This window comes from Schistocerca gregaria, chromosome 3 (assembly GCF_023897955.1).
Source record: "Schistocerca gregaria isolate iqSchGreg1 chromosome 3, iqSchGreg1.2, whole genome shotgun sequence".
NCBI lineage: Eukaryota > Metazoa > Arthropoda > Insecta > Orthoptera > Acrididae > Schistocerca > Schistocerca gregaria.
In genome coordinates this window covers 576617045-576761223 of record NC_064922.1, presented here as the reverse complement: position 1 = coordinate 576761223, position 144179 = coordinate 576617045, and positions in this window count along the sequence as shown.

The following is a 144179-nucleotide window of genomic DNA, read 5'->3' as shown; positions in this document are numbered from 1 at the left end:
GTATCAGGGTTACAAAACAAACCAAATACTACAAATCGGTCATACAAAATCAATCTATACATTAAATCTGATGGGAGATACAACCTCTTCTACATGTGATAAGCATTTCATGTAATATTTCATTAAATATATTATGGAACTGGGCTCCATGTGCAAGTGGACCCCTCATATAACCCTCCAGCAGGGTTGTTTAATTTGCCATATGGGTTGGATGTGCAATAGACACCAAATGGAGAGCAAATTTTTTGTACATTACAATTTACAATATGAATAGCAGGTTTTACGTAATCATTACAATATAATCCTAAAGACAGTCGAAATCATTAAGCTCTTCAATACACTGATTCTCTGGTGAATAAGCAGTGAATGTAAAGTCTGGTCATATCATGCACAAAATGTTCTGACATCGTGTTGCTAGAAGATGTGTAACATTAGTGAAACTAAGAGTAAAGCATACCCCTAGTCATAAAGAAAATAATGGGAAAATGGTTAAAGAAATGTGGTTGCACGGCTGAAGCTTATAACCATGTATACATTGCTGCAGGTTAAAGTCTAATTCTTTGCAATCTCACATGTCAGCATCAGCTGTAGTAGGTTGCTCCAGCATTTCATTCCAGTACAAAGGTACAGTTAATACCTGGGACCATATTTACCAACACCCAAAGTTGGTTGTTCTCAGTACATCCAGCATTTTGATGATTATCATCATCACTACTTTTGTAATTGAAGATTCTTCATCATTGGTATTGTGCATAATCACACGGAAATATGAAAGCTGTTATCCAATAGCTCCAATGCCATGAGTAGAGAGATGAAATTGGTTGATGGAAGGTGGGAAGCAGTAAGACAGGGAAGGTAGTGGAACCTATCCTAATAAATGTAGGAACATGTCTATGGAAATTCTAAATAAGCATAACTGAGTGTTGGAAGATGACAACTTCTAATAAATGTGGGAACAATGTACAGTAAAGATACAATATCCTAATAAAATCATGAACAGGAGTAAGCCATAGTGCTGTATATTATGATACATCTATTCTAAGCAATATAATGTGGAGTGTGACAGCTGTCTGACTGTAAGTAAAATAATTCTCAAGAAATGTGGCATCATCTGAGTATATCAATACTAGCATACATGCTAAGTAAACAAGACATAAAGAATTAAGCAAAGAAGGTAAGACAGTATTATTGGTAATATGTAATCCTTCGTAATGACCTATCTACCATAATGCATAAAGCAGTGGTTAGACATATTACAGAAATAGTGAGACAGCTACAATCTCATTTTACATAATAAACAACATGAAAATATATTTAAGAAGGTAATAAAAATACTTATGGTAATGCTGAATGTGACCATTAAACAATGCATACAAATTAATAGAAGGTTATAGATTGGTTAAATGTGGACATCATAGCTATAATTGTAGTGTAAATTTAAAGTTCCTGCCCCTTAATGGCCCTTTGACATAAATGCTTATACAAAATCCTCATACAATGTCATTAAAATTAGAATTCTGGCTCTCAGTGGCCTTATTTATGCAATACTGTGACATAATTACTTGAGAAAACCTAACAGTAAAATCAAGAGTTGACTGGCTCCAAGTTGCCTTCTGCTTGTAATACATGCACTTCTTAATAATTGAAACAACTGTAGAGATTAAAAGTCACCTTCTTCCACACATAACTACAGGTCTTAAATAACTGTAAAATAAATGGGGCTCCAAGTGTCCTAGTACATGAAATACAAGCTAATCTTAATATCTAAAACAGTTAAATAGAAAATGTCACTGAGAGGCACCAAGTTGCTTTCTTACTTACACAAATGCTGATTTTAGTAGCTATGAAATGTTACAGACATCATATTTGTGGCTCAAAGTGGCCAAGTTTTACAAAGAAATAATTGCTGACCTTAATAACCAAAAAGACACAAAAATATTCCTTGACGCTGATCTGGTTTTACATGAAATAAATGATGATATTAATTGCTAATGTGACAGAAATCATCTTTCTGGCTCAAGGTGGGCCATTTTTACATAGCATAATCATCAAAACTAACTTGGCATGGCTTTCTACAGGAAAATTTGTTAATACATAGCAATATTATTTAAAACCAGGGCTTTGTATGGCCTGTATGAGTACATATTACAGAAATATAATCATAAAGACTCCACAGTCACAGGTTGTCTATCACCCTTAGAGCTTCATGAAACAATCTATTAAATGACCTACATCTCTGACAATACACATATCTACAGGGAAGGATTTGGGATTGATTGATAAGGACAGTGCACTTTACCTGTACATAAAATGATTAACACTCAATCGTCATTCGTCTTGAGTCAAGAACTGCTATGTCCAAAGGAAAGAAAAAATGTGATTATAGTATATGCAAGCATAGAGATAGAAGTAAGAAAACCAATAAACCTTAGTGACTAGATAAATGTAACATGTTACAAGAAATCAAGAGATAAAAAATGCAAATATTAGGGTGAACTGCAAAAACGGTGGAACCTGTAAATGTGATTATTAACCTGGAGACAAAATAAAGGCAGTCATCCATGCTAACATAAGAAGGCAGTATCATAACCTTTCTCATAAGGAATGGTGGCATGAGCCCTTACTGAACATCAGCATTCCATCATTATTCCAAAAAAAAATGGTGCAGCTCAGTGAATAAACACTCATTAAATATTCTAATAACACTCTTATGTCCAAAACAAAATGCAAAAAAATATACTTTATCCTAAAGTTTAATAGGCAATCTGCCTACCTCACATAGTACACTAAGAGGAAAATGTTTATAAAAGGGTTGCCAGGAAACTGTGTGAGAAGTGTCAATGGTGTTTATTTTGAGGTAAGCTGATTATGTCATGCTTTGTATGTACTGCATTTCCTGCACTTTTATGTGCTTGTCTTGATGTCTCGTTTGAATACAATGGGACTTCGGTACATTGGTTGTGCATAATATACAAAATGGATGAGTATATGTTATGGGCATGTGTTACAGGATACATTGAGTTCTTAAATCTACATAGGTTGAAAGCTATGAAAGTAGTGACCTTATCAAGTACAAGAGATATAGCAAAAAAGAGCATAAGACTGGGCATAAATGAAACATGGCAACATTATAAAGTACAAAAGGTGACTAACCTAATAAAAAAATGCAATGATAATTCATCAGACAATAGCACACGTTTCAGCGTAGTGTCATAGAAATAGTAATAGTTTCCAGCGGTCAGATTTCCCAAGCGATGTGATCCACTTGACACATGTCAAAATATATGCTGTCTATTTCAGTTGATGTTTTCATGTAAATGCAAATGAAAGCAGAAAAATGTGCAAGGTCTTAGTTTATGGTAAGAGAATCAACCTGCAATATTCTCCCTACTGGGCACATAGCCACCTGATGAAAGCTGAATAAGCAAGCACATGTGAAAAGAAGGTACCAATAGAATTTGTCTAAGGATGGGATATCAATCAGGCGAAAATATCTGTGTTGCGTCATATTATTATGTACATTCATATGTAAATCAGAAAAAAGACTTATAGAAAGTGAAAAGGCGATAAATATATTAATAGCAGTAATGTAATATCTTCCGAATACAAGATTGGTGCGTATTTGTAGCGTAAATAATGTAGTTGGTTGCATAGAAATTTTGTAGAATAAATCCCATATAATTTTCTTCTGATTTTCTTGCTATTGAAATAACCATGCGTATCATTTCCTTCATTATCGCAGCCGTATTCCTGGCGCTAAAACATACCTTGTTCTTACTTCCGTAATTTATCATTATTGCTATACGATGGAAATCTGAATTCAGTACATTTCAGGTATTGCATAGCTGCAAAAGAATTTTAAAGAAAGACAAAATTAGTGTATCAGTGTCAAAATCGTGTGTAACGTCGCAGTTCGGGAAAGAAAATCATATAAAAGTTATTTATGTGATGGCACAACCTGCTATGCTATACTTATATAGCGCAGTATATGTGATCCAGCTCTGTGTTTGGCTTCGTGTAATATTTTTGAGATGAATGTAGATGTGCTTAGTTCTGGAAATCGATGTTTTCAAATAAATGTGCTTGATAGTTTGGCACTGGTGATATTCAGCTGTGGTTATTTTATTCTGGACTGATTGGTTGCTGATGATTTGGCGATTAATTTCATAGTATCTGTGCGCTGCTCTTATATCAGATTGGCTTCGCGATTACAACGAAGTAGCTTTCACGTGAGTGGGCCTGAAACGTGGAGCAGAGTTTTGTTTTGGTCGGAGTAGCGCTACATCGCTCTGTAGTAAGATGTGACGTACCGCTGTGAGAACCTAGGGTATTATAAAACCGCGCGGATGTTGGTTTCAAGGACGGCATGGCACTTAGCTGCTGCAGCTATCATATTTTGTTTGCTCGTGACCTCTATGGTTTCAGTACGCTGCCCTTGACCTTGCCTAGTGTTATTAGAGCTGTTTCCAGTTTGTGTAGAATAACTGTGTGGAGGTCGGTATATCGGAATCTGTGTGTTTGCTTGTATTAAATGGTTCAAATGGCTCTGAGCACTATGCGACTTAACTTCTGAGTTCATCAGTAGCCTAGAACTTAGAACTAATTAAACCTAACTAACCTAAGGACATCACACACACCCATGCCCGAGGCAGGATTCGAACCTGCGACCGTAGCGGTTGCTCGGCTCCAGACTGAAGCGCCTAGAACCGCACGGCCACTCCGGCCGGCTTACATGTATTAAATAAACCGTGAAGTGAATATAAAAAGTTCTCTTACCCTTGCGTAGACTGTTGCGAAAATAATTAGGAACTGTTTTTGGCATTGTCCTGACAGGCTGTCTCGTTAGATAGAACTGACTCATCGTAGATAATAAAATCCTGTTCACACTAAATGACATATGCATATGTACCGCTCATCTGAATATGCTTCCTACGACGTTGTTTTCGTGGTTTAGGCTATTCTGTACTGGTGCTGAAAGTATTACACAGAGCGGTTTCACAAATTTTATGTCAAACATTAGAAATTTACTTAACAGTGTAAGGTCAACTGTAACAGAAGACAATTTTTTTTATGAAAGCTGCTGTCAGTTGTAGTTCTCTAACGCAGCCAGAGTGAATATGCTGTTCGTTACAATTAAAAGCGGGCTGTTAAAATAAATTCGAGCCGAGAGGACGCGCAGCAGACCAGCAGCAGCACTTGTGTGATAAACTGCAAATTAATTTAGTCTTTGTTTTTGTTCACGTGCTTCGTCATAGAAGAGAACTGTATATGTGTATTTTACCGTGTAGACTAGTGGTTATAAAATTAATCGTAGTTTCTGGTTTTGCGTAAGTCTTGTGAGTATCCTTATGTAGGGCCGTTTCGTAGTGTAAATTTTCCATGCAGGGAAATGTATTTCTGTTTAGTAGTTTGCCGCCTCAGAGTTCAGTGAGAAACCTGCACACCAACATTTCGTGTTACTTTATTCTCTTTTAGTATAATTTCAAACTCAGTAGCGCCCTTTGAGAACTGATATCTATTTTATACACAGTATGATATGGCTAGTGACTGTGCTTGTTGTGAGAGTTGGCTGTTGTCCGTAAACAGCTGGAAGCTGCGTTGGCTTCCGTCGACAAGCTTCCAGCTAATGCTGGGAGTTGCGGTGACGTCGGGGCGCCAGTGACGAGACCTGCGGCACCTTTAGTGTCACTGTGGCTTCTCATACGGAACATCTGATCGGTCCATCCTCACTCCAGAGTGGGTGGCAGACAGTGGTGGGTTCGCATGTCAGTGGGAGGAAGGCGAAAGAGGGAGCAGGCCATGCGGCAGGCTGCTTACGTCTTAACAACAGGTATGAGGCGCTTACCAGTGTTGACGATAACTCTGAGCCATCACGGCATGCCTCTTCTGTTGGGCCAGCGGTTAATTTCCTGCCCAGTCCAGACAAGCACAGAGGGTGGGTATGCTAGTCATTGGGAGCTCCAATGTTAGCGGTTGAAGGAGCCCCTCAGGAAGATAGCAGGCAAGGCGAAAAAGAATTCCAGTGTGTACTGAGTATGTCTGCCGGAAGGTCTCATCCGTAATGCGGAGGAGGACATGCCGGCGGCTATCGAACGCACTGGGAGCAACCGGCTGCATGTAGTGGTACATGTCGGCACGAAGGACGCTTGCCGCTGGGGTTCTGGGGCTCGGCTCCTTTCGGCGGCTGGCTGATTTGGTGAAGACAACTAGCAATGCACGCGGGGGTTCATGCTAAGCTGTCTATTTGTAGCATCGTACGCAAGGTTGATGGTGGAGGCCCAGACGGCTCTGCGACGGTGTCGGATGCGAATTTCTCGACCTCCGCTTTCAGACGCAGAATTGCCGGGTTCCCCAGGAAGCGGCTTCTAGGGTAGCGGGATACGTGTGGCGTGCACATTGGGCTTTTTTAGGTTAGAGGACCCCTCCCTTCGGAGCAAATACGATTTGCCTGTTAAATCAGCCAGAGCGATCTCACAGAGTCTTGGTCTTCGCAGATCAGAGACAGAAAAGATTAATATGAGTTTATTAGACTGAAGGAGTATCCAAGGAAAGGTACCACAATTACTATTGCATATTGAAGGTTATAATGCACAGATAGTATTCAGAACAGAAAGCTGGTTGAAACCAGACGTCAATGACAATGAAATTCTATGTTCAAACTAGAATGTTTATCGTAGGTTAACCGTCAATGGTGGTAGCTAGTTTATTGCAGTAGAAAATTTGAGAAAATCTAGCGAGTGTAGCATATCAAGCACTATATCGCGTGTGAGATAAACGGGCGAGCGAGTGTGCCGGGACTTACCCCACTTCACTGTTAGTAGCGCCACGTCACCTTCGCGTGTCTACGCGTAGCGCACAAGTATTGCACCACAATGAAGTATAAAATTTAAGTCAAAACTTAGGTTTAAAACTTCGTTAAAATATATTTTATTATAATAAGGTTCCAAATATCAAATCATTATGTACCTAGACTTGATAGTTTCCGCAAAATTTTCATTTTAAGAGAAATAAGTGGCGCTAAGTAATAAAGCTAAAAAGCTAGAATTTGCTCAGAATATGCCTATTGAGCTCATAAATGAATGGTGAAAGTTTCAAAGCTCAAGAAGGAAAATTATACCGGGCTCCACGTTTTTAACAAAAATTGAAGTGCTAAAAACTGGACTTACAAACGTAAAAATTGGTCTTATGCTTCTGTTCACCCTAAAAATAATAAATGAGACCCACGTTAAGCTACCTCTTATAGTTTCTGAGTAATTAAGTGAAAACGAAATTTCTATCTAAAATATACCCAACTGTAGTAGATTAAGTACCAGTAATTTTAATGATAGAAAATTTTGGGTTAAAGCAGATGATAAAACCTATTAAATAATAGAGCTATATCAAATTATTGAGTTGTAGTGTTAATAATAGCCAATACATGTTCTAGTAAAGTTATGGTTCAGATATAACGATCTCCCGTAACTTCCAATAAGATCCACGTCTGTTAAATGTGGCATCGCGCTCTGCCTCGAATGACGTCAAAGACGAACTGTAGTAAATCTCGTATATGCGGTAAAAACTGATAGTGGACTCGCAAGGACTGTACATCGTCCTGGATCGCCTAGATTTCGCTAAAGTAACGGTTAGTGTGCCGTCCATGATAATTACAAATCTTAATGGCAAGTTGTGACTACTATTTCCACTTTTGTTGCGAGCCTTTAGTTTGATCATTTATTTAAGTATAAGTAGTCAAGGCGAAAGACAAATTTATACCTCCATTTATAATCACAGCACTGAAAGCGCTAAGCAGAACGGCAATGAAAGCAGTTCTTTCAGTGGGGAGGATCAGAATGTGACCGTGCAGACTGGAAACTAAGGTCAGTATGTTCTCCACTGCTTTCTCACTGACCACAAAAATAGCTGCCAGGCTCGCATGAGAAAGACAGCGTACTATACAACGATCATGATAAATAATTTTACCCGCCGCTCCACACGACGTTATCACGGATTCTGAATGTGAATTAATCTGGGTGAAATTGAGTATCAAAGAACGGTCAAAAATGGTGATCGGATGCTTATCCAAACCACCTGGGTCAGGATCAGTAGTTGTACAGCGCTTTAAACAGTGCTTGCAGAATATTATTAGTAATTTTCCTGATCATGCCGTTGTACTAGGGGATGACTTCAGCTTGCCAGGTATAGACTGGGAGTGTTATGCCATAAAAACTGGTGCCAGAGCCAGGGAATCATGGTACTGTTCTGGATGTTGTAATATTAATGGGTTTCGGATGCTCTGTATATAAAATATTAGTCATAAAAGAGGAGGACAACCATCGAACCGTAGTTGGTAAAATGTTTGGCATCACAGGAAGTATTAGGAAAAGAAATATTTTTGTATTGTGCGTCTACACAAAGACGCGTGTCTACCATTAACTGCTTCAAAGAAACACTATGACCCGCCAACCGCAGATGTACAAATAATTGCAGCAGCGTTCGATCCTAATAAGATACGAAACATATGAATCATAAAAATATTGTATTTTGTTATGAATAGCTCTAGAGACTTGGTTACCTTTTACTGTTTCCATACTGACGTGTAAAGAAGTGCCGTGTAGCATCGCTGCAAGTTTTATATAGTGTTTGTGCCCCAGTAATGTAAATTTTCGAACGAACGCTTCGATAAACAGTGCGACGCTATGAAATATTCACGCGCACGCAAGGAGAATTAATTTTGAGAAAATGTTGGAAATGCAAGGAAGGACATTGTTGTAGCACGGAGTGTGCGTAAGAAGTGCAAAATTTAAGTTCTATATTCCATGGGTATTTTGTTCATGCTTAGTGGTGTGGATTATTTCAGAATATATTGATGTGTTATAATGAAATCCCCTTTTTTATACTTTCCTTTGAGTAACCTCAGTGTTTTTCCGTTGTATGTAAACTATGTTTATAACGGTATCTTGGTTGTTTTAGGGAAGCTACTAATATAATTAATAACAGATTTGTTAAGCATTACCATAAACCACTTTTCTTCCTCCATTTTCCTTTCAATATTCAGTTAGGTCCCTTATGCATTTGTTTTGAAAAATCAGATTGCGTGAAGGCAATACGGGTTAGATCTCAGATTCAAACCACCTTCGCGTAATCAAACATTAATCCATCTGGACACAATCGAGAACCGACGCAGTGCAGTTTACAAAATCTGCTCTCTCTCTCTCTCTCCAACCTGCATCAAAATCGGTAAAGAAATTATCGTGAGTGAAAGACTGGTATAATTGCTATCGTCATACCACATTAAACACCACTTATAAAAATATATTCATTAAAAAATAAATATATAAAGATACAGGTACCTATATTTTTATATTACACTACATGAGCCCGAATAGGGACCTGAATGAAAATTAATATGCTTTCCTTTTCTGTTTCATGCAACCATCTGGTGGAGATTTGGTAGCACATCACAAAAAAAAAAAACAACAAAAGAAGACGTATATATGGAAAACGCAGTTTAAATCCACGTCTGAAGGCAATAGCAGAGCGGAAGACAGCGGATGTGAGTACGACTTCCAAATAAGTGTGAAGTCTTGCATACCGAGTATTGACTCGGCAACCGGGAGTTCGCTCTCTACCCTTCAGTTCTACTCCTATCGCAATCCTATTCCAAAAAAACTCGCTTAGAAAAGCATTTCTATAATTATTTCGCTTCAATGTTTAGAAATTGTACTGTTGAGTTTGTCATTGTTGTTATCTTTAGGAAGGCAAAATGGATGCTATCCGTGTCAATTTCACCGCTGTTTAAGTAATCTTCATTTATTTTATTCATTCGGTTTCCATACTGGCTTTTTTGCCTGTCAGTATTTCCACTGTTAAATACGTGAGGTCAAACATCTGAAATCAGGAAGCGAAAGCACTGGTGCCCCTAATAAGTGACTATCGTAATTCTAAAATATCTTCTTTGGTCTGTATCGTTGTAATTCCGCTGAACCTAAGATGGCTGATGAAAATCAGAGGCAGCTTCGTTCGCGAACGGGTGTTAATAGACCCGAATCCCGAGCTGAAGGATTACCTGATGACGAAATGATGCGCGATGTACCAGCGTAACAGTCCGCGTAACAGTCGCGAGAATACACGGTATCCGATGTAATGCAAATGTTCGCAAATATGTAAACTACTCTCGAAACAAAAATTGATACCATGTCTTGTGATTTCGGAACTGAAATAGGTAATCTGTCAAGCAATAGTGACAATCTAGAAACTCACATTGGTAAACTAGCAAGTAAAAGTGACAATCATGAAACGAAAATCGGTACCTTAAAACATACCCTCGGAAGCGAGATAAATAATTTTACCACGAACATGACAAATCTTGAAACTGGTGTGATAGAACAAAGATTAGACTCTCACATATATCGTAAATACAATGACTGTCACTGAGTGATTTGCAAACCCAGGGAGCTGATGTGGATGCCACGTTACAAGAACAAAATAATATAATTGGCAGTAAATTGAACAGTCTTGAATCACGAGTAGAGGATACTCAAGTGCATATGGGTAATATACTCTGTTATCTGTGATATACAAAAGTAAATGACAAATGCAAATGACAGAAAATGGAAGAGAAAATTAAAGCTATTGCCACTGAGTATGCGAACGAACTTTGCGCAAATATCTGATACCCACGTTAGTGAGAAGTTTTCAGACTTCGCGAGCACAGGTTGAAGTATGTAAATCTACGGCGGAAGATTGCTTGAAACATTGAAGTGAAGTGTCAAGGAAAGTAAACCAAGTGACAGAAGGCGTAAATAATGTAGGGGAACGAGTTGAAAATATTGCCCAAAGTTTGTCAGATGTCCTTACTAGCAAAATGATAAATGAAGTCACAGCAGGTATACGCTCCACAATCAATAGAGAATTTGAGGAATGGATCGACTTAAAAGAACACTACATAGAGAACAAAGTACAATATGAACTTAAAGACGAAGCTAAACATGCCACGACGAAGATTTTAACCGCTCCTGGATCATCCGGTGACACTCTGTCTAGTGAACTTCGAGAAATTAGGAGAGCCTTTAGTCATGATCTTCCTGAGTGGATGCAACAATTAACTAACGATATTGATCAGTGAAAGGGACAAGAAAAACAATTGCACACCGATAATCAAAGTGACTATCCGCTTTCCTTACAACCTGTACCAGATTATCGGTATTATCCAGAGTATCAGATCCAACAATCGCGATCAGCAAATAGTACATGTGACAAAATTGCAATATCACGTGGTCACAATTATCAGTTGTTGTTAGTCGAACTATTGAGGGATGAAAGTGTTTTAAAACATCGAGTTTTCCAGCAGTTAATACCGGAAAAACGGAACATTCACCCCATGGTTTTTCTGAGGTCGTTCTCGGGTGCTTTTCCTGAGATTTGGAATGAGAAACAAACGATTCAGTTCACGTTAGAATATGTCCAAGGAGAAGGGTCAATCTGGGGTACAGACATCATAGATAAATGCCACACATATGCCGATTTCGCGAGACACTTTCTGAATAAATTTTCGATCTCTGGTATCCAGCAGAGACTCAGAAAGGAGGTGTATAATTCCGAACCCTTTAACACCAAAGGAGGAGGTCTTAGACGTTACTTTGAAAAGTATTTACGCAAAATTCAGTATTGGGATACGCCCATCTTCACGAAAGATGTCATTTCGGTGCTACCATTTTTCTTAATCTGAAGAGAGTTAACACCATCTTGTTTATTCTCGGATGTGCAGAGAATATTATTCCCATCTATTTCAGAATCACTGTAGTGGTCTGAATCTGATACATGATCTTCCTCAGGAACATATGAACCGTCTGAATGATAACCATCATCGCTCTTTTCTAACTGCTTTAAAGGCATCCGCACCATTATTTTGCTTCTTTGTGCCACACAAGGCATCCCTCCACTATTTGACATCTACAAGTAAAAGGTACTTGAAAATTAAGGAGTATGACACGAAAAAAACTATTTACTTAGAGTAAGACAGAGTAAAAATCTTACCTCTACAGTAACCTCCTCCATTGAGACGATGTCACATGTTTGTGCAACAGTAAAACAGTACTATCGTGGAAATGAAACAATGACGTCCACACAGTATCAAGTTCCACTCACGAATGAAGCATAGCTCAAATATGAGATCCAAGTAACAATGCACAGCTGTCAACAATACAATGAGACCTTTTATATCCGTCTAAGAGACAGATGTTACCAACTAAGGGTTAATAAAGGTAGGAAGATATATTTGCTGAGCAAGGGTGACAGGATACTAATTTCAGAATATCTCAGCAGTCAGCATAAGACATTAGCACACAGTATTTGCTTATCATGACTTGTAGTGTCCAAGATCCCATAATCTCAAAGAAATGGAACTTAAATCTAACAATATCTCATTCTGCTCATAAGCTTCAAATATCTTCTTAAAAATTCGTCTGAACACTCCGTTTCTTGAGATATCTTAAAAACATGAAAATGATTACTCTCATCTTCTTGTATTCATTGTCAATACTCATATTACATCCTTTATCACGAAAACCCTAAGTAAACTTCAGGAAAATTGGTACCACTAGTTTAACATCAACACACAAAGTGGCCTTCATTATAACAAAATCTTATAACAGTTAATGTCACTATGTAGTATACATATAGTTCAATGTAGTCATTGCAAACTAACAGAGGTGATCATCCAATAAATAATACATGCTGGCCGTAGTGGCTGTGCGGTTCTAGGAGCTGCAGTCTGGAACCGAGCGACCGCTATGGTCACAGATTCGAATCCTGCCTCGGGCATGGATGTATGTCATGTCCTTAGGTTTAATTAGTTCTAAGTTCTAGGCGACTGATGACCTCAGAAGTTAAGTCGCATAGTGTTGAGAGCCATTTTTGAAATAATAGGAGCCAAGATATCATGTAGGTTGTATCAACATCAATTTGAAGCCCGAAATTCCTAACTGTAATGTCAACTTCAAGCGCCAGTATGAAAAGATTTTCACCGAAAACAGTAATGTAATTAATCAGCAATATACTGAAATAATCCCAGGTTATTACAGTAAGTAAGAAGCCTATAGCACTCCGGAAAGAAAGCAGGTAACCCTACTAAGCTGTCTCCAGAGAAAGGTGTCTCCGAACTCGTGTCTTTATCATAATACCCGAGCAGAACACAGTGGTGTTATTTGGAGATTTTACACGGGGGAAATATTCTGAATGTTTGCACGCTGGAAAAACGTGCGACACAGGCCTAAGGACGTGAAAAAGAATTCTGTCTCCCTGATACTGCTTGTTGAGGCTATGAGTGGAAATATACCTGGATGGTCGACTGCCTGCTGTGAGCGCAGTTCGTATGGCACAGGCCTAACGACGTGAAAAAGTTCTGCGCCGCCAGTGGTGCATTTTGCACCCACTGTGGCCTACAGCCAGCTGTGACAGGAATTTGTGTGACACACGCCCTAATGAGGGTTCCAGGCTACCGCCGCAGAGGCTCCACACGTCCGCAAACAATGCTCGGGACAGGGAGAAATAGCATAAATAAATTAGCATGACATACGTAGCTGGGATTTACTGTAATAAACCGAAGTAGTGAAATCGAAACTGTTCCCAAAGAAAACAATACTGTCTATTCAATAAAATGTTTGTAGTTTGTGATATGATGTACACCACGTGATTTTTTTGTACATAAGGTTTGGTTTTCAAGTGCATTAGGATGTGCTATATGGACTACTCGATATGGACCTTTATATAACAGAAATAATTTTTGACATAGATTGTGGACTTTATGGGATAGCCTGTGGGAGCAGACCAGAAATTTGTCTCCTATTTTAAAAGAAATATTCCTCTTGGTGACTTCAATTGGCGCAGCCGTTGGTCAGCAGTTCGCTTAACATTTTGTACTGCAATTTCAATAATCTCGTGATGCCTTAGGCAGCGACACTGCGGGAAGTGTATGATTTTTTAAATCTTGTCAGGCGGGTGTTGATTCTTCAAACAAGATGTGGAGACAACTGTGTGGAAGTATTTGGTAATGAATTTAATACATCCTGAAACATGTGTAGGTATGTGTCCCAATCATTGTGTTTTGCATGACAAAAGATCTTAAATAATTTCACCAATTCCTTCATTAACCCTCTTGCACGATTCGATGAAGCAAGGTATCTGGAGATATAAATGGGGGAAATTTTGTCAGTCTGAAGAGTACATCGCCAAGTGCGCAAACGGAACTGCACCCCATTGTCAGAGATTACTGATGTTACATGACCCACTTCTTTCAGAAAATGTTCACTAAATGCACGTGAAACAGTGCAGGTGGTTTTTACGTAATGGGGTGAAATTGACGAATTTTGAAGTTAATTCCACACAGGCAAAAGCATAGGCATAACCTCTATTTGTCGTGGGAATTGCGCCAAATAAATCTGCCGCCGCTAGCTGACGAAGACGTAAACAGATGATGGGGAATGTTTGAGCAGCAAAGGATACAGTGGGTGGTTTTACTTTTTGACAACGTCTGCATTTTTAGAGGACCTGGCGAATACGTTTTTCCATGTTGAAAAAGTAAGATGTTTATTCGAGCAACTGAAAACATTTGCGCGGTCTATAATGGGCGTAGCTAAGGTGAACGTACCAAATGAATTTGTTAATTAGGTGGGATACAAACAAGCCAAATTGTCTGTCACGTTTGATACGAAAGAACACAATATCGTCATGTATTAAGTAATACTGCCGCAGAGTGGTGTTATTAACACTGCGCCATTGTCGTTTTACGTCTTTCCAGATGGAATCCTTGTCCTGTCCTTATGCAATGTTGTGCAAGGCATCAGAAACAAAGTTTTCAAATGCTGCATGGCGCATGTATAGCAAACTGAAATTGTTATGGCAAAAGGTGTTGGCTGGATCGCTATTGTCGGTGTCTAAAGTGCGTGACAAAGCGTCAGCAACGACATTTTGAATTCCTGGCACATACACTATGGAAAAAGAGAATTATTTTAACTAGAGAGCCCATCTCGCGAGCCCAACCTGCGAAAAAAGTCTTCATTCCTATAAAACTGCCAAGTTGCTTTTTTGTGCGAGGAACCTAGATGTCATGGATTGCCTGTAGCTTTTCAGGGTCCAGTTCCGTTACGGATAATGAAATAAGATGGCCTAAAAATTTGATTTGAGCTTGTGCAAATTGAGATTTTTATAAATTTACTGCAACCCCGAAACTAGAGAACCAGTGAAGAAGTTGAGACAATATTTTATTGCCAGGAAAAAACGGCAATGAGAATATCGTCCCCGTTAGTGGTAATCCTGTCTTTCAGATGAGGTGGCAACACAGTATTTAGTCCACGGATATAGTCGGCGGATGCGATTGTTAACCAAAAGGGGAGTCTGCAAAATTGGCAGCACTTACTAAAACAGAGAAAACTGTGTATTTGCGGCAGTTGGTGTGTAATTCTACTTGGTAAAGACTGGACCGAAGATCTAAGGAGGAAAATAGAGATACGCCGTGAAATTGTTGTAAGATTTCATCCGAAGTTAGTGGCCTATCCGTCACTGGTATGATGATCATTTTGATCCGTCTTCAGTCCAAAACAAGACGAATTGAACCATCTCGTATTGACTGGTAGAAGGCTCAATAATATTGTGAGCTAACATAGATTGGATTTCCTGTTTGACTTTGTCACAGTGAATTAACGGTATCGGATAAGGTAGAACAGCAGAAAGGGTATGGGGTTTTACTTGAAATTCATATAAAAAAACCTTTGATTGTGCCTGGAGCTGTCTCAAAAACATGGAAAAACTCAGTTCAAATGGCATGTAAATCTTCCTTTTCTTCAACTGAAGCTGAATCAACTACCTTGATTATATTCTGAATAATGTTACTAATGTCTGGTGTCTAACAGTCATTGCCAATATTTGGGGAAGGAACAAAACATGATGTCAGAGTCACGTCCGATGGGAGCTGAGCCTGAATAAATTTAATTTTGTTAGGGTCTTTTTCTGCTTGCAACAAATGCATGTGAAAGTCCAAAAAGAAGCAAACTGTATCACAGAGAGACGAATCCAATGATCATCAAAATCGAAATTGCTTTACATCTGATTAAAATTCAATCCCAAGAATGACGTCTGTAGTCATTCATATAAAAAAAAATGGGTATCGATTTGAAATTTTAGATAACATTGCTGTTTAATATCTATACTTTTGCCAGGAACAGCACCACGGGCCTTAGTAAGCGAAAGCGGAAGTGTTGCAATGGTAGAAAGCGGCTTCACTAATAACATGAATGGGGGAACCTGAGAATTTGTGTGTGCCTATCGAAATCGTAATGACGGGATGACGAACAATTGGTTGTAGTTCGATTTTTTCAAGGAGACGGTCCTCTCGTATATCGTCACAACGGATAACATGTGGTGTAAAATTTTCAGAAGAATCATGGTACCGTTCGCGCTGCAGCGAGCATGCGCTAGGCAGAACAATTAGTTGCTATTGTTGGTGTTCTGTCTCACACTGATGATCTCCATTGTTTCGTGGATTTGGTGGACGAACTACTACTAACTGAACTGTTATACCTGATGAATTATTGAAATCATGTCTGGGGTTGAAACGGGAATCATGTTGATGAAATGGTACTCGTCTGTCATTGCCGTAATTCTGTTGGCTGTCATTGGTTTGTCTCTGGTTATGACTTGGAAAATTATAGTTACGATTTGAAAAATTCTGTTGACTGTACTAATGAGTGGGTGGTCGATCACAGATTTGTCGCCGTTGGTAGTAATCATTGGTTCAGTGTGGTTGATGGCGGTTCTGGTGCCACATTTGGTTTCTTTGTACAAAAGAAGTGTTGGAATTATTCCGCTGATTCCCCCAGTTTCTCTAGTTGTTACTGTACCGTCTATTATTTCCTGGGGTATTGCCATATTGACCATTTCGGAGCGACATTAATGGAAGAGAATGATAATTTTGATTCTTGGATGTGCAGGCATTCACAATATTCCGCTGATACTGGAGTGTTGAAGAAAGCTTCTTGCATTTCCATATTGAGTTCTGTAAATCGGAAACTGCCTGCAGTTATTAAGGAAACGGTTGTCTCTATTCTTCTGTGTTTCTGGGAAAGAGTGTTGACTAGATCGTGTATTGTGTGTTTCATCAGTTGAAGAAGCTGTGAAGCGTCACGAAGAGTGTTCAAATTTTCTGTGCAATTCCCTGTCAGCAACTGAACTCTCAATGAACTAGGTAATTTTGAAATACAAAGCTGAAAGGGACCGGAAGGGCTGTAAGGTTCAGTTAAATTTTAAATCTGTTGAATCATGTGTTCAAAATATTGTGCCAAAGTGCCCAATTGTGAGTTACAGGAGGTGGCATATTTAGCAACTGATCTTTCACAGCACGCTGTCAAGTAGGATTCCAATAAGCGTCGAGAATTTGTTGCTGGAATGACTGGAAAGACAAACATTGTCCTCCAAGAAACTGCAGACAAGTTCTAATTGATGTGCCACTGGCCAATTTGGAGGAAAAGCGAGTGTAAATTGCTGAATCCAATGAAGAGGATGTAAATCATTCGGATTATTCTGGAACGTTTCAAATTTCTTGATTGAGAGGATGTGTTTGTAATCTACATTGTCTTGGTGTGGAAAACAAGGAAAATCATGGGGCAAAGAAAAATTGCCTGGGAAGGTACTGCTTTGTACAGGGTAATCTTGTGCAAAAGGAGCCTGTGAAGATAAGGATGGGGGCTGTTGTTGCTGACACGCAAACGGATTTTCCTGATGGTCTGGGACGAAATTACGAAGCGAACTTGTCGTACTGTAAATGTTGCTGAATATCGGAAAGTTTACTATGAACTGAGTTGAATTCTCGTTTATGTTGTTCATTAATAGTGATTTGTTTACTCTTAAATTTAGCCAGAGCTTGGTATTCAGTTGTCTCTGAAAAGGGAACTGGGGATACTGATCTAGCTCATTTTTTGCATGAGTTTCCAAAGCGGCTACTCTTTCCATTATTATTTCTAATTGTGAGTGGAATTTCTCACCCTTTTCACTGACCTTTGTTTTAAGTTGAGTGACGCCAGATGTCAGGGATTCAGTACATTCAGTACATGATTCTAACGCCTGTATGTGAACAGAATGAGGAACGGAAGATTGTTGCAACTTTTCAATAGACTCAGGTGGAAGTATTGCATTGATTCTGTCCCTAAGGTCAGTAATGTCGCGCTTATGCATTTCAACGATATCCCGTAATTTATTGTCAGTTACTTCTTTAAATGTGTCAATAGTCTGGGTTAATTTCTGAATGTTACCGGTAAAGTGTTCATCACGTTTAGCATTCTCTGCACAAAATTGAGCAAATTGTTTATCACATTTAGCATTGTCTGCACAGTATTGAGCAAATTATTCATCATGGTTTGTGTCACGTTCACTCAGTAGTCGGAGAATACAATCTAATTTATCTTCAACTAGAGCTGTGGAGGTCACCTCGGGATTTGAATGTTGCAACTCATATTGCTGGGGAGAATCGCTAAAAACTGTTTGAAAATTCTCAGATGAAACAATTTCTCTGTCAGTGGAAGAATATTGCAAGAGTAATTGGTTCGCGGAATAACCCACATGGCTTTGTGAAGGTTGAGTTAACATGAACGAGTCATGGGAAACTATTTCTAATAGGCTTACTGCGTTCTGAGAATCCGAGGGCAGAAGAGGATCCGAATCGGAATTTTATGACTCTGTGGCGTCATTACATGCTGCAGCATTGTCGTCAAATTCCTGGTCACTTTGTGAAGTAGGAGGGTTAGATGACAGATCTAGCTCATTGTCCGGTTGTTGTTGCTGACGCGATTTTGAGGAACTACGTAATTGTAATTTATCACCCTGTCAACATGTTTTACTCATCTTGAGGGAGACAATATGGTGGACAAAAAATTCAAAACATTCGTAATTCACAAGAAGATATTTTGTACACAAAAAGGAAATGTTTAGAATAGACACATAATATCAGTATAAGCAGAAGCAGAACTGAAATAAATGTTCACAAGCGTAGCAGCAAATTCAATATGACAAAACTAGCAATGCAGTACACAGCTGAAACAGTGGTGGCAAAAGGAATCCTCGAAAACAAAGTCCACAGTTGCGGAAAACATATCCAAGATTGTCACCACAGGGGATCTCGCCAAGTGAAAGTATCAAAGATAAAATTATTTTTAAAAGTGAAAGTGTGTAACCAAAATTTATTTCCTGTCTAATCTGTGAAAGTATCAAAGAGAAAATCGTTCCAAATCAATTATTCAACAAACCTGCATCTGACTGCGTTTGCGAAATCGTTTCGTGCACTCCTCCATTTTTCCAGTAATGAAACATGTATTTAACTCAGCAATCAAGTTTATGATAATAATACCATTTGTGCAATGGCGTTAAGATCGTACTGAAAAATTTACTTTTGGCCCTGATGTTTACTTACATCTTGACTTGAATAATGCCAGTTGTGCAGTGGCATAAAATTATTTATTTGAAATAACTTTACTCTGATATCTTTAGTTATACAAATATCGATTTCACACCATGAACTGCACATATATATTGTATATATTGTATAGAGGCCTTATTTTCTTTGCGTTCTTTCATTGGTAGGTAACTTCACTTTACTACTCATTTTCATATTCAATACAAGCAAAAGATGTGGCTTGGATTTAAACACAATGTTGATCTTAATATATATATATATATATATATATATATATATATATATAAGCCACATCTTTTGCTTGTATTGAATATGAAAATGAGTAATATATATATATATATATATATATATATATATATATATATATATATATATATATAAGCCACATCTTTTGCTTGTATTGAATATGAAAATGAGTAGTAAAGTACCTACCAATGAAAGAACGCAAAGAAAATTAGGCCTCTATACAATATATATGTGCAGTTCATGGTGTGAAATCGATATTTGTATAACTAAAGATATCAGAGTAAAGTTTTATATATATATATATATATATATATATATATATATATATATATATATATATATATATATATATATATATATTGTTGTTGTGGTCTTCAGTCCTGAGACTGGTTTGATGCAGCTGTCCATGCTACTCTATCTTGTGCAAGCTGCTTCATCTCCCAGTACCTACTGCCACGTACATCCTTCTGAATCTGCTTAGTGTAGTCATCTCTTGGTCTTCCTCTACGATTTTTACCCCCCACGCTGCCCTCTAATACTAAATTGGTGATCAGTTGATGCCTCAGAACATGACCTACCAACCGATACCTTCTTCTGGTCAAGTTGTGCCACAGACTTCTCTTCTCTCCAATCCTATTCAATACTTCCTCATTAGTTATGTGATCTACCCATCTAATCTTCAGCATTCTTCTGTAGCACCACATTTCGAAAGCTTCTATTCTCTTCTTGTCCAAACTAGTTATTGTCCATGTTTCACTTCCATACATGGCTACACTCAATACAAATACTTTCAGAAATGACTTCCTGACACTTAAGTCTATACTCGATGTTAACAAATTTATCTTCTTCAGAAACGCTTTCCTTGCCATTGTCAGTCTACATTTTATATCCTCTCTACTTCGACCATCGTTCAGTTATTTTGCTCCATAAATAGCAAAACTCCTTTACTACTTTAATTGTCTCATTTCCTAATCTAATTCCCTCAGCATCACCTGACTTTATTCGACTACATTCCATTATTCTCGTTTTGCTCTTGTTGATGTTCATCTTATATCCTCCTTTCAAGACACGATCCATTCCGTTCAACTGCTCTTCCTAGTCCTTTGCTATCTCTGACAGAATTACGATGTCATCGACGAACCCCAACATTTTCATTTCTTCTCCAAGGATTTTAATACCTACTCCGAATTTTTCTTTTGTTTCCTTCACTGCTTGCTCAATATACAGATTGAATAACATCGGGGAGAGACTGGAACACTGTCTCACTCCATTCTCAACCACTGCTTCCCTTTCATGTCCCTCGACTCTTATAACTGCCATCTGGTTTCTGTACAAATTGTAAATAGCCTCTCGCTCCCTGTATTTTACCCCTGCTACCTTTAGAATTTGAAAGAGAATATTCCAATCAACATTGTCAAAAGCTTTCTCCAAGTCTACAAATGATAGAAACGTAGGTTTGCCCTTCCTTAATCTAGCTTCTAAGATAAGTCGTATGAACAGTATTGCCTCAAGTGTTCCAACATTTCTGTGGAATCCAAACTGATCTTCCCCGAGGTCGGCTTCTACTAGTTTTTCCATTCGTCTGTAAAGAATTCGCGTTAGTATTTTGCAGCTGTGACTTATTAAACTGATAGTTCGGTAATTTTCACATCTGTCAAAACCTGCTTTCTTTGGGATTGGAATTATTATATTCTTCTTGAAGTCTGAGCGTATTTCGCCTGTCTCATACATCCTGCTCACCAGATGGTAGAGTTTTGTCAGGACTGGCTCTCCCAAGGCCGTCAGTAGTTCCAATTGAATGTTGTCTACTCCAGGGGCCTTGTTTCGACTCAGGTCCTTCAGTGCTCTGGCAACTCTTCACGCAGTATCGTATCTCCCATTTCATCTTCATCTACATCCTCTTCCATTTTCATAATATTGTTCTCAAGTACATCGACCTGGTATAGACCCTCTATATAATCCTTCCACCTTTCTGCTTTCCCTTCTTTGCTTTGAACTGGGTTTCCATCTGAGCTCTTGATGTTCATACAAGTGGTTCTCTTATCTCCAAAGGTCTCTTTAATTTTCCTGTAGGCAGTATCTATCTTACCCCTAGTGAGATAAGCTTCTACATCCTTACATTTGTCCTCTAGCCATCCCTGCTTAGCCGTTTTGCACTTCCTGTCGATCTCATTTTTGAGACGTCCGTATTCCTTTTTGCCTACTTCATTTACTGCATTTTTATGTTTTCTACGTTCATCTATTAAATTCAATATTTCTTCTGTTACCCAAGGATTTCTACTAGCCTTCATCTTTTTACCTACTTGATCCTCTGATGCTTTCACTACTTCATCCCTCAAAGCTACCCATTCTTCTTCTACCGTATTTCATTCCCCCATTCCTTTCAATTGCTCCCTTATGCTCTCCCTGAAACTCTGTACAACCTCTGGTTCTTTTAGTTTATCCAGGTCCCATCTACTTAAATTCCCACCTTTTTGCAGTTTTTTTAGTTTTAATCTACAGGTCATAACCAATAGATTGTGGTCAGAGTCCGCATCTGCCACTGGAAATGTCTTACAATTTAAAACCTGGTTCCTAAATCTCTGTCTTACCATTATATAATTTATCTGAAACCTGTCAGTATCTCCAGGCTTCTTCCATGTATACAGCCTTCTTTTATGGTTCTTGAACCAAGTGTTAGCTATGATTAAGTTGTGCTCTGTGCAAAATTCTACCAGGCGGCTTCCTCTTTCATTTTTTTGCCCCAGTCCATATTCAACTACTACGTATCCTTCTCTCCCTTTTCCTACTACCGAATTCCAGTAACCCATGACTATTAAACTTTCGTCACCCTGCATTATCTGAATAATTTCTTTTATTTGATCATACATTTCTTCACTTTCTTCGTCATCTGCAGAGCTAGTTGGCATATAAACTTGTACTACTGTAATAGGTGTGGGCTTTGTATCTATCTTGGCCACAATAATGCGTTCACTATGCTGTTTGTAGTAGCTTACCCGCATTCTTATTTTCCTAATCATTATTAAACCTACTCCTCCATTACCCCTATTTGTTTTTCTGTTTATAACTCTGTAGTCACCAGACCAGAAGTCTTGTTCCTCCTGCCACAGAAATTAACTAATGCCCACTATATCTAACTTTAACCTATCCATTTTCCATTTTAAATTTTCTAACCTACCTGCCCGATTAAGGGATCTGACATTCCACGATCCTCTTGAGTAATCCCCGCCCGGAGATCCGAATTGGGGACTATTTTACCTCCGGAATATTTTACCAAAGAGGACGCCATCATCATTTAATCATACAGTAAAGCTGCATGCCCTCCGGAAAGATTACGGCCGTAGTTACCCCTTGCTTTCAGCCATTTGCAGTACCAGCACATCCAGACTGTTGTCCCTGCAACTACTGAAAAAGCTGCTGCCCCTCTTCAGGAACCACACGTTTGTCTGGCTTCTCAACAGATACCCCTCTGTTCTGGTTGCACATACGGTACGGCTATCTGTATCGCTGAGGCACGAAAGCCTCCCCACCAACCTCAAGGTCCATGGTTCATGGGGGGAATTGTTAAAATTTTAAGTTATGCACAAAAACTACCATTTCCTACTTTTTTGTAAGTCGAATCAATCTTGCAAAAAGTTTTCCAAATACACTTACTGTGTTAAACCTTGGACATACAAATCCTAACTCTGAACATTATCTAACAAAAACCACTTTGAAATCATTATACAGCTTCTTCCATTAACGTGCTAAGGTTTGCTCAGTGTAGATAAACTGCGTTGTGCGAATCCTTCCTTAAAGCTGTCATCACACGTCTGCTTCCTCCGGGCACATAGCTGCGACTCCCTAGTTTTTTACTGCGCACGCCCGTCTCTCTCAACCATCAAAAATCCCCCTACCCAAAGAAACTATACTCAGTCCACTTTGCGGTTTATTTTCTGGATCGACCAAGATCAGACCTTAATTCCACATCGGTTCCTCTTCTGCCTTGGGATTCTCAGAACGTACTAAGCCAATTGGAAACAGTTACCAAGACTTGTTCATGTTAATTCAACCTTCACAACTCCATGTGGGTGATTCCGACAGCCAATTTCTCTTGCAATACTCTTCCACAAGCAGCGAAATTGTTTCATCTGAGAATTCTCAAATAGTTTTTAGCGATTCTCCCCAGCAATAAGAGTTGCAACACGCAAATCCCGAGTTGACATCCCCAGCTCAAGTTGAATATAAATTAGATTGTTTTCATCGACTACTGAGCGACCGTGAGTCAAAGCGGAACTTGCTGTGTTTTATTTTCTGTAGTAATGGACATCGTCTTGTTATATCTGTTAATTTTGTGTTCTGACTGTGTGTGGTCGCGATTGTACGTGTCTGGTTTGAAAGAGATAAATGTAATGGATATATTGCGTGGTTTCAGCGGAATCCGTATCAGAAACAGAACTGTTGTTAGAAAAATGTTACTTCCCAGAATGTGCTACTAAGTATGTCAGTAGGCTGTGAGCGGTATACTAGTTTGTGTTTGCGCAGATAAGTTGCACAATTCAAAGATTCATTGTAAGGGTACTACACAAAGCCTGCACTGGAAGGGGTGGAAAGCTCATTCTAGAATATGTATAAAAAGACCTTGCGAGTGACCACGAACGAGTATACTTCGTTTACAATGAAGAGCGATCTAATTGTTTTGTATATACCAGGCATCCGTTAAACTCTTACAACTGATGCAAACAACCAGGCACTAGTTAGTATAGAGCTACCTAAACTAGTAGATGAGGTGTACGCGGACGTGGTCTGCCCTACACCAGGAACGGCAAAGTAGTGGGTTTTGACCACAAGAAAACCATCGTAACAGGCACATCCAATGCGAAGGCTGCGATCGTTGTCACAAATCGAAACTTTACACTTACACAGATAACTCATCAATGTACTGAGCACCTCGCAACGGTGGATACAGTGCACGAGGGAAAGAAGTGGATTATTGCGCCGTTACACGTTCAGTACTCACACGACATTGAACCATATCGCAGTTAAATCAGAGACGCTGTCGAATATGCCAACAATAGAAACTTACTAATAGCTGCATACATAAATGCTAGGTCGACTATATAGCACTCTGAAACAAACGACAACCAAGCGCACCATGTCCATGAAGTGCTAACTGAACACAACCCGTAAATTGTTAACAGTCCAAGTCACCCACCTATATAGCGCCATCTGGAGCCAGCGGCAGGACTGACATAACAATTGCAAATGCAAATGCTCCTCCACTTATAACGGGGACGGAGGTGATGGAGGCGCTACTCACAGCGACCACGACCAGCATCGACTCAAAGGAAGGCCTCGGCGCTTGTTGGTGACGTCACGTCAGCTAGGCACGGCGAACGCCAGGTCTAGCAGGCAGTAACGCCTGGGCGTGCTTAGCACTATAAATCTCTTATTTTTTGACAAAATGTTTCGTATTGTTTTGGATTCTGCAGTTTTATTTAGATGAAACATTTTCTTACTATCGTAAAGCTACAAATGAAGATCATAGTTTTGTATTACTGAATCCTGTCGAAACAAACGTAGATCAATATGAGAAGACGCTTTGCCCCATTGCAAGCTTCGGAAATTTTACATTCACGTAACTATGTTTACTTGATCCATTTTGCCATCGAAACTTACTGCAATGCCCTTACGATGATCTCGTTTCTTTTATTTATTTATTTACTTATTTTCGTTTGACATCGTAGCTGGAAATGTCAACTAATGAACAGGTGTAAATGCCCAACTGTTGCCAGTTACATTACAGTCGTTTTCAACGAAAGGAATTCTAAACAGGGAAAAAAATAGCTTCATACATCGAAAATACTGCTGAGCTTAAACTTTTTAAACATGCACATTAGAAAAGATAAATATTCCCGTCTTGCAACTGAAAGGAGAAACTTTATAAGATAAAAAAAATTTATTTGATAAAACAAGTATATCTCTTTTCACTCTTCTTCTGCCCCCACCCCATCCTCCAACGTGTACAATCACAAGATATTTCAGTAACAATCAGTGCTCCTCATCTCATAGTCAACCAAAATACCTAAAGAAGAGCACCAATATGTTCACAATTTCTTGTAAAAGCATACCAGTACAAACGAAACTTCCTCAGATTTACAAATAAGGTAAAGAAGCACGAATTCTGTTGCTGCTGGACCATGAAATTGTTTTTGTATGTCAATCCCTAAAACAGGTGGAAATTTAAGTTCAGGAGTCCACTATTTGTTAAGAAGTGTAATGCATTGCACATTTCATTGATTGCAGAAGTCTCTCAGAACAATGTGTGTTGGTCAGCTACCGCCAATAGTTTCACATATTCCTGTGTCAGGGACGGAGATACCACCATTATGAGTATGCCTGCAGCAGACCTGGTTTTCGCCGTGCCTAGCTGACGTGACGTCACGAACAAGCGTCGAGGCCTTCCTTTCAGTCGGTTTTGCCACGACGCTATCATCATGAGCACAGAGACACAAATATACACGCCTACACAGGACAGAAATCAGCGATTGTTATTTCATAAAGCGGAGAGATGATGGAGGCCTTCCCCCTACATGCAGTTGAGGGGTCAGTGGATTCTAAAGCACATATTTTGACTGACTTACTACAAAAAGCACAAAGTGCAGCAACTCCGACCGCTGACACAGGGCGAAAGCTAGACATACCATGGACTGGAAGACTAACAAGGTTGCGCAAAGAAGCAAGAAATAAGCGAAAATTGTACAAAGAACGACAAGAGCAACGGACAGAGATGTCACACTCATACAGTTCAGGGAAGGAAAACAAAACTACAAACAACAGTTACAAAAACCACGAGAAGAACGTTGGAACACACTCATGAAGAAATAGTTACAAATCAGCATTTAGGGGCAACGCTTGAAAATACATACGGAGCGTCTGAAGACACCTCTAGCCTTAGCAACGCTGAGACAGATGATGGTACCGTGACCAAGGGTGGAGAAGTTCTATAGAATTCCTGCTAAACAAGTCCTGCCCGATGACGAGCAACAGTCGGATGAACAGATTCATACCATACAACGAACCGTAATGAACTCTTGCTATGAAAATGGTACCTTCATTGTTTCCATTGCATATGAGGAGGCTGCAGTTGCGATTGCCAAACTAAAGAACAAAAAAGCCCCTGGTACGTGTAGGTCTATTCGCTTACATAACACCTTGGCCAAAGAGCAGGAACGACTTCTGTGCGATCACTTGCAAACGCACAGGGAGTTCGTTGGCCCTGGTCAGTACCAGTTCGGTTTCATGGCGGAAAAATCTATAGATAATGTACTAAACAAGGTACTAACCACTGTTAATAACAGAAAGCAAATACGCAATTCCTATGGTTGTAGACATTTCGGGCGCCTTTGATAATCTCTGATGTTCCACGATGTATGCAACACTCAGAGAGATGCAGGTACCTAGGGCCCTCTACGATAGCTCTTGGACTACTGTAGAAAGGGTATGACTGTGTCTTGCAGGATGTTATTTACGTAGGTCACACTGGTTACAGAGCCCTGGACACGCACCAGCTGTCATTTGTGGTTGTACACAATAGTACCCCACACCATAAAGCCTCGAGTTTGCATTGCGTGTCTTGTACGGATCCAGTCACTGTGATACCGCTCCCACTGTCTGTGATGAAACAAAATAAGGCCATTATATTCAGACAAACAGAACTGAATTCGTCCGAAAACACCAATACCATTCCTCTCCCCAGTAATGTCGTTCCATACACCATTGCTACCTACAATGTTTCTGCACATTCGTCAAAAGCTGGCGGAGATGTGAACGACATGAACGTAACCCATGCCGAAGTAAACGGTAGTGGCTGTCACCCCTGACAGTGCACGATGTGTTACACTGTTCCACTGTTGCGCCAGAGCCGAGGGGGATGGAGAGCTCTCTTGCAATGGAATTCGTGTTAGGTATCGATCTTCTCGAGGGATTGTCTGGGTGGTGCCACCTGACCCATCTTATCATGGGAAGGCTTTCCGTGAACCATTCTGCGCACACTGGTTGCACTGCGGGAACACATCGTCCCACACGAGTAGCAATTCCGCAGACAGATGCATCACATTCTCTCACGCCAATTATGCGCCCTCATTCTAACTCGCTGATTTCACGTTACCGGTCGCGCATACATCTGTGAGGCAGCCTGCTCCTCTGCTCAAGTCACTTCTGATCCATTACCTTCGGTAACGAGAGCCGCAGGCGTATGTTACCGATAGGTGGGGTCCGCCCCAAAAGCTAAATGGTCAGCGTGACAGACTGCCGTCCTAAGGGGCTCGGGCTCGATTCCCGGCTGGGTCGGGGATTTTCTCCGATCAGGGACTGGGTGTTGTGTTCTTTTGATCATCATTTCATCCCCATCCGGCTCGCAGGTCGCCCAATGTGGCGTCGAATGTAATAAGACCTGCATCAAGGCGGCCGGACCTGCGCCGTAAGCGGCCTCCCGGCCAATGACGCCAAATGGTAATCTCCATTACCGGTAGGTGATGTTGCGCAGCGATGTCGGTGTTGACCCTGTACCCACTTGACGACATGATTTAAATGCTAAACATTTCTGCAGAATATACTAATGTAAATGTCCTGTTAAAATGAACAGCCTATCTCTAGTCGTTCAAGGTGCGCTGTTTTTTTTTTTTTTTTTTCAGAATGAGAGTGTAAAATTTGATACGATGTGTAGTATTGTTTCTGAAGAATACCGAAAAATGTTTTCGGCGGTAGAACTGTCTTCTGTAGGACCTCGTAGTAGCTTCAAGCGAAAAACTTATTGAGAAGATTATTTAATTAATTGTGATAACATTTACGATGTCACTGTTTTATCATGTGGCCCAAGAACGCAATTTAATACCAGCAGAACGTGATGTCTTGCATAGTGTCACAAGGTTCAGTGTTGTGACGGTTCACTTTAATAGGACCATAAATCACAAAAAAAATTATATTTCGGTATTAGAGACAGATGACTCAGAACTCCAAAATACACTGTAGAAAAGTGTAGAGGCAATAGCTCTGCCTTAGGAGCGCAGAAGGATAAAAGTGAAGAACAAACGTAATTATATGGATCATGTATGAAAACAGGCAATTCATGGAATGCTTAACAAATGCAGTTTAATCCTTGAGTTTCAGACATCAGACACAATGTAGCACGTGGATAGAGTGTACAATTCTTACTAGAAAGAACAGGAAATGCTGGTAGCGACATTATTATTAACCTGGCTAATTAACCGAAGATAAATGCTGAATGTAGTTTAAGATTTTATACTTACGTAAATTCTTCCTCCTCAGAAATGATTCAAGGTCAGAGTGTTTACGTATTTGTATTACATTTCGTACTATTGCAGGATCGTTAACGTCCTGATTGGCGTAGCGTTTCTTCACTTCTCCTCCTTATGTTATTAGCATTTAGTCAGATATTTTTGCACAACGCAATCGAGAATTAGCCATTGTACAGCGGTAAGCTTGAAAGACGTCTTCCTTTTCGCTAGTTGCCGTTTGAGATAATATGAACTGGAAAGGCTATATTGTGGGAAATTGCGCAGATTTCTGCCCCTATTAATTCACAATGTACCTCAGTTTTTCTCCGTACATCTCTTTCTTGGATAAATTTCGTTCTTAAACAGGGAAAAAGTTAACACCCTTTGACTGAAGGCAGTCCACGACGTTAAAAAATGTGAAAAACTCATATGGAATGGTAGCTGTCATTAGACACATACAAGTGCAGTTTTCCTCCAATGAGGGCAATAGATTAATAACCTAATTCATTAAAACAGCAAAGTTTAGTCCCAAATGGTAACAAGGTTCTCCAGAAATCCCAGAGCTGTGAAATATAAGTTCATCTCTGGGTACATTAACAGTAACTGGGATTTCTGTAGGAGTTACAATGAGCCGATCACTTTGATCTTATAGATGCTTTCAGGCCTTTGTTTCCCTTGGAGTCGTACCAAATATGTATGTTGCTATAGTTTTACGAGGCTCAAACACTATCCACGTAAATCAAACGACTCTTATCTTCCGCATGCAAACAGCACCAGTGAAAATGACAAAAAAAGTATTTCTCGAGAAGGCAATACTCTTCCGTTCAATAAGAAATTTTGCGTCTCTCGTGGCATTTTTTGCTCTTAAAACTAATGTCTTGTTTGAAGGAGAAGAATGGAAATTTCTGAGTCTTCATAGTCAAATTTGTGTTGCAATTGGGAACTGAATTTACTGCCATTATCATTCTATCCTTTATTGTAACACACACACATAGTGCTGCGTGTGACTTTTATCGCCCATTTGAGGAAATCTGCTTACTCGTTTACGTCCCTTTCACAGCAAATAGAAGACTTAAATCCTCTGAAGAAGATGTTGCCGCTAACAAGTTGTTTGGTTACTTCTGGGATTCCTCAACCCACTCTTGGTTATTTTGCTCGAGCAAAGTTAAGATTCCATATAGCACGTTCAAGACACCCGACATTACACATATAATTTGTTTTCTAATGTCCATTCAGTCCGAGCATACACCAAGAAGAAATGAGATAACAACTGTGCCATGCACAGAACGTTACTCTACGATATTAGTAATATCAGTAACACTGTAAGAATTCACGTTGCGAAACGTAACACACGGAAGTACGGAACTGACATGCTGGCCAACCATGACTCTGTACACAACACGTCATGGACAGGGGCGATGACAGGGGAGACGTGATGTGTTGTGTGCGCCCTTGAGCACCTGGGTTTCCTGATTACGACTACAGTGCAAGAGAAAATTTCTGAATGCCATTACTGCTACTTATAAGGACATAATGAAAGTATTATGACTTCCGAAGGTCATTTTACAAGTGTGTGAAGTTGTCTAGTTTTTTTACTTCGGTGAGAGTAATATGCTTTTAACAATAAAACTGATTTAGTAATCTTATGACGCCCTTAGAGCACCCATAACTCAATCGTGGCTATGTAGCTGAAGTTGATTAAGAGCTGTCAGGTCGGTTCTGTACATGCAGTGAAGAGTAAGCAGTATAGCACAGTTTCTTTAATTACATAGTTCACTCTTTTGATGGTTATACCTAATCCAAGATGTAGTAAAAAGGTTTTTTCAAAATATTACATTCGATTTTTAGCCAAAAAGAAATATAAATGACCTAGACATCGAGCGAAATATTATGATATTCCTCGACTTGGGTAACTTTGTCTCTTATGTAACGCAATGAATGTGCATTTCACAAGATAATATGCTAAAATGATTCTATGAAGTGATTATAATTTTCACTGTGTTTATGATAATATAAACTGTTACGCCTTTATCAATGTGTAGCCCAAGACAAAAATTAACACTAGGCATCGAGGAAGACAATGAAGTACAGAAATTAATGATAATTATGTAGCAAAATACGATACAAGTATATAATGCCATCATGAATGGAGTCTGAGTAGTTAACAGAGTTATCTCTGAATGTTCAGTTGCAGTTGTAAATATGTATGTTACACAGTATGAAATAAATTAGCTTAACGTCTTATTATATTGCATCACAGAGTGGTCGGATGTTCCATTTATGTAAGACTTTTTTAAGAATTCCCTTTAATACAAGAATAATTCTATAATATTTTCTGATCAATACCACCGAAGTCCCTCATTGGATTTGGCATCAAACATAAATGACGACTATGTGAAAGACCTTTCATTATTATTTTAACCAATTATTGCTGTTATACGGCTTTCTTGATGAATAAGCAACCAGATCTTAATATTGTAGAATTGTGCTTTGCCTTGCGTAAAAGTAAATAGTAAATTGCATTACTGCACTGCCATCTGGTGAATCAGCTGTGGTATGGGCAAGGTGCACATCATTTGTCTTATGTTTTGTGTATACAGTTATTATATTATGTTAAGGCATACCGACATCCAGTGTATTCCATGATCTTTATACATTATCTGTGATATGACACGTTACAAAGAGCAGATGGCGAAGATAGAACTAATAGTAAAGTTGAAGGCATGTAACTTTCCTAAATGCATGGACACGTTTTGTACAGATATTCACCTGTCAATCTGTTTCTGTTATTGTAGAACCGGAGACGGTAACAGCTTTAGCGAAAGAGATCATCTAAATAAATAATTTCCTTCAGATCTTGGCTGTTTGGAATTTCTCCCGGAGTTCCTTATAGTACAGATCGCCCCCATTCCGGCAGTGTCAGACATGTATATATACTGTGTTCTCAGCTGTTTCATGTATATTGGGGGATCACTTCCGTATTCTATTAATTAACTTCGTTAAGTCTCTCAATTGCTTCCGTTACTATTTCCTCGTAATTACGCCACGTCGGGTCTGCTTAGTTGGTTTGGAAGGAGTGGAAACTATTTTATAAGACTGCGTCAACCAATTTTTAACTACTTTTTTTAAACAGATACAATTTTCTTTTATATTGGTAGATTGGGCGTTACGGTATTCAGTGTCACTATAACGACCTACTGGTCATTAATTCATGTACCCGTCATAATGCTCCTTAGTTATTCAGGATTGTTTGTTACCAAGACATGAAGTACGTTTTCACAACCATATAAATTCGTACACTAACTGCTCAAAATAATGTTCGTAGAAATCAGACGATCTCGGGTTACGCTTCATGCCCAATGCCGACTTTAAACATAAATTTTTGCCAACAAACCGAGGGAAGATTGACGTCAAAAGAAACTATAAAAATTTCATGAATGAGGTATCTATTTGAAATGAGACTGTAAATTTTTTTGAACCATTCGGGAACTAAAAATCTGAGATGTGACTGTAGGTAAAAGGAATCAGTTATTAATTTATTCCTGTTGTAAACTATAAGTTCTTGACATGTATTACGATGTACAGTATTATTTATTGCAAAACGACCATAATGGTATTTTAATATATAACATTATATTCGATACGGCTGATGATGATTTAAACTGCAATGTTATGATAATGTATCAATGCTTAAACTTATATGTTAATCACAGGTCCACTTGCAAAGTCTATAAAGCGGGAACAGCCATAGTGAGACCAGAAGGAAATGAATTGACAGTGAAATGATTTATGAATTTACACAATGTGGCAGATGTTTGCGACTCTCCTTGTTTCAAGCCATGGTTTACAAACGAAATTTGAAGATTATTATCCTATGGCGGCCTTATTAAAGGATCTATTGGCAGGGTTTAATGGGTGCCTGGCTAAAAGCTAGCTGCAAACAACAAACCAGGCGTTAGAAAACATGTCATTTAACAGAAGGGAATAATGATAAGTAAAAAAATATATATATATGCAGCTGATTTCTGGTGGATAAGTGAACCAGAAAAAGAATTAAAAAATAGGTTTATTTTAATACTATGACCGATTCGACGTATAATGCCCAACCTGAGATGACTACCTTCACCAATCATATTGTTTTCATCCTCAGAGTCTCGTCCTCCTGTGCACTACACGAGAATATTTGAGTACTTTGGATGAACTTATAAGTTGCCTGAATAGCAAAAATCTGCTAGTGTAACTCATTTGGTTATAAAGGGTGAAGCGAAATTCGTGCACTCCGGCTTCACTGTGCGACTCCTCACTTGCCAAGGATAAAAAAATGTCTCTCACAAACTTTCCTCTGGGCGAGTAAATCCGGAAGAAAAAATAGTGTTAAAAAGTGGCAACCTGCAACGCTGCAACCACATGTATGGTAACAACCTCTGCCAGCACATACTAGTCGTGCAGTACAGGGTGTGCTGTAGATAGAGTTTTCGGTTAGCATTCAGGAGATGGATTGTTTTATCCTGACTTGAGGCAGTCCAGGTTGTAGGGCATCTAGCATCTTAATCAAAAAAAGAAAAATGTGGGTGAAATCTTATGCGACTTAACTAGGGTCATAAGTCCCTAAGCTTACACACTACTTAACCTAAATTATCTTAAGGACAAACACACACACCCACGCCCGAGGGAGGACTCGAATGTCCGCCGGGACCAGCCGGCGTCTTAATAGTCAACAGTGATTGCAGCGGGTGCTCTAGAAAACATTTATAATAACATACTACAATCATAGAGATGGAAGGTTGGTCATCTTTGAAAGAAGCCATTTCCACGTCGTGGGCGTGATTTTATTCGCACCACTTCATCTACTAGATGCAAAACCTGTTTTCTTTGAACCCTCCTCTAATGGCCCATAGATTAGTCCCTCGTTCGTTAAGGCCTTACTTTACCAATAGGACTAGAAACGTTCTTTGCGAATAAATCCCAAACTCGGTTACTATTTGTATGTGTTGTCACCATGGTCCCACTAATTATGCCATTCAAAATTGACTATGGTAATCGCATGCAGTTTAGTACGTATCTCAATCCGTTATTATTATTATTATTATTATTACTTCAAGGAGTTGTGGAAACATCACGTTTATTACCATAACGGAAACAGTGTAATTCGTAACCGAACATTTCACAATTAGCGTTGTCGGTGTGAATCAAACATAACAGTATCTGTCAGAGGGGCAATGCGCGTTAGGTGGAACAGCGCAATAGACTGACGGCGTGTTTTTACTATATGCGCTGTCCACCAGACAGGGACTAGTTCTGAGAGGAGTAACGCGCCCCTGACAGACTGCAATGTACAGTCTTTGACAATAAAACTGACCGCCGGCCGGCAGCCACAAAGACTAAGTCCGAGTCATTCGCTTAAGGTGGCCAATAAAACTGACCGCCCCTGACAATTCTTAAGTCCGGCCATATGCACAATCTGGCAACACTGTAAGATGCGGAAGTGCTGGAGGAAGTGTTCTCTACTTCCGAGACGTTGTTAAACTATTTGAGCCCGTGGTCTAGTAGCAAACGTCGTGCGTTCTAAACTTACAGTCTCCTGTTCGCGTTTTGACACAGTCCGTCTAAAGTTATGAGTCTGACTGAACATAGAAGATAATAGGCTTAACATTCTACCCATCAGAAATAACAAGTATTCCAGAAACAACTCCGCAGGACATCTCGTAGCTGCGTCGCGACCATAACAGCTAACGATCGAGCGTTTCCTCGCGCTGCAGCGGCTACCGGCCACCGGCCAGACGCCACCCGCCGCCTGAAATTCGGCGCCGCCCATGTGAACGCGGCGCCACGCTGTCAGTGTGTGTATCAAATGTCATTTTCGAATTTGAAGTTCTAGTTATCATCTTGCAGTTAAGCATTGGATTTTGCATAGTTCAAAATCATGAACTACAGTTAAGCATTGTAAAATTGAGTCGCAAGTGGAAATAGGTGTAACATCTGCAACACAACGTTTACTTTTGTATAACACAGAAGTGAATGGAGAGGAAGCAGCTAGAAAGATTTGAATTGTGTGTGGAGCGAGCGCTTTTCGGAAAAATACGCCAGAAAGGGATATTCTTGTTTCAACAAAAATCGTTAAGGCATGAGAGACTTTCCACATTAAGGAAGTCTCGACTACTGATACATGTGGTAAATTACCACTTTACCATCATGCGACATTCGCAGGCAAAGTTCAGAAGTCTGGTGTAGGAGTACTGCATGCTCTAATTCGAAACAACAAAAATCAACGGAGTGAGAATTATTGAACGTCATCAGGTCGCTCGCAGTACTGTTACTGGTGACGTGTTATGATGCCTTTATCGTTAACTTCTTAAGAAGAAATGAAAGGCTGAGCCACTCCAAAAATACATAAACTCGAGCAAAGAGTAGTGTGAACATAGCGTTTTACATCTGATAACTCCAAAAGTGTGTTTTGGGCTACGAATTCTGCCCCAAGGGCTGTGTGCAACACAGCTGGAATTTGTTGCTAACAAATAAGACACCTTTCGAACTCAGCGTAAGAAAATCGAGCAACACAACTACATCACATGTGCTACTAAATGATAACGCACTTCTTGATTTAAGAAACAAAAATATCCAGGAGATTGAAATTAAAGTCGTCTCTCAGACACTTGTATTGATAGAGAATTCCTCTCTCAAGCACTTGTCTCTCTTGTAGTATATTCGTAAAGTTTTAACTTTCCCGCTCTTGATCGATCAACCGTCAACGCAATTCATTTCTAGAAGAAAATACGGATAAAACTCTTCTGGTATAATGATATTGTTGGAACCAGTAGGTTTCTACTGGCGTAGAATTTGTAAACAACTTTAGCATTGTTAGATCGTTTTAGATACCGTGAAAGAAAATTCTTTTGCTGATTAATTTCTCTTTGATGATTACTGTTGCGTTTAGTAAACTAATGAAATTCAAATTCAAATATTAACTGTACTAATACAAATTGAATTCAGATTACTACAGAAACATCACGACGACAGACGATCTTAATAAAGCACTAAGTATCTGTAAGACGATTGAGCCTATTTTAACACGAATTAGTAGGACATTACCGACTTTTGACTTCGAAAAGATCTGAATTTACTTCATTTGTTGTATCATTCGCAATAATTATGAGAATGTGGCATTTCATAGATATACACTCGTGGAAATGGAAAAAAGAACACATTGACACCGGTGTGTCAGACCCACCATACTTGCTCTGGACACTGCGAGAGGGCTGTACAAGCAATGATCACACGCACGGCACAGCGGACACACCAGGAACCGCGGTGTTGGCCGTCGAATGGCGCTAGCTGCGCAGCACTTGTGCACCGCCGCCGTCAGTGTCAGCCAGTTTGCCGTGGCATACGGAGCTCCATCGCAGTCTTTAACATTGGTATCATGCCGTGACAGCGTGGACGTGAACCGTATGTGCAGTTGACGGACTTTGAACGAGGGCATATAGTGGGCATGCGGGAGGCCGGGTGGACGTACCGCCGAATTGCTCAACACGTGGGGCGTGAGGTCTCCACAGTACATCGATGTTGTCGCCAGTGGTCGGCGGAAGGTGCACGTGCCTGTCGACCTGGGACTGGACCGCAGCGACGCACGGATGCTCGCCAAGACCTTAGGATCCTACGCAGTGCCGTAGGGGACCGCACCACCACTTCCCAGCAAATTAGGGACACTGTTGCTCCTGGGGTATCGGCGAGGACCATTCGCAACCGTCTCCATGAAGCTGGGTTACGGTCCCGCACACCGTTAGGCCGTCTTCCGCTCACGCCCCAACATCGTGCAGCCCGCCTCCAGTGGTGTCGCGACAGGCGTGAATGGAGGGACGAATGGAGACATGTCGTCTTCAGCGATAAGAGTCACTTCTGCCTTGGTGCCAATGATGGTCGTATGCATGTTTGGCGCCATGCAGGTGAGCGCCACAATCAGGACTGCATACGACCGAGGCACACAGGGCCAACACCCGGCATCATGGTGTGGGGAGTGATCTCCTACACTGGCCGTACATCTCTGGTGATCGTCGAGGGGACACTGAATAGTGCACGGTACATTAAAACCGTCATCGAACCCATCGTTCTACCATTTCTAGACCGGCAAGGGAACTTGCTGTTCCAACAGGACAATGCACGTCCGCATGTATCCCGTGCCACCCAATGTGCTCTAGAAGGTGTAAGTCAACTACCCTGGCCAGCAAGATCTCCGGATCTGTCCCGCATTGAACATGTTTGGGACTGGATGAAGCGTCGTCTCATGTGGTCTGCATGTCCAGCACGAACGCTGGTCCAACTGAGGCACCAGATGGAAATGGCATGGCAAGCCGTTCCACAGGACTACATCCAGCATCTCTACGATCGTCTCCATGGGAGAATAGCAGCCTGCATTGCTGCGAAAGGTGGATATACACTGTACTAGTGCCGACACTGTGCATGCTCTGTTGCCTGTGTCTATGTGCCTGTGGTTCTGTCAGTGTGATCATGTGATGTATCTGACCCCAGGAATGTTTCAATAAAGTCTCCCCTTCCTGGGACAATGAATTCACGGTGTTCTTATTTCAATTTCCAGGAGTGTAGTTATGTATTCCCAACAACAAAAAATATGTCGTCATTATGAATTTGGCAGTACCGTAAGGTTTTTGCTCTGACACGAAGGGTTTCTGAAAGTAGCAAAGCGCATTTTGCCCGAGCGTTGTCTTACGATTTCCTTATTGCGTTTGTATCTGACTGCTTGTAGCTGTGCCACAAAAGAATTAAAATTTTGGCTTTCAGCAAGTCTCGAAAGGCGAACGAAAGTAACTTGCACCTGGTACCCAAACATGTTTCTTGGGACCAGGCTACTTCCTAAAGTGGGAAGACATTCTTTTGTGGTTGAATGGTTGGCATATGTCAGTCAGACGTCTGCCATTGGTCTAAGCATTTCAGTGTGTTGAATTTCTACCAATGATTTTTCTACAGGTTTTTTCTGTCCCAAATAGAGAGTTGAAGCTTCCCATTAGTATTTTCACGACATCTTGGTGAATTTTGCTCATACTATTTTCGAGTGTGTATCTTTCATAAGTCGATTGGTGATGGATGCGATTTCTTTGATAGAGTAGATGATGGATCTGTGTTCGAGAAATGCAGTGCCGAAGATTGATTAGCAGTTCGCTACCTTTTGTTGTTATTTGCTCTTGAAGATGCCATGTTTTCCGTAATGCAAGTTTTAATTGTCAATTAATCGTGGTTCTTGAAGAGCAAGCATGAGAATTTTTTGGCGGTCCTTTTCTTTTGTGAGATTAATGAGGTTTCTTGTTTGGATCAATGTATCGATTTTTAGTTTTTAAATGAATGTTTTCGGCTTGTAGGGAAATTTACCAGAGATCTTCGATATTCTCTGCCTTGCTAACCTGGACATCCCGGAGTGCGAAAATCCAACTGCCGCCTATCGTTTGCCAGGTTGTGTGCCACCTGGAGTAAAGTTACCTTTGCTTGCTTAGTTCATGTTTTCTTGTGTTTCATTGGTTTGGCCTGGGTGATACAAGGACGGGATTTTTATTATTATTATTATTATCGTGGTCATTATGTCAACAGCAAATCCGATATGGTGTATCTTCCCTCCACTGAAATAGATGTGTATTGTTCGATTCAGTATTCCCATCACATAAATATGGGTTATAATTACGCTACATTGCTGCTAGTAGACATGTTTCTCACTCTCTCGTAGACAGTTGCTAGCTGTTACTCCATCATTGGAATTTATGTGCGCAGCACTGTTGCAATACAGACGTTCAAATTATCCGATTTCTGTAATTTCATTTCGATACAAGATCGTCCTAATCGTATTCACCCAGTCTGACTTAATGTGGATATCTGACTACGACTCTCATCACATGATAGACTGGGTGAACCACATTCTTAATCGGACTGTTGAATCCAGATCACTTATCTATGACAGGGAACGGTTCTTAAAGGCTGTGGAAAAATATAATCCGATATGCTTATTACAAATTTGTGACTTAAATATAATTATATGAACTAACGAGATAACAATGTATTTACAGGAGCAGAGATCCATCCATCACAGTAGACCAGTGCGAGATTGGTTTCAGGGCCTAGAGAGGATAAAGCCGTTGCCGTTTGTTCCACGATCACCGAACATCAACCAGATAGAGAATATATGGGCACAGGTAACAAGGTCATTGCCATGTGTCCCTACAAATGCAAGCGACCTTAGGACGAATATAGAAAACGTATGGTGGGAAGTAAACCATCACGCTACACTGTCGACGACTTAATGATATCAATTCCCCTACGCAGTCGAGAAATCTTATGTAATGATCGTGGGTGGGTTGGTTATTAAAAGTATACTCGTCCACAAAACCCATGTGGAAAATTATCTGATTATCGGTCAAGCTTTGCTTTGTCGCAGCTCTTTAGCATACAGCAAGTCGATTTACTTTCAGTCCCCTCCTTACCATTCTTGCAATGCAAGGTAACTGAAAAATTTCATCCACTCGACGCCAACTGAGGAACTGACTGTTGCAAGTGTTGTTCAACACAGAGTAGTTGCCACCCTCACAGGAATCAATGACTGTTTGTGTGTGAGTGTGTGTGTGTGTGTGTGTGTGTGTGTGTGTGTGTGTTTTCGTGTTAACGAACAATCTGAATCAATACTATTAACATTAGAGACACAACCAACTGTAAATATTGCATCAAATATGGCTGTAAAGTATTTTAATGCTCTGACTGCAGTGAGCGGATATCACTGCCTGCGTGTTCTTATAGTAACCAACGTGAGACTCTACTCACAGGCGCCATGGAGCAATTGCAACGGGTATCATGTCATTAGTCATCAAAATATTAACCAGTGATGAAATGTCCACTCTATTTGGATCCCAAGTAAATAAGAACCTTCTCACAAAGGAATGTGAGGTGCTATCAAAATTTATCCAACATACAAGAATTAAAGGCAGAGCTTTCATGTATGCAGTAATAGCGCACAAGAAATATTATGTCTTGGAAGCGTGTATTTCTTCTCCTCATATTAACGCCCTTGTTTTAATATGAAGTGAGAAAATCAACACGAAAAGCTGAAGTTCCTGAGAAGCTTATAAGTCATTTCCTTTTCTCATATCACAACTTTTGTTTTAGTATGAAGTAAAAAAAGTAAACAGTTTAGAGTTCTGAAGCATAATATGACACCAGATTCTTATCGTAGTCGCTACAGAATCCTTGCGGCAGGCAAGACAACTGTGTGTGCACTTGAGGCGTCATTCAGTGAGACGTCAGTAGATGGATGAAAACGTCAAATTAACGTCGCTTTCCGAGTCGTATTCAATCCAAAATGAGGTATTATTAAGGTAGTTGAGCATTCCAGCAATTACACTTTTATAATTCTCATATGATTATTTCGATAGCCAACAGAAGCCATTAGTGTGAAACTATCGGGAACTGCATTAATATCAAACTGCAAGATCTTGAGACAATACGTGGACTCTTGTCTTCGCTGGGTGACCTATTACTGATATTTAGTATTCTCTCCGTCCTAGTCGTAATGCAAATGGAACTTCAGAGGCGCTTTCCGCGGTTCCTGACAAACATCAGCAACCTGTATTCACTGAGAGTCATAACTGCGTGAAGATAATGGTTCAGGTTGTCAGTAGTTGTGGTGGTGTTATGCTGTCAAACTGCTTACAGTAACGTTAATACGTTAATGGTGGAGCACTTAATTTAGCGCTGACTACCTACTTAAGTAAAGATAGTGTTGTGGCGTCGTCGCTTGTGTTTATTTGGCCTCAGTTTGAGTAATCCTATTTAACGAACATAGTACTCCAATCACGGGCTCCTAATACAATATGACTGCCGAAATTATCGTGCGATTGTTACATTTATTCTGCAATGAAATGCTTAATAAATCTTACCCTCAGCTATGCAACTGGAATGACTCATTACACAGCTACTCCATGTGGCACTTGGTTAAGCGATCAGTCCGCTGCAATGCTGCTTGTACTGTTCGTAAATACTCGTATACTTCAGGAATGGTTCAAATGGCTCTGACCACTATGGGACTTAACTTCTGAGGGTGTCAGTCCGCTAGAACTTGGAACTACTTAAACCTAACTAACCTAAGGACATCCATGCCCGAGAAATGATTCGCACCTGTCTGTCGCGCGGTTCCAGACTGTAGCGCCTGGAACCGTTCGGCCACCGCGGCCTGCATACTTGTATACTGACCATTCGTTATTTGACTAAATATGAACTACAATCTGATTCGTATGTATATGACATGGGGTAGCGCCAGCACAAAGGTATGACTAAGGGTTGGATGCCGTTGAAGTCCTGTTACATTGATGGCAAGACAAATGTTCGCAAATCACCCCTGTTCCCTTAAAAAACGTTTGCATCTTAAATATCGAAGGACCGATGTCCACACTGTCACAGCGCGTTGAAATACAATAACGACGGCAGATGTAAATTTGTGACCGACTAGGTTTCGAACCCAGACCTCCTGCTTACTAGACAGACGTTCTTATCACTGCACTATTATCATTTTTCAAATGTTTGAGAAGACTTTCAGCAGCAGGTAGGCGGAGGCAAAGAGGGCAGAGGTCGAAGATCCGAGGCCTGGCCTCAAGCCTTTCCTATACCTGGCACTGAGCAGCTGCATTATTCCCATGTATTCCATGTTTGCACCCGTATATTCTTTTAAATTGTGAAAAAAAATTAATTAGTAATTTAGGTAAAATAAATTACAGATTGTCGCCTCGAATGGCGTGCGTTCGTTGTAGAACATGCCTTATTACAATGCAAAGGTTGACGGAAAAATACATAAAAACATTCATTCAGAAACATATTCACATTTTAATTTATTGTGCACTGGATGCAAATGAGGCCTGTAAGGAAGCCATATATTTTTCAACAAGTAAAAGAAATTTCGGAGCCGGTGGGGTTTTGCCAAATTAGAACAGTTCTGATTTTAAATCCAACGTAAAAGAATATTCCAGGAATAAAAAAAGTGAAAGAGTAGTATTCCTTTTTTAATGAATAAAACTGCCCACCTCTTTCTATCCCACATAAAGCAATAGATAAAAAATCTTGAAACCATTCCTTATATTTGTTTTCTTCTTCAGCTTAAAATGTTTTACTGCAATATAGAACATGTACTCCACTAAGTTCTAAGTTTTGTTTGCTATGACGTAAAACCCAAACTGTCCCAGAAGCCACGAATAACAGTTATTCTTTGCGGACGGGTGACATTTCCAGTCGGGTTGAAAAGCTTCAGTTATCGGTAATTGCCTTTCTGCGGTTCAATTGACAGTGCTAATTTCTTCCTAGCCCAGTTCCCAATTCTGATTCTGTTTTCACATGAGAAGATGTGCGCCACAGTTTCTACAAGCCGTCATTTGTCGCCGTATGGAGATGGTCTCAATTTGATTTTCCATAATCGTTCCACTGGGGGAAGGTTTCGTTTACAAAGTCGCACCATACGGCACTTACTCTAGTTGGTATAATTTTATAGTTGATATTTTTCCAGACGTTCCTCCAGTTTTTTGTAGGTTAAGTTACCGGTATTGGTTTGTGAAGACGATGTCTCGTAATATAATCATAAACGGTTCTAATGTTGGTTTGTGCTCGTGGAAGTCTTATACAGCTCCAATCGCCATAGTACTTTCGGATGTAATCTAGGCTGGCTTGTTATATTAACAGGAGCGTTCCTATCCCCAGGATTTAACGAGAGGAACATAGGTTTCGTGATGTCTGTCTTAGTGGCGTGTATTAGTTTACAAGCACGTCTTTAATTCCAAGTCTTCTGTTTTGCCTCTGCAAAGTCGCCGTGTCGAAGGATACTTTGATGATATTTTGTTTCCACACATGCCAAGAGGTTACAGCTTATATTTTTATGTGCAGTGATCTGCATTCGGTTAGACTGCTCCGACGTAATATTTTTTTCTAAGTATGTATGTATTTATAATTTGAACTTTGTGCAGTCGGTCTAACGATCGCATGGTCCTTCAACAAGGTTCTGATGACATTAAGTTTCCGCACCCAATTGATCGTGTTCATGCGCTTGGGATTCGCCCTTAACTATAATCCGAGTTGGAGTCTCTCTTCAGTTACATCAAACCAGTGCGCACCAATTGCACTATTGTGAGAACCGAGATGCACTATTTTGGTATTAAAATTTTGTAAATCCGGGTTCCAATCTGGTCAGGCACATATTTTCATCTGACGCTGTTGTTCTATTTTAATACCCATGACAGCCTGGACATCTGTCCTTCAATCTTTAATTGATTAAGAAGTCTGTCTATTTCAATTTGTAGTGTCTGTTCTTTCGGAAATGTTCTAAGAACAGACACACACACAGGCACACACACATTTATATCACAAGTGCTATTCGGAAAACGTTTGGCAACTCAGTGATAATGCCAGACTGGAGCTGCATCAACCTACTCATTTCACTAGGTATTGTTATAACTTCTGAACAATTCCTGTTTAATAAGTGACAGCGACAGTGTCTCTCATTGTTTACTTTGTCGGAAACCTGCTTCTTTCTGCCCTAGGCTATACTATAGCAATGAGTGATTGCTCACATTCTTGATACCTCACTGGACGTGTTACTGCAACTGTAGCCAAAGATCCAAAACCCACTGGAAAAGTATGTTTCAATTCAGATAGTTTTGCTCCCCCCTACTGTCATTGAAAACGATCACAACGAAATTAAGTGTAGGTATTCTATGAACCCCTTGAGTTCATACTGCGGTGCTGTGAAGATGAAAAAGTAGTTTTCACAATTATCAGATGACAGATGGAATTTGTCAGATTCCACTAATTATGATTGCATCATTAACTGTTGGTTCACAGGCGCTTTTCTGCCGCTTATTGTAACTGATATTTGTATGTTAGAGCCGGAAGAACAGAAACATAAAATTTTCGCCATAGGAAATGTTCGAATTGACCTTAAGTCTTCACGTTTCGAGCAAAGGCAGAATATCCGTCCGGAAATCTGACAATAAGCCAGGCCATGCCTGTCTTCTGGTGGATGTGCCAATGACAGTGATCTCCATAACAATATTGTACAGCAAAGAGGCATTGCCAACTCACTCACTGGAGAGGCTTCAAAATTGTGAATCGCGTCTGGTGAATACGCTTTCAAGGTTTCGATCCGATTAAGACAGTAAAACACAATCAATTGTCGTAGTTATTGATATATGACATTTAGTTTTCATTCAGTGCATCGATGTATTACAAGTAATTGCACTCTAGCCGCTAAATCTAGTTACAGAAATGCAAATAAGACTCATGGGCATATAATGAGGATCTTGCGGCCCTTGCCACCCGCAACTTTGAGATGAAGCTATAGTCACTTCCGAGGTCACTCACAGAACACATCAGCTGGTATCATTCCTGGCACTATAACTGAAACTTGGCAACAGCGCATGATATGTTTGTCAACTCTGTGACCGACGAGTTACTTCCTTGATGGCACAGAACTATCCTGCTAAATTCACTTGATATTATCGTGTCGTTTCAATTGAATACTGTAAGTGATTTTCTCTTGAGACGTACCATAAGGACATCAGTTACTGCTTTTGAGTCAACGAAAGTGGTTCCACACGCGAAATACAACTACTATCGTCTCTTATGTTTGCGATTTATATGCCATAGGGGCTACTGAGCCAGTAAGTACATCGAAGACCCCGCACCTGTTCGCTAGCTCCTAACTGCCGGCATGGTAGCTCAGCGTGTTCGGTCATAGAGCTGGTTGGCCTCTGTACTAAAAAACTGAGTGGAAGGATCGACAAAACGAACTATAATGGATGTTATGTGCGTTCGCAACGAGCGAACCCAACGATCAACAACAAACAAAATAAAAAAAAAAGGTAATGCGCTTGCCTGTGAAGGTGCACGCTGCCTTTTTTCGCCTTTCGAGACTCACTGAATGCAAGATTTTTAATTCTTTTGTAGCACAACTACAAGCAGGCAGATACAAATTCAATGGGGGAATGGTAAGACAACGCTCTACCAAAATTCGTCTTGCGACTTTTAGTAACCCTTAGTGTCAAAGCGAAAAACTTTACGGTACTGCCAAATTCATAATGACACTTTTATTTTCTGCCTACATACATTTTTGTTGTTGTGAATACGTAATTTTATCTATGAACTGCCACATTTTCATAATACTTACGAAGCAAATCATGTGAGGTAACACTTCACCAACTTGTCGGGAAGGTGGAAAAAGCACTACCCTTTCTGGATGCTCTCTCTATCTTCCTGGATGTCGAGGGGGTTCTAGTAATACGACCTTCGAGTAAATGATTAGAGATGAAGAACCTAGTGGTGAATGAACTCATAGATGAGCTGAATGCGATAGACTACTCTTGAAAAGAATAAGTAGACGATTTATTCACAGTAAGACTTAGATAATTTGATAGTATTGTTAAACCTATGTGCACTGAACATTGTGAAAAAGTATTTAAAGACAAGCCGCACGAAAATTGGTGTAGTATTATTTATTGGGAAGCGTGTCCAGCGCATATACTGAATAATTAAGTTTCTCGTTGAAACTTTAGAGATGGTTGTAGTGTATCTAGAGGTAGCCCTGGATGGAAAACTATTACGAACCCCTCTGATAAAGAATATATTCCACTGCGAAATATAATCTTATAAGCACTAGAAGCTGCTGTAGGGTAAACTGGGGTCTAAACCCAGTACATACTGGATATACACCTCTGCAAAAATACCAATGATAATTTATTGTCATATATTATGAACAAAGTCGTACAGAAGGTGGCTGCTAGGGAGTCTGGCAAAGTGCAGCCTATGGCCTGCTTTCACAAACAGACGGAATTTGCAGAACATCCACTCTTGGGATGGATATTAGGCTAGACACGACTGCATTACACCTTTGACTTAAAATGGAGGCCGCAGCACGGACATAAAGGCTACAAACTGTAAATAACTGGATAGAGTTAGAATATACGGAATCCCAAATCAGTATGGCGATGGCTGGGGAAATGTCGAGTAACTATACAATAGCTTCCAGCTGTTTCAATAAACCTTGCCATGTAACAGTTCGAAGCAGGGAACAGTGGAAAAACGAACCACTACACCGTTCAGGAGACATAATATAGTGGTATAGTGACAGGTCGAAAACAAATGAAACCACCGGGTCTGGTGTACTGCCTAGAATCTCGTTAGGGAAGATGGCCACAGTATTACATAGTATCTCCTATCAGCATGTGCACGGAGGAGAATTAGAGTAGACCCTACCAAAATCGTAGCACCTACTTTTATTCAGACAACCAAGCAGCTCTGAAATCTCTATCAGCCCCTGCGACCGAAGGTGGTTGCAGAATGCCTAACACGCACCACACATATATCCATATACAGAGTGTTTCACGAGGAATAATAGATATTTTAGCAGGTGGTAGTACAGACGATTTACATAAAAAAAATTCCATAAAAATTCATCAACTTTTTATTGTGTACAGAGACACAGCTGTTAGTACGTAACCCTAACAATCTCAAAGCGAAGGCAACGAGGACATACAAAGTTGATTTTCAAAAATTCTCCCACCAACTTCAATGCACATTTGACTTCTCTTGATAACACCACGTGTAGGTCGTCTTTGCGTTCTTTTATGAGAGCTGCACTATTCATAATCCGAACGATCAAATCGGCTCTTGGGTTTACTTTTCTTTGTAGACTTCGCCCTTAACCATCCCAGCAGGAAAAAATCGAGATAAGGTCTGGGGACCTTGAAGGCCAAGAAAAGGGCCCGTATCTAATGATCCATCTTCCAGGAAATGTTAGGTTTCGATAATGTGTCACCTGACGATTAGAATGTGCAGGAGCCCCGTCATGCTGGACGAACATACGCGTTCTTGTAGCCAAATGAACCTCTTTCAATGACGCTGGAAGCTCATTTACAAGGAAGTATAGACAACTGGGTCCTGTAAGGACCAACATACGAAACGAGAATGCATTGAACCCAGCTATCTGTATCTTCAGTAAAAATTGGACGCATGTTATATGTCATTATTTCAACAATTTGTCTATACTACCATCTCCTAGAATACTTACTGTTCCTTCTGAAACATCCTGTATTAATATTTGGGTCTCCACGGGTCATCGAAAGTTTTCAGTGCTAGACGCACGACATCGTCCGACCCTCGCGGGAATACAGTGTGGACGCAAGCTAGTGGAACAATGGCCGGGGGATACCGCGCATGTGGTATGCGGCAAAAATTGGAATTCGCGTCTGACTAGAAGCGTGTGTATATAAGTGCTGCAGTGAGGTTGACTGCTGTGTCATCATAGTGTCCACCGTCTGAGGTTCGAATCCTCCCTCCGGCATGGGTGTGTGTGTTGTCCATAGCGTAGTTTAAGTTAAATGCTATAATGTGTAAGCTTAGGGACCAATGAAATAAGCAGCTAGGTCTCATAAGTTCTTACCACAAATTTACAAAATTTTTATACCAAAATACTGCAACTCGTTTCTTACAATAGTGCAATAGAAGCGCACTGGTTAGATGTAACTGAAAACAGTGTCCAACTCCGGCGAATCCCAAGCGCATGGCCACTAACAACTGGGAGCGGAATGTCATCCGAACCTTGTGGAAAGACCATGAAACTACCGGACCTTCGACCACTGCCCTCTTTGCCTCCGCCTACCTGGTGCTGAAAGTCTTCTCAAACATTAAAAAAGAAATAGTCCAGTGATCAGAACGTCCGCCCAGTAAGCAGGAGGTCTGGGTTCGAAGCCCAGTCGCTCACAAATTTTCATCTGCTGTCATTGCAGTATTTCAACTCGCTGTGACAGGGTGGTCGTTGGTCCTTCGATATTTTAGATGCAATTGTTTTTTGAGGTAGTAGAGGTGATTTGCGAACATTTGTCTTGCCATCAATGTAACAGGACTTCAACGGCATCAAACCCTTAGTGATTACTTTGTGCCAACGCTAGCCGATGTCATATATATGCGAATCAGATTGTAGTTCATACTTAGTCAAATAACGAATGGTCAGTATAGAAGTATTCAGGACGGGGTGGCCGAACGGTTCCAGGCGTTACATTCTGGAACCGCTCGACCGCTACGGTCACAGGTTCTAATCCTGTCTCAGGCATGGATGTCCATAGGTTAGTTATGTTTAAGTAGTTCTTCGTTCTAGTGGAATGATATCAAGTTAAGTCCCATAGTGCTCAGAGCCATTAGAACCATTTCTGAAGTATACGAGAATTTACAAACAGTACAAGAAGGATTACAGCGAACTGGTCACTTAACCAAGTGCAATAAGGAGTACCTGTGTAATGAGTCATTCCAGCTGCATAGCTGAGGGTAAGATTTGTTAAGCATTTCATTGCAGAATTAATATAACAATCGCACGATAATCTCTGTGGTAATACTGTATTAGGAGCCCGCGATTCGAGTACTATGTTCGTTAAATCGGATTACTCAAGCTGAGGCCAAATAAAGACAAGCGACGACGCCACAACATTATCTTTACTTAAGTAGGTAGTCAGCGCTAAATTATGTGCTCCACCATTAACGTATTAACGTTACTGTAAGCAGTTTGACAGCATAACACCACCATAACTAATGACAACCTGAACCATTATCTTCACGCAGTTATGACTCTCAGTGAATACAGGTTGCTGATGTTTGTCAAGAACAGCGGAAAGCGCCTCTGAAGTTCCATTTGCATTACGACTAGGACGGAGAGAATGCTAAATATCAGTAATAGGTCAGCCAGCGAAGAAAAGAGTCCACGTATTGTCTCAAGTTCTTGCAGTTTGATATTAATGCAGTTCCCGATAGTTTCACACTAACGACTTCTGTTGGCCATCGAAATAATCATATGAGAATTATAAAAGTGTAATTGCTGGAATGCTCAACTACCTTAATAATACCTCATCGTGGATTTAATACGACTCGGAAAGCGACGTTAATTTGATGGTTTCATCCATCTGACGTCTCACTGAATGAAGTCTGAAGTGCACGCACATTTGTGTTGCCTGTCTCAAGGATTCTGTGAAATGTTGTGGCAGCTGGCAGTCATTGCTGAATACACACATGTGTAAATATCCTCACTGCTCTAGCGGATCTCCTCTTTGATCCATTTTTTCCATACCGTAATTAGCACAATAACATAAGGCTTGTTCTGATGAAGAACTTGATGCCCACAAGTCCTTAAATAAGAATCTCCTAGCGGGAGTATTACATGAAAGGAAACAGACTGTTGGACAAAAGAATGGATAGCTCCCTGCCTTTGGCGTTTCCGATAGCGCCTAGGAAAGAATCTGGTGTCATATTATGTTTCAGAACTCTAAACCGTTCAATTTCTTACTTCATACTAAAACAAAAGTTGTGATATGAGAAAAGGAAATAACTTATAAGCTTCTCAGGAACTTCAGCTTTTCGTGTTGATTTTCTCACTTCATATTAAAACAAGGGCGTTAATATGAGGAGAAGAAATACACGCTTCCAAGACATAATATTTCTTGTGCGCTATTACTGCATACATGAAAGCTCTGCCTTTAATTCTTGTATGTTGGATAAATTTTGATAGCACCTCACATTCCTTTGTGAGAAGGTTCTTATTTTCTTGGGATCCAAATAGAGTGGACATTTCATCACTGGTTAATATTTTGATGACTAATGACATGATACCCGTTGCAATTGCTCCATGGCGCCTGTGAGTAGAGTCTCACGTTGGTTACTATAAGAACACGCAGGCAGTGATATCCGCTCACTGCAGTCAGAGCATTAAAATACTTTACAGCTATATTTGATGCAATATTTACAGTTGGTTGTGTCTCTAATGTTAATAGTATTGATTCAGATTGTTCGTTAACACCAAAACACACACACACACACACACACACACACACACACACACACACACACACACACACACACACTCACACACAAACAGTCATTGATTCCAGTGAGGGTCGTCGACAGTGTAGCGTGATGGTTTACATCCCACCATACGTTTTCTATATTCGTCCTAAGGTCGCTTGCATTTGTAGGGACACATGGCAATGACCTTGTTACCTGTGCCCACATATTCTCTATCTGGTTGATGTTCGGTGATCGTGGAACAAACGGCAACGGCTTTATCCTCTCTAGGCCCTGAAACCAATCTCGCACTGGTCTACTGTGATGGATGGATCTCTGCTCCTGTAAATACATTGTTATCTCGTTAGTTCATATAATTATATTTAAGTCACAAATTTGTAATAAGCATATCGGATTATATTTTTCCACAGCCTTTAAGAACCGTTCCCTGTCATAGATAAGTGATCTGGATTCAACAGTCCGATTAAGAATGTGGTTCACCCAGTCTATCATGTGATGAGAGTCGTAGTCAGATATCCACATTAAGTCAGACTGGGTGAATACGATTAGGACGATCTTGTATCGAAATGAAATTACAGAAATCGGATAATTTGAACGTCTGTATTGCAACAGTGCTGCGCACATAAATTCCTATGATGGAGTAACAGCTAGCAACTGTCTAAGAACGAGTGAGAAATATGTTTACTAGCAGCAATGTAGCGTAATTATAACCCATATTTATGTGATGGGAATACTGAATCGAACAATACACATCTATTTCAGTGGAGGGAAGATACACCATATCGGATTTGCTGTTGACATAATGACCACGATAATAATAATAATAATAATCCTGTCCTGGTATCACCCAGGCCAAACCAATGAAACACAAGAAAACATGAACTATGCAAGCAAAGGTAACTTTACTCCAGGTGGCACACAACCTGGCAAACGATAGGCGGCAGTTGGATTTTCGCACTCCGGGATGTCCAGGTTAGCACGGCAGAGAATATCGAAGATCTCTGGTAAATTTCCCTACAAGCCGAAAACATTCATTTAAAAACTAAACATCGACACATTGATCCAAACAAGAAACCTCAATAATCTCACAAAAGAAAAGGACCGCCAAAAAATTCTCATGCTTGCTCTTCAAGAACCACGATTAATTGACAATTAAAACTTGCATTACGGAAAACATGGCATCTTCAAGAGCAAATAACAACAAAAGGTAGCGAACTGCTAATCAATCTTCGGCACTGCATTTCTCGAACACAGATCCATCATCTACTCTGTCAAAGAAATCGCATCCATCAACAATCGACTTATGAAAGATACACACTCGAAAATAGTATGAGCAAAATTCACCAAGATGTCGTGAAAATACTAATGGGAAGCTTCAAGTCTCTGTTTGGGACTGAAAAAAAATGTAGAAAAATCATTGGTAGAAATTCAACACACCGAAATGCTTAGACCAATGGCAGACGTCTGACTGACATTTGCCAACAATTCAACCACAAAAGAATGTCTTCCCACTTTAGGAAGTAGCCTGGTCCCAGAAACATGTTTGAGTACCAGGTGCAAGCTCCTTTCGTTCGCCTTTCGAGACTCACTGAAAGCCAAATTTTTAATTCTTTTGTAGCACAGCTGCAAGCAGGCAGATACAAACGCAATAAGGAAGTCGTAAGACAACGCTCGAGCAAAATGCGCTTTGCTACTTTCAGAAACGCTTAGTGTCAGAGCAAAAACCTTACGGTACTGCCAAATTCATAATGACGACATATTTTTTGTTGTTGGGAATACATAATTAGATCTATGAAATGCCACATTTAATTTGTATTAGTACAGTTAGAGCATGCAGTACTCCTACACCAGACTTCTGAACTTTGCCTGCAAATGTCGCATGATGGTGAAGTGGTAATTTATCACATGTATCAGTAGTCGAGACTTCCTTAATGTGGAAAGTCACTCATGCCTTAACGATCTTTGTTGAAACAAGAATATCTCTTTCTGGCGTATTTTTTCCAAAAGCACTCGCTCCACACACAATTCAAATCTTTCTAGCTGCTTCCTCAGCATTCACCCCCCTGTTATACCAAAAGTAAACGTTGTGTTGCTTAACTGCAAGATGATAACTAGAACTTCAAATTCGAAAATGACCGTTGATACATACACTGACAGCGTGGCGCCGCGTTCACATGGGCGGCGCCGAATTTCAGGCGGCGGGTGGCGTCTGGCCGGTGGCCGGTAGCCGCTGCAGCGCGAGGAAGCGCTCGAGCGTAAGCGAACAGGCGACTGTAAGTTTAGAACGCACGACGCTTGCCACTAGACCACGGGCTCAAATAGTCCAACAACGTCTAGGAAGTAGACAACACTTTCGCATCCTACAGTGTTGCCATTTTGTGCAGTTGTCAGAGGCGGTCAGTTTTATTGGTCACCTTAAGTGAATGACTCGGACTTGTCTCTGTGGCGGCCGCCCGGCGGTCAGTTTTATTGTCTAAAACTGTACATACATACACTTATCGAATTTTCTCATTGTAAACCTCTAAACTAGTGTGGTAGACCTATGACTGACGCGAGCGCTGAAAATGTCGATTTCCTTGTGGTGCTTGCTGCATCTGAAAACCGGGCTAGTGTTATAGCTAGTGAATCTTCTGCTACATATTCTCATCGACGCCATCCAGATAAAAATGTGTTGCGTCTTCTGCAGCTGCGCCTTCGGTAGTCAAGTGCTTTCCTTCCACCATCGCATGACAGTGGTCGTTCACAGACTTGCTGTACTCCAGCTACAGTTTAAGCTATTCTGTAGGTCATACACCAAGAACCTCAGCGAAGTACATGTAGCCCAGCAAGGCAGCCGCGTTTCTCACAACACACGGTCGTTAGCGTGCTGCACGGGTTCAAATAGTTCATTGATTCAAATGGTTCTGAGCGCTATGGGACTTAACATCTGCGGTCATCAGTCCCCTAGAACTTAGAACTAACCTACTGACATAACACACATCCATGCCCGAAGCAGGATTCGAAGCTGCAACCGTAGAGGTCGTGCACGAGTATGGACTGCACCCGTATCATTATTCTTTCAAGCTACAACACCTGTATCCTGGAGCTCTCCATGAGTGGATGCAGTTCTGTGAATGGTTCCAACAACAACAGGATGCCAACGATGACTTAGTGGACACTGTAATATAGGCGGATGAAGCATAAGTAACATGTGAGGGGTTCTTCAATATGCACAATTCCCACCATTGGTGTGTGGTCAATCGACGCGTCATCCGCGACCATGGATATCAAGTTTGCTTGGGTATCAACGTCTGGGCTGGAATACTGGGTGACAGGTGTTTAGCCCCTATATGTTGCATGACCGGTTGACTGCATGAAGGTATCATGCATTCCTCTCAAACCATCTGCCCGATGCGCCGAAAGATGTTAAACTAGATGCTCGGCAGAGGATATGGTTCTCACATGATAGTACAACTCCACAATCTGGAATTAATGTACAACCGTATTTGGACAGATGATTTCCAGGAAAATGGCTCAGATGTGGAGGTCCACTTGTATGACCACCGCATTCACTGACATAAATACCCTGGATCTCTTCCTGTGGGGACAAATGAAAGAGTATGTGTACTCTACTCCGCTGACGAATGTGGAAGAATTGGTAGCGCATGTTCATGCTGCTCTTGTTACTGTGGACGCAGCTTTGCATCGAAGGGTCCACATCTGTATGATCTGGTGGGTGCATGGAGGTCGCTTTGAGCATGTGTTGTTCTGAGCACAACGTATTCTGTTGTGATGGTCATGCGGTCATTTGTATGAACTTTATTATTTTCACTGATTGCTAATGTGCGATATCTGAGCGGTCACATGGCATGCAGTACAAATAACAGGCAGATGTGTTATTGTACGGTGCCATCATCTTTAGCATCTCGAAATTGACATTGTTTTCTTAGTTATTCTGTCCTACTGCTGGCCACTTGTTTCAGCTGTCTATTTCTTATTTGTCTAACCACTTACTTGTTATGTTCAGCGTTACAAAATGTTGTAAATTTAAGGTACGTATGACCTAACTGTACAACATGACTAATGTGTGCTGACAGAGGTAGTTACCATACATGTGGTTACAGTGTTGCCAGACTGCCACTCTTTAATGTCCTTTTTCTGCCGGATGTACTCGCCAGACACAATTTTGTGAGAGACATGTTTCTTTTTTTATCACTGGCGTGTGAGGAGTCGCGCTGCGAAGCCCGGGTGGCAAATTTCGCTTCACCCTGTGTATGTTATAGTGTAAGTGGAATGTTAGGGAAGGTAAACCTTCCCTGGTGCACGTCCACCGTCACTAAAATGATAAGTGAGAGCTTATCATAAACAGAAAAAACACATCCAGTAGTTAAAGTGAACCATCACTATACTCGGCTACGGGAAGTGTACAGTAGCATATTATCCACTAGTGAAGGTGAACCACCGCTGCTCCCGGCTATTAATTGTGCGTCCAACAATGCTACCACGCATCAGCATTAATGCAATTGTCGTCAGGTCGTTCTTGTTATGTTATACAACGGTGCAGATACGGTATAACAGTAGTGCAGCTGTGGATGACAGCAGTGCAGTTACGGTTCACATCAGTGCAGCTATGTTTGCGTCAGTGATGTTCTACGAGCATCTTAGAGTGGAACGGGGAAATCTCAATTATTATTTTTTCTTTATGGACTGAGGAAAGTACAAGTCACTTATCAGCAAGACTGAACCACTAAAATCTGGACGAAGGAGGTACGGTAACGACTACAAGTTTTTAAAGAGATAAGTTCTGGAAGTAAATGGAGTATCCAAATTAATACAACCTGTAACTGAAAAGGTAAAATTAAATTGTATATTTACAATGAAGAACTGTACGACATTCTGCATTATGCTTGTGTATTGACTGGCCACGGTGGATGCGACCGAATGATGAAATGCTTGAGGTTAGAGTTTTGTAATATAATATACAGAGATATCCTAATTTATCTTAGTTTCTGTGAGCCATGTTTACAAAAGGAAAAAGGTCAGAAAAAAGGAATATTAGTCAAGCCAATGCTGTCCAAAGAGCTATATTCCATTTGATCTCATCGACTTCCAGTCGCAACCATATGAAGATTACAAATTCGTAATGGTTTATCAGTACCATATCATTGTATTCATTGTTCTCAGGCCAGCACTGAAGTCCAAAACAGCTGAAGAGGTATGCGATAATAATATAGACGTTTTTTACGTTGTTAGGCGCTCATTCAGCATTTCAGTCTGACAATGGCAGAGAATTCATTGACATAATGATGAGCAGATTCACTAAGGTATGGGCCAATTTTAAGATTGTCCACGGTGAACGTAGACACAGTCAGAACCAAGATAGCACAGAGTGAGAAAATCAAGATATGGTAAATATGCTATATTCAGCATATTTTCTGTGTCTTGATTTGCTCGCTCTATGCTGTCTTGGTTCTGACTATGTCTACGTTTACCGTGGACAATCTTAAAATTGGGCCATAGTTCAGGTAAGTTGCTCATCATTTTGTGAATGAATTCTCTACCACTGTCAGACTGAAATACTGAGGGAGTGCAGGAGCACAACACTGCGAAGTGGAGGCATGCATTAAGATCTGTGCAGCTAATGAGGGATAGCGCTGCACATTTCGGAATTCAAAGATCTTCATACAAAGTGACGTTTGGCTGCCTTCCTACTCATGGTTTATCTTCAGTAAGTCTACCTCTTCAACTACCGACGAACGTTTACTCTGAGGATGACTTTGAAAATATAATTAATCAAGTAAGTGTTAAGAGTGAGGGACTGAAGCGTTTCAGGATAATGAACACAGTAAGTCTCCTTTTCATGAAGATAACATACCAACAGGAACAGTGGTTGAGAGTAGAGAGAAAGAAAATACTCCAGACAGTAACGACTACTGCCTGACTGATTTAGACGAATCAACTCGTACTATTAAAAACACAGAACTGAAGCGTACAAGCGCTTAGAAGAACAAGCGCAAAGAATGCGGCAGTGTTCAGACCGGAAGCGTACAAATGCTTAGAAGAACAAGCGCAAAGAATGAGGTAGTGTCCAGGTCAGTGCTTTCCAACAGTGGAAAACAGCTGTGATGTGATAGTTTCAGTCCCTGACTTCGACAGAGTAAGAGGAGATGCTAGGTCGACCTTGGGTGTCGTCCTCGAGACAACGGCCGACGGATTCTAACGAATCGCGACGTGAGATGGTGTGCTGAGCCAACAGACACACTGTAATAAAGTGTTTGTTTCTAAATAATTATGGAAGGGACGATACGATATTCCACTGCAGCTACAACTACAACATTTTGTTTCAGGTCCCAATTCAGTACTTTCCTTCTGAGAATAATCTCAGAGGAGGGAGCTCTGGCAGAGAAAACTGTTGCTCTGAGGACAGTTGCGACGTCTCAGTAGATGGGAAGCGGCCAGGGATTCTTGAAATACAACTGCCATGAAAATGTCAGACTCTGAGATGCTTTTGCAAAATCAAAAGTGTATTGTGCAGCTCAAAGTGCCATGGTGGACGTCATTGCTGCAATAAATGAATTTTACATGATATGACTATGTTTTCGAACTACAGGTGACAAATGCAACTTCCGAAGCAGGATTACTTTGTTATTACAGCCATGGTTCACATTCTTTACGTCTTGGCAGTGAAGGTATAAATTCACTAGTGATAGTGTACTATCCATAGTCAACGTGTATTGTTTGACAGAGCTGGAATTAGTAATCCTCTTACACAGAATGGGGCACTGAAGGCGCAATGTCATCAGTGATGGTATATTTTCCCTCTAACTTCCACTTCTGGTATAACATATACAAAGTTATATGCACTTACATAGATTCCAGCGGACAACTTTAGGTCTTGCTCAAGTACGTACACTTTTTCAAGAGAATGTACGAACTATTACAATACACACAGCACATATATTTTAAGTAAATCATTGGGACACACAAACACCCTATAACTTTCTTCACACCAGTTTCAGGTTCAGACATGAGCTTTATATTCTACTTTTTTTTTGTGAAGACCATACACTAAGCAAAGTTGTCTCTCATACTCTTGTACTAATATCTGTCCATATGTTAAGCAAAGAAAACCTGTGGAAGGAGCAACACGCTAATAACAGGAAAGTTCTTCTACTATAAGAGAAGTCTTGTTACTTAAAGATTGCAGCTTACTGGCGACTTCGGATGTGTACAGTGTGCCACAGATGAATACTAGGTGACAAGGAGGAAGACGCAAAAGAACCTTATAAAATAAAATGGATTACTTCGTATTCCTCTACTACTTTATGAGAGGAATTATGTGTAAGGTATAAAACAGGACATGGGTTGGGTGTCATAATTTGTGTATCACTTTCCGGAGAGAAGGCACTCTCTGTAAATTCTAGAAAACGTTCCACTTAACCTGAAGAGTGTAACATCTCAGGTAAGTGGGAAACGGTGCCACCGGCGTTTTGCTGCGTTAAAGGTCATGCCTCTTCACTGGTACGGCACTTCAGTCAGACAACTTTACTTTACACGCTCCGACTCTTTGGCAATCGACCGTGACGGGCACTTCCGCCTCCGACCTCTTGTCCTGAGAAACTGATTTAGAAGGAAACTCTCTTCCGTGCGTCCGTAATTCCCTTGTGGACTCCGGAGGTGACTGCACTGAGTGTTTTCTTGGAGACAGTTTGCAGGACCTTCGCATTCGAAATGATTAAATTTATTTCATATTGTTGTGACACGAGGCATGTGTTGTATTTTTATTTGTCTGAACGCGTTTTTCACATTTATAAATGGTCGGCTTCCTAGTGGCTGTTTACCCTACTGTCTATCCTCACGTTGATCTATGAATTTCGTAAAAACTATGACTTTATTGAAACTGTGGGACAATAATTGAGTAAATATTAACGTAGGTTGTTATCACCCATAACGGTGAGCAATGTACTTGCCCAATGATGTACAGAGAGTAAGTACCAGTGAGAAACCAAATAAATATGTGACATAACTATTTAGATGTATGATAAAGATAATTTTACGGTATTTCTTTAAGACAGAAATATTATGATCCGCTCATTTTTCTAAAGTCGTAGTTTCGTAGATGTACGGAGAAGTCCAACTGTTCATTTGTTGTAAACGTACTGTGTCATTTTCTATACTACTATATAAAGGCAAATTGTTTTTCAACGTTGTTACTAAGAGTCTCGAATAAGTGTTTCACAGATGTGCTTCAAACTTTGACAATGTAATCTAATAAATATCCCGAAGGACTTAGGCTTATGTACACTTCTTGAAGGGGAAACGTCGTTGTTGTCAAAAACCCCGAGTAGTTCACAGCGGATTTACTTTAAATTCTTAAACGATGTTGTTATAAACTTCCGTACACCCATAGGCTACGTATTTTAATACATATTGTATATAAGTACATATTTAAAACTATACTACTGCACAAAGATAAAGCCATGTTTAAGGTTGTTACGAGAAATCTCGGAAAGTTAATCACCTATTTACTTCGGGAAAAATTCTTAAAAAAATGTCGAAAAGTTATTGACCGACTTAATTGATATTTTTGCACGATAGTATAATATATATTTAGAACGAGACAAGCAATACATTTTTCAAGCAATTATGTATGTGTTAAAATCAACGGCGAGAGCGAAAATGGCGTGCTACGATGCACGGCGCAAATCTGTACTTTCTTATTGCATATTGCAGCTTGTCATAACTACGATTGCAGGGCATTTAAAACCTATTTACACAAGTTGTTTCTCCCAACGATATTCCTTTTCTTAGTATAAAAATTTAAACAAAAATTGTATACTGTACCATGCGCTGTTTTGCTTGTATTTATGGCTTATCGGCTTATGATTACAATAATTCTGAGGGACCTGAATCGTCCGAAACTTTGTAATAAAAAAATGGTTCAAATGGCTCTGAGCACTATGGGACTTAACTTCTGTGGTCATCAGTCCCATAGAACTTGGAACTACTTAAACCTAACTAACCTAAGGACATCACACTCAGCCATTCCCGAGGCAGGATTCGAACCTGCGACCGTAGCAGTCCCGCGGTTCCGGACGGCGAGCCTAGAACCACTAGACCACCGCAGCCGGCCTTTGTAATCCTATCTGCTTGGAGATTACATCTCTGCGAAATACTGTCACTGAACCTACAATCTTCACAAATCCAGCGGTAGAAGAGATTCCTCGTACCCTCATACCAAAGATCATAATGGATCTAGCTATTTATTTGAAGCAGCTAAAACTCCCAAGCATCAACGGTTACTGGATTTTTACGTATACTCGTAACTATTGTCCGTTCCGCAAAATATTAGCCTTTTGTGACCAATTCAGTATTGCATCATACCGTACATTCATGGTTTTCATCCCCGTCGTTAAATTCAGTTCATTTCATTGCATTTAATTCATACACACATGAAAAAAGGTTTGCATCACCTCGGTTCCGAGAGTTCCGGAACGTATATAGAAAATTGGAACAGATATTAATATAAACATCATTTCCCGCCTTTTTTTGCTCATGAAAATCACACGTTGCACATTGTACCACCGTACAGCTAGACGTTCAGAGATGATAGCCCAGATAACTGTACATATCAGTACATCTAATAGCCAGTAGCACGCCCTCTTGCATTGATGTACGCCTATATTCGTCGTGGCCAACTAACAACAAGTTCGTCAAGGCACTGTTGGTCCAGTTTGTCCCATTCCTCAACGACGATTCGGCTTAGATACCTCAGAGTAATTGGTGGGTCCCGTCGTCCATAAATAGCCCTTTGTAGTCTATCACAGGCATGTTCGATATGGTTGATGTCCGGAGAACATGCTGGCCACTCTAGTCGATGGAAGCCATTCACAAGTTGTGTATGATGGGGACGCGAATTGTTGTCCATGAAGACGAATGCCTCGCCAATATGCTGTATATATGGTGGCACTATCGGTAGGAGAATGGCATTAAAGTATCGTACAGTCGTTACGGCGCCTATAATGACCTCCAAAGGCGTACGTCGGCCCCACATAATGCCACCAAAAATCAGGAAACCTCCACAGTGCAGCACTCACTGGACAGTGTGTCTAAGGGATTCAGCCTGACCAGGTTCCTCCAACACCTCTCCGCCGATTGTCTAGTTGAACGCATATGCGGCTGAAGGCATATCGGTAAAGAGAACCTGATGCCAATCCTGAGCGGTCCATTCGGCATGTTGTTGGGCACATCTGTACCACACTACATTGTGTCGTGGTTGCAAAGATGGACCTCGCCATGGACGTCGGGAGTGAAGTTACTCATCATGCAGCCTATTGCGCACAGTTTGAGTCGTAACACGACGTCATGTGGCTGCACGAAAAGCATTATTCAACATGGTGGCGTTGCTGTCAGGGTTCCTAAGAGCCATAATCCGTAGGCAGCGGTCATCCACTGCAGTAGTAGCCCTTGGGCGACCTGAGCGAGGCATGTCAGCGACAGTTTCTGCCTCTCTGTATCTCCTCCATGTCTGAACAACATTGCTTTAATACACAGAGACGTCTGGACACTTCCCTTGTTGAGAGCTCTTATAACGCCCCCAGTGAAATAATAAGAAAAGACTTAAAAACCGTATTTATAAAGAAGAGAGATTTGAAATTTGAATAATAAGTGGACACATTTTTCACCGTATTATGATAATTTCACTGTGTAAGATTCGAGGGCAAAGAAATGTAACAATATGATCTAAAAAGACGACAAGATACGCTCTTCTGTTAATTTTATAGTCGTCTTCACTTTTTCTCTTGTCTTGGTTGCGTGTACACGGACACCTTGCGAGTGCTGGCAAATGTAAGCATAGTTGTACTAATTAAGCAGATAATATATTGATTTAACATTATTGTTCACTTTTAATTTGTAAGACACCCCCCCCCCCCCCCACACACACACACATGAAATATGGACCTTGCCCTTTGTGGGGAGGCTTGCATGCCTCAACGACACAGATAGCCGTACCGTAGACCGAGCAAGGTTGCGCAGTGGTTAGCACACTGGACTCGCATTCGGGAGGACGACGGTTCAATCCCGTCTCCAGCCACCCTGATTCAGGTTTTCCGTGATTTCCCTTAATCGTTTCAGGCAAATGTCGGGATGGTTCCTTTGAAAGGGCACGGCCGATTTCCTTCCCAATCCCTCTTCCCCTGCCCGAGCTTGCGCTCCGTCCCTAATGACCTCGTTGTCGACAGGACGTTAAAAACTAACCACCACCACCACCACCCGTACCGTAGGTGCAACCACAACGGAGGGGTACCTGTTGAGAGGCGAGACAAACGTGTGGTTCCTGAAGAGGGGCAGCAGCCTTTTCATTAGTGGCAGGGGCAACAGTCTGGATGATTGATCTGGCCTTGTAACAATAACCAAAACGGCTTTGCAGTGCTGTTACTGCGAACGGATGAAAGCAAGGGGAAACTACAGCCGCAATTTTCCCGAGGGCATGCAGCTTTACTGTATGGTTAAATGATGATGGTGTCCTCTTGGGTACAATATGATGGAGATAAAATAGTCTCCCATTCGGATCTCCAGGCGGGGACTACTCAAGAGGACGTCGTTATCAGGAGAAAGAAAACTGGCATTCTACGGATCGGAGCGAGGAATGTCAGATCCCTTAATCGGGCAGGTAGGTTAGAAAATTTAAAAAGGGAAATGGATAGGTTAAAGTTAGATATAGTGGGCATTAGTTAATTTCTGTGGCAGGAGGAACAAGACTTCTGGTCTGGTGAATACAGGGTTATAAATACAAAATCAAATATGGGAAATGCAGGAGTATGTTTAATAATGAATACAAAATAGGAGTGCATGTAAGTTACTACAAAAAGCATAGTGAAGGCATTATTGTGGCTATCCTACGCCTACTGCAGTAGTACAAGTTTATATGCCAACTACCTCTGCAGATACTGAAGAAATTGATGAAATGTATGATGAGATGAAAGAAATTATTCACGTAGTGAAGGGAGACGAAAATTTAATAGTCATGGGTGACTGGAATTCTACAGTAGGAAAAGGAAGAGAAGGAAACGTAGTAGGTGAATATAGACTGGGGCTCAGAAATGAAAGAGGAAGCCGCCTACTAGAATTTTGCACAGAGCACAACTTAATCATAGCTAACACCTCGTTCAAGAATCATGAAAGAAGGTTGTATACATGGAAGAAGCCTGGAGATAGTATAAGGTTTGAGATAGATTAAATAATGGTAAGACAGAGATTTAGGAATGAGGTTTTAAATTGTAAGACATTTCCAGGGGCAGATGTCGACTCTGACCACAATCTATTTGTTATGGACTGTAGATTAAAACTGAAGAAATTGCAAAAAGGTGGGAATCTAAGGAGATGGGACCTGGATAAACTGACTAAATCGGAGGTTGTACAGAGTTTCAGGGAGAGCATAAGGGAACAATGGACAGGAATGGGGGAAAGAAATACAGTAGAAGAAGAATGGGTAGCTCTGAGGAATGAAGCAGTGAAGGCAGCAGAGGATCAAGTAGGTAAAAAGACGAGGGATAGTAGTAATCCTTGGGTAACAGAAGAAATATTGAATTTAATTTATGAAAGGAGAAAATATAAAAATGCAGTAATTGAAGCAGGCAAAAAGGAATAAAAATGTCTCAAAAATGAGATCAACAGGAAGTGCAAAATGGCTAAGCAGTTATGGCTAGAGGGCAAAAGTAAGGATGTAGAGGCTTATCTCACTAGGGGTAACATAGGTACTGCCTACAGGAAAATTAAAGAGACCTTTGGAGACAAGAGAACCACTTTCATGAATATCAAGAGCTCAAATGAAAACCCATATCTAAGTAAAGAAGGGAAAGCAGAAAGGTGGAAGGAGAATACAGAGGGTCTATACAAGGCGATGTACTTGAGGACAATTCTATGGAAATGGAAGAGAATGTAGATGAAGATGAAATGGGAGACATGATACTGCGTGAAGAGTTTGACAGAGCACTGAAAGACCTGAGTCGAAAGAAGGCCCCGGGAGTTGAACTAGTGACAGCCTCGGTAGAGCCAGTCCTGACAAAACCCTACCATCTGGTGAACGAGATGTATGAGATAGGCGAAATTACCTCAGACTTCAAGAAGGATATAATATTTCCAACCCCAAAGAAATCAGGTGTTGACAGATGTGAAAAATACCGAACCAGATGCAGCTACCTGCCCTGCTTCAGAGAATGATTCTCAGTCTTCAAGGTCCGGGAAATCGCAGAGGGTGGTCTTATTGGTAGTTGGGAGCTCCAAAGTTAGGCGCGTAATGGGGCCCCTTAGGGATATTGCGGCTAAGGAGGGGAAGAAATCCCGTGTCGCTCCGTGTGCATTCCGGATGGAGTCATTGCTGATGTGGAAAGGGTCCTTCCGGACGCAATGAAGAGCACAGGGTGCGGCCAGCTGCAGGTGGTGGCACATGTCGGCACTAATGACGTGTGTCGCTTGGGATCTGAGGCAATTCTATCTGGATTCCAGCGGCTATCTGATTTGGTGGAGGAGATGGAGGCAGAGCTCACTGTCTGCAGCATCGTTGACAGAACCGACTGCGGTCGTTTGGTGCAGAGCCGGATGGAGGGTCTGAATCAGAGGCTCAGACGGTTTTGCGGCCGTGTTGGCTGCAGATTCCTTGATTTGCGCCATAGGGTGGTGGGGTTTCGGCTTCCGCTGAATTGGTCAGGAGTTCACTACACTCAGCTGACGGCTACACGGGTAGCGGAGGCTGTGTGGCGTGGACTCGGCAGTTTTTTAGGTTAGAAGGCCTCGATAGAGTACGGCGTGGGCTGAAATCTCAAAGGGTGCTTGGCAAATACAGGACATGCTTGGATCAAGGAACAATCGGAATTTTAGTTGTAGATTGTTGCAGTTATGCCGGAAAAGTCCCTGAGCTTCAAGCGCTAATAGAAAGCACAGAAGCAGAAATCGTTATAGGTGCAGAAAGCTGGCTAAAGCCTGAAATAAGTTGTGCAGAAATTTTTACGAAGTCTCAGACGGTGTTCAAGAAAGATACATTAGGCAGAATTGATGGCGGAGTGTTTGTGTCTGTCAGTAGTGGTTTATCTTGTAGTGAATTCGAAGTAGATACTCCGTGCGAATTGGTATGGGTGGAGGTTATACCTAACAGCCGAACTAAGTTAATAATTGGCTACTTCTACCGACCCCCGGAGTCCGATGATATAGTTGCTGAACAGATCAGAGAAAATTTGAGTCTCGTAATAAATAAATACCCCAGTCATACGGTTATAGTTGGTGGGGACTTCAACCTTCCCTCGATATGTTGGCTAAAATACTTGCTCAAAACCGATGGTAGGCAGAAAACATCTTCGTAGATTGTCCTAAATGCTTTCTCCGAAAATTATTTCAAGCAGTTAGTCCACGAACCCAAGCGAATTGTGAATGGTTGCGAAAACACACTTGACCTCTTAGCCACAAACAATCCAGATCTACTACAGAGCATCATGACTGATACAGGGATTAGTGATCTCAAAGTCGTTGTAGCTAGGCTCAGTACCGTTTCTTCCAGAACCACCAGAAACAAACGCAAAATAATATTACTTTAAAAAGCGGATAAAGTGACACTAGAAGCCTTCCTAAGAGACAATCTCCATTCCTTCCGAACTGACTATTCTAATGTAGACGACATGTGGTTCAAATTCAAAGATATAGTAGCAACAGCAATTGAGAGACTCATACCTCATAAATTGGTAAGAGACAGAACTGATCCCCCATGGTACACAAAACAGGTCCAAACGTTGTTGCAGAGGCAACGGAAAAAGCATGCGATGTTCAGAAGAACGCGAAATCCCGAAGATTGGCTAAAATTTACAGACGCGCGAAATTCGACACGGACTTCAATGCGAGATGCCTTTAATAGGTTCCACAACGAAACATTGTCTCGAAATTTGGTAGAAAATCCGAAGAAATTCTGGTTGTATGTAAAGTATACAAGCGGCAAGACGCAGTGAATACCTTCGCTACGCAGTGCCGATGGTATTGTTATCGACGACTGTGCCGTTAAAGCGGAGTTATTGAACGCAGTTTTCCGAAAATCCTTCACCAGGGAAGACGAATGGAATATTCCATAATTTGAAACACGAATATCTGCTAGCATAAGTTTCTTAGAAACCTTAGGGATTGCGAAACAACTCAAATCGCTTGATACGGGCAAGTCTTCAGGTCCAGATTGTATACCGATTAGGTTCCTTTCAGATTAAGCTGATACAATAGCTCCCTACTTAGCAATCACGTACAATCGCTTGCTCACCGATAGATCTGTACTTACAGAATGGAAAGTTGCGCAGGTCGCACCAGAGTTTAAGAAGGATAGTAGGAGTAATCCATCGAACTACAGACCTGTATCATTGACGTCGGTTTGCATTAGGGGTTTGAAGCATATACTGTATTCAAACATTTTGAATCACCTCGAAGGGAACGATCTATTGATACGTACTCAGCATGGTTTCAGAAAACATCGTTTTTGTGCAACGCAGTTAGCTCTTTATTCGCACGAAGTAATGGCCGCTATCGACGGGGGATCTCAAGTTGATTCCGTATTTCTAGATATCCGGAAAGCTTTTCACACCGTTCCTAACAAGCGACTACTAATCAAGCTGCGGGCCTATGGGGTATCGTCTCAATTGTGCGAGTGGATTTGTGATTTCCTGTCAGGAAGATCGCAGTTCGCAGTAATGGACGGCAAATCATCGACTAAAATTGAAGTAACATCAGGTGTTCCCTAGGGAAGCGTCCTGGGACCTCTGCTGTTCCTGATCTATATAAATGACCTGGATGACAATTTGAGCAGCTCTCTTAGGGTGTTCGCAGATGATGCTCTAATTTACCGTCTAGTAAGGTCATCCGAAGACCAGAATCATTTGCAAACCGATTTAGAAAAGATTTCTGTATGGTGTGGCAGGTGGCAGTTGACGCTAAATAACGAAAAGGGTGAGGTGATCCACATGAGTTCCAAAAGAAATCCGTTGGAATTCGATTACTGGATAAATAGTACAGTTCTCAAGGCTGTCAATTCAACTAAGTACCTGGGTGTTAAAATTACGAACAGCTTCAGTTGGAAGGACCACATAGATAATATTGTCGGGAAGGCGAGCCAGGGGTTGCGTTTCATTGGCAGGACACTTAGAAGATGCAACAAGTCTTCTAAATATACAGCTTACACTACACTCGTTCGTCCTCTGTTAGAATATTGCTGCGCGGTGTGGGATTGTTATCGGGGGGGGGGGGGGGGGGGGGGGATTGACGGAGGATATCGAAAGGCTGCAAAAAAACGGCAGCTCGTTTTGTATTATCACGTAATAGGGGAGAGAGTGTGGCAGATATGATACGCGAGTTGGGATGAAAGTCATTAAGGCAAAGACGTTTTTCGTCGCTGCGAGATCTGTTTACAAAATTTCAGTCACAAACTTTCTCTTGCGAATGCGAAAATATTTTGTTGAGCCCAACCTACATAGGTAGGGATGATCAATAAATTAAAATAAGAGAAATCAGAGGTCGAACAGAAAGGTTTAGATGTTCGTTTTCCCCGCGCGCTGTACGGGATTGGAATGGTAGAGAGATAGTATGATTGTGGTTCGATGAGCCCTATGCCAAGCACTTAAATGTGAATTGCAGAGTAATCATGTAGATGTACATGTAGATGTAGATGTAGAACTGTCAATCTAATAGTCACAGCTGCAAAATACTAACGCGAATTCATTACAGACGAATGGAAATACTGGTAGAAGCCGACCCCGAGGAAGGTCAGTTTGGATTCCGTAGAAATGTTGGAACACGTTAGGCAATACTGACCCTACGACCTATCTTAGAAGAAAGATTAAGGAAAGGCAAATGTACGTTTCTAGCATTTGTAGACTTATAGAAAGCTTTTGACAATGTTGATTGGAATATTCTCTTTCAAATTCTAAAGGTAGCAGGGGTAAAATACAGGGAGCGAGAGGCTATTTACAATTTGTACAGAAATCAGATGGCAGTTATAAGAGTCGAGGGACATGAAAGGGAAGCAGTGGTTGAGAATGGAGTGAGACAGTGTTCCAGTATCTCCCCGGTGTTATTCAATCTGTATATTGAGCAAGCAGTGAAGGAAACAAAAGAAAAATTCGGAGTAGGTATTAAAATCCTTGGAGAAGAAATGAAAATGTTGGGGTTCGTCGATGACATCGTAATTCTGTCAGAGATAGCAAAGGACTTGGAAGAGCAGTTGAACGGAATGGATCGTGTCTTGAAAGGAGGATATAAGATGAACATCAACAAAAGCAAAACGAGAATAATGGAATGTAGTCGAATAAAGTCAGGTGATGCTGAGGGAATTAGATTAGGAAATGAGACAATTAAAGTAGTAAAGGAGTTTTGCTATTTGGGGAGCAAAATAGCTGAACGATGGTCCACCTTTCGCAGCGATGTAGGCTGCTATTCTCCCATGGAGACGATCGTAAAGATGCTGGATGTAGTCCTGTGGAACGGCTTGCCATGCCATTTCCACCTGGCGCCTCAGTTGGACCAGCGTTCGTGCTGGACGTGCAGACCGCGTGAGACGACGCTTCATCCAGTCCCAAACATGCTCAATGGGGGACAGATCCGGAGATCTTGCTGGCCAGGGTAGTTGACTTACACCTTCTAGAGCATGTTGGGTGGCACGGGATACATGCGGACGTGCATTGTCCTGTTGGAATAGCAAGTTCCCTTGCCGGTCTAGGAATGGTAGAACGATGGGTTCGATGACGGTTTGGATGTACCGTGCACTATTCAGTGTCCCCTCGACGAACACCAGAGGTGTACGGCCAGTGTAGGATATCGCTCCCAAAACCATGATGCTGGGTGTTGGCTCTGTGTGCCTCGGTCGTATGCAATCCTGATTGTGGCGCTCACCTGCACGGCGCCAAACACGCATACGACCATCATTGGCACCAAGGCAGAAGCGACTCTCATCGCTGAAGACTACACGTCTCCATTCGTCCCTCCATTCACGCCTGTCGCGACACCACTGGAGGCGGGCTGCACGATGTTGAGGCGTGAGCGGAAGACGGCCTAACGGTGTGCGGGACCGTAGCCCAGCTTCATGGAGACGGTTGCGAATGGTCCTCACCGATACCCCAGGAGCAACAGTGTCCCTAATTTGCTGGGAAGTGGCGGTGCGGTCCCCTACGGCACAGCGTAGGATCCTACGGTCTTGGCGTGCATCCGTGCGTCGCTGCGGTCCGGTCCCAGGTCGACGGGCACGTGCACCTTCCGCCGACCACTGGCGACAACATCGATGTACTGTGGAGACCTCACGCCCCACGTGTTGAGCAAATCGGCGGTACGTCCACCCGGCCTCCCGCATGACCACTATACGCCCTCGATCAAAGTCCGTCAACTGCACATACGGTTCACGTCCACGCTGTCGCGGCATGCTACCAGTGTTAAAGACTGCGATGGAGCTCCGTATGCCACGGCAAACTGGCTGACACTGACGGCGGCGGTGCACAAATGCTGCGCAGCTAGCGCCATTCGACGGCCAACACCGCGGTTCCTGGTGTATCCGCTGTGCCGTGCGTGTGATCATTGCTTGTACAGCCCTCTCGCAGTGTCCGGAGCAAGTATGGTGGGTCTGACACATCGGTGTCAATGTGTTCCTTTTTCCGTTTCCAGGAGTGTATCATTTTGATTAAGCCCACCACGTAAGTCGTCAACAATTACCATTACCAATCAATTTCTGAAGTAAATAATAAATTAAATTAGGACGGCTGACGGATGCGAGATTGGCGCCGCAACTTTGGGGCCCGATCAAAGAAAATGCGAGATTTATTAATATGATACTTACTATTGTAATGAATGTAATTATGTATGTGCGTAATTGTTGTAAAATATTAATGCCTATATGAATTCCTTTACATGCACATCAACAGAACCACACCCCGAGGACATCTGGAGAAGAAAAAGTGTAGAAAAGAATAAGGGAATAAGAAAGGTAAGGCCTATTGTGCAAGCATCCTCAGTAGCTCTGTTCGGAATATCGAACCCATATGCACATGAGATACCTTGGGTGAAAAAATAGTAAGTAATGTGCAAATTAAATTCTGTGTATTTGTCTATTTATGTGTTTATTTTTGGAGGGGATAATTATTCGTGTATGTATCAGTGTTAAAGATTGGTCAGTGGCTTAAAGTGAATTTATTATGGGTAAGATAGGACAAGCTAAAGCAACCGTACCAGACGAACAAAATTTTGTTAATATGGAAAGTGAGAATCATTTGCAATACGTAAACGAATCCCAAGCCACCACCCCGGATAACATAATTTTCGGAGCAGGGGGCCGGATCTGTGGACGGTGAATGACGCTCCACACCAGAATGGGAATAGAATAACAACTCCACTGCCTAGGCAGGGGGGGCCAATCGAGTGGTAAATTAATCGGGGCAGCAGTGTGCTCACCGATTGCAGACCAATTTGCAGAATTTCTGCGCAGGTTAGAAGAAAGAGATAGGAAGAGACATCCAATTTGCTCAGATGCTCCATGAGCAAGGGCAACAAAGACACGAAAAACTGGCTCCGTTGCCACATAAGCAGGAGATAAATTTAACGCTAAAGCTCAGTGAGAAAGAGCTGCGCAGTGAACTGAAACTAGACAGTATCCAAAGCGAACTTGCCGAGATGCGGGACGCTTCCAAAGAAATACCCGATCTTGTGCAAAGCTTAGCCGGCGAGATGCAAAAATTACAGATATCGCAGGCTAGGCTTAAAGACAATGTCCAGACTTTAACCAACCACGTGGATAATGTGGAGATAGATGCACGGAAAAGTATTGATACATATTTGGAATTGCAAGCTCAAAAGGTCGAAAAAGAATTTAATGAATGGCTAGAAATAAAGGATCTTCAGATATCTGAAAAGATTGAAAGTGACGTAAAAACAGCTGTAGAACAAGCGACTGCGGCCGCGAGTGTAAATATTGACGCTAGCGCTGCCGCACTACACGCCGAATTAACGCAGATCAAATCCCGTGTGACAGCGGAGTTGCCGAAATGCCAAAGGGAGGTCGCGCGGAGACTGTCTGTTTTGGAAAGCAATGTAAACAGTGACGGACAAATAACGAATCCGACTCCGCGTACTGATTACTATAATAACGCTGACGGTATGCAGGCTGCGAGTGCGCAATCGCAACCTAATGTGAATTACGGGCACCAACAATATGCGATACCGTGCAGCGCACATCACTAATTAATGAATGCCATAGAAGGTAGCAATCAGATGTGCGAAAAGGAGGACAATGTGATAAAACACAGGACATTCCAATCCTTCAATAGCGAAAAACGAAATGTCCACCCTGTGGTACTCATTAAGAGGTTCAGGAATGTGTTTCCCAGGACATGGACTAACCTAAGGACATCACACAACACCCAGCCATCACGAGGCAGAGAAAATCCCTGATCCTGCCAGGAATCGAATCCGGGAACCCGGGTGTGGGAAGAAAGAACGCTACCGCACGAGCACAAGAAGAGGACAACAAAACAGTTATACCTGTCAGAATGTGACCAGAATACCTGGATGAACAGATACAGAAGTTTTTTGGAGTTAAATATCTGACCTCTGTCGATATGCATTCGTCGTATTGGCAAATCCCGCTAACTGAATCATCGAGATAGTACACTGCTTTTGTGTTTGCTGGCAGAAGTTACCAATTTAAAGTTTAACCATTTGGATTAAATGTTCGTGCAGGTGTCTTCATTGCAGCGCTCGATACAGTATTAGGACCAGATTTGTTGGACCAAGTAATGTTGTATTTTGATGACTTATTAATAGTCACATGGACAAGCTGAGATGCATACTAAAAAGATTTTTTGAAGTATGCGCAACCGCAAACCTCGCAAAATTAAACTTTGGTAGGGAGAAAGTAAAATTTCTTGGTCATTTAACATCACCTACAGGTATTGTGCCCGATCCGAAGAAAATGGCAGCAACTGAGAACTTCCCCCCTCCTAGAACTAAGAAACAGTTGAAGGCATTTCTGAGTCTAGTGTCATTTTTCAGACGATTCATACCTGACCAGCTTTTAAATGATAATACCCTGTTAAACTTGTTGAAAAGGAATACACCATGGATACGGAATGAGCTGTGCCAGCAATCATTTGAGCAAATACGACAAGCCCTTTTAAATGCTAACCTACTGTCACATCCTGACATATCCAAGGAATTTTGTCGTGCTACAGACGCTTCCACTGTCGGAGTAGGCGCTTATTTATTCCAAATCGATGATGAAGGTGGAAACAAGAACGTAAGAATAATCGGTTTCGCAAGCCGAGTGTTTTCAAGTTGTGAACGATCATATACAGTCACAGAACTCGAAACAGAAGCAGTAGTGTGGGCCATGAAAAAGTTCAGATATTATGTGTACTAAAAAAATGTAAAAATTTTCTGTGATCATCAGGCCTTACGTTTTTTGCTGACATGCAAGTTAATGCACGACAAGTTGACTAGCTGGATGGTTGTTATGCAGGAATATCAATTTCAAATAATGTATATAAAAGGTTGTGACAACGTAGTACCTAATGCTTTGCCCCGGTTGCCGCAAAGTCTGCCTGACCTAACAATAATACTAGAACAGGCAACAGAGTACAAAATCTTAGTCATGAAAGACCCTACTTGTTGCATAAAGTTCCTGCAGGCGTGAAACCAACTGCCTAGGTTACAGGACGAAGATCCCGCCTTGGGAAAAGTCAAATAAGAACTCCCAGCCTCGGGTGGATATCAGATAGGTAGCCATTATTCTGTGCAAAATGGGGTATTATATTACCGGAAGGATGTTAACAAGGACTTGTGGTGTATTTGTGTACAGGAAGTATGTATCAGTGGTTTAATCTGGCACGTGCACCTTTCGTTGGGACACGTGGGCATTGAAAAATGTAGAGCACTTCTCGCAAGACAATGTCATTTTATAAATATGAAAAGAATAATTCAGAATGTTGTAAGGACATGTGTAGTTTGTCAAAGGACGAAACGTACAAATCTACCCACTGTAAGTGAATTGCACCCTGTTGTTCCTAACCAACCATTACGACTAGTTTCCGTTGACATTCTAGGGCCACTGCCCTCTGGCAGAGGTGGTGTGAAATATATATTTGCTGTATATGATGCCTTTTCCTAATTTCTTAAATTGTATCCTGTAAAAACTTCAACGGCCACACCCCTAATTCAGAAATTACGTACAGATTATTTATTTAATGTTGGCAAATCACAGATAATATTATCCGATAATGCTACCTATTTTACTGGTCTCAAATGGAAAACGTTTCTACAAGAGCAAGGTATTAAACACATTTTTGTAGCTCTGTTTCATCCTGAGGGCAGTCTTGCAGAGCGTACCTTTAAAGAATTGAACAGTTTCATGAGAACTTACATTCCGAATCGCCACACCAAGTGGGCAGAATACGTTTTGGCTTTTGACGGACTCCACTAGAAGTTATGTTTGGAAAGAATGAAACCGACAGCTGGCTGTCGCCATTACTGACTGTACCACGTCAAGTTGTATCTCACGAACAAATTATAGCTGAGACTCTAAATAATTTAACGAGGTGCGCGGAGCGCCGCAAGGAGAAGCATGATAAGAAGATGAAGAAGGTAACACTGTATCAACCTGTTAAGACTTGGTGCTAATAAGAACTCATCCCAAGTCATCTCTGTTAGCGAAAAAGATTAAGAAATGGCAACCAGTGTATGCCGGGCCCTACAAAATCATAGACATACCACATGGATGTAGCTATTTGTTGGGTGACGTAGGATCTGAAAATATTAAAGGACTCTATCTGTACAAAGACTTAAAGAAGTTCGATCAGTAGAGCAACTTTTACATATGTGAGTAGTATATGAAGTTTATAGTGTATTTTTTTCTATATGTAAATGTTCAAATTTTAAGGTAATATGTAAAGACAATGAGGCACACAGGATTACTGCGATTCAATTTTGTAGATGTTCAGGAATAACAGTAATCTCAAAGCAATTGCATTTGAAATCAAAATGAACGTAGGTTTAAGAATATTTTACAAATTTCATTTTAAAAAAATGCTTTAAAAATACTGTTTAAAAAAATATTCAACAGCTTGTACTGATGAAAGAATTTTTTATTACTGTGTCATGAATATTTTTGAACTAAAGTAGTACTGAAACTATGAAATTTAACATTATAGTGCATATGTTATTCCATGCATATATGTCTATACCGACACTGAAATATGATCAAGCATAATTTACTATACAACATGTGTGCAGGGTGTACATCACCCAAGGTACCTCATGTGTTGTGCGCAAGATACAAATCAAATCAGCGACTAACGCGAAGCACTGTTAAATATAATGCCATCTGCTAAGGCAAAGATTTGCACAAATTTATCTTGTAAACAAAAGTTACAAATCTAACACTAATCTAGAAACTTGCACGCTAGGCCTAGATACAAAACGTGTAAAATAACGCGAGAGGCAAAGTTTTGTAAAGTCGAGCCTGGCTGTGGAGGGCAGGTACGCAATTAGTAGGCAGACCTGACATGGAGACTTACCTCAGATGAGACGGAAATACAATTGTATAGTCAAAAGTCTGAAGGCTAATTCGAAACTGTAAGTGGAAAATGGAACTAGGTAATTATTGCAAGAGACTCGTAATACCCAGCACGAGCAAAAACCCAGCTCAGACTGAATGAAATACATTAGTGTTCGTGAACTATTCGAAACAGTTACTTTAAGCAGTGTGAAAACTGTGAAGGTGAAACTGTGATACGGACAGGGAAGTGCTAGTATTTAACGTTCAACAGCGGTGAAGACGCCAAATGCTAATATTACGCACGAAAAATTGTCAATTTGCTTATGAATGTTAAATGTTAACGTGAAGTGAACCCACAGTCAATATTTTTGGGACAGACTGTAATTTTAGAGACTACAATAATGCGAGATTGGAATGCGATGCGTGGACTGTTGCAAAACAGCGACCGCAGAAACGGCGAATGTTTGTGCTAAGCTCGTATTGGGACACTCACCAGTGCATGCGAGTGCTGCGAAAACGTAAATAATTTTATCAAAACAGAAACTGTAATGGAAACAGTATCGCAACAAAACAGTATTCATGGGAGAAGATCCATGTCATGTATTCAGCAAGACAATGCTGGCTCGAGAGAGACTTAACAACAACTGCCACACTAATAAATGCTTCATTCCCACTAGCGTAACCATCTGCAGCGGGAGGGAAATACACTCCTGGAAATTGAAATAAGAACACCGTGAATTCATTGTCCCAGGAAGGGGAAACTTTATTGACACATTCCTGGGGTCAGATACATCACATGATCACACTGACAGAACCACAGGCACATAGACACAGGCAACAGAGCATGCACAATGTCGGCACTTGTACAGTGTATATCCACCTTTCGCAGCAATGCAGGCTGCTATTCTCCCATGGAGACGATCATAGAGATGCTGGATGTAGTCCTGTGGAAGGGCTTGCCATGCCATTTCCACCTGGCGCCTCAGTTGGACCAGCGTTCGTGCTGGACGTGCAGACCGCGTGAGACGACGCTTCATCCAGTCCCAAACATGCTCAATGGGGGACAGATCCGGAGATCTTGCTTGCCAGGGTAGTTGATTTACACCTTCTAGAGCACGTTGAGTGGCACGGGATACATGCGGACGTGCATTGTCCTGTTGGAACAGCAAGTTCCCTTGCCGGTCTAGGAATGGTAGAACGATGGGTTCGATGACGGTTTGGATGTACTGTGCACTATTCAGTGTCCCCTCGACGATCACCAGAGATGTACGGCCAGTGTAGGAGATCGCTCCCCACACCATGATGCCGGGTGTTGGCCCTGTGTGCCTCGGTCGTATGCAGTCCTGATTGTGGCGCTCACCTGCACGGCGCCAAACACGCATACGACCATAATTGGCACCAAGGCAGAAGCGACTCTCATCGCTGAAGACGACACATCTCCATTCGTCCCTCCATTCACGCCTGTCGCGACACCACTGGAGGCGGGGTGCACGATGTTGGGGCGTGAGCGGAAGACGGCCTAACGGTGTGCGGGTCCGTAGCCCAGCTTCATGGAGACGGTTGTGAATGGTCCTCGCCGATACCCCAGGAGCAACAGTGTCCCTAATTTGCTGGGAAGTGGCGGTGCGGTCCCCTACGGTACTGCGTAGGATCCTACGGTCTTGGCGTGCATCCGTGCGTCGCTGCGGTCCGGTCCCAGGTCGACGGGCACGTGCACCTTCCGCCGACCACTGGCGACAACGTCGATGTACTGTGGAGACCTCTCGCCCCACGTGTTGAGCAATTCGGCGGTACGTCCACCCGGCCTCCCGCATGCCCACCATACGCCCTCGCTCAAAGTCCGTCAACTGCACATACGGTTCACGTCCACGCTGTCGCGGCATGCTACCAGTGTTAAAGACTGCGATGGATCTCCGTATGCCACGGCAAACTGGCTGCCACTGACGGCTGTGGTGCACAAGTGCTGCGCAGCTAGCGCCATTCGACGGCCAACACCGCGGTTCCTGGTGTGTCCGCTGTGCCGTGCGTGTGATCATTGCTTGTACAGCCCTCTCGCAGTGTCCGGAGCAAGTATGGAGGGTCTGACACACCGGTGTCAATGTGTTCTTTTTTCCATTTCCGGGAGTGTATTACGTTGTTTGCGTGTATGTTTCATGTACTACGTCGGAGATGCGAAGCAGAGCTGACTCCTGACGACAAACGCGGGGAGTGAATATCATCCCACTCCGCCACGCCCGGCCGAGACACAAACGCATCGCCAACGGTGCAGCCGATCAGCTGATTCTGACGTTTCGCGACGGCGAGAGACACGCTTGCGTCGAGCGGGCGTTGACCTCTCCGCAGGCCGGCGCCGTCGCGAGCTAAACGTCGCGGCGTAGATCATCAAGGCCACCGCAATCAATAACGACAATGTATTAATTGTTATAATAACCTCATTTTATTGTTCGTAACGTACGTATGCACATCCTATACTCCAATGACATCCCAAAAGGAATTATGTGAAAGTAACCAAAGCGGTTAGTCTGTCGCTCCGCCGAGGTTTTCTCCAGGGTTTCCCTACTGCCGCGCCAAATGAGGAGCGAACAATTAAAACCCCTGGGACTTCAAGAATTACAGACTAACTCGTAACTGTATATCTTTAAACACAGCATAAGCTGCAACCTCAAAAAGAAGCAGCCAAAATGAATGTACCAATGTAATATGTCATGGCATAACTGTCAAGTGTCCTTTTCTTCTGTACATAACTATATTCGTAACCAAATGTATATTATATTGTTATGTAAATAACTTCATCTGTATTACTTTGTGTGCAAGAAACATTATTAAGTACAACGACAAAAATACACGATGGGACATATGTAGACAACGAAAGAAAACTGTGTGTGTGAGAAAACTGTGAACATGAAATAGGAAATATATATGTCAAAAAACACGAACATTTTTTATGAGATAAACATTTCGGGGGGCAATATAGCCTCCCCAGAAAAGACTTAAAAAACAGTATTTATAAAGAAGAGACATTTAAAATTTAATAATAAGTGGACACTAGCCCCTCTGGCGAACATACATTTTTTTCGTATTATAATATTTTCCCTGTGTAAGTTTCGAGGGCAAAGAAATGTAACAAAATGATCTAAAGAGACGACAAGATACGCTCTTTTGTTAATTTTTTAGTCGTCTTCACTTCTTTTCTTGTCATGCTTGCGTGTAGACGAACATCTTGCGAGTGCTGGCAAATGTAAGCATATTTGTACTAATTAAGCAGATAATATATTGATTCAGTATTATTGTGCACTTTTAATTTGTAAGAAGTTATCCCGATTTCATGTCCGCCTACCTTGAATTAACCTGCATTCGAGTAATTTAGAGTGCAACAATCTAAGCAGCCAATGCAGCCAACGACGCCATTACGTGGCGATATAAACTTATAAAAATTTGCAGAAGCGAAAAAGTCGTCCGGTATTAACGTAATATACATTTTTCTCCACTGCCGCCCGACGTTGCAGAAAATACGTGGCTTTAAGATTCTTATTTTCAGTACAACAGGCGAGAGCCATAGCGAGGACTCCGACTACAATGCAATGGTTAACGGAGGTAAGAAAAAATACTCTCTCACGTGTGTGGACCGAAATTGTAATTAATAAGTAAGAATTTTCTTTTTACTTTAAAGTGAACTGACTAGCCGAGGAAATTAATATGAAAAGTTTATTCCATTGTTCAACTTATATGCTCATTTTTTTAAGATTTAGCGAGTCTAACGTTCTTTAACGTAACAAATAACATCCACTGATGATTAATATTGTTAAAAAAGAGAACTTCACAAAACTTCACAGAAGCACGCAATTGTAAATAAAAACTGAACGAAATATCATTTTAATTAAGGCCCCCCACGTAAGTCGGCCACAATCACCGTTACCAATCAATTTCTGTAGTAAATAATATATTAAATTACGGCGGCCGACGGACGAGAGACCCATCCTGGCAGAAAGCAATAATGCGGACGCGATCGAACCGTAGTATTAACCGTCTAGACATGAGTGAACTACAGGCAACATGCGCCGTGTACCTCTTTCCTGGTGGAACGACTGCAGCAGATCGACTGTCGGATCCCCTCCGTCTTATACACGCTGCTCATGCATGGTTGTTTACATCTTTGGGCGGGTTTAGTGACATCCCTAAACAGTAAAAGCGACTGTGTCTGTGGTACAATATCCACTGCCTTCAGGAGCTCTGGGAATAGTGGTGATGTAGAACATTTTTTGATGTGTGTATTTTATACGTATATAAATGAATGAAGATAATCTTACAAAAACACAGTGAAAATTTCTGCATCGGCATAAGTATTTAGCTATTCACATTTATCTGCCCGGCAGAGAGTTCTTCAAAAAAAATGGTTCAAATGGCTCTGAGCACTATGGGACTCAACATCTGAGGTCATCAGTCCCTTAGAACTTAGAATTACTTAAACCTAACTAAACTAAGGACATCACAAACAACCATGCCCGAGGCAGGATTCGAACCTGCGACCGTAGCGGTCGCGCGGTTCCGGACTGAAGCGCCTAGAACCGCTCGGCCACACCGGCCGGCAGAGGGTTCTTCAGACCACCTTCAGACCGTTAGCAAACCGTTCCAATCTCGAACAGTGCTAGGGGAAAATGAACATCTAAATCTTTCTGTGTGAGCTCTAATTTGTCTTATTTTACTACGATGATCATTTATCCCTTAGTAGGTTGGGGAAAACAATATATTTTCGCGTTCAGAAGAGAACGTTGATGACTGAGCCTTAGTGAAAAGATCTCGCAGCAACAAAAAATGCCTATGTTTCATTGATTGTCACAGCAACTCGCTATCATATCCATGACACTTTTACCTCTATTACCTACACCCCTATTACCTATAATACAAAAGGAGCAGCCCTTCTCAGTATTTTTAATTGTTCTCTGTCAATTCTATCTGGTAAGAACCCCACAGTGCACACCAACAGTCTAGCGGAGAATGGGGAAGCGTAGTGCAGGTACTCTCTTACGATAAGTTCAACTTTCATGATGGTAGAGAAATACGGATGTCAGCAACATGAGGGCTTTGAAATAATTAAGTGATGAATACTGAAAACTTTTGCCTGAATAGGACTCGAACCCGCATTTTCCGCTTTACATTACCGTTCGCCTTAATAGTTCCATTTTCTTCCTCTGCCTTTCGTGGTAAGTGTTGTAACATTTCTTTAAGTGCTCTATCGACTGTTTCTGTTTTATTTCTTTTTCTGTTTTGTCTTACCCTGTATTGTTTGAAAATATGAGAGAGTACAAGTTACTTTCTCACCTATTTTTCGTATACAAAAAATTAATCAAGAGATTTGGTACAACCTACACACCTTCAGCGTGACTCTAGAAGGTTAACGGCCGGAGCAGACAATGATGGAGCCTGGTAGGGCGCTAAAAGCATATGGTATTTTTATGGTGCTTAGTTCGTAGAAATTGAATTTTGGAAGCTGAAAGCAAATGGCGGTGAGCACATCAATCAGTAAATCTTGCCGGACAGGTCCGCCGCCGTACAGGGCAAACAGAACACACCATAGTCACGACAGGGCTCCAGAAGGCATGGCCGCTATACCTGCATTGGCAGCAGCCAAAGGCTGCGCTGGGGGGTGACGGACTGAAGACACAAATCTACACAGTGGAGTCGTGGACTAGGCACTGTGTGCAACGCCGTGTCTAGTAGAAATTCACAAGTTTTAGTGATCTGTAGTAGCAGATAGGCCTGTGAACCACTTTCATCAACCGCCTCGGTCATGCAAGAAACTCTGGCATCTAAGAAACTTTTAGAGATAGAATCTTTATGACACATTATAGCTAGGACTACAATGCTTCAAGGCACAGGTGATTATCTACATTTTTGAGATTGCATCTGCTCACTTGCTGCTGCGGGCAACGGCGCGGCTTTCGAAAAAAAAAAAAAAAATACATGTTATCTCTTTGCACAAACTTATAAAGACCAGTAAATGGCGGTTTCTTTTTTTTCCAAAGACGCAGGTTTCTTCACTTTTGCGCTGGTTCGATATGTGTATGTGCTTTCCTGGGGTGATTTAGTGACTCTAAAGCCTTGTGGTTGGCTCAAGACGGGGTGAAGGCGGTATTGTTCGTGCACTCAGGTTCTGAACTTAGGACTGTAAGCATCTTCTGGTCGAAGTTCTGGCATGTGTGGTTCGTGCCTGGGATCTGTCCTGAGACTGACTTCACTTGCAAGTAGTTAGACTGCAGAGCCTCCGGTGAAGTTCTTACTGTACTGACAGTGTGACTTCAAACGTCCCGGACTATTCATTTGCTGAGGGCACACTTATTCCGTTTTGATTTACCAGTCTTGACATTTGGTATCCTTGTGCACGCTGTCGTATAAGTGAGCCAAACTCATCCTTGGTACAACCACGAGCGGATGAGTCACACACTGAAAACTATCGTGGTTTCAGGTATCTATTAGAGAAAAAATTGCAATCCGTCTGCCTGATCGCTGGACCGTGAGATTTTGCGTTTCTGTCGTGGCCGCGATCGATTCACAGGTGCTGCCTTACACCTCGTCTCTGCCGCACACATCTCTCCAGCTGCAAGTTACATCGCCGCATGGAACAAGCAGTATAACGTACTGCTGCTCCGGCATTTACAGGGCATACACATCTCAATCGCCACTTGCTCTCAGCTGCACCATTATCAACTTCTGTAGATTTGAACAGTCAAAGTCTGCTCAGCCTCAGATCAATTCAGACTGCATTATCCAGAATTTTAGGGTGAGAGTACTTGACTCACTTCTGTCACTCAGTATCCTTGTCCATTGTGGTCTTAAATCACCTGTTAGTTTTTACGATATTCCATCACAATTGTTCATTAAATTATGTCTGTCTTGGTTTTTCGAAATATAAATATTGTCAGCAAACTAGACTTTGCATACATTTTCAACCATTTCTTATATAGCACCCAAACAGGTTAACTCTCATTGTGGCGTCACCTGCCAGGATCTCAGATTGATGGCTTCTTCCGTGCCCGTCAGATCGCGTTGATTAGCGTAGTCACGCAATTTGACGTCCCTTGCACAGAATTTAGAATTAATGACACCTTCCGTAACTATCAGATCTTAGACAGTGCTACATAGTGAAGTTTATGTTCCCTGTGTCTAATGTGGTGCACTGGGTAGAAGAGATTCGCGTTGCTGGGTCTTATAAATGCTACCAAAATTCAATTATTATATGTGTGTATTTTCATGTTTTGGTTGTGACTTCTGTGTTATTTGATTGTTTGTTTCTGATGTCATACGGCGTTGTGCTGATTAGTTAGCGCAGACTGAGATTTTTGTTTGCTAGCATAGACAAGCGTGCTGTTATGTGAATTTGTTGTCAGGAACAAGGTACCAGTAGATCACAGGAGCGTAATTAAGAGTAGAATTTCTGTGGTATAGGAATGTGTAGTGTTTAAATTCGATTGTGTCAGAATCAGAGGGCATGTTTACAAGAAACTAGGCACGTTTGCTACAGAGAAGCGGCAGTAATTGTGTTTTGTTAACCATGGATCCACGTCAGATTATTATCGATGCCCAAGCACATATTACATGGTATTCACAGGTAAGCGCAGTTGAAAACCGTGTAGAAATGTCGAACGTAGAACCTGCAGATTATGACATGTTTCAGACAGGTGCCGAAAGTGAACGGGAGACTGCAGCAGAACGAAATGGAGATGCTGCTGGTACGGAGAGCGCCATCAGTGAAACTGGCAGACCAGAATAGCCAACTAAACATCACAGAACGACGGAATCTTTTTCATCTAGTCCTGGCGGATTTGGCGGTGGATCTTAGTGTTAGGTTCTCATGCAATTCATGCAAGAGGCAGAGAAAATAAGACGGGAGGAAGAGGAGGAAAGACACAAATTGGTCATAAGAACGGTCACAGACGGAATAGATGGAGTTAGAAAGAGGTTGCAGGAATCCAAGAAGAGCAGAAGGATGTCAAGAAAACGACAGCAGGAATGCGTGAGGGTGCCAACCTGGCGAAGCGCGGTTGGTAGCGAAAGTAGTACGAAAGAACTCATCAGTGACCAAAGGACAAGTTACACTGGCACGAACACAGATGTGTAAGACCAAAAGGCCCTTGCAACTCTCCAAAAGAAAGGAAAAAAAATAGTTTACGAAACGCAGGAAAAAATGAGTGGGACAAAAAAGCGAATTGAACGGATAGAAATCAAATAGGCCGATATCTCTGAAGTTAAACATCAGCAGCCCCCATTCCAACGCAGCAAAACTAGTTGGCTAAGGACGTTCGGCAGGCTCAGGAGTGGGTCGCGCTATCGCAAACACAATCTCGTCCGGTAGAGCGCCATCGGGAACATGGCAGAGGCAAAGAAAATGTTTTGTGACTTTCCAAACTGCTATATGAGGACACAATCCCTGCACATAGGCGAATGCAGCAGGAATATGCTCGTGCCGTGGCAGAATGCGTAATAGGAAATGCTCCATCGGTAACACACAGCATGTCCGAGATCGAGCTGGAAAACAATTGCACACGTCTACGCAGCTCCAAAACTTTATTACGCGAATCTGACAACAAGGGGGATACCGTAACAGTGCATGAGGATGTGGCGTTCGCTGTGTTATTCAGTGGTTTGGTATTTAACTAATTTGTAAATGAAAATGATAATCTTATTTCATTACAGTGACTAATTATTAAATAATTTTTTCTCCCGGCTAAAGATTTGGTCAAGTTGCTAAAGAACTCCGAGTTAACGTTGTGTTAAAGTTTTGTCTGTGTGTTGTGTAAGTGTCACTAAATAACAGTTCATAAAACAGATTCCATACAACTATTGATTATGATGGAAACAGTTATCTTCTGCAAAATGATCATTAAAACGACCGAATATCAGCCGCGCACAACACTCACGTGTGTTACCTGAAACAATATTCTTCGAAACTCGTGCGTAATTGATTTCGGCTCCATACATCAGCAAGAAAAGTTTGTTATATGGATCGTGCTATGAGCACTGTTTTTAAAGAACCAATCTGATTCGAATTATTTTCATTAAAATGAGTTCGCGACCACCGGTGCACATATATTTTTACACACTTTTATTACCTCGGGCATTTATGCCTGCAGAGTTGCGTAATTCGAATTTGTCGCTGAGATAATTGTTAAGATGATGGCAGACAATTGATAAAGACTTTCTATTGTTAGAACAAATTTCCTTTTAACAGGATAAGAATTTGAAATGCTTATTAAACTTTACTTTCATATTGCGCACTATTTAAAGTAATTTTCCTCCATCAAACCTTTGATACTTCCGTAAGAGACACAGATAAAAACGCGATACAAATCGCTATCGTCAGTGGCTGCGCTCCTTGCAGCGGAAAGAAATAATTAACACAGATAATGCTTATTGAGAGAGGAATTAAAGTTACAAATAATTATTCACACATATTTATAATAATAATGAACTCTATTCTCAAGTAATAATTAACGAATAATTACAATTTCTTAACAGACAGTTTGATATGCGTCTTGCGTCCGCAACCTACAAAAGCCAACTAACAAAAGGTAAAAACAAAGGAAGACAAACGCAGATCATAAAAGGAATTTACAATTATCAATGTCTTTGTATGAGACACATCGGTATGTCCAATTACATCATAAAGTATAATATAAATAATTAATATTTATCATCTTTTTATTTCACTGTTTTTTCATATGTCGGATAGATAATGTTTATAACTCTTAGAGGCATAATTTTCTCTTGTCGCACTATAGCTAAAATTTATCTCGTGGATCTTACAAGGTTCGTTGGAGCATGGATACGTTGATTCACTCCTGCAAACAGGAGGGAAAGTTCATACGGCGGTTACGTCGAAACTTTCCACCACAAAGTTTTCGTGACCATCCAGAATTTCTAAGTCGACAAGGAGGCAAAGAACGTATTACATTCAAAGACCTGGATGACACAGTGCGATAATGTGCTACCAGAAACTTGTCCACTGAAGTACAGGCTCCAGTTTATCTGGTGTAGCCGTCACTACCAAATGTAGGTGTTGTCGTATGGTGGAGGAATGTGGGACGTGGATGGAAACTGTCAGGATGTGCCATATTAAAACTCAGCCGTGATCTTCAAGTGTTTTGTTATTCCCAGCTACAGTGCCACGTTCTTCTCTGTCTGTGTCGCATGGTTCTACGATGCCGAGGATGCCACTTCACTGTCTGCAAAATAGCTAGGCGTGCAAAGGCTACCTCAGTGACCCGTGCAACGTAATGCGGCGTGCCAGCCATGTACAGCCGCAAAGTTTTAATGGTGTCAGGATGCGTTGGCAGCCGACTAAGATGCCTTCGCTCCCGTTGCCTCAGCGCCACTGTCTGGGGAGCCACAGGGTGGCCCACTGCTTGCTTCTTCGCTGTCGTGAATAGGGTGTCACGGCGACAACAAGCACCTGCAATCCACCAGCCAAATCTGCAGCCCTCTCATCGGGATACGTCCAGCAGGTGTTGGGAGCCAACAAAACTGCCCAAATAGAGAGTCATTGAGTGGCCCACCGCTGGCTGGCTACGGAGGGTCTAGTTGGCAGCTGAAGTTTAACATGAATGGGGAATGTGGTTTCAACTACTTGGTATGGCCCTTGGTACCTCGTTACGAATTTCTACGTTTTTCCTTTTGGTGTATAGGGGATGGATAACATTACACATTGCCCTACTCTGTACTGCGGTAAACTTCCTTCCGCATCACTGTGTCTTCCTGCATTTTCAAAGCCTTCGTATTCGCCGTTTGTACTCGTTTCCAAGCATCCCAAATTGTCCTCGCGAATTGACGTACAGATCACCGGCTCTTCCTTTCTGTAGCTTGACTAAATGAAACGGCATTTTTTGCCCGTACACTACCTCAAACGGAGACAAACAGGCATTGGTATGGACTTTTGCATTGTGTGCACATACATTATGCTTCAAATACACTCCTGGAAATTAAAATAAGAACACCGTGAATTCATTGTCCCAGGAAGAGGAAACTTTATTGACACATTACTGGGGTCAGATACATCACATGATCACACTGACAGAACCACAGGCACATAGACACAGGCAACAGAGCATGCACAATGTCGGCACCAGTACAGTGTATATCCACCTTTCGCAGCAAATGCAGGCTGCTATTCTCCCATGGAGACGATCGTAGAGATGCTGGATGTAGTCCTGTGGAACGGCTTGCCATGCCATTTCCACCTGGCGCCTCAGTTGGACCAGCGTTCGTGCTGGACGTGCAGACCGCGTGAGACGACGCTTCATCCAGTCCCAAACATGCTCAATGGGGGACAGATCCGGAGATCTTGCTGGCCAGGGTAGTTGACTTACACCCTCTAGAACACGTTGGGCGGCACGGGATACATGCGGACGTGCATTGTCCTGTTGGAACAGCAAGTTCCCTTGCCGGTCTAGGAATGATAGAACGATGGGTTCGATGACGGTTTGGATGTACCATGCACTATTCAGTGTCCCCTCGACGATCACCAGAGGTGTGCGGCCAGTGTAGAAGATCGGTCCCCACACCATGATGCCGGTTGTTGGCCCTGTGTGCCTCGGTCGTATGCAGTCCTGATTGTGGCGCTCACCTGCACGGCGCCAAACACGCATACAACCATCATTGGCACCAAGGCAGAAGCGACTCTCATCGCTGAAGACGACACGTCTCCATTCGTCCCTCCATTCACGTCTGTCGCGACACCACTGGAGGCGGGCTGCACGATGTTGAGGCGTGAGCGGAAGACGGCCTAACGGTGTGCGGGACAGTAGCCCAGCTTCATGGAGACGGTTGCGAATGGTCCTCGCCAATACCCCAGGAGCAACAGTGTCCCTAATTTGCTGGGGAGTGGCGGTGCGGTCCCCTACGGCACTGCGTAGGATCCTACGGTCTTGGCGTGCATCCGTGCGTCGCTGCGGTCCGGTCCCAGGTTGACGGGCACGTGCACCTTCCGCCGACCACTGGCGACAACATCGATGTACTGGGGAGACCTCACGCCCCACGTGTTGAGCGATTCGGCGGTACGTCCACCCGGCCTCCCGCACGCCCTCGCTCAAAGTCCGTCAACTGCACATACGGTTCACGTCCACGCTCTCGCGGCGTGCTACCAGTGTTAAAGACTGCGATGGAGCTCCGTATGCCACGGCAAAATGGCTGACACTGACGGCGGCGGTGCACAAATGCTGCGCAGCTAGCGCCATTCGACGGCCAACACCGCGGTTCCTGGTGTGTCCGCTGTGCCGTGTGTGTGATCATTGCTTGTACAGCCCTCTCGCAGTGTCCGGAGCAAGTATGGTGGGTCTGACACACCGGTGTCAATGTGTTCTTTTTTTCCATTTCCAGGAGTGTACCTGTCCCACTGACGGTGATGAGAATCCACATAAAAAACTCAGCAGCTTCCCGATTGTTCCGTGTACCCACTCTGTCCTTTAGTTCACCTGTGCATGCACCGTGCTTGTCCTCAACTGCTTTACGTTCAATTCCTTCATTAAATCCGACACCAAACATTCAAATCCAGTTGTGTATTAGTGTTTGCACAACCATTGCTGCCTATTATTTGGCACAGAAACCATCTCCACATACCTCGAAAAACTGTCTATTATTGTCAGAACGAATCTGTTCCTCGATGGTGTTCGTCTGGAAGGTCTTAAACATCAATTCCCAACATAGATAATGGACATGTCGCTTCCGGCAATCGTTGTAGCTGTATCTGTTTCTGACTCTAACATGATCTCTGCGCTCATGGTCTACAATTCTTGACATACTGATCCACATCTACTTTCCTACCCCTCCACCAATACCTCTCCGCCACACTCTTATTCGTCGCTCTACTCCCACCATGACCAGATAAGACGTGATCATGTGCTTCTGTTAAAACCTGATCTCTCAGTTTCGCTGGCACTACTACGCTGGGCCTTAACTTCATTTCACTGCACAGAAGACAGTCGTACATATTAAATTGTGGCTGTGTCCGGTACAAATTATACTCGTTGTCTGCTTCCTGCAATTCTTGCCATACCACTAGGTCACAACCTATGACTCCTCCTTTGCCACCTTTCTACTCAGTGCATCCGCATTACCATGTTTCTTCTTAGGCTTGTGCACCACCTCGTAGTCGAATTCACTCAGTCTCACAGCCCACCTAGCGAGTCTAGTGGATGGATCCTTCAACCCCAACAACCACTTCAACGAGCATGATCTGTCACTACCCGAAATCATCTCCCATATAAATAATATTTAAAATATGTAATTCCATAGATTACGCGAAGCATCTCTCTATTTTTGAGTAATTCGTCTGTGCGGCATTCAACTGCCTAGAGCATAGGCTACAGGATGTTCTTTCCCATCAATTTCCTGACTAAGAACACACCCTAGGACTTGATTCGATGAATTACTTGCTAGAATAAGTTCCTTTCGAAAATCTGGAAACACAAGATCCGGACTTGATGTATACACTGCTTTCAGTATGTCAAACGCTTTCTGACACTCTTCTGTCCACTCAAATGTCACAGCCTTCAATAACAACCGCTTCAATGGCTGTGCTACATCTGCAAATCACTTCACGAATTTCCGATAGAAACTGCTAATTCTGACTAATTTTTGCAACTTCCTTAACTGTTTCTGGCTTCCGAAAATCCCTTACAGCCTGTACCAACTTCGGATCTGTTCGCACTACCTCCTTATTTCACTTCTTCCAGTGCAAACTGATACTTCTTCAGGCTCAACGTGAAACGATCTGCTCTTAATCTCATAAAGACTTTCCTAAACCGCTGTCTATGCTGCTCCATACTACTTGAAAACACCACAATGTCATCCAAATAGACAAGACACTGCCAAGCTTTCAAACCCCTCACCACATTGTCTAGCAATCTCTGAAACGTTGTCGGAGCGTTTTTCTAACCGAATGGCATTTTAATGTTCTGGTGATGGCCTATAGGAGTAGAGAAAGCAGTTTTAGGACGATACTCTGGAGCCACCTCTAACTGATGAGAACCACTTGTCAAATCCATCGTAGAAAAGTACTGCCACTGACCTAAGTGATCCAAAGTCTCCGATGTGCTTGGAATGACGTTTGTGTCTGTTACTGTCTTATTGTTGAGGTATCAGTAGTCACAACAGAACCTGTATTTCCTAGTTCCATCCATAGATATTTTAGGCACAAGGACAATGCCTGCGCCCCAGCAACTATTACTATGCTTTATAATACCGTCAGCAAGCTGCTGATCAATGAAATCCTCCAAATTCAGTTGAAAATACCTCGGTATTCTGTACTATTTACGGTACTCAGGAGCTTCATTCCCTTTAGTATCCTATGTTAAACTAATGGGGTTGCTGGTAACGACTCTCGCGAAGAAAACAAACCCTTAAATTCATATGATGTTTTTCTCCTCTTTTGAAATGCTTAACTTTGTTACACAATGCAGTTCTATCGGCATTTAGTGGTTGATCGTTATGACATCCTCTTGAACACTAGTCTTCATCATCTGGTACATCCAAATTCGCTACTAAAACTAATTTTCGGAAATTCGCGTCTACAGCGTTGAACGTATCCACGTTCACGGGGACTAGTTACCCGCCGTTTCACTCTTGTACACGTATAATACTGCATTTCACAAGACAACTTAATGGATACAAGCTTCATTATCCTCCAATGGTTCAATAACATATACCGTACCCACAGGTAGACTTGACTCTGCACTTATCCAAAGCAACTTCCCACTTCCACTAGACACAGTCTCATGCGAATTAAGCCTTAATGCTAATGTACGCTGCTCAATTCGTTTGCCCGTTACGTTGAACGCCCCTCATGACAGCTCTGCATAGACAACAGTTTCTCCTGGCTGAAATAACATTCCACTAAGTTCCACAGTTAGTTGTCCAAGATCAACTTTGGCATGATGTTGATATAAGATTTCTACTCCTGTGATCATGTCGTAGCCCTCGCTTACCCATGCTACTACCTCCATCCATGTTTCAAATCAGCGTAAGTGAAAGTCAACTGTCACTGACCCCAAAGGTGTGACCTTCTTACCCCCAACTCAACGCAACCTATAACGTGGTGGTTCTAACTTGCTTCGTCCCATTAAGCTCTTAGTAACCACTGACACTTCCGCCCCTGTGCCCAACAAAATCTTAAACTTTTTATTTCCTGTGGATCCTACCACTGAACATTCCATCTCTGCATACATATCTACATCTACATCTACATCTACATCCATACTCCGCAAGCCACCTGACGGTGTGTGGCGGAAGGTACCCTGAGTACCTCTATCGGTTCTCCCTTCTATTCCAGTCTCGTATTGTACGTGGAAAGAAGGATTGTCGGTATGCTTCTGTGTGGGCTCTAATCTCTCTGATTTTATCCTCATGGTCTCTTCGCGAGACATACGTAGGAGGGAGCAATATACTGCTTGACTCTTCGGTGAAGGTATGTTCTCGAAACTTTAACAAAAGCCCGTACCGAGCTACTGAGCGTCTCTCCTGCAGAGTCTTCCACTGGAGTTTATCTATCATCTCCGTAACCCTTTCGCAATTACTAAATGATCCTGTAACGAAGCGCGCTGCTCTCCGTTGGATCTTCTCTATCTCTTCTATCAACCCTACCTGGTGCGGATCCCACACTGCTGAGCAGTATTCAAGCATTGGGCGAACAAGCGTACTGTAAACTACTTCCTTTGTTGTCGGATTGCATTTCCTTAGGATTCTTCCATTGAATCTCAGTCTGGCATCTGCTTTACCGACGATCAACTTTATATGATCATTCCGTTTTAAATCACTCCTAATGCGTACTCCCAGATAATTTATGGAATTAACTACTTCCAGTTGCTGACCTGCTATTTTGTAGCTAAATGATAAGGGACCTATCTTTCTATGTATTCGCATCACATTACACTTGTCTACATTGAGATTCAATTGCCATTCCGTGCACCATGCGTCAATTCGCTGCAGATCCTCCTGCATTTCAGTACAATTTTCCATTGTTGCAACCTCTCGATGCACCACAGCATCATCTGCAAAAAGCCTCAGTGAACTTCCCATGTCATCCACCAGGTCATTTATGTATATTGTGAATAGCAACGGTCCTATGACACTCCCCTGCGGCACACCTGAAATCACTCTTACTTCGGAAGACTTCTCTCCATTGAGAATGACATGCTGCGTTCAGTTATCTAGGAACTCCTCAATCCAATCACACAATTGATCTGATAGTCCGTATGCTCTTACTTTGTTCATTAAACGACTGTGGGGAACTGTGTCAAACGCCTTACGGAAGTCAAGAAACACGGCATATACCTGTTACCCGTGTCTAAGGCCCTCTGAGTCTCGTGGACGAATAGCGCGAGCTGGGTTTCACACGACCGTCTTTTTCGAAAAACCCATGCTGATTCCTACAGAGTAGATTTCTAGTCTCCAAAAAAGACATTATATATTTGTAGCATTGAAATTTAACGTGAACTCTCTTAGGTGGTCTTGGGCCCCCTCTGCCATATATCGATTTTCCACCTCGACTAACTCCACTTCACCATCCTCCAAGCTGCTGATTTCCACACCTTCCTCTATTCCTCGGTGACTGGGTGCACTGCCTCTGCACATTTCCCGTACGACCACACTCATAACATTTATGACCCTCTGTAAACACTGTTTGTCAGTCATGTACCCCTGCTGCCACGTCTATTTCCTCACATTGGATTGCCAGCTGACTTCTAGAATACAAATCTTTCGGAGTCCATTATCGTACTTTCTGCGCCATATGCCCCGGTAACCCCCTCAAAATTACATCAAGTGCCCTTTGCTCGGCCTCCTGCAACAGAACACCATTCGCCTCGTTGCTCAGAAGTAACTCGTAAGTATACTCGTTAATTTCTCTTATTCTGTCCGCAAATTTCTCTACCGTCTCCCCCTGTCTCTTCGTCATTGTACTCAACCTCTCCCTAAAGTATCGAGCAGTATTCTGTTTCTTGTACCTCTGTAAAAGCCTCTCCTTCAACTGCTTTAATTACCCTGCCTTCCCTGAGGCCTGAGAACACCTTACGTATGTCTTAACTCCACCCGTTAATCTAATCTTGGCTACATGTAACAACTGTTCATCAGACCAACCATTCATCACAGCTAAAGTTTCTAAGTCCTCCACAAACGAACCCACATCCCCAGATGCCTTTCCAGAAAACGGAATAATCAAACTCGTGGCAGCTGGATCAATCTGCTGCTGCGGCACTCTAGACAACAACGACTGATCAGATGCTGTTTCCCATTCATTCCTACATGTTTATTCACTTCTCAACTGCGTATTGTTTGCTGTTAATTGTGCTACCTTTTCCAACAAAATCTGTACCGCTTCTGGTTCCGACACACCTTGCGTGATTAACTCTGCCATTGTGTTACTTTCGTTTCCATTTAGTCCCATATCAAACTATAAACAAAACATTTAACTGACTTCCTACAGCTCCTTATCACATCTTACGTTTTATGCGATGAAGTAATAGGAGAAGATAAATAATACGTCATACTCAACCCAATACAAAAGTAATCAAATGCCACGAAAAAAAATCTTTGTGCGCCAAACACATTAACACTTTTTCTGACAACGCAAAGAAAGAAAATGTCTAATACCCAGAAAAGAAAAGTTGATCAACGCTCACCACATTTCGTGACTGTAATGCATGCACTGGGCTCGAAATTCGTACTGTACGAACTATGCCCTCTATTCTGACACCAAATGTAGCCATCACTGCCAAATACAGATGTTGGTATGCAGTGGAGGAATGCTAAACACGGATGGAAACAGTCAGGATGCGCCGTATTAATACTCGGCTGTGATATTGAAGTGCTTTGTTATTCCCAGATGCAGTGCTACGTTCCTCTCTATGTCTGCATCACAGGATGCCGCGATGCTGAGGACGCCACTTCGCTGTCTGCAAAACAGCTTGGCGCAGAAGGGCTATCTCAGTGACCGTGCAACATATTGTGGCATGCTGGCCGTGTACACCTGAGGAGTTTTGACGACGTCAGGATGAGCTGGCAGCCCACTCAGCGACCTTTGCCCCTGCTGGATCAGTCTGCTGCTGCGGCACTCTAGGCAACAACGACTGATCAGATGCTGTTTCCCATCATGTGGCTTGCGGAGTATGGATGTAGATGTAGATGTAGATGCTGCCTCATCGCTGCTCGCGGGGGAGCCACAGGGCGGCCCACTGCATTCTTCTTCGCCATCGTGCTTAGGATCGCGGCTACAACAAGAAACTGCGACTCGACAGCCAAATCTGTGGCCCTCGACTTGGGATGCCTCCAGTGTGTGTTGGGAGCCAACAAGAGTACCGGCGGTAGCGAGCCGTCTAGTGGCCGGCCTCTGGCTGGCTACGGACCCCGCGTCTCAGAGATTCGAACCAACGACCTGATGTGGAAAGGAGTGCTGACGCCCATCTGCTGCTTCATGTAGCAGGTGGTGTGACACGCCCCGCCGTCCAGGAGAGCTGTCACACTTGAATCTCCTTCATAACAAAACCGGCACCTATTCATAATCTACTGCGTGCCTGTTTTGCTAACGCGCCCCTCCGAGTCATGAAATAACACCTAGGTTCGGCCAGTGGGTCCCTTCTGCCTTAACTTGCGCCATGCAAACCGCTGCGTTTACTGATCTCAGTGGTTCTACGGCCCTGTGGCCTCCATTCTTCTTCGGAATCACTGGTAACCACAACTTACTGTCATCAGGATCGAGCCTGGCTGTAACTTGTGCGCTCAGAAATATATCACCAAATTTAACTTTTCATATCTTAAACGGTAATGCCGCTACACTGTGATTTCATAGAAGGGTCAACTGCAGAACATACGCGTGGAGTTGCGGAGGGTTGTCGCTCCTATCAACATTCCTTAGCACAATCTGGTCGCAAGACGCACAGGAGAGGATAAAACAGGAGATCATGTCAGGAAAGGACTTAGAAGCGCCAGGGCTCAACAATCTTTTCAAATTCTTCGAATACCTGGCCAGAGAGAACCGATACTAGGATAAACTGTACGGTCCCAAGGAAATTATAAGGCACTGCTACATTAAGTTACCTTCACGTTACCAGCAACTGCTAATCAGTAGTTGCAGCGATTCAATTGGAGCCTTGAAGAGTGCAATGTGCGAACTCGAGTACGTGAATGACATTCACAACTTGCGGGAAAGAAATAGAAATAATGACTGCAACTGGCCAGATTTGCCAGAGAGAAATGATGATGGACGAAAAGGAAGAAACATTGATCGAATCGAAACCAAAATTCAGACATCAATGGGAATAACCAACCACTACGGGAAAATAGAAGAAGACAAAGAAATTATAACCATAACAACAACAACTGTTACTACTGACGAAACGGAAACTGGAGAGAGCAACTGAACTCGAACCAGGATCAACAGGATTCTAGAGACCAACAGCAAACAGCAAATAGCAGGACCTACAACGGTCAAGGTCAATGAAATGACCAACGTAGCGAATATGTGGAATTGAGGCCACCTCTCGCAGAGAAAATTCAACCAGGAATTGATACCATTCGTAGAATAATTGTACCTAGTAAATTTATAGATCAGTAAGGTGTAGTATGTAATTAGTCTCGATGGATGAACACTTCAACGTAATTTAAAGTTGATATTGTGTTGCTTAGTGTCATTTTCCATTTGTTGTATTTCGGTGGAAATGAGTTACATATTTGTGACATCTTCACACCAACATTTACTGGAAGGTATGAAACTGAATTAAAATACCTTTGTCAGTTATATGTAATCACCAGTTATCACTTTTTGTGGCATACCCAACCAGGTACGTTGCAATACAGAGTACTCCAAATATCTGAATAGTGCTACTATTTCTTTGTACCTCACAATTATTGTCCGATTTCCACAATTAAGCGTCGTACTCTGTCATAGCTTTCTCATAGAAGAGCGTTCACAGTTATCACCATGGTCTATGAAATTGTTTCTGTTTACTTTCCGTGGTTTCTAGTACACTGTCAAAGGGACGTATGTACGTTACTTTATGTTTTTTGTGGCGTCTAGACGATAATTGTGCCATAGAACATGTGCGTCTCGATTTTCCGATGTGTTGCACATGGTGTTAAAAATCCACGTTTAGCTCGCGTGTTGACGTTCAGACTCAGTGCGTTATGAGCATGTGAGTCTTGTTTTTCAGATATATTTCGTATCGTGTTACCAGTCGACGCCCGGGATGCGTGTCGACGCTATGACTCATTATGCTAAGACCATGTTAGTCTCGATTTTCGGATGTGTTTTGTATGGCGTTGGCATTCCACGCTTTAGGCACGTGTCGACATTAAGACTCAGTGTGATATGAGCCATCGCCTGTCGTGTGATGTATCCTATCTTGTGGTGGAATTTAGCCCGTGCCATGTGAGCGCTGTCAGCGAAATACTGTGTATTGATAATTAGCACGGACAAGTGCAAGTCATGGTAGACTGGCGAATCCCAGACCCGGAAGTAGGAAGCAGAAACGAAATGATGGACCATGGATGAGACCTGAATTAGAAAAATGTTTATATGTATATAATGCAGATACTTTTGTTTCATTTCAGTAACAGTGATCCTAACACAGGAGACGGAAGGCATACTTGCGCTATGTACTATTATGTGTACACGGTCATGAAATGCTACTTCAAAGTTTTCAGGTAAATAACCAGCACCTGAGTGAGTAGACGCATTTCCTGGCCACTTCAGCCTCAGCAGACAAAAATATCTAAAAATAGAAGGGGAGTATATAAGGAATAAAGTGCGTGGAAGTTCCCTTTGGTACTATTAGCAAATGCATAGGTTAGTACAATAAGTTAGTATTTAGTGTTGGGAGAAGTCTGCACGTTTGGTGAATGTATAGAGGTGGCGCCAGCATAAAAATTTGTGTGCATGACAGGAGTAGAACCGGCCAAAAACTAACAAAAACATGTACACACACAAACAAAGACACCTCACACCACAAAATTTATGACAATGCAGGTCATGTTAACAGGCCCTGCTGACATTAAATATATTTTTGGATTTGTGATCTTAGTAATAAAATTAAAAAAAAATGATTTAACAAAAATCTTGTATTCATCATTATGTTATTTTTATGTAAATGCATTATATCCATGTAAAGACATTTGTGATACAAAATGGCACTTGACCACTCTTGAGGCCAGTGCAGACTCCGAACCACACAGCAGAATGGACGTCACAGCCAATGTCAACTAGCAAGGGTGAAGGGAGCAGCCAGCCGTAATGACTCTCAGCTGTGGCAGCCAAGGTGTCGGGAACCCCCTGCTGCTACGGAAGTAGGCTGAGGCCAGCTGACACACCTACGTCATACAGCCCCATTCTTTACTACTGCAGACAGCGGGACGTCACAAGCCAACACAGACAGTGGGATGCTACCAAGAACATTCAGCCACCCCCCTAGCGCCCGACGACCTGCCAGATGGGTAATCGAGGGACAAGAGAGTTGCATGGCACTACAGTTGACGCAAGCGCTGGGATTAACTGACTCAATGGGGTGCCGAGAGAGACATGTCCCATCGAAAAAAGCGAGCTAATCCGTTGTCCCGCACTGGCATGTGCGTTTCGATGCAGAGGTGAACATGAAGAGCAGGGGTTCCCCTCGTCATGCTAATGCTGAATGGATTTCTACGCCAAGGGGCGGGTTGCATGTCAAGTGCAAAGCTGTCACACCAGTCGCTGATGTCTAATTGCTGCCTCACCAGGATGATGCCAAGTGTCCAGCTGCAAAGATGCTGGTTGCTGCCCAGACACCAGATGCTGTGAGACGGCAGGGAATACCAGAGACATCCGCCACCACTTCTGGCAAACCATTTGCTGAGGGAGAGGCCATTCCACTTGGGTGCAAATTGAGGTTCTTCAGTCCTACCACTCACAGTTTGTGTGAGTGCACAAGTGCCATGTTTTCAATTCATGTGACATTCACAATTGTAAAATTTGTCCCCCCAGTGACGCTTGTGCAGGGAGCGATAGGATACCGTCCTGTAATCATTATGTACTACCTATTTGTGTTTTTGTATGTATTAATTGAACTGTCTTCATTGATTTGTGTATGTTGTTCTGCACATTTATTAATGGGATCAAATGGCTCTGAGCACTATGGGACTGAACATCTATGGTCATCAGTCCTCTAGAACGTAGAACTACTTAAACCCAACTAACCTAAGGACATCACACAACACCCAGTCATCATGAGGCAGAGACATTTATTAATGCTCTGAATATGTGCCTTTATTTGTTTTCATGTTGTAGAAAATTGTACACTAATTACACAACTTTGGTGATAAGACAAATAGATTAGACATGTGATCTCCTTATTCATTGAGAATAGATGTGTTTGATGAATGTGACCAAATGAGTGATATAGCAGGGGTAAATGAATGAACAGAGAACAGTTCATACTCCCGAACATTGTAAATAATTAGGGTCTTTATACGTCTCTGACCTCATTAAATGGTGTGAATGCGTATATTTCTCTGCAGCAAGGCCTTTCATCTGCCTATCAAATATTTATCAGAAACCTGTGATGTAGTATTGACCCCTGGGTCTAACATAATTCATACTACATACAGCACAATTTTCTTCCACTCTTGCTGGCTTACAGCTTCATGTGAATGAATGACTCCTGGAATAAATGAGATAGAGCTAGAATGTGTTATAGCCATAGACAATGCTGACTGGCTAAGTTTCCTTTTTTCAAACATATATATCACTTATAAGGATCACATTCTCCTACTATTTTCAAAGATTTCCTCTAGTTCATGTGAAACTAACCAACACTGAAGTGAGACACTACCCGTGCAGAAATCAATGGCGGGTAGAAGGCAGTGAGAGAGAACATGTTACTCTCTCACCTATTTTTCATATCTGAAAAATTATTAAAGAGTTTTGTTACAATCAACTCTCCTTCAGCATGACTCTAGAAAGTTAACGGAATGAGCAGACGTTGATAGAGCCTGCTAGGGTGCTAAAAGCATAATGCATTTTTATGGTTCTTAATTTGTAGAAACAGTATGTTCAATGTTGAAAGTAATTGGCGATGAGTCTATCCCTGAGTAAGTCTTGCTGGACAGGACCACCGCCATACAGTATAGACAGAACATCCTCTAGTTGAGAATGGGCTCCAGCAGGACAATGCCACTATATCTGCACTGGCGGCAGCCGAAGGCTCGGCTGGAGTCGACAGGCTGAAGGGACATGTCTATACAGTGGAGTTGTGAACTGGGCACTGTGTGCAGCACTACACCTAGTATAAAGTCACAAGTGTTTGTGTTCGCCGATACGGCAAATAGGGCTGTATCCCACTTCCATCAGCTGCCTCATTCATATACGAAACTCTAGCATCTGAGAAACGTTTAAAGGTAGAATTTTTGTGACACCCCACAGCTAGGACTTACATGCTCCAAGGCACAGATGATTTAGATTCAGGTATTTAAAATTTTATCTGTTCACTTGTTGCTGCAGGAAGCGACATGACTTTGGACAAAAACATGTTCTACCAAAAAACTTAAAAAAGCCAGTAATTGCCACGTTCCTTTTTCTCGTTCGTGCACTTTGCAGAAAACATAATTTTTTATCTAAAGAGATGCGAGCCACTCAGGTTCTGGACTTAGGTCTGGAAGCATCTTCTAGTCATAGTTCTGGCATGTGTGGTTGGTGCTTAGGAGCTGTCCTGAGACTGACTGTATTCAAACATTATGAATCACCTCGAAGGGAACGATCTATTGACACGTAATCAGCATGGCTTCAGAAAACATCGCTCTTGTGCAACGCAGCTAGCTCTTTATTCGCACGAAGTAATGGCCGCTATCGACAGGGGATCTCAAGTTGATTCCGTATTTCTAGATTTCCGGAAAGCTTTTGACACCGTTCCTCACAAGCGACTTCTAATCAAGCTGCGGAGCTATGGGGTATCGTCTCAGTTGTGCGACTGGATTCGTGATTTCCTGTCAGGAAGGTCGCAGTTCGTAGTAATAGACGGCAAATCATCGAGTAAAACTGAAGTGATATCAGGTGTTCCCCAGGGAAGCGTCCTGGGACCTCTACTGTTCCTGATCTATATAAATGACCTGGGTGACAATCTGAGCAGTTCTCTTAGGTTGTTCGCAGATGATGCTGTAATTTACCGTCTAGTAAGGTCATCCGAAGACCAGTATCAGCTGCAAAGCGATTTAGAAAAGATTGCTGTATGGTGTGTCAGGTGGCAATTGACGCTAAATAACGAAAAGTGTGAGATGATCCACATGAGTTCCAAAAGAAATCCGTTGGAATTCGATTACTCGATAAATAGTACAATTCTCAAGGCTGTCAATTCAACTAAGTACCTGGGTGTTAAAATTACAAACAACTTCAGTTGGAAGGACCACATAGATAATATTGTCGGGAAGGCGAGCCAAAGGTTGCGTTTCATTGGCAGGACACTTAGAAGATGCAACAAGTCCACTAAAGAGACAGCTTACACTACACTCGTTCGTCCTCTGTTAGAATATTGCTGCGCGGTGTGGGATCCTTACCAGGTGGGATTGACGGAGGACATCGAGAGGGTGCAAAGAAGGGCAGCTCGTTTTGTATTTTCGCGTTATAGGGGAGAGAGTGTGGCAGATATGATACACGAGTTGGGATGGAAGTCATTACAGCATAGACGTTTTTCGTCGCGGCGAGACCTTTTTACGAAATTTCAGTCACCAACTTTCTCTTCCGAATGCGAAAATATTTTGTTGAGCCCAACCTACATAGGTAGGAATGATCATCAAAATAAAATAAGAGAAATCAGAGCTCGAACAGAAAGGTTTAGGTGTTCGTTTTTCCCGCTCGCTGTTCGGGAGTGGAATAGTAGAGAGATAGTATGATTGTGGTTCGATGAACCCTCTGCCAAGCACTTAAATGTGAATTGCAGAGTAGTCATGTAGATGTAGACTTCACTTGCAAGTAGTTAGACTGGAGAGACTGTGGTGAGGTTCTTACACTACCAACAGTATGACTTCAAATGTCTCGGACTGCTCGTTTTCTGAGGGCACACTTATTAGTTTTTGGTTTACCAGTCTTGACGTTTGGTATCCTTGTATGCTCTATTGTATAAGTGAGTTAAAGTGGTCCTTTGTATGACCAGCGAATGGGTGTATCACATACTGAAATCTACCGTAATTTCAGGGCTGTGGTAGAAAGCAAATTGTGATCTGTTTGCCTGATCGCTAGAGAGTGGGATTTTGCATTTCATTCGTAAGCGGTATCGATTTCACAGGTGACACCTTATACCTCGCCTCTGCCACACACATCTCGCTAGCTGCAAGCTACATCGCTGCACGGAGCAAACAATGTAATGTACTTCTGCTCCGGTCTTGTCACGGCCTACAAATCTCAATTGTCACTCGCGCTCAGATGCTCCAACACCAACTTCTGTAGATTTGAACAGTCAAAATCTGCTCAGCGTCAGATCAATTCAGACTGCGTTATCCACATTTTTCGGGCCAGAGTACTTTGCTCACTTCTGTCACCCAGGATCCCTGTCCATTATTGTCTTAAACCATTTGTTTAAAATATTGTATCATAACGTGTTTAGCACAAATTATTTCTATCTTTGTATTTAGGAAAATAAATATTGCCAATAAACTATCTTTCGCATACATTGTCAATCAAATTTTTATATAGCTCCCAGAAATGTTAACTTTCATATAAATGACGATATCTTCATAAAACAAAACAATATTCCTCTAAAACGTCACAACATAAATAAGTATATTTTTTTCCAAATCCTTCATTTTTCTTGTAAAAGTAATTAAGTGTACAGTCTAAACATCAACAGCAACGAAAACCTTTTTTATTGTTATTATTGGAGCATATGACAAAGAAAACAAATATGCTGCATATACAGAGCTATTCGCGAACAGGATAAGAGTGTCTAAGGAAAAGAAAGAAGTTAAAGCAGTTAGGAAGATTCGCTGCACCATGCTCCACTTTGGCGCGCCATCAGAGCAACGTCCAGTCTATCATTGACCAATAGAAGAGGAACGTGGGGTCGTCCAGTCTTGGCTTGGCGTGTTGGCCAAAGTATTCTGTAAACAGTTCACGAAAGTGGCCCGACAGTGTCGACGTCGGAGATGGGTGTCGTGGTGTCCTTGGAGGCGAGTCCAAGAGTCCGCCAGATAGGCGGAGTCGTTCCGGAAGAGGTAGTTGACAGCCATGTCACTCATCCATCTGATGGCGTACCACATAGACGATGGAGAGCAGGTCGTGTAAGGATCTATCAGTATATAAGGAGAAACGTGATGTGTGGGTATTTAGGCGCAGAAAACCACAATCTTCTGTACGAGAGTCCAGGCAGCTGCTGCTGGCCCACACTCAAAACGATGTAAATCTTTATCTTCAACATTGCACTTGAGGCACAGGGGTAAGTCTACCAGCGTGATGTGATGCAGTTTCTGTCTTGTAGTATATTTGCCATTCACGAGACGGTACCACGTCGCGGTGATGTCAGTGGTGTGGTATGGTTTGTGTATCGTTTTTCAAACTGCAGGCCATGAAACGTGCTTCGACGGGGTTTGGGGCTGGTACGTTCGGAGAAGGCGGTAGATGTCGTGGGTGGTCGTCTTCCTGGTCCTGGGAAGCTCGGTGCATATGTAGCAGTATTCCAAAAAGAAACGGCCAATGTACGACATCGGAGGTAGGATGCGTGCCTTAGACGTCGGTGGGCGTCTCGAAAAAGGTGCGAAATTTGGAAATTTGTGGCGCGTTCCGATGGGACCAAACTGCTCAGGTAATCGGTCCCTAGGCTTAGACTACTAACTTACGCTAAGGACAACACACCCACCCATTCAAGAGGGAGGACCCGAACCTCCGTGGGGGCAGCTGCGTGAACCGTTATAAGGCTCCTAAGACCGCGTGGCTACCCCGGGCGGCAAACAGGTGCGATCTCGCTGGTCAGCATTCCAGCAAAACTAGCATTTAGCTTTTTTCATAACCGGAGCATAAAAGTGGTGTAAAGTGCAGTAGTGTTGGCTCTCCCGCTTACCAGATCGATTCCACCTTCCCTTTTCCGTAAGGTGAGAGCATCATACTGGAATTTGAAGATGTGTGCATAGCACGTAACATACCCGAAAGCCGCCTGTAATCTGGTCGTCGTTGTAGCAGTGATGTGCAGAATCTGCATGACGAGGGGTATCTGGGCTGAGAGATGGGTATTGATGAACGTGACTTCTGGCACGTGCTCAGCCGGCGTAGTATGTGATATTGTGTTTTTCCGGATGCGTTACAGTAGCGACCAAAAGTTGATCGCTGAGGTGCGGCGAATATCTCGCGTATACACCAATTTGATAGAGTAAAGGATGCCCAGAGGTTGAAGATGGACTAAGCTGGGTGCGGGGGTGGGGGGAGGGGGGGCTGCGGCCGATCTTTAGGGCGCATGATTTTGCGCTGTTCATAGTGCTCCCTGCCCCGGCACTGTAGCGGCTAATCATCTGCATGGAAGCCTGTACGTCGGTCGCTGAAAGTACGACGAGGGCCAAGTCGTCCACCTAAGCTCGGCAGCAGAACACATGATCCCGGAGTAAAATACCTCTCAAGCGTCACCGTAATCCACAAATGAGTGGTTTCATCAGATGGCATAAAGCACCGTCGGTAGTGGGCAACCCTGCCGTACTGAGCATTCAATCCATATAGGTTCTAAAAGTTTGCCGTTGACGAGAAGCCTGGACGTTGCCCCACGAAGGAGCAGCATAATCACTTGTGTGAACGTCAGACAGTTCGACATCTGATCCATCACTGCATTGAGGAGTGCATGATTGACACTGTGAAACGCTTGAATGAAGTCGATTGAGATTAACGCGCCTGACAATAATGAGCGTGTTGCCACAGCGATCACATCTCGATATTCACTGAGGACTGTCTGTATATCATGATCACCGCCTAAGGATGTTTGTTCGTAGGAAACAATTTCTCGTAATACATGTTTGAGTTGCACATGTAGAAGTCGTTTGAAAATCTTGAAGTTGAATCTGAGTAACGTGATCGACAGATATCTATCAAGTAATGTTCCTCCTGCAGGTTTCGGGACTGGTATGAGTAAGTCTTCCATGAACGTTGGTGGCAGGAGTACCACGCCGGACGAAAGTTCCCAGTGCATGCCTCTACGTAGTGGCATCAAATATTGAAAGGCTCGGTAAAATTCCAGCAGTTAACCGCTCAGGCCGGGAGATCGATTCAGTTATCCTTTGGCCACAGCGCAAAGGATGTCGGCGGTGGTCACTCTCGCACTCAGAAGGGTTTCAGCTGCGGCGTTTAGTGTGCAATGTATATCGTGGACAACCTCAACAATGGCCTCTGCAGCGGCAGATATTTCTTGATAGAGAATGTGTTGCGTTGTGAAGGCATCCGCCATGGTAGCTTGCGAAGTCAGCTGTCGTCCATCAGGTAGGTCTAAAGTTGTCATTAAGGCCTGTTGGCGTCGATGAACATTATGAACAATATGATGCATAGAAGGCTCTTCACCGTTAATTGTATCTTTGCTGCGTGCTCGTACAATGGCTGTTTCTAGATGGCACGTGCTCAAAGTTAAAATCTTTGCCTTTGTGCGTTGAGCTTCTTTTAGGTGATCTGGGGACGGACGATGATCCATGAGCTCGTTTCGAACTCTATAGTAGAAATGTATTGTGTGGTGATTCCATCTGGTTTTGGCTCTGCCATACTGTGTCAAGGTGCATCGGATGGCCGGTTTGGCCACAGTAACCACCAGTGCAGTGTGGTCTCGTAATGCATGATGAACACAAGCGTGACCTGTTGTTGACATTCTTGGTCTCGCAGTATCGTAACATTGAGTTTCCAAAGTTCTGCACTGCGCCATATAGATTGCCAGCGTAGGTTCATGGCACAAATGTAGATGTCATGATCCGAAAAAGCAGACGGCCAACGTTCTGTGTCAAGGAGAACGGATTTTAGAGCGTCAGAGATATATATTCTATCGAGTCGGCTGGTGTAGTGGCCCGTAATGCGTGTATGCCCCAGGCGGTCGCCGTTTACCACTCCCCAAGTTTTGAGGAGACGAAGGCGGTGGACGACGAAGCCAAGTTCAGGAATGTGATGAAATGAAGGTATTGGTCTGTACGCTCGACAACACGAAGTTTTCAACTACAATGACATAATTGTATTCCCCGAGGAATGAAAGAGTGATATCTTCTGCGCAGAACTGGGAGTGATCCCTCCGTTTATCAGCGTCCGATGGAGCGTAGAGATTTATTATCTTGATCCCTTCAAATGTTTTGGCCACCCCTCGTGCCGTTGGGAGATATGCGACATCGGAAACGGCAATCCCTTCTAGAAGGAGGATGGCAGCGCTTGTGTGTTCCTTAGCCTCCGGGGCGACGTTCGTGTCGTATCCATAACACCCGGAGCGAGTTGCTATCCTCAGTTGTTTGGCCGGCCGCTATGACCGAGCGGTTCTAGGCACTTCAGTCTGGAACCGCGCGACCGCTACGGTCGCAAGTTCGAATCCTGCCTCGGGCATGGATGTGTGTGATGTCCTTAGGTTAGTTAGGTTACAGTAGTTTTAAGTTCTAGGGGACTGATAACCTCAGACGTTAAGTCCATAGTGCTCAGAGCCATTTTTGAACCTCAGTTCAAGTAGTACGGCGATGTGGATGTCCGCTGGTCTTAGCGTCTCGTAGAGCAGTTGTTTAACATTGGAGCCGATATTATCGGTGTTGATGGTAGCCATTCGGTATGCCTGATGGGGCATCCGTGCTGTCGATAGTTTCGTAGGTGGTGAAGATTGTCGTGGTGGATTCTGGAAGACCATAACAGTCGCAGGAGTCGTCGTAGAAACATCCCCCATTTTAGTTTTGGTTTAACGGGTGGAGGTAGTAAATCCGTGTCATCTACCCATTAAAAATGTCCGGCAGTTTCAAAATTAGTAAGAGGTTGCAGCACTGGCCAAGTCGGCTCAATTGCGTCGATGACGACGGGCGCGTTATGTTCCATGGTTTCTGTGCACGGTGCTTGCTCATGATCTCTGTTGGACGGCTCACCGTCGGTTGTACGACGCGTCTCTATGGTAGAGAAAAAGAGGTATCGTGTACTCCGTCAGACTTATGTTCCATCCTGCGGAGGGGAGTCAGTGGTCGTTTCTGATGTCTTGCAACGTTATTTTCGTCGTTCGGGCGACTTTTGCTTCCGGCAATGTGTTTCGGTGTCTAAGGAAGGGAGTGATTCGCGTTGTTCCGGTACAAGTGCCGCGGGCTCTATGATGCGGTCTTCTGTCTCCATAATATTCTCGCTGGTATCCTGTAAGTCACGTTTGCGGGCGTCATTGCCAGTGGCAAGTTGATGTGACGCCTCTGGGTGTATCCGTCCAGAGAGACGCTCATGAACTGCCTCTTGTAAGAGCTGGAAGTGCAGTGTCACCGCATACGTGATTGGAAAGGCGGTTGTGGTGCGGTCGGTGTTCGTATCTTCGTGCCGTAGTCGTGTGATGCGGCGTTGCAGGCACTCATTACGGACGTGGCCTTCTTTGTCGCAACCGGTACATTTTCGAGGTTGTCCGTCGTAAAAGACCACCGCATAGCTGCAACATCGACTCAAAGGAACGACTCGGCGGTTGTTCGTGACGGCACGTGAGGTATGCACGGCGAACGCCAGGTCTGTTGCAGGCATATTCTCCCTCTCTGACACAGGAAAATGTGAAACTATTGGCGGTAGTTGACCAACACACACTGTTCTGAGAGATTTCTGCAATCAATTAAATGTGCAATTCATTACACTTCTTAACAAATAGTGTCCTGCTAAATTTAAATTTCCACCTGTTTTAAGGATTGACATACAAAAACAATTTCATGGTCCAGCAGCTACAGAATTCATGCTTCTTTACCTTATTTGTAAATCTGAGGAAGTTACGTTTGTAATAGGTTGCTTTTACGAGAAACTGTGAACATATTGGTACTCTTCTTTAGGTATCTTGGTTGACTGTGGGGTGAGGAACACTGAATCATAATGAAATATCTTGCGATTGTACACATTGGGGGAGGGGGTGGGGGACAGAAGAAGAGGCGAAAGAGAGATACTTGTTTCATCAAATTAAATTTTTTTATCTTATAAAGTTTCTCCGTTCAGTTGCAAGAGGGAGTATTTATCTTTTCTAATGTGCATGTTTAAAAAGGTTTAAGCTTAGCAGTATTTTCGATGTATGAAGCTATTTTGTTTCCTGTTTAGAATTCCTTTCGTTGAAAACGACTGTAATCTAATGACTGGCAACAATTGGACATTTACACATGTAAATTAGTTCACATTTCCAGTGACGATATGAAACGAAAATAAATAAATAAAAGAAACCAATTCAATTTAAGGGGGTTAGGGTAAGTTTCGATAACAAAATGGATGAAGTAAATATAGTTACTTGAATGTAAAATTTCCGAAGCTTGCAATGGGCCAAAACATCTTCTCGTATTGATCTACGTTTGTTTCGACGGGATTCAGTAATACAGAACTATGATCTTCATTTGTAGCTTTACGATAGTAAGAAAATCTTTCATCTAAATAAAGCCGCAGAATCCAAAACAATACCAGACAGTTGGTCCAAAAATAAGAGATTTATTGTGATAAGCACGCCCAGGCGTTTCTGCCTGCAACTGACGTGGCGTTCGCCGTGCCTAACTGACGTGACGTCACCAACAAGCGCCGAGGCCTTCCTTTGAGTCGGTGTTGATAGCAGCCGCTGATAGAAATGTACGAACGGACGTGCCGTTTGAGATCTTCTCAAACTTGTCTCACACCTCTAAGCAGCGGATACGTCTTAAACTGTGCCCATGTTTCGGCTACGTGACTCTGGACTCTGGGCTTAGCATCCCAATGATTTTATATTCCTTCACCTCGAAAGGCAGTTCTAATACACGAATCGTTCGAAGGCCAGGTCCTGCATGGTCGACAGCCACAGGCCCGTCGTTGCTTTCGGAGTGTCGGAATTTTAGTCCATGTCGCGTCCGTCGAATAATGTCGTTGCAGGCAGCATCGGAAGTCATCTTAAGTCATCTTAACATAAGCGACGCCGCTAATGGCGATAAGATCGTCACAGGGGATCTCAACATCTTAGCGTAGGAAGCGTTCGACGGCCAGTGCTTTGGGTCGAACGTATTCATTTGAGAAGGTGAACTTACGTGTTCTTCCTGTAAGAGTTGGCTGTTATAGCTTGTTCGACTGAGAAGCGAGGTGACAAACACTCGGCGCGCGCAGCACTGCTGCCCTGCCGAAGACGACTGATAGTTCGGCTATCCAAGCACGCTTCCCATCCGATCCGAATTCCGAGCTTATCAGACACCCCCTCCGTAGCGCCCCCTATCCACCTTCCACATTGCTCGCTGAGTTTAGCATGATTTCCGCAAAAGGTCAGACCTATGGTGTATCCACACTAAATATCATGAAACGCAGTCAGTGCGTATTTACTGCTATTGTATGTGTTGTATCTGTCTTTTCGGACATTTGCGAAACAAGAGATACCACACAAGTAACACTTCCAATTAAATAGTTTCTGATTGTAGTTCCTAGATATTTACTTGTATTAACAGCCTTTAAATTTATACGATTTATTGGGTAATTGAAATATAACCTTTTTTTCGTACTCAAGTAGGTGACTTCATCCTTTCTCTTATTCAGAGACAACTGGCACTTTTTGCGCCATACAGTTGTCATATCTATGTCATTTGTGATTTGTTTGCCCTCATACGATTTTACTACACGATAAATGTCAACAACATTTACAAACTATGTAAGAGTGCTGTTCAGATTGTCTCCTAAATCGTTGATATGGATTAGGGCAGAAGAGGGTCTATAACAGATTTTGGCAACACCAGATTCGACTTTTATTTTACTCCTTGCAATTACTAATTTCCATGACCTTTAAAACAGCAATATCACAAATCCAGAGTCACAATCGTGGAGTGATAGTCCATACGCACCAAATTTTATTTCATTAGAAGCCTCTTGTGTAGAAGGTATCAAAAGCCTTCTGGAAATCTATTAAAATGGAATCAATTAGGGGTGATCTGACGGTTGCACTTATTTAGTTCAAATTAAGATCTACCTTTGTTTCGCGAGAACGATATTTTGCGAATCTCTGCTGATTGTGTGTAAGTAGGCCAACCCCCTCGAGGTAATTCACAATGTTTGCACGCATTATATGTTTCAAAATCCTACTGCACATCGACGCTAATTATGTGGGTCAGTAATGCAGCAGATTATCCCTATTTCCTGAGCAGAGGTGTGACCTGAGCAGCTTTTCAAGCTTTTGGTACAGATGTTTCGTCGAGGGAGCTGTTTTAAATACTTCTAAGTAAAAGGCTATTGTAATCAGCAGGCTCTGAAAGGAAACTTTTTGTAATACAATCTGGACCGGAAGACTTTCCTTTATTAACTGGTTTAAGCAGCTTCGCTACACCGAGGATATTTGTTTCTAAGTTACTCATGTTGGCAGCTGCTACTTATCCGAGTTCTGCAATATTCGCTTCATTTTCCTAGGTGAAGAAATTTCAGGAAACTGTGCTTTTGTGGCGCGGTGGAGGTACTGGCAGTGTCATGCTGCTGATGTACTTTTTATACGACTAGAATCTCTTTCGATTTTCTGTCAGATTTCTAGACAGAATTTGTTTGTGGAAGTTATTAAAGCTTATCGTAAATAACTCCTTGCTGAATTTCCAACCTTAGTGTAACATCACTAATGGTGGAGATTTTGCGTTATTTTAAATTTAGGATGAATTTTTTCGTGGCTTTTGCAACAAGGTTTTCACCAGCGTATGGACCATGGGTGTTCACTTCCGTTTCTTAGTAATGAACTGGGTATAAATCTTTCAGTGGCTGCTAATACTATTTCTTTATATTCTACCCACAACTGATGTACACTTAAATAGTTAAGTGGAGACTGTCTCTCAGGAAGGCATGAAGTGCATTTTTTAACACCTTTTTTATAAACACATACTATATTTTTCTTTGTGGATTCAGATCATGCAATGGCCAATCTCGCTGAACTAACTTGAAGTCATTAATCACTGTAGTGGTCATAATGCTCCCTATTTGCTCAGATTACTTATTGCTAAGGGATCACCTATGTTTTGGCAACCGTTGAATTTGTGTGGGCTCCTGAACTAGCTGCTCAAAATAAATTTCGCATTAAGCATGTAGTCAAATTTATGTGCATGTTTTGTCCTACCACCGACAATGAACATGTATTTTTGCCAACATATTTCGGTTAGTGAAGTCACTACAAACTATACATGGGATACGTGTTTGACGTTATTTTGTACTTTTGGTTGAACAGCTACTGTATCATCCGAGTCGTTAGTTCGGTAAAAGGAATTAATTATTAATCCTTTTCCTGTTGTCAAGCAAAACCAGTACTCAAGACACAGGAATATTTACATCAATTCTTCGACAAAGTACTCCTAACTACAACAAACACGCCACGGGGATTGTATTTAATCTGTGCTTTCCGAACACGGTCAAGTGCTTTGTAAAATTTCGGCAGAAGTTATATCCTGTTTAGCCAGTTTCAGGTATAACGATTTTATATTCAGTGCTTTCTAATAGCGCTTGAGGCTCAGGTCCTTCCCAACACATCAACGACAGTTTACAACTACAGTACTGGCTGCTGGTCTGCGTACCATCTTAATGAGTTCGTCCTGCACCCTCTGAGACTTAAATTCTTCCTGTACTTTCCTGAGACCACCTAACCCTAAAAACCGTGTAGTCAATCCCACACAGCTCCCGCTATCCGTTTATCCGCCTCCTGTATAGTCGATACCTGATCTATTCGTGGAATTTGAAACCTCACCACACTATGGCGCAAGTCGGGAAATCCGCAACCTACACTGTTGTCGAACCGTTTGAGCCTCTGTCTCAGATCCTCCACTTGGCTCCCCACCAAGGCTGAGCAATCGGTCCTGTCGACCATGCTAAAAATGGTGAGCTGTGCCTCAACCTCGCACCCAGGAATGGTAGTTCCTACCCATTCAGATAGCAGCCTCAATCCAGAGAGAATCAATTCTGAGCCAAAGCGACACACATTGTCAGAAACGACACGAATCACCGCCTGCAGCTTGCTGAACTCTGTGCTTTTAATGGCATCTGGAAGCAACCGTTCCAGATCTGGAGTGACTCCTCACAGTACACACACAGAATGCACAATGGATTTCTTCCCCTCCTTGGCAGCCATATCTTTAAATTCTGAATTGTGAAAGAATCAAGATGAAGTTTATAGAAATATGTGCTGGGAAAATATCTATGAAACTTTCAGCAATGAATGGTGAAATTACAGATTATAAAATTTCACCTCACTAAATAAATATTTAAATTTCGTCTCTTTCATCGTCACACTTAACGATGTTGTTTTACCGTTTGGCGTTTCTCATTTAGCAATTACCGTTAGCATTTACAGCAGGGGGCATGGGGGTACAGAGCACACGATTATTGTATTTCCATCACCTTGGATTTTTAATACTGTGGTGGTAAGAGCAAGAGGTAGTAGAATTATATTGCACACAACTGCTCTGTTTGTACATAATGTAACTTGATACCATTTTCTGCTGGAAATAGTGAGTATCTTTGACTTTTAAGAAGATGAGTAATTACTTTCAAGTGGGTGTTACGTAATTTAAATACTATCCTCCGAGTGGTTAGAAACAGAGGAGCCACAGCACACAGTTGTTCTGTTCCGTACAAGGGTCTAATGGTATTCCTGTAACACAACTGCAGTATTTCTGCAGTCTTGCAATTTTAACACTGTGTTATGATTTTCTGTAGATGAGGATTGAAAGTGCGGCGTGACTTGATGTGTGCGTCAAAAATAATGTTAATTGTCGCCATTTTTTGGGTCCGTTCCTCAGTGTGTAAAACGTAACCCTTAAAGGATCACTTTGTTGCCTATCTGTCTGTCTGTTCGACTGTTAAGAAAACTTTCAGGAAGGGGTATACTCAGCAAGTGCAAATCGTGTCTCACATATTAACGTATATGGTCCATTGGAGAAGTGTAACTTTAATCATCTAAATTACTAAAGATACGGCTATTTATGTCATGTGTTTTGATGCTCGAAAATTCACTCATCGAAACCTATAGCGTGTTTGCCGTTGAGGCAGAATCGAGAAATTTGGTAAGAAGCAAAATTTTGCAGTACAATTGAAGGAAAAGAATCCAAAAATGATTAATTCGCAATTAAACACATGAAAAAATAGTTTTGTAGTTTTTCCTTGTGTTTCTTTGTCAATCAATCTGCTACGACACATTCTCTTTAGAAATGTTTGATGTACTTCAAATTTACGTCATTTACCGACGTCTATAGTCCCTTGGCGGTGTAAAAATTGTAAGTTTGAAAGTCAACACAATCAAAAGATAGAGCAAATTACGTCACTCATTTTGGTGCTTGCATACACACTCATAAAAACACATAGGCTACTTCCTGTTAACCTACAGTAATGAAATTCGGCGGTAATAAAGATTTCACAGAACAGGTGAAGTAAAAAATTTGAAACATGGTGGCTGAAGTGTAATTATGTCACATAAAAATATCTTTTAACATTTGTTCATTCTGAGATACAGAGTCCTAAAGTTAAATGATCACTGAAAAATCTGCAGTTGAGATACCAGAAATATTCAAGTACATATACGTGAATATTTACCCCTATTACCCGCTGTGAAAGAACCCCTTAGACCCACATACCACTTTCACGCAAAAAACACGTACCGTATTCGGCGGCGTACTAAATTACGTCTTCATATGATTCAAGTCTTAATCGCTATGAATCTTGTGTCGCGGAAAATCCTGCGATTTGGATGCTCACTGAGATAGGAAAACTGTCATAGGACGTTGTTAGGTTTTACAGCAGCAACATCCAAATGACCGAATCGGAGGAGGATAAAAAATTGTATAATGATGCGGTTAGTTGTCATATTTGTGGGCTGCCGTTAGATAGAAAAGCTGAAACTCTGCATAGAGATTATTTTCATCCTACAGGGAAGACCCGTGGTGAATTTCACAACGCATGCAATTTGAAATATCAGTTATCATGACACATACACGTTTCCTTCCATAACTTAAGTGCGTATGACGCTGTCTTTTTAATTCAGCAATTGGATCATTTCGGTTGGGAGAAAAATCAGGTCAGTGTCCTGCCTGACAGTGTTGAGAAGTGTATTTCATTCTCCAAGTTTCATCTTGTGACTAGTTTGTGAGTTTGTGGACAGTAAGGTGCAACTCGACGATACCAGGCTGCCCGACGTTTCTGCATTTACTAGTACTCTCACAGGCGATGCCATAACTAGTGCAGATTATGAGCATGCCGTTAATGTGTAGCGGGAATTCAACGTTCCAAATTTGGGTGAATACGCAAGACTATACATTAACACCGACGTGCGCTTGTTTCCTGATGTTTTTGAAAAGTTCCGGAGTGTATGTATGGCCACATACTCTCTGGACCCCGCCTTTTATTATATGGCAGCTGGGTTGTCTTGGAACACAGTGCTCAAGAAAATGAGGCACAGCATGGAACTTTTTACTGATGCCGATATGCTTCTTTTCTTTGAGAGCGGGATCGGTGGAGGACTTTTGCAGTGTGTCCATAGACACACAAGGCAAATAATCCACGTAGGGGTGACGGGTTTAATGCATCTCTCGATTCGAACTATATTCTATATTTGGATGTGAATAACTTACATGGGCACGCCATGATGCCGCCACTGCCGGGTGGTAGGTTTCAGTGGGTGCCGAAAACGAACGAGAGGGATTAGGTGGAAAAATATTGGTTCCCGAAAACGAATTAGAGGGGTTAGGCGGAAAAATATTTGGGGTGACGGCTGACTCTGATGTAGGGCGTGTGGTGGAGGCAGACCTCATACGCCCTGTTAGTTTGCATGAAATGACAAGAGACTTGCCGTTATGTCGAGAGCAACAAGTTCCACAAGGAAGCACTTTCCCTAAACTGATGACCCCTGTTGGACACAAGCAAAGGTATGTAACTCATAATTGTAATTTCCAGCAGTGCCCCAGCTTAGGGATGGAGCTAGGTAGGATCACCCAGGCTATTTCCGGCAACCAGTCGCCCTGGTTGAAGGAGTACATTGAATTAAATACCGAAAAGAGGTGGTCGTGACAAGTGACCTGTACAAATTAATCAATAATTATATTTTCGGTAAAACCATGCGTTATGTGAGAAATGAACACGATATTTTGATTAGGACCGAATGGGATTGGCCTTGGGGTGTAAGAAACTGCATCTCCAGACCAAATTTTAAGCAGGTCACAATTTTCTATGAGAGCTTTGTTGCTGTGGAGATGACGAAGGTTTCATTAGAGTTTACGAAACTAGTCTATTTCGTATATGTATACTGGACATCTCCAAACTCCACATGTACCTATTTCACTATGAGTTTGCTCAAACCCATTTCGTGCAGCCAAAGTTACTTTATATGGATACAGATAACTTCACCTACTGGATGAAGAACTGCGATCCATATGAAGTAATTTGGTGTCACAGTAATGAATTCGACACATCGGGATATGCAGTCAGTTATCCTTACGGTATTATTCCTCAGAACAAGAAGGTTATGGGGCTTAATGAAAGATGAGGCGCGTGGATAGCCGATTGTGGAGTTCGTGGGTCTAAGACCCCAAAGATGGAGCCTCTCAGAGGTGGGCTAAGGGTGTGCAACGTGCGGCATCAGGCATCCTCACAGTCGAACACTACCTGCAGTGCGTGTACGGCGACGTTCACAGTGTTCCGCACAACCACCACATTTGGTACAGTATACTGGTATTCGATCGTGAGGTCACGAGGTGTACACTATGCTCAAAACTAAAGTCGGATTGTCACCTCATGACCATAAAAGAGCCATTTGTAATGATGGGATCGAAACCCTCCCTTAGTCACACTATTTACTTGAAGTGCAAGAGGGGGTGGGGGGACTCCAATTGTTTGAATGAGAGAGAGTGAGTGAGTGACTGCGTGAGCTTGTACCGAATAGTATGGCTCTTTTATCACAGCTTAAATGTTGTATGTGTGATGTATGGCTTGCCTGAATGTGTGAGTGCTTATGTGCGTCTATTTGTATGCTTGTGAGTGTGGATGCCTGTGTAAATCTGTATGCTTTTGTGTGAATAATATATCTCGTCAGAACTATATAAGCAATATGTGCTGGGAAAAAATTACAAAAAACATTAAAATGTGCAATGTATATAAAAGATTTAAGAAACTGAACCAAAATAATCAAAAACTGTAAATGAAGGAAAAAATTGTTTACAGTATTATTTCTCGCTTTTGATCTTCATGAGTGGATGAGTGCGTGTGCAAATAGATTACTTTTTACCTTTCACATGCCGCTAACTATCCAAGTCATACTAGTTTTAAGTGTGAGTTCCACCCAGTTCATTTTAGTGCAGCTGTTTGGGATGAACATGTTAGGGCAATCCGCATCATTGTATTACATTATTTCAGCTGCTTGGGGTGGAAAATGTTTAGAGCCACAATGAGTTTTCTGAGTGGAATAGTACTGGTGTAAGAGAAACTATACCTCTGCAATAGCTGTAACCAGTACTGCAATGTAAAGTACAAAAAATTTCAATCAGTACTATAATTTTTTAAAATTATGAACTTTAAATTAAAAAATTCAAACAGTTACAAAAACTGTGTATTTAAAAGCAGTATTACTTCATGTACTGTAAAAAGCTTGTGTATGTAAGGCTGTATTACTACTGTGAGTATTTATATGTGAATAAAAATTGTTATTCGTTACCATACGTCTTTGACGTTATTTCACAAATCCCTACACTTACAAGTCAGTGTAAATGCTCTGCAACATGTACAAGATATTAGTTCAAAGCATGAGGGAGGTGACGTTTAAGATGGAGGAAAACAAAACATATATAATGTTTGCATGGGATTTCACCAACATTGCTGCACGTATAGGTATTTGAGAACAGGAGGCACGTGATTGTGTCCACCTCCAAAGACATATACCAAACGTGGCTAAAATTGCATCTCCTGTGCTTGAACAAATCCACAGACATAGAATCTGGGCAAAGCTACGTGCTGTCTAAGTAAGAGCTAGACAGAAAGAAAGAAAATCACAGTGTGTGAGGTAAAAATTCATTTATTTTCATTAACCAAACTGAAAAGTAATTTTATATTTTCATAAGCCGACCCTACACTGTTTTCGCACATCTTCTTCTAGAGCTTATGGATAGCAGGGCACCTGTAGAATTCCAGGTCTTGAATAGATACAAACTTGGAAATTCACTGCATCAATGCGATCTTCTCCTCGCCTGTAACGTAGATGGTCTCAGGGGGATCGAATATTGCAACGTGATGTCATAATTTCTTTATAAGGTATACCAGGATCGTCCCAGTGGAGTCAATGAAAGAAACATGTTAGCCACTTCGCACTCCTCGATGTTTTAGCACAGTTCACATCCTTGAGAGGCCTCGGTGATGCAATTCCTGCTGAGAATGTCTCTATTATACCAGCATCTTCAGTCTATGCTATGAGCGCAACATCTTCAAATACGAATTGTCTACACCCATCATCACAGAAACCTTGAAAGTCGACAACTACGTTCACACTCCAAGTTGTCATGGTGAGATGCTCCGCGCATGCCACAACACTTGGTCATTTATAGAGCACTCTGTACAACACCAGTATGTGGGCAATAGTTAATCACACGGTCATTTAGAACTGAAACAAACACTGCCATGTGTTCTCTGAAATCTGATGAAGATTCAAATTCGATTCGTGCATCAATCGGTCCTAATTTCATTATCTTATCTGCTTAGAACAGTCTATCACGATGACTGGTGTCAGCTCCTTGAATTTCCGTGGACTGCGTATACATCGTTCCTACCTTCATAGTAGAAAGCACGGAATCTTGCATACATGTCGAATGCAAGACTGTATATATTCTGATCCCACTGTGCGGATAGGATTCGGAATTCTAGTAGATTCTGGCATTAGTTAAATTACAGTTGTCAAATACGGTGAAATCTTTTGTTAAATTCCCCCTTATGCTGGTCTGGAATGAAAGTATTATGAATTTTGGTGTTTATAGCTGCACTGGTGTTATAATAGGCTATGTTTGTCTGCACTCTGTCGGTAGCACCGGGTACTCAAAAATCTCCCATGAGCGGAAGGTGAGTGGCAGATATGTACAGGTATGCAGAGCTTTTAAAAGCTTCAAACGCTCCTCGTCTGCCACAGTGAGGTGCGGCATTTTCCGTGTAATTTTACTGATGATGATCTGATTTTCCTCTAGAGCTCCTTGACTGTATGAGCTGCTGTCTGTTGCGCTCCGTACCAGAATAACCTCCTGTTTAACATTCATAATAACTCGCTGCATTTCCTCAAAGTACCCCATAAGCATTTTAGTGGTGTGTATGCAGTAATTCGGCGGTACCCTGGTGCGTTTCTGCCCACATGCTCGTCTATGAAACATTCTGTATTTTCTAAGACTTTCAAATCCGAGGGTGAAGATGATACATAAGTTTTAAGGATTGATACTATGTCGACATTTCGTGTACGATCAATCTCTCCCTCTTAAGTTCATAAAGTTTATCCTGGAACAGGAATGCCAAAATATTAAGTGTAAGCCTTGATCCCTCTGTATGACTACCATCCTTTTTCTTAAAGGATCCGTCCAAATATATGAAACTCTTGCATGGAAGAGTTAAAGCGTTTTGATGTTGGTTGACAATCCTAATTTCATCGTTCTTGTTAAATGTCGTTGAAACTTAGGTTTATGCGACAAGTATTCCCGGCCTATGATTCGCTCATCATATTCCACTGGGTGAGATATATTGAGCGACGACGTCATTGCGAGGTATCAAGTCTACCAATTTAAGAAACCTGTAGTTCTCACGTGTTATCTTCTTGCGTTTCTACCGCGAAGTGCTGTGCTGTGCACTGCGTGCTCTGGTTTTCTACCTCAAGCCCATCTTCTCGTAGACGTAGTCGTACAATGACTTCCTCACCACGAAGGTCAACAACTTGGTTATTCTGATCCAAAATACGCAGCTCCAGATAGTGCAATGTCTGAACTGTCACTGGAAGGTATACAGCGGTGATAGGAGTCTCTACGATCTTGTACCCTGTTCTTACTGATGGGAAGAATCCGTAAATTGAATGAACTAATCTATCGTTGAGATATGAGTTCGTTGCAATGTTACACTCAACACGGATGGTACTGACAGGAAGAATGTCCACTGTCTGATCAGATTTGTAAGATTTATTGGGATCCGTCTTCAAAATCTGTCCCTTTGTGAAACCCAGTAGTGGGCCTATTGAACCATTCTGCTTAAAGTAAATCGAAGCATTCACCGTTCATAATGGTTCAAATAGCTCTGAGCACTATGCGAAGGAAGATTTTTCTGTTTAGCAAAAGTGACAAAAAGCCGATTTCAGAGTACTTGATGGCTCAACACAAATTTTTTGTCTCAAATACAGATAGTGTTGAGGATCAGTGGACAAAGTTCAAAACCATCGTACAATATGCGTTAGATGAGTATGTTCCAAGCAAGATCGTAAGAGATGGAAAAGAGCCACCGTGGTACAACAATCGAGTTAGAAAACTGCTGCGGAAGCAAAAGGAACTTCACAGCAAACATAAACATAGCCAAAGTCTTCCAGACAAACAAAAATTACGCGAAGCGAAATGTAGTGTGAGGAGGGCTATGCGAGAGGCGTTCAATGAATTCGAAAGTAAAGTTCTATGTACTGACTTGGCAGAAAATCCTGAGAAATTTTGGTCCTATGTCCAAGCGGTAGGTGGATCAAAACAAAATGTTCAGACGCTCTGTGACCAAAATGGTGCTGAAACAGAGGATGACAGACTAAAGGCCGAAATACTAAATGTCTTCTTCCAAAGCTGTTTCACAGAGGAAGACTGCACTGTAGTTCCTTTTCTAGATTGTCACACAGCTGACAAAAGGGTAGATATCGAAATAGACGACAGAGGGATAGAGAAACAATTAAAATCGCTTAAAAGAGGAAAGGCCACTGGACCTGATGGGATACCAGTTCGATTTTACACAGAGTACGCGAAGGAACTTGCCCCCCTTCTTGCAGCGGTGTACCGTAGGTCTCTAGAAGAGCGAAGCGTTCCAAAGGATTGGAGAGGGGCACAGGTCATCCCCGTTTTCAAGAATGGACGTAAAACAGATGTGCAGAACTATAGACCTATGTCTCTAACGTCGATCAGTTGTAGAATTTTGGAACACGAATTATGTTCAAGTATAATGACTTTTCTGGAGACTAGAAATCTACTCTGTAGGAATCAGCATGGGTTTCGAAAAAGACGGTAGTGTGAAACCCAGCTCGCGCTATTCGTCCACGAGACTCAGAGGGCCATACACACGGGTTCACAAGTAGATGCCCTGTTTCTTGACTTCCGCAAGGCGTTTGACACAGTTACTCACAGTCGTTAAATGAACAAAGTAAGAGCATACGGACTATCAGACCAATTGTGTGGTTGGATGGAGGAGTTCCTAGATAACAGAACGCAGCATGTCATTCTCAATAGAGAGAAGTCTTCCGAAGTAAGAGTGATTTCAGGTGTGTCGCAGGGGAGTCTCATAGGACCGTTGTTATTCACAATATACATAAATGACCTGGTGGATGACATCGGAAGTTCACTGAGGCTTTTTGCAGATGATGCTGTGGTGTTTCGAGAGGTTGCAACAATGAAAAATTCTACTGAAATGCAGGAGGATCTGCAGCGAATTGGCGCATGGTGCAGGGAATGGCAATTGAATCTCAATGTATACAAGTGTTATGTGCTGCGAAGACATAGAAAGATAGATCCCTTATCATTTAGCTACAAAATAGCAGGTCAGCAACTGGAAGCAGTTAATTCCATAAATTATCTGGGAGTACACATTAGGAGTGACCTAAAATAGAATGATCATATAAAGTTGATCGTCGGTAAAGCAGATGCCAGAATGAGATTCATTGGAAGAATCCTAAGGAAATGCAATCCGAAAACAAAGGCAGCAGGTTTCAGTACGCTTGTTCGCCCACTGCTTGAATACTGCTCAACAGTGTGGGATCCGTACAAGATAGAAGAGATACAGAAGATCCAACGGAAAGCAGCGCGCTTCGTTACAGGATCATTTAGTAATCGCGAAAGCGTTATGGAGATGATAGATAAACTCGAGTGGAATACTCTGCAGGAGAGACGCTCAGTAGCTCGGTACGGGCTTTTGTTAAAGTTTCGAGAACGTACCTTCACCGAAGAGTCAAGCAGTATATTGCTTCCTCCTACGTATATCTCGCGAAGAGACCATGAGGATAAAATCAGAGAGATTAGAGCCCACACAGAAGCATACCGACAATCCTTCTTTCCACGAACTATACGAGACTGGAATAGAAGGGAGAACCGATAGAGGTACTCAGGGTACCCTCCGCCACACATCGCCAGGTGGCTTGCGAAGTATGGATGTAGATGTAGATGTAGACTTAACTTCTGCGGTCATCAGTGGCTTAGAACTTAGAACTAGTTAAACCTAACTAACCTAAGGAGATCACCACATCCATGCGCGAAGCTGGATTCGAACCTGCGACCGTATGGGGTCGCTCAGTTCCAGACTGTAGCGCCTAGAACCGCACGGCCACTCTGGCCAGCAGCATTCTCGGTCCTTATGTCAGATTTAAGTGTACTGATGTTTGCACGGAGCTCAATCAATTTTCCAGAGTGTTTGAAGACTTCGTTTAAATCGTAAATATCGTATGCAAAAGGTTCAATTTCTACGACTTCTTCTTTAAAATTAATTTCCAAATGCAGTTTATTGTTAGCCTGTGTAATATTTGGGATGGTTTTGTGTATCTCCAGTCGTACCAGCGCGATGCTCCAATATCCAACGCTTAAATCAATTGATGGGAAGTAATTCGCACGGAGTACAGACGATCGTTCTTTTAATGCCAGAGTGTACGACATTGCATCTAAACGTTGACTTGTGAATGGGTGTTAATACCTGGCCTTACATATCATTGGTAAAAGTCAGAATTAACGTGATGCATTGATGACCACACAGGAATGTATCAAAGTCTTTGTAACGTAGAAAATTAAGAACACACAACTTCTGCCTGTGAAGTGTTTGTTCTTCTGACTTTTAACTCAGGCCTTCATCCGTTTGTAATTTGAAATTGTGTGTGGCATTCAGCCGGGCAATAATTTCACTTCTTTCGTGATAACGCGTTCAGCCGTGTTACAGTAAGTTTTTCTAAGCAAACTTGTTTAAGAAACAAAGTATTTATTTTTAGAGTGCTCTTCTGACTTTCATTGCTGGCCTTTGGCAGTTTGTGATTTGTAGTTGAGTGTGGCCTTCAGCCGAGCAATAATTTCACTTCTTTCATAGTAAACCTTCAGCCATGTTACAATAAGTTTTTTTAAAAGCAGACTTGTTTTAAAGGCAAGGTATTTGTGGAAATGTGTGCTATTTGGAATTGTTCCTCTGACTTCTAATTCAGGCGTTCAGCTTTTTGCTGTTTGAGGCTGTTGTTGTGGACTTCGGCCTTAAAATATGGAATCATTATTTTCTGTAATAAGGCTCTAAGCTCTCATACAGTTAATTGTGTTTTTTAAGAGATTGTTTTAAAATTTTTTTATTTCTTTAAATAAAGACTACATAATTGTTGTGCAACCGAGAGTAAGTGATTGCGGCCCCATCCACAATCGTAAACTTATCCTGCCCCATCCTGAGAAACCAGCACTCATCAATTACAGGGTAATCACATTAAAAAATCAGAATATTTCAAAATGGTGAAGCAATCCCTACTGGTCCACTAATATGGATTGACGCAGGGATCAGTCCCTTACAGTTACTGTAACACTACGTCTACCGAGAAGGACGTAAACAAATTACTGAAAGACAGTAAGTCCCTCAAGTCCAGTATGGAATTTATATTTTTCGGCTTCAGTCGAAACAGAAGGTGGCCCGAATACGAAGGTAATAGACGACACTGTGAAGGACCGTGAAGCACAACTTCGTGGAACATCAGATAGTGTTCAGCGAAATGATGAAACTTCTGAGTTTCAGTTTGATTTCAACGATTCTGGTACGTGGCCGAAGAGGTTTTCTGACTCTCAGAGATGTAACATTATAAAAATGAGAGCAGAAAACTAACGTGATACTTCAGCAGTAAGAGCTATTGAGAAGGCTCCAATTTAAGTAAAGGCTGGTTCCTAAAGCAGTTTAAAAATAGGCCAAAAGTCAAAAGATCATGGCTAGGTTATTGTGAGAGCAAAAACACTTTACATTGTACTCCTGCAGATTTTCTTGTGACTTAGGCTCAGATTCTGAGTCAAAATCATACTTAGCTAACGGGGAAGGGATTGTTAGTTGGAAAAAGCTTAATGACAAACTGCCTTCCCATGAAAATTCACCAAACCATAAATTTTGTTTTTGCTCTTGCAAGGGTCTAGAGCAGTGGTCGTCAAACTTTTTTGCTCGAGGTCCAAAACTAACAATATGATTTGGGACCTCGGGCCTCAGATTTCCAGGTCTATTTATTAACTTACAAACCACGTAAATGGTGTGTTATGAATCTCCAATAGAGTCACTATAGTAAAGAAATGAGAGGTTTACCACTGCATTCTAGCACTGATGGTTAATGTCGATACGGTTCGGACCACTGCGTGTAAAATGTTCTCTGTTTCAGATTGTTTCCACCCTAAATGACCTGTAAATTGTAACACTGTAGCCGGCCGCGGTAGCCGTGCGGTTCTAGGCGCTACAGTCCGGAACCGCGGGACTGCTACGGTCGCGCGTTCGAATCCTGCCTCGGGCATGGATGTGTGTGGATTCCTTAGGTTAGTTGGGTTTATGTAGTCATAAGTTCTAGGGGACTGATGACCTAAGATGTTAAGTGCCATGGTGCTCAGAGCCATTTGAACCATTTTTTGTAACACTGTAATTCCTCGACAAAGTGTTGAGCGTTGTCTTTGTGAACAGATGGTTAATTACTGCAAGTGGACTTACACTTAAATGTATCATGTAATATCAGTCACCATCACAACTATTTTCTACATGTTTTGAAAGTCGTTTTTCTTCAACCCACTTGACTGAACCACAGCAGCTTTAATTTTATTTCATACTAGATGAGGTACCAGGCATTGGCTACATACGTATTTATTCAAATCTTAATTTTTTCTGTCTATTCCTTCCCTCACTGTCTGTCGTTCATCTCGACTTTCCCCTCGCTGATGTCTCCACCCCTTTATCTGTCCATTTCGCACTCCCCCTATATGTGTCCATATCCTCCTCCCCCTTCTCCCTCCACATTACCTTCCCCCGCCCCAATAGGACGTTGCCTTTGCTTACCCCACAATATTTCCTTACAGATTGAAAGTATTATGCATATCTGATTGGTTGAGCCGAGGTGTTAGGAGGAGAAGTGGAGGATAAACACACACACACGCGCAAACACTCACTCACACACACACACACACACACACACACACACACACACATACACATTTTTAAGAGCTAGTGACTAATTATTTCTTTTAACAAATATGTACTGCATATGACAGTCTCTATAAGGCGTATGCATTAATCCCACAGTTTCATTTAAGACTGATACAATAGCAGATAATTGGTATGACGTACACGCGCCCATTTGTTGCCAGCACTGAGAAACAAACAACAAAATTTTTACATTATTACATCCCCTCCCACCGCACCCGGAAATCTGTCTGTCTGTGTACCAAGTGGCACTTGTAACTGTGATAGAACAACTTTAAGTGCTCCTACCTACAATTCTTCCAGGGAAGGAAGGGAATAATTATTAATTTTGAGTCACAACTAAAAACAAATCTGGGATCAGTGTATCTTGTTTGTGAAATTTATTTTAAAGTAATTTCATGCAACATGAGATAGATGTATTATTAGAATATTATATTACATTACTCAAATGCCCAAAAAAATTGTTATGATTGCATTTATCTGAAACTCTCAAAAATGTAGAAATAAATAAGAAATTTAAAAAATAAGAAAAGAACAAATGCACTGCACATGGTACAGGTCTCTTAATGAATCTGGTTTTTACTCATTATAATTGCAAAACAAACATAAATACAAATATATAATTTTTCATAATGTGACTTGTGATGTTGAAATTTTTTGGCTATGTGGTCTATATTTGCTTCGTTTGGGCTGCATGCAATCCTCATTGCGCTTCTAAATGACTGGACAACCGATTACGATATTTATTTTCCAGGTACTTCATTCTTGAAAATGAATCTTCACAAAGGTAAGTTGAAAGAAATGGTTTTAAAATGAACTTTGCACAATCTCGTAAAATTTTATAATTTTTAAGCACACATTTCTTAAATTCAGTGAACTGTTGTGTTTCTCGATGTTCTATAAATAGAGCTTTAAGCTGTATGTCATGCTGATTTTCGATTATTTCATTTAGCAAATTAGTTTCAGGAAATCGAAATTGGTAGAATAATCTGAGACCATCATGTCCAACATGCCAAGGGTTATCTACGGGAATGAAACAGCTTCGAAGATTTCTATCATCTGCTAATCTGTTTTTATTTATTCCAAATAGGCTTCCTAATATTCATGTTTTGGTAAATAGTTTCGGCGACAGTTAAGCATGATCGGAGCATAGCAAAAGTTGGGAACTTAGACAGATCTTATACTTGGAGTTCATTTATATATAATTTGCCGTTTGGCTTCAAATGCTTTGTTTGTCATTTGCCCAAATATCTTGTTTGGTCCTTGTAATTCCAAGTGAAGTGAGTTGAATTTTTGTGTAATATTGGTCAAAAAGGCTGTAAGTATCCACCATTTATCATCATCAAGTTCAGTATAATTTTTGCCACTTTGTTTGTAAGAATAAAATAATATCACATTTAAAACTGACAAACCGTTCCTACTCTTTTCCATCTGACAGCAGTGTGTAGGAGAACAAGCTTGGAATTCCTGCAGAAGTTCTTTAATTTTCGGAGATTAAGTTCACAGGCACAAATGAAATTTAAACGCTTATAACCGTTTGCATAACATTCTTCAGTTTGGGATTTGAAATTTGACATTTTAAACTTTCTGGTTGCAGTAAGCATTGAATTGAGAGTAAATTTGGTATATTCCATTCCTTCTGAATCAGTGCTGTCAAACCATTGTTGACGTCCGTCATTGACGGACAACCATCTGTACATACTGATATTAATTTACCCATAGATAAATTTTCTTTAACAAATTCTATAATTGCATCCGCAAAATCATATCCTTTTGAGTGACTTTTCATGATTATAATTTCTAAAAACTCTTCCTCTGTTACCCCATCATTTGTGCAGTAACGCATAAATAATGAAAACTGAGTCATCAAAGCTAAATCTGTACTGGAATCACATGCGAGACTGGAGTATTTGGCTAGTTTGACGTTATTAATTACTGACCCAAACATATATTTTGAAATATCTTCTGTACGACGTCCACAGGTAGATTCTGAAAATATGAGCTTATTTATTACAGCTGATGTTTGTTTGCTGCTGTAGAAATTTTGAAGCGAAGTTACAGATACAGTCATCATACAGTGCTTCACTAACTCAGCGTCAGTGAAAGCTATCATATTCTTTTCCAGAATATTACATACTTGGTACGATGCTCTTGTGACCGCCTCATTTTGTGTAACTCCTGCTAACATAAAGTTTAGTTGACGACGAATGGTGGATTTCAAATGAGCATTTTTTTTTCTTTCTTTCATTTGGATTGGAAGGAAAAGCTACGGTAAATGAATTGTGCTTACTTGTGTGGTAGCGAAATAAATTGTATCTCGTGAGTCCCACTGTCGTATCCCAGCATATTAAGCAAGTAGCAGTACCTTCTTTGTGTCCACTTATAAAGCAAAACTCTTCTTCCCATACTTCTTGGAAACTTCTTTTATCTTCACATATTTTAATCTTAGTCACTGTTCTTGAGGGTATACCAGGCATTATTTATTCCACTAATAATTATATCACCAAATATGAGCACAGATACACTCAATACTCGACGAACGCTCAGGGGCACCGACACATAGTTCACGACTGACACACCGACAAGACAAAGCTAACAATGAGGCGGCTGCGGGACGGGACAAGCCCGCCGCCGACAAACGAGCGGCCCTGGGCACGAGGCGCGTTGGATGCACGGCCCACATTGTTGGCTAGCAGGCCGCTCACACCTTTAGCACTGCGGGACAGCGGCAAGTGGCGAGTTAAATGAAAGTGGTGGAAGGCTTTCAGTTCTTAATTACTTCCCCGACTTTAATCTGAATTCTACGTACTTATCGTAAACAAAACACCACTACGCCAGACAAGTAGACAACTAATGCTACCCTTGCGAAGCCGAGGAGGGTCGCAGGCAGCACGAAAACATCATCTGTGCCCCATACAGTCGGCGGACCCCAGTTTGACGGCCACTGGTCTAAAGTCTTCTCTCGGAAGCGGAGGCATTGATAGAGAGCTGCAAGACCAAATAAAGAAAAGGAATCTCACTGGAGAGCAGTGTTGCACTGTATTAATGATGCTGTCGTTTTTCTAGCAAAGTAAGGAAGTCCGTTTGGAGCACAAAAGAAGTTGGTGGTTTTGCTGATGCTGAGAGTGGGAAATTTTTAAGTACCTTTGATCTTGTATCGCACTATAGTGTCCCTCTTCGTCTGCATACTCAACGCCACAAGAAGGGGCAGATTAGCTATTTTCCAAACATATACAAGATGAGTTCCTTGACTTGACTGCCGACAAAATAAGGCAAGACATAACTAAAGATACTGCATACTTTTCATTGATATTTGTCTGCACTCCAGATATCAGCCCCAATGAGCAGATGACTCAAGTAGTTACCTAGGTGAAGGCAAATGACTAAGAGGTTGTGGAAAATTCAGTTGACTTTTTTTATAGTTACAGACAAAACAGGAGAACGTCTTAGTCAAGAAATACCGAAAAAGATAGAACAAGATTTGTTGAACATTACATACTGCAGAATCAGTCTTATGACAATGGGGTGAACATGGCTGGAAGGTAGAAAGGGGTGGAGTCAAGAATACTTGAGAAGAATAACCTGGCCTATTTCGTACCATGTGCAGTTGACTCTTTAAATTTAGTAGGAGCACATGAAACCGACACATCTGCTGAAGCCCAAACGTTTTTTCGAACTGTCCACCGTTTTCATCCATTCTTTGTGGGCTCCACATCCAGATGGGAAATATTACAAAACCATGTACCCACAACATTAAAACCCCTGAGCAAGACTAGATGTACTGTAAGAGGAGAGGCAGTTGAAGTAGTTTACAAGCATTGTAATGGCTTTGGAAGCAACTGAAACTTATAAATTCTCATCACTACAAACAAAAACAGATTGAAATTCTATTTTCTTAAAAATTGAGAAAACTGAAATTTATTGCCTTAACATGTTTCTGGTACGCAATTTTGAAAAAAAAATATCATGTTAATCAGTTTCTGCAAAGAGAAGACCTTACAATTGATAAAGCTATTCTACAGTTTCAAGGCCTTTTAACTTTCTGAAAGCTTCCAGACTCTTGCACCTCTGAAGCTGTTTCTCAGGCTAAAGTGCTAGCAGAAGATAATGAGGTATCAACGGCATCCTCAGAAAAAACGATCAGAAGAAAGAAAAAAATGACCGATGAGCTTTATGAGGATGATGTATCCAAACATTCACAGGAATATGTGTTCAGGATATCTCTGTCAGAAATAATTGACAGACTGATAATGTAGCTGAGTACCCTGATTACTGCACAGGAGAACAGTAGTGCAAAATTTAGTTTTCTGTGTGGTGTCCAAATCCAAGAAATGGAAGTGGAGCCCTTAAAGGCCAAAGCAACAGAGGTGTTGACAAGGCCTCAAAATGTGGAACAGATTGAATTGAATGAGGAGTATATGTATATTTCTTATTCAATCTATTCCACAACACACAGAGGCACACACACACACACACACACACACACACACACACACACACACACACACACACACACAAACATATATATATATAATTTTGCCCCATGAACCATGGACCTTGCCGTTGGTGGGGAGGCTTGCGTGCCTCAGCGATACAGATGGCCGTACCGTAGGTGCAACCACAACGGAGGGGTATCTGTTGAGAGGCCAGACAAACGTGTGGTTCCTGAAGAGGGGCAGCAGCCTTTTCAGTAGTTGCAGGGGCAACAGTCTGGATGATTGACTGATCTGGCCTTGCAACATTAACCAAAATGGCCTTGCTGTGCTGGTACTGCGAATGGCTGAAAGCAACGGGAAACTACGGCCGTAATTTTTCCCGAGGGCATGCAGCTTTACTGTATGATTAAATGATTATGGCGTCCTTTTGGGTAAAATATTCTGGTGGTAAAATAGTCCCCCATTCGGATCTCCAGGTGGGGACTACTCAAGAGGATGTCGTTATCAGGAGAAAGAAACCTGGCGTTCTACGGATCGGAGCTTGGAATGTCAGATCCCTTAATCGGGCAGGTAGGTTAGGAAATTTAAAAATGGAAATGGTTAAGTTAAAGTTAGATATAGTGGGAATTAGTGAAGTTCGGTGGCAGGAGGAACAAGACTTTTGGTCAGGTGACTACAGGGTTATAAACACAAAATCAAATGGGGGTAATGCAGGAGTAGGTTTAATAATGAATAGGAAAATAGGAATGCGGGTAAGCTGCTACAAACAGCATAGTGAACGCATTATTGTGGCCAAGACAGATATGAAGCCCACACCTACTACACTACTACAAGTTTATATGCCAACTAGCTCTGCAGATGACGAAGAAATTGAAGAAATGTACGATGAAATAAAAGAAATTATTCAGATAGTGAAGGGAGACGAAAATTTAATAGTAATGGGTGACTGGAATGCGACTGTAGGAAAAGGGAGAGAAGGAAACATAGTAGGTGAATATGGATTGGGGCTAAGAAAAGAAAGAGGAAGCCGCCTAGTAGAATTTTGCACGGAGCACAACTTAATCATAGCTAACACTTGGTTTAAGAATCATGAAAGAAGGTTGTATACATGGAAGAACCCTGGAGATACTAAAAGGTATCAGATAGATTATATAACGGTAAGACAGAGATTTAGGAACCAGGTTTTAAGTTGTAAGACATTTCCAGGGGCAGATGTGGACTTTGACCACAATCTATTGGTTATGACCTGTAGATTAAAACTGAAGAAACTGCAAAAATGTAGGAAAATAAGGAGATGAGTCCTGGATAAACTGAAAGAACCAGAGGTTGTACAGAGTTACAGGAAGAGCATAAGGGAACAATTCACAGGAATAGGGGAAAGAAATACAGTAGAAGAACTATGGGTAGCTCTGAGGGATGAAGTAGTGAAGGCGGCAGAGGATCAAGTAGGTAAAAAGACGAGGACTAGAAGAAATCCTTGGGTAACAGAAGAAATATTCAATTTAATTGATGAAAGGAGAAAATATAAAAATGCAGTAAATGAAGCAGGCAAAAAGGAATACAAACGTCTCAAAAATGAGATCGACAGGGAGTGCAAAATGGCTAAGCAGGGATGGCTAGAGGACAAATGTAAGGATGTAGAGGCTTATCTCACTAGGGGTAAGATAGATCCTGCCTACAGGAAAATTAAAGAGACCTTTGGAGAGCAGAGAACCACCTGTATGAATATCAAGAGCTCAGATGGCAACCCAGTTCTGAGCAAAGAAGGGAAGGCAGAAAGGTGGCAGGAGTATATAGAAGGTTTATACAAGGGCGATGTACTTGAGGACAATTTTATGGAAATGGAAGAGGATGTAGATGAAGACGAAATGTGAGTTACGATACTGCGTGAAGAGTTTGACAGAGCACTGAAAGACCTGAGTCGAAACAAGGCCCCCAGAGTAGACAACATACCATTAGAACTACTGACGGCCTTGGAAGAGCCAGTCATGACAAAACTCTACCAGCTGGTGAGCAAGATGTATGAGACAAGCGAAATACCCTCAGACTTCAAGAAGAATATAATAATTCCAATCCCAAAGAAAGCAGGTGCTGACAGATGTGAAAATTACCGAACTATCAGTTTAATAAGTCACAGCTGCAAAATACTAACGCGAATTCCTTACAGACGAGTGGAAAAACTGGTAGATGCAGACCTCGGGGAGGATCAGTTTGGATTCCGTAGAAATTTTGGAGCACGTGAGGCAATACTGACCTTACGACTTCTCTTAGAAGAAAGATTAAGAAACGGCAAACCTACGTTTCTAGCATTTGTAGACTTAGAGAAAGCTTTTGGCAATGTTGACTGGAATAGTCTCTTTCAAATTCTAAAGGTGGCAGGGGTAAAATACAGGGAGCGAAAGGATACTTACAATTTGTACAGAAACCAGATGGCAGTCATAAGAGTCGAGGGGCATGAAAGGGAAGCAGTGGTTTGGAAAGGAGTGAGACAGGTTTGTAGCCTCTCCCCGATGTTATTCAATCTGTATATTGAGCAAGCAGTAAAGGAAACAAAAGAAAAATTTGGAGTAGGTATTAAAATTCATGGAGAAGTAAAAACTTTGAGGTTCGCCGATGACATTGTAATTCTGTCAGAGACCGCAAAGGACTTGGAAGAGCAGTTGAACGGAATGGACAGTGTCTTGAAAGGAGGATATAAGATGAACATCAACAAAAGCAAAACGAGGATAATGGAATGTAGTCAAATTAAATCGGCTGATGCTGAGGGAATTAGTTTAGGAAATGAGACACTTAAAGTAGTAAAGGAGTTTTGCTATTTAGGAAGTAAAATAACTGATGATGGTCGAAGTAGAGAGGATATAAAATGTAGACTGGCAATGGCAATGAAAGCGTTTCTGAAGAAGAGAAATTTGTTAACATCGAATATAGATTCATGTATCAGGAAGTCATTTCAGAAAGTATTTGTATGGAGTGTAGTCATGTATGGAAGTGCAACATGGACGATAAATAGTTTGGACAGGAAGAGAATAGAAGCTTTCGAAATGTGGTGCTACAGAAGAATACTGAAGATAAGGTGGATAGATCACGTAACTAATGATGAGGTATTGAATGGGATTGGGGAGAAGAGAAGTTTGTGGCACAACTTGACTAGAAGAAGGGATCGATTGGTAGGACATGTTTTGAGGCATCAAGGGATCACAAATTTAGCATTGGATGGCAGCGTGGAGGGTAAAAATCGTAGAGGGAGACCGAGAGATGAGTACACTAAGCAGATTCAGAAGGAGTAGGTAGCAGTAGGTACAGGGAGATGAAGCAGCTTGCTCAGGATAGCGTAGCATGGAGAGCTGCATCAAACCAGTCTCAGGACTGAAGACAACAGCAACATATGTAATTTTAAAACTGTCAATACAGAATTCCCACGACACTGTGAATTATGGTTCACAGTCATGTACACCGTATGAAAGACATTCTGTAAAACAAGAGTTACGTATATGTAGGAAGTAATAACTTTATTTCAGTCCTTCAGATACACAAAGGTATTATTTGAAGTTTCTTTGGCTTCCAGTGAACCCATAACTTTTCAGAATAGTAAATATTATAATTCAAGTGCAACAGCAACTCTCACTGATCTTGGTTTGCCTCAGCGGACGTAGCTGGTGTTCGTGTAGCCTCACATTGCGGGAACTGCAGACTGATTGCGCGTGTTACTTAAACTGTAATGGAAAGTTAATTTTCATGGAAAATTTTTTTGACTCGTTCAACTAAGTATATGTATACACTCACTAGTCAACATTATTGTGACACTGTACTCCCTCCCATTAAGCTTGTTTTCAGGATCGCATTCGGCCCTCAATTTTTGTGAATGACAGTGCGCGGCCGCGTGGAAGTGCGCAGTTGGAGGAGCTCTTCGCATTAGAGGATATTCGACGATATGACTTGTTTACCCGTTCCTCCTTTTTAATTCCTCTCGAACAAATCTGAGGCTCGTTGGCAGCTGTCAATCGTACTAGATGAGAGCCTACCACACGAACTCCTTAGCAGACTTGCGGTCAATTCGTTGGAGCACGTTCCAGAGCATGCACTGCCGTCCGTGGTTCCCACACACTCTGTTAAGATCCATGTCTCGCCTTTTGTAATGTTGAGGGGCCCATAATGATTCGCTCTGACTTCAGCGTAATTATTGTCTTTGAAGTTATTTTTGTTCGTGCTTTTGCGTATTTCTTTCGGTTACCTTCTGCACTGCACTGTACTGTATTTTGCTCTATATTTATTTCCGTTACCTTCTGTATTACGCTGCGCATCACGCGAAACTTACTTTCGCCGTAAACTTTGGCACGCAAATGATTTAGGTGTGAAAAGCTAATCATCTAATACTGTATGACCATTAACCATAAACAGATTCATTTTAATTAAATTTCCTAGTCGAAAAGTTGTTGGTTCGATGTGAATGTTGACTATATGTCAGTGTAGTTTGAGTGAGCCGAATGTTACAACGAATACCTTATAATCTAATTATTAGAAACGTGTAAACTACGCATTATTTAGTACGTACATTTTCATAATGTTTGTTACTTTTCCCTGTGCAAGTAAGATACAGTTAATTTCCAAAGAGCTTTCCTGAAAGGTATCTAGTAAATCTGAAGAGTAAACTTACATCAGATTAATAGTCAACAGAGAAGCGTTTATGCACGAGCACTGCTCAATCATGTGGATTTCTGGGGAGTTCGGTGGTTAGCGGAAGTGTTTAAACTCAGAAGATTGTTCCTGGAACAACTCTGTAGCAACTCTGGACGTGTGGGGTGTCTCACTGTCCTGCTGGAATTGTCGAAGTGAGTCTGAATTCACAATGGACTTGAGTGTCGAGTGGATGCAGGTGATAAAAACGGGATCCTTACGTACGTGTCAGAGTCGTAACTAGACGTATCAGGGGCCCCGTATCACTCCAACTGCACACGTCTCACACCGTTGCAGAGCCTCCACCTGCTTGTACAGTCTCCTGCTGACATGCAGGGCCCTTGGATTCAAGTGGTTGTCTCCATACCTGTACACGTTCACCCACTCGATAGAATTTGAAACGAGAGTCGTCGACAAGGCAAGATGTTTCCAGTCATTAACAGTCCAATGTCGGTGTTGACGGGCCCAGGTGAGGCTTAAACCTTTGTGTCATGCAGTCATGAAGGGGAAACTGGAGGGCCTTCGGCTCCGAAAGCCCATATCGACAATGTTTCGTTGAATGATTCGTACGCCGGCACTTGTTGATGGCCCATAATTGAAATCTACAGCAGTTTGTGGAAGGGTTGCAATTTTTTCCCTTTGGACGATTCTTTTCAGTCGTCGTTGGCCCCGAAACTGCATCCTCTCCGCTCATTGCTACGGTAAAAGACTCAACAGTGACGACAAGGTCACAAAAACCGTGAAGCCCAATATTCTTCTGTATCCCTTTCTTCTACTTCTTCCCCTACAACGCATTCTAGTCCTGCATGACCATTATAATTTCATCTCCTTTCAGGTACTGAATTAACCTGAAATACCACATGTAAGCTGAACAAGCAAAGAAACTGCCACACCTTGTAATGTTGTGCATTGCCCCCGCAAGTACGCAACAAGTGCCTCAGTATGACGTGGCATGGACTCGATTGAGTGCTGAAGTGGTGCTGAGGGGAACTGACGCCACGAATCCTGCAGTTATTTCCATAAGTCCGTAAGAGAACGAGGGGGTGGAGATATCTCCTCAATAGCACATTGTAAGGCATCCCACTTAAGCTTGATAATGTTTATATCTGGCCAGTGGAGGTGTTAAAAGTCAGTAAAGCCATCTTGGTTCTCATCTGTAGCAATTATGAACGTGTGGGATGTCGCATTGTCCTGCTGGAATTCCAAAAGTGCGTGAAAGCGCACAGAGGACATGAATGGTTGCAGATAATCAGACAGGACGCATACATTCGTGTCACTTTTCAAAGTCGTAACTAGACTATCAGAGGTCCTATATCACTCCAACTGCACACGGCCCACACCGTTACACCTCCACCAGCTTGAACAGTCCCCTGCTGACATGCAGGGTACAGGAATTCAAGAGGTTGTCTCCATACCGGTGCACTTTCTTCCGCTTGATACAATTTGAAACGAGACTAGTCCGACATGTTTTCAGTCATCATCAGTCCAGTGTAGGTGTTGACGGGCCCAGGCGAGGCGTAAAGCTTTGTGTCGTGTAGTTATCAATGATCACGAGTGGCCTTCGGCTCCGAGAGCCCATATCGATAATGTTTCGTTGAATGGTTCCGAAGCTGACACTTGTTGATGGTCCAGCACTGAAATCTCCAGCAATTCGCTGAAGGGTTTCATTTGTGTCACGTTGAACGATTCTCTTGAGTCGTCGTTGACCCTGTTCTTCCAGGATCTTTCTCCATCTGCAGCGATGTCGGACATTTGATGTTTTACCGGAATCCTGATATTCACGGTACACCCGTGAAGTGGTCGTACGGGAAAATCCCCACTTCATCGCTACCTCGGAGGTGCTGCGTCTCATGGCTCATGCGCCGACTGTAACACCACGCCACGTTCAGACTCACTTAAATCTTTATAACTTGCCATTGTAGTAGCAGTAACCGATCTATCAACTGTGCCAGACACTTGTTGTCTTAGGTAGGCGTTGACGACGACAGCGGGGTATTCTGCCTGTTTACATATCTCTGCAATTGAATATGCACACCTGCGCTAGTTTATTACGCGTTTTAGTGTAGTTCACTCAATATTAGCAGACAGAACGATACTTTCTTTACAAACAGCCCTGGCCAATGTCTTCAATGCTTGCTTGGTGCTTCTTTACAAACAGCCCTGGCCAATGTCTTCAAGGCTTGCTTGGTGCTTGAGTGGTCCCTGATTTGTATGGCTCCACAACAGAGCAGCTGACTTATTGAGTCGAGGCCAAAACATGTCACGCGAAGGAGACAGTTCAAATTCACGTCCGGAAAACCAGATTTAGGTTTTCTTCGATTCCTAATCGCTCCAGGCAAATGGAGGGATGGTTCCTCTGCAAATACACGGCCGATTTCCCTCCACCTCCTTGAAACATACCGAGTTCAACATCTCGATGTCGACGGGCTGTTAAACCCTAAGCTTCCTTCCTTTTCCAAAATAGGCGCTTCTCACCTCGGAGCAAATTGTACCGTTATCCTATACTGACACATACATGATAGATATGATCTCTCACGTCGACATCTCACATAATGCAGTGCTTCAGATACGAAAAATAATTTTCAAATATCACTGAAGTATATCACGAGCAATAGTTGCGATGCAAAATCTTAGTGGAAGAATACTGTAACGACTCGTCGACTACTTACTCAGTAGGGACAGAGCAAGAACTTCGATTTGCAACTACACACATACTCCTCAAGTCACCGAACTGTGTATGGCGAAGGGCACCACATACCACTACTGGTCATTTCCCTTCCTGTTCCACTCGCAAATAGAGAAATCGGAAGACTACTGTCTACAGGCCTCCGTATGAGCCCTTATTTATCACATCTTATTTTCGTGGACCTTGGGAGAAACGCATTTTTTCTCCAGTAATTCCCATTTGAGTTTACGATGAATTTCCTTAATACTTCCGTGCTAATCGAGCCTACCGGTAACGAATCTGGCAGCACGCCTCTAAACTGCTTCGATGACTTCCTTTAACCAGGCCTGGTGTGGGTCCCAAAGACACAAACAGTATTCAAGAATGGTTTACCTCAGCGATCTATACGCCATGGCATCTGTAGATGAGCTATAGTTGCCTTAAAATTATGACCCCAAAATTAAATCGGGTATTCGTCTTACCGATTATCAGCCTTTGCCCATTCCACTTCATATCGCTTTTCCACGTTTCGCTTACGTATATAATCGACGTGGCCGTGTTGAGCAGCACTTTATTTTTGGTGTATTCAAACGTTACCGGTTTTTTTTCCCTACTTCTTATTAACTTACATTTCGACTAGTAGGGGATGGGGATGGAATTCAGTTACGATCTCGTATCGCTTTCAGTAATTTCAGGAGACAATTAAAATCGTAAATCACCATACCCTGGTAGGGAGTTGAAAGCCGTCCTCTTGGATATCAGGCCACTTTTATTGACACTGTGCCACCTCGCTCATTAACTGTAGTGATCATGTTACCTCTATTTTACTTTACGTCTGCATTAGCTGTCATAAGACTCTGCTGAAACCGATGGAATGAAAGTAAACCTACTCCCATAAACTTGGGACATTAGTAGAAAACAGAACGAAACGTTAGACTGTAGAATCTTTGTTGTCAGAATGCTTCCAGATTGAAGTCAAGCACACAAAATGTGCAATCGGGCGGGAACTCTTACGGATGTCTAGCAGTGTAGTGGGTAGAACGTCGTCTGCATTTCTCTGTACACAGAAATGTTTTCAGGCCACTGGAGTAGAAGACATGCCGCAGGTGTACAGTATTCTGAGAATTTAAGTCATTGCTGGAATACATCCTCTAATTAAGCAAAGTAGCGGCTCTGGGCGGTGTCTTTGAGTAGGGCAGCAAGAAACACCTGCTGTCCTAAGGGAAGCAACAGTTTCTTTTGTATAATTTCTGTTTAAATTTGAAAACATAACTAAGTGTCTCCAAGTTGGGGGTTCATACAGTTACTATATTTCGTATCTCAATTTGATTTAGTGTCCTTTTTGTTCTTTTGTGTCTTATCGTGTATTATTCATAGCTTCGTTCTCCTGACTGTTGTAGCTATCACCAATTTCAGTGTGTGATCGTTCCGGCTCAAGTTTACTTTGAAACTGCCAGTGATCTTCCGAAAATAAGTCACATGTCAATGACAGGCCAAGTTACTTTCATTGAACTCTGCACTAAATTTCAGAGCGACACAACTACATGGCACTGGTTTTCAGCGGAATCACCAAGTCACTGTAGATAACGATATAAACTCTATGAATCGTTCATTTCTTCGGCAATAGAAATCCTATCCGTGGTCACTTTGATAACGGCTGTGTGAATATCTTCATCATCGGAAAATCTATGTCTCCCCCACTGACTACCCAGCCCTCCTGTATCCACCCCCCCCCCCCCCGTCCCCTTAGCTCTTTCAGCTTGCCGAAAAGATGTAAACTACATGGTGCAGAACATCTTTACAAAGGGATAAGGAGATAAATGGGATTTGGTGTAAAAGTCAGAATTTAAAAGAGCTCTTAATGACCAGAAATCAATTAAACGAAAGGGATCGGTAGCATTCAATAGCAATTTCTAAAATCAGTGGGGAAATCACTACCAAACAAAAGTTCAAGTGTATAATCTATGAGACTGGCTACGTACCATAAGAATTTCTGTGAAATATCATGCATCCAGTTCTGAGGACGGCAAGTGCAGATAAGTCCAAGCACCATCTCACAATGAGATTAACAGTTCATGCATACAAGATCCTGACAAGAATAATGTACGGATGAGTGGAACAGGAAACTGAGGTTTTGTTAGGTGATGTTAATTTGACATTACGAAAGGCAAAGGCACTAGGGACACCTTTCTGATGTTGAGTTTCACAATGGAAGCAAGACTGAAGAAAACTGTAGACGCACGCATAGGATTCATAAACCCAGAAGAAATGTTTAACGATGTAAAATGGGGTAGAGTTTTCGAAATTCTGAAACAAATAGAAGTAAGCTATTGGGAAAGGGTATGATACACAACATGTACAAGAACCGAGAAGGAACACTAAGACTGGTTGACTGAGAATTAAGTGCTCGGATTAATAAGATTGTAAGACGGGGAAGCAGCGTTTCGTTCCTATTGTTCAATCTGTACATCAAAGATGTAATGACAGATACCAAAGAACGTTTCAATAATGGAATTAAAATTAAGGGACAGAATATGTCGAACTGAACGAACAGTCTAACGGGCACAGACTATGGATTGAGAGTAAGACAGTGTAAGAAGGCTGTTTAGGTTTTATTATTGGTAACGCCACGTAGCGCTCTGTGTGAAAATCACTGGCTGTGCTGTGTGCAGTCTGTGGCTGGTTGGCATTGTTGTAATAATCGCCATTGTAGCCTTGGGCAGTTGGCTGTTAGCGGCGCGTAGCGTTGCCCAGTTGGAGGTGAGCCGCCAGCAGTGGTGGACGTGGGGAGAGAGATGGCGGAGTTTTGAAATTTGTAAGAATTGGTGTCATGAAATGATATATATATTATGACTATGATGGTAAATACATTGTTTGTTCTCTATTAAAATCTTTCAATTGCTGACTGTGCCTATCAGTAGTTAGTGAATTCCGTAGTTTGAATTTTTTAGTTAGCTGGCGGTAGTGGCGCTCGCTGTATTGCAGTAGCTTGAGTAACGAAGATTTTTGTGAGGTAAGTGATTTGTGAAACGTATAGGTTAATTTAGTCAGGGCCATTCTCTTGTAGGGATTATTGAAAGTCAGATTGCGTTGCACCAAAAATATTGTGTCAGTTTAAGCATGGTCTTGTACAATTGTTCTAAGGGGACGTTTCATATGTCGTCCCTTAGCCGAGGATACCTCACTGGAATCTTCTGATTTTTTTCTTGTGGTTTGTGTAATTAGTGTAGATTTTGTTTGTAGAGAGGATCTCCTTTGTAGTTGCAGTCTTTCATTGTTGTACAGTAAAACAGTTGTAGCACGCATGTAGATTTGCATTAAGTATTTCGTAGCTGCGCTTGCAATTAAGTGGATATTATTTGCTTTGTTAATGAGTTCTCTTATTTTTGCTCTGCAAATTGTGTTTTTCTGTGTTATCGTGTGAAATATTGTGACCATAATGGCGTGTGAAAAACGTAATACTAGGCTCCAAGGTAAACTGAGACATGACAGTGAAGACAAAAGCAGTGTGTTAGCGCCACCATGTAATGAATTAGCTAATGTTCAAAGTAGTAATTTGGTAATAGTGGAAAGGGAAATGGAGCAGGCTGCAAACAATGGCGTAGGCAGTGAAACAATTAGTGAACTGAGAAGCATTATCAATCGATCGGTCGACAACAGCCTGCGTCAGGAATCTGAAATGACAAGACACCATCTAGGATATACTGTACATTCAGGTTTTGCGTCCTCACATTATTCTAAAATAAGTGAAGACACATTTTCTTCTTGTCAAAATGTGAATGTTGCCGCCGAAAAGCACTGAGGAACATGTTTCAAACACCAGTGCACGGTTATTACAGTTAATGCAACAAATGGGACAAAGGCTACAAAAGTTAGACACAACCCTTGAACAAAATCAGAAACAAATGGGACAAAATCTTCAAAAGCTAGACACAATAGAACAACACCAGAGACAAACACAGCAACAGTTAGACACAATGGAACAAAATCTTCAAATGTTAGACACAATGGAACAAAAGCTTCAAAAGTTAGACTCAGTGGAACATACGCTTGAACAAACACATAAAGATTTAACTACTGAATTACATAAAATCGAATCGAAATGTCAAAAAGTCTGTAATGACGTAAAAACACAAATTTGTGAGCATTTCCAACCTATTTTTTGGCGGCATGAAAATGCATTACAGAATCACGGAGCAGCCATAAAAGTACTGCAAACTATTATTCAAGAAAATCATGAGACCTTGCAAGCTAAAATTGACTCAGTTGCATCTACCGATTCGGTTACGTAATTTGCAAAAACTCAAGAAAACTTAAAGGACACAGTAGATACTCTGAAACTTGGTTCAGAAAGACACATGGAGGAAATTAGTTCACTATCGGAGAAAGTAGTTGCACTTTCGGATCAGCTAAACAATTTATCTACGAAGGTAGATGATAATCTGAATGACACAAAACCGGTAGTCTTTAATGACACAGAAGAGTGCGAACAAATTAGGAAATTAAAACAAAATCTGAATCAAATTAATACGCAACACCAAAGAGAAATCCGGGAAGTAGAAGATCAGCTGACACAGGTAATACAAGAATTACGTATTTCAGAAGACACTCGCACTCCAATACGGGAAGAGGGACATAAGAATACGGAACTTCCACAAAATAATAACACAGGGCACTTCGGAAATCATGAAAGAAACTAGCAAGGTGCACCGAATTTTGAAATGGAACCGCCAACACGGCGTAACAATGACCGATATGCTACTCGCCGACACGATGATTTTGACTATAAGCTGTTCATTACTACACGTAAATTCAAAACATTTAAAAATTCTGGCAACGACGTTCATCCAACAGCGTGGCTTCATCAATTCTCTCATTGTCCCCCCCCCCCTCTCAACTGGTCATTAGAGCACAGATTAGAATTTATGTGTGGCTACTTAGAGAATGAACCAGCTGTAAGAATGCGATCCGTCATTCACGATTGCCACAGTGAAGGAGAATTTTACCATGCCTTCCTCTCAGCATATTGGTCTCAAGCCACACAAGACCAAGTAAAACATGGCATCATAATGATGAAACATTTCGAACAATCTGAATTTTCCAGTCTTGTGAAATATTTTGAAGACATGTTACATAAGGATCAGTATCTTTCAAACACATACGGCCCGTCAGAACTCATCCACATTTGCTTAATCAAATTGCCTGAACATTAACGGCATATTATTTTAGCAGGACTATGCAAAGACGACATTGAAGCTTTTCAGGGATTGTTACAAGAACTGGAAATTGTCACTGATAATCGCGGAACGCGAAAACAGAAGCACAACAATTACAGGTCATATCCGTCGCAATTCCGCGATGAAAGAAATAATAACTGGACACGACAAGGCTATTCTCACAACAAAAATCGTGACCAAAACAGACACCACCCGTATGACAACAGTTGGCAGAGAAGTAATAATTACAGGGAAAGATCACCTCTCCGCGGTAATGACTATTACACAGACAATCATAGAAACAGACAATATGGCAACCAGAACTATTATTATCACGGGAGACAGAACAATTTCAGACGCAAGGGTCCACCGCGCAGTGATAATTCAGGGAGAAATTCTCCACCACCTAACTGACAAGAAAGAAACTACAGGAACTACCGACATGACGACAGACGATATAATCATAACGACAGACCTGAATTGCATCAGAACTGGCGGGATTCAAACAGAGCAGGGCCCTCTCGGCAAGTGAATTTGTAGATGTTAGGTCTCCTAAGCCCAATAACGACGCGCGCCAACAAAGAGACAGACAATGACTCGCACCGCAGGCAGCCACGTGCGCCGGCTGGCTGGGAGAAAAATAACATAGCTAACCTTGAGACAAATTCCAGTATTCTTTACCGATGTACCATATACCACATGATAATTCCGTTGAAGTTGAAACTCTGCGTACTAGGAAAAGTAATGGTTTACACCACATTTCACATGTAAAACCGTTTATTGAAAGATAATCTGCTTTTTAACTTTGTCTCTGCCATAAAAGTTTTCACTTCACGCTACTAGTACAATTTGTCAGAATTAGAATCTGTTAACATGCAACCATGTTTGAAGTTAAATATACAGTCAAGAACCAAGAGAACTTATTTAAACAGAAATTACGAATGCATTGTTATAGTGAACAGACATCACAGTGTTGTTGTGCGTATACATTCTTGTTTGTTAGTTGCACGATTACGTAACGACTATAAGGCTGACATACTTAGAACATTTACCAATACTGCTAATGAGATTTTAATGCAACATTTAGGTTTACTTGAAAATAAATTCTGGATTTAAAGTACTTTCTGTGAGATACCAGATGACTCAGTGGTTAGTTTATGTGACAGCTACACGATTTTATCACAACGCTACTAATGAGTGACAATTTACAATGTTCCTTTTGCACTGTATCTGTTTTATATCCTCACAGCTTTTCTGTATTATTCTGGAAAGTAAAACATGTTTTAGTAGTAACTTTTGTGGTATAGCTACGATGAGACAGCCTTTTCTGCAGCACAACAATACATACAGTACAGTACTTACTTCATCACGGCAATAAGCGTAATAACTAAGATATCTTTACGCAAAGCATTTCACTTTCGTTTATCATGAGGTAAGTACATTGACTTCTGCAGAACTTAGCTTTCAGAGGACAATAACTACGACACTTGCACAGAGATTGTCTTACAGCAAGACGCACATTTAGCGCTACAGGAATCGCATTAAACCATTTATTTTTCAACATATTTGAAGTTCAAAGAAAGTTTTCTGTGATACATTTCATTCCATTGCTGTAATCTGTAACACCTGAGGATATAATTACATTAATCCTCAGGGGGCTACACGCTTACTTTGTGTACCATGTGTATGGCAAGCACAAGGAGCCCTAGCTAATATGGTATTTGCTTATACAACTTTACACATCGGTACCATATTTCTCTAACACATAAATTACACAGCTATCTGATCATTTAACTGAGAGAGACAAACATGGTTTTTTTCTTTTTTTTACTACATCAGTGACAGATGTTTCCGCAGTTACACAGTTGGATTACTTCACACTTATGAAATTGTATTTTGTCTGTACTTTGTGAACTGTTCATGTTTTTTTCGGATTCCGTTGTGATACTATGAGAACTTTAAATGTCGTATTTGGTACGAGATCATGATTTTTAAAGTACGTTTGAGGTAGGTGACAATATTGAAATGAGCAGAGAATTTTTTAGGTTTTGACATTATTGCAGAAAGCTACAACGTTTTTGAGAATTGACTGAGATGTTATAGTATTATTATGACGACTATATGTATTATGCTGTTGAGGTATGTTTATCATCAATAAGATGATTCTACCGTATGAGTTATTTGATCATGCTATGTATCTGTTATGATGAAATATTGAAGATGTGTCTACGAATAATGTAAGGAATAATGAGTAGTGGTTAGGAACTCTGGTTTGTGAAAAAGGTTGTTGGAAACCAAGAATCGTACTTTAAGAGTTATGAAATGTATGTAAATGCGTGAATGTATTACAAGGCCGACGAAAATTGTTTGGACACTGTTATATTTATAGAATTTTGTTTCTACAGATTGGTAACGCAAATTCTTGACCTGTGAAATATTTTTATATGAGACTGCCACTGTAGCGGAATCTGGTGTCGTAAATATTTCTATAAGACAGTTAAGTGACCACCTGCACATAATGCATCGTGGGCACCCAGCTGCGCGACAACCATCTGACAAAAGAAAGCCATTAGTGTGTGCCTGTCAGAGGCACAGGTGGAGAGAAAAAAAGAGGCCATTATCCTCGCTATTGACATTCCTTTGTAGGAAACATCGTAAATACGACACCCTCAAACTTGAAAACATGTTTACACTGTATAGTTCTTAATGATATTTACTGAAATGAAATGATGAGAAATGTTTCATGTCTATTGTCTTGCTAGTTGAAAGATTGTTTACTGCACTATGAAACGCCATATGGCTAGCGAATGACGTTTCATGCCTTGCTTTGCCTATTTTGTTTAATATCTAGCTTCTAGCTGCACTGCAGCATTGGTTACAATAAAATTTAATGGATGTAATAATATAAATATTTTATGCCTACAGATCCAGTAAATAATAACTTTATGATGTACTTAAAAAAAAACGAAGGAGCTCAAAAAGACATTTCCCTTGGCAGGAATTGCATATAGAATTTTCTTTTCAAGTACATGGTAATATTTTTTTTTTACAATAAGTTTTTGTGGTGCACCACTTTAATCATATACACATTAAGATGTGAATATACATTTCCCTTATCTGCATTGTTGTCTTTAGTGTAATATTTTTTCTGCTTGAGCTTTGTCATGTTTAGCTATAAATTATTGTATTTGCTGCTGCTGTTTGCCAGACATAGTGCTACTAAATTTCACTTTGTATTACTCTGTGAAGCTAGTTTTACTACTGATTTATTTTTCTTGTTGCTACACATTGGTTCACATCTGTTGTAATGTTGCATTGCTTGGTAATTTAGATTTACTGTAGCTTGCTTTGCCAATTGCGATTTCTTTATCATTGCTGTTTGTGTTAATTGTTTTGTACTGCTGCATTGCGTCGTCCCTTAGTTTAGCATCTGAGCTCAGTAGGTTTAAGTTAGCTTAAGAGGGGGTAGACTATATAAGAAACTAACTATGATGAATTGGAAGAAAAGCATTGAGAAGCTATAAGAAAATGGTGTGGCCAAAAAAAGTAGTGTACAGTGGAGAAAAACTATTTTTGAAAGAGGATTAGAACAGAATACAGAAAGCATGCTTGGACAGGATATTTTTTTTTGGCAGGAGCAAATGTTGAAATAAGAGCGACGATCTATGGTATGAAGTTTTGGGTTGGACTGCAGTACCAAATGTTACCCTGAAAACAAACCCTGTCCTTTCCTTTTGTGTTATTCCACTATGTGTTAGTGTACCCTTGTGTATTTGTTTTCTTCCTGTCTCTGTGTACTGTTTCATAGAATTTTTTCTCTTCTAATACTAAGCTACATTCACTATGATGAGGAATCTGTTATCCTCAAATATAATTTGCATCAATAATTTGTTATTTACTTCATAAAGATTCTTAGACTTTATTTATTATGTTTTGTTTTAATGCTCATGTGTGAAGTTGATGTTTCAAAAGTTATTCTTATCTTTGATGTATTTACTTATGTCATAATTCCCATAACACTGATGTATATGTTAATTTCTATTGTTTTGTAAAGCCTGTACTACTGCAAATGTTATCTGTATTGTTATGTTCTTTAATGATGTATTTTGTACTTTGTTATTGTATTCTCATGTTATAATATTGTAATTGACACCAGTTCATCAAATTAAGTAACTTGTAAGTTACAGTTCACTGCACACATTTATTTGGTCATAGTATATGGACATTATGTGAGATGTAGGGACTGATAGTGTTTGCAAGTGTGTTGATAATTCAGCAAGGGACTGGTTAACAGCATTGCTGTGTCTAAGGACATACCAAACAAATTCTTTGTGAGTGGACAAGTAGTGGTTTATGGACTTGCTATATTGTCCACAAGACTCTTCGATGGTGATTGTGCACTTCCACAGAAGCAACAGTTGGCCGCTAGCCATCTCTACAACGACTACAATGGGTCTGAACCTTTGATGACCCACCAATATCATTATTTCTACAAGGACTGCAGTGGGTCTGCATCTTTGATGGCCCACCAATACCATTATTTCTACAAGGTCTGCAGTGGGTCTGCACCTCTGGTGGCCCACCAATATCGTAACCTCTACCAGGACTACAATGGGTCTTCTCTGTGTTGACCCACCTCCCAATATTCTTCAAAACTTCGACTGACTCTGCTGTGGGTTTGTTCTGTTGTGGCCCATTACCTGTCTGCATGTGAAGAGTCAGCACTGCCTTTCCGTTGGAAGGACAACACTACTTCTTCAATACTGCATGGAAATCCACTACTTTGTGTGCATTCTCTTTTACTACTCAGACTTCGAGAAAAACACGGCAATTTTACTGTGATGAACGATCAGGACTGTCTTTATGGACTGTGAGAAAATTTTAGCTTTTGACCAACATTGTATCGATAAGTGTGTGCATTTCATTTCTTTGTTATTGTAATTAGGAAAAAAAAATTCAAATCTGTATTGGCCACTCCCCAAAACAATTTGTAATTTTTTTTGTGGGCAGCATGGGGGCAATGTAAGTAGGCTGTATAGGTTTTCTTATTGCTAACGCCATGTAGCGCTCTGTATGAAAATCACTGGCTGTGATGTGTGCAGTCTGTGGCTGGTTGGCATTGTTGTAATACTCGCCATTGTAGCCTTGGGCAATGGCTGTTAGCGGCGCGTGGCGTTGCGCAGTTGGAGGTGAGCCGCCAGCAGTGGTGGACGTGGGGAGAGAGATGGCGGAGTTTTGAAATTTGTAAGAATTGGTGTCATGAAATGATATATATATTATGACTATGATGGTAAATACATTGTTTGTTCTCTATTAAAATCTTTCAATTGCTGACTGTGCCTATCAGTAGTTAGTGAATTCCGTAGTTTGAATTTTTTAGTTAGCTGGCGGTAGTGGCGCTCGCTGTTTGTGAGGTAAGTGATTTGTGAAACGTATAGGTTAATTTAGTCAGGACCATTCTCTTGTAGGGATTATTGAAAGTCAGATTGCGTTGTGCCAAAAATATTGTTTGTCAGTTTAAGCATGGTCTTGTACAATTGTTCTAAGGGGACTTTTCAACGGGAAAGCAGAAATAAAACAGTCGCATCCCTCACACGTTCACACTTAAAAATGGCCCTAGAGTTAGACCTACTTAAACCTAACTAACCTAAGGACATACCACACATCCATAACCGAGACAGGATCCAAACCTGCGACAGTAGAAGCAGCGCGGCTCCGGAGTGAAGCACCTAGAACCGCCCGGCCACAGCGGCCGGCTACCCACTCTTATAGACGAAATATTCAAAATGGAGAAGACCAAGGTCATGAGAAGTAATCGAAATGGAAGTTGTGATTTACTTAACATCAAATGTGGTTAGCACAAGATAAACGAAGTTTTGGAAATCTGATATCTTGGAAGCAAGATAAGACCTGACCGACGAAGAAAAGAGGATATAAAAAGCAGACCAAAACAGGCAACGAGAGCATACCTGGACAATAGGCGTCTTCTGGCTTCAAACAAAATCCCTAATTTGCGGAAGTAATTTCTGAGAAACTACGTTTGGAGCACAGCATTTCATGACAGCAAACCGAAGAGAATCGAAGGATTTTAAATGTGATGGTATCAAAGAATGTTGAAACTTATGTGGATTAATAAGACAAGGAATAGGTAGGTCCTCCGCAGAACTGATTCTTAAAGGAATGTAACGAATATACTGACAAGAGGAAGGACATGATGATAGAACATATGTTCGTCATCAGGAAATTGCCACCGAAATTCTCGAGGGACCTATAAAGGTATAAAACCGCTGAAGAAGACAGAGATTGGAAT